Genomic DNA, 141716 nt, shown 5'->3' on the forward strand with positions numbered 1-141716 from the left:
AGGCAGTATTTGGTCAGAAAGGTCACCAAAGATGAACATCTAAACTTTGGCATAATCATCTGGCTAAAGCAGTATTGTGTATAATCAATAGGAAACTCTAGATTTCCCTGCAGGCCCCCAGAGAGGAGGCTAATTAGATGCTTCAACTTGCCAGAAAAAATCTGCCTTTGGAGGTCTTCAAAGCCTCTTGTCCTTGGTCACCTGTTTAGGGAATACGAGAACTGAGTTTAGCAGGACTGTTTCATTAGGTACGCACAGCAGGAATCTACATTTGGCAGACAGTGCCAGACCTCTCATGCTGCATACATGAGGAACAAACAAGAGGAGCTCGAAGCTTTGGCCCAGTCCCAGAAATTTGACTTCATTGGCATGTGAAACCCGGTGGGATGAGTCCTGTGCCTGGAGTGCCCTCTTAGACGGTTACAGGCTCTTCAGGAGGGATAGGCAGGGCAGAAGAAGTGGAGGGGTGGCTCTGTATGTAACAGAAGAGTTAGAATGTATGGAGCTCACAGCTAGCAATGGCACAGTTGATAGCCTCTGGGAAAGAATCAAGGGGCAAACAAATAATGCCAATGTCATTGTGGGATTCTGCTATAGACCTCCCAGCCAGGACACTGACACTGACAAATTATTCTTTGAGAAACTAACTTACACTTCCAAGTCAGCTGCCCTTGCCCTTGTGGGGGTTTTCAATTTGCCAGAAGTTAACTGGAAGCATCACATATCTGGTGCAACCTGGACCAGAAGATTCCTAAAAAACCTGGATGACAACTCTATGGAGCAGGTCATAAGGAAGCCAACTTGGAAAGATGCCCTCCTTGATCTGCTGCTTGTCAACATATTGGATCTGGTGAGCAAAGTGGAGTTTGGTGGGGAACAATAAAAAGAGTTTTTTCAGATATATTAATGGTAACAGGCAGTATAGAAATATCATTAGCCCATTACAGGATGAGGATGGTCACCTCACAAACAGGGACAGAGACAAAGCAGAGGTGTTTAACGCTTTCTTTGCCTCTGTCTTCAACATGGATGACAAACCAAAGGGGTTTCAGTGACCTGAGCTGGAGGACCATGACTGCGAGAACGATCAACTCCCAGTTGACCCTAAAATTTTGCAGGATCTGCTGTTCCAGCAGGATCCCTACAAAGCTATGACTCCTGATGGGATTCATTCCAGAATCCTCAAAGAGCCCACTGATATCATCGCAAAACCTCTCTCAATGATTTTTGACCAATATTGGGAATCCGGAGAGGTTCTAGCTGACTGGAAGCTGGCAAGTGTTGTCCTGATTTTCAAGAAAGGCAAGAAAGAGGTCCCTGGAAACTACAGACCTGTCAGTCTCATTCAGTGCCTGGTAAAGTTGCAGAGAAGATTATTCTGGGAGATATTGAAAAATACTTGAATGACAACGTTGTCATTGATCACAGCCAGTGCATCTTCACAAGAGGAAAGTCCTCCTTATCCAACTTGATCTCCTTTTATGACAATGTAACCACCTAGCTGATCTAGGGAAGCCAGTTGATGTCACCTGTTTGGATTTCAGTAAAGCTTTCAATACTGTCTGTCACAGGATCCTTCTGGACAAAATGTCCAGCACAACTGGACAAACACACCATGTGGTGGGTGAGCAATTGGCTCATGGGCTGAGCACAGAGGGTAACAGTGAATGGGGTAACATCAGGCTGATGACTTGTCACTAGTGGGGTAACACAGGGGCTCCATCTTAGGCCCTGTGCTCTTCAGTATCTTCATAAATGACTTGGACGCCGGACTGGAAGAGATATTAAGTAAGTCTGCCAATGACATAAAACTGGGAGGAGCTGTTGCCTCCCTTGAAGGCAGAGAGGTCCAGCAGAGAGACTTCAATAAATTAGAGGGCTGGTCAATCCAACCATATGAAGCTGAACAAGGGAAAGTGCTGGATTCTGTACCTGGGGTGGAGCAACCCTGGATGTTTGTACAGACTGTAGAATGAGATGCTGGAAAGCAGCACTGTGGAAAGGGACCTGAGGGTCCTGGTCGATGGCAAGCTGAATATGAGTCAGCAGTGCCCTGGCAGTCAGGAGGGCCAACCGTGTCCTTGGGGGCATCAGGCAAAGCATCGCCAGCCTGTCGAGGGAGGGAATTGTCCTACTCTGCTCTGCGTTGGGGCGGCCTAACCTTGGATATTGTGTGCAGCTTTGGGCACCACAATATAAGAAAGATATTGAGCTATTAGAGAGTGTCCAAAGGAGGGCAATGAAGATGGCAAAGGGCCTTGAGGGGAAGCTGTATGAGGAGTGGCTGAGGTCACTTGGTCTGTTCAGCCTGGAGTAGAGAACACTGAGGGGAGACCTCATTGCAGTTACAAGTTCCTTGTGAGAGGAAGAGGAGGGGCAGACATTCATCTCTTCTCTGTTGTGACCAGTGACAGGACCTGACAGAATGGTCTGAAGTTGTATCAGGGGAGGTTTAGGTTGGATATTAGAAAAACGTTCTTTACCGAGAGGGTGTTTGGGTGCTGGAACAGGCTTCCCAGGGAAGTGGTCACAGCACCAAGTGTGACGGAGTTCAAGAAGTGTTTGGATAATACTTTTGGGCACATGGTGTGACTCTTGGGAATGGTCCTGCGCAGGGCCAGCAGGTGGAATCAATGATCCTTGTGGGTCCCTTCCACCTCAGCATATTCTGTGATTCTGTGATTATTTCCAAACTTGAAAATGCTTTATTTATACCTGCATCTATTTTTCTTTTAAAGTACAGAGGACTTGAAGCCAACAAAATAAACTCGTGAAAATAGAGATGAGTACCATTTCTCATGTATTCTGCAAGGCCCCTGATCCACCATAAAATCCAAGAGGCTACAGGAAAAAAACATTTTTTCCACAATTTCTAAATTCCCAGTAAATTAATTAAAGAAGAGGAAATAAAAATGCTTAATCACTTTTACTCAATGTCATTGTATCATTTTTTTCAGGACAGAAAGGCACAAAACTTTGGAAAGATAATGAACCACAATATTTAGGGCAGATTCCATCATTCATGAGATATACTGTCAGGAAGAAGACATAAAATGAATTGGGGGAAAAAAAGGGGGGGAAACCATATCTGGAGTTCTTACCATTTTTCTTGGGAAGGATATCCTGCTTATCACTTTCAGCATGAAATGGCCAGGATAAAAGAACCAGGATTTCCCAAAGTCTCTTTAAAGAATTGTATTTTCACATACTTTCCATATATGTTGAGAAAGGATGAATGAACTGTGGATGTTTTTAGGGCTCTTAATGGATGCCAAAAGTAAGATTAGGCAGGGCTGTACCCCAAGGGAGAGTGTGTTCCCACACCTCACAGATACAGAATACAGAACAGATGCAGAACAGATACAACACAGACACAGAATTCGTCACCGATCTTAAGGGATAGTTGAGGTCCTCACCAATCTTAAGAGATAATTGAGATTCTCATACCCAGAGGAGAGGGGAACTGGAAATCCCAGTAGGAAATCTGTGGACAATTGAAGTCAACACTCAAAAATACACAACTGGGTGACTGCAACAGGTGCATTCTGTGTTCATAGAAACACTTCATGAATCTTGGGTAAAACTCAGAAGGTGAATGTAAAAGAATATTCTTTATTCTTTATTATACTTTCTTAGTGAAATAGTTTTATTTCTAGGAAAATATTGAAATAATTTAAAATTACTGTAATTAAATACTTACAAACTCATTGATTAGGAAATATACTAACCACAGTATTTCAAGTCGAAAATTTGTTCTATGGAAGAAATATCCATAGTTTTCTAAAATTTTCCTAGTTTTCTGGCCCCCAAAAGGGACAATTATGACTTGAACTATTCAGAGGTCTGCCATTGAGTAACCACATTAAACCGCTGCCTCTCCCGTGTACTGACATCCATCAGTCAAAATCATTGCTTCACCAGCAGTTACCTGGTAAAAGAAATAATACTGTTATTGTAATAGCATATGATCAATAACTTCTGCTTTGAAGACAAATCTCATTTCAGTAAAGCCTTTTCCTGCTGACAGCAGGAGACTATTACTCTACGAAAATATTCTGTTTCATTCAGATTACCTCTTAATTAAAAGTTTATGGCTCTTCTATTAAAAGTATAGTCAGGAAGGAAATTCCGTATGTAAAGCCAAAGCTAGCTAACTCTGTGGTAGAAACAAAAGGAAGACAGAAAAGCTGCTTCCCACTGTCCTTGGCTCCAGATGCCTACCTGTTATCCTCAGACTCCCATTCCCGAGGATGATGCTTCACACAGGCCATCTAGATGGGCTACTAATAGATTCTGACCTTATCTGTATCTCCCAGCCATCAAATATGTCTTTAAAAGTGGATTTTCCACCCCAACCTAACTTTGCTTCAATCTAAATTAAAACTGTTAAAACCAAGACAACATTTCTATTAAAACAATGAAAGTAATATCTCAGAAATTGCTTCAGAAAAAATATTTTGCAATTAACTTGGAATATTTTGCATAAGCTTGGAGTCTTTGCTATTTTTAATGGAAACTAGAGACAGTCATTTTAGAATCACCAATAAACTTATCAGTGGTTGTGGACTCTTGCAATAATCTTATGCAAGAAAATTCCATTTAGTTTTTTTTCCTCACATGCTCTAAAGATCCCACTGGCAAGAGAGAAGTCCCACACCTTGAGAGAGTGAAATTCTGTCCAGCACAAAAATCAGTAACAAAAAAATCTATTGACTTGGATTGGGTAAGCACTAGTCTGCAACAACTGGAATTTCCATCACTGTAGTCATTCTCCTTGTGAATATTTCCCAGGTTAATACCATAGCTTTGCTGTTTTCTTACAAAGTCCGCTTTGTTGTAAAATGATGTCCATAGTATTATAGAGTAGAATTATTATATATGACAGTAGACTCACTCAAAAATTATTTTTTCCCCCATAGTTCTTTTTTTCTTGGGAGGAAATCCATATGAAGATCATAAAAAAGAGTATTAGCACTGTGAAATTGAAATAATTTATACAAATGCAGGTTTACAAAGAAGCTGTGGCTCTGAAAATTTACAGCAAGTGAAAAGCTGTGTATCAAATATCCAAACTCTCCGTCCAGACAGTGAAATGGGGACAATTCATCCTTCCATTAGGCAATTCACATGATATATCTCCAATTACTTCCAAGATATAAATGGATATAAAGCTTAGGGTACTCTATGAGATTTCAAGACAGCTTTAATTGATTTCAGTGGGAATTGCTTCATGTATCTAAGGGGAGAATTCAGCTGTTCATATTTAAAATGCAGAATCTCAACATACTTAAAAAATGTTGCAAGAATCTGAAAGAATGGTCAGCTTAGTTTTTTCTCAAGAGAAATGCGAATGCTGCAGCTTACATGGCATATATAACAATAATTTGAAAAGGCGGGTATTCGCATCAACAAGGATGTGATTTTTAAGTGCAGTGATGCAGTTTGGATAGGGAGCCTACATCTCAGATCAGAAAGAATTCCTGAATTTATGCCAGTTTCATTTCGGACAGATTTCTGAAAGAAATAACAAAGCACATTGGGAGAGTTAAAGGTTAATGACTGCTGCTTATTTTTTTTTCTTTGAAGCATTTTGGTAGGCTGACTTGTCATGCCCTCATGCCTCTCTGCAAGGAATGGCAGTGCACAGGTTGTAATGAGCATCCTTTAGGGGCTGGCAATTTCAGCCAACTAAGAAGAGTAGTGTGTTGTCCATCAGTATTATATTGAATTCATTTTGGGAATGGAGAACCTGTATCTCCCTCAGTTCAAAATACTCTCTCCACTTTTTTCTTCAGTATGAGGAGGGGAGAAGCAGCAGCACTACAGATCCCTCTCAGGGGTTTACAAAGTCACATGTTTTTTGGCTTTGGCCAGATGGCTGCAGGTCATGCACAGGGGAGTGCTAAGGGGCTGAACTGTGTGATAGCCAGGTAGATTAGCACTCCTTAGCATATGAGTTTGTGCATTTAATTCTCTGAAGATGCCAAGTCAATTGGCACTAGGACAGCATGCAGTAGTTCTTATTTTCCGCTATGTTTTTCTCAATGTTTTCTGTACAGTCAGTAGAATTACTCCTTTATGCCAGTATGATGTGTGTTGGGCATTAACTGAAGCAAGTGCACTATCTTTAATTTCAGACTTGCCAAGGAACTTTATTTCATGCTATGTTTTTCTTGCAAGAAAATCCAAACAGTATTTTAGAAGGAAAGCTTTTCTGTCCCATTTCACTCTCTTGCATTTAGTCACTTGACTCTCTTTAGCTCACTGCAGTCTCACAAAATCTCCTTTGGGCAGTGGTAGCATAGTTAAAAGCTCAAAGATTTATGACTTCAATTGTTTAGCTTGCTGGCAATAATGCATCATGACAGAAGCAATTGTTGGAACAGGCAGCTATGATACTATTCTTTTATGAAAAACTGTAGTTGTAGATAAGGAAGGCGAAAGAAGTCTCTTGTGAATATTATTATCCTCTGGAAATTATCCCAAAAAGATTTGCAGTTTCTCTATAGACTATGGCTAGAGTTCATTGATCCACAGACTATCATTCTGAATAGAGATTAAAAACAGATGGCCGTAGATCTTGGCTTGGCTACAAATCTCAAAAGAAATGAGAGGGAGTACAGTGGTGGCTGACCACAAATGAAAGCCTGGAAGGGATTCTTCTTTTTTTTGATTTAATTCCCTATTTCATTGCTCTGTAGTTTTATACAAAGTCCATTGTACTTAAAACTCAAATAATATCAACACAGAGAAGGTACGCAAAGTATCCTGAAGTAGATCAAAATTATACAAAGTATCCTAAAAAGCACTACAAAGTCTTTTATGTGCGGCCTTTGTTAGGTTATTGTGCTGGTGCAGTGCATTGTCAATGAAAAGGGTCTTTGTATAAACTGACTTGAACTGATGATAATCCACTTGCTTTAGTGGCTCAGGTCAAGTGAAGATAATGTATAAATTATGTGTCCTCATAAAAGTGATAAATACACTCTACGAGCTAAGGCAATAGAGAGGATGAAACCCTGAATATTTTAAATGTCATGTCAAAATCTTTCTTTTCATTTAACATATGCATGTGTGCAGGTTTGTTAACATAAGAAATGTCAGTCCTCATGTATATAAGTGTAATCTCATAGACTAAGATTTTCCTACTTCTTTTTTCATTGTTTTTAAGTTTGTTTATTTTGCAGTGTCATTCACTTTTTTGAGTAATAATTTCCTTTTTCTCTCCTCTGAATTATCTGAAATGGGGAGTGAAATTCTGAAATTTATCATGACAGAAAAATTCAGAAAACCTTAGTACATGCTTAATGAAGCAATCTATTTTAGCAATCTATCTAGTGTTATTTTATTCTAATCCCAGTACTATCATTCTAACAAGATAAAAATCACTTGACTTCAAATTGTAAAAATTCTAAGTTTTCGGTTATAATTCTAGATATTTTGTTGCTATTTTATGTTACCTTAAGATCTTTAAATATAGAATTATATTTGATGCATTTGAATGGGATAGTAAATTAAACTAATTAAAGAATAAATCAGTCCTGTTTTTACTTTTTTCATGGTACATTTTCTCAAAATCAATTGATTAAATATTTTGAAAATAGTGAAATTGCAATTTTATCAGGAAGCTGTTTCATAAAATTGTTTTCAGGCAGTGCTACTCAGGTAGCAAGTCACAAATCTGGTTAGTCAGTTAAGTACCATAGATAGAGTTTGTTATTCAGTTCTAGTTCAGCTTTTAAAAGTATTTTCAAACACAAATTGAGTGCAAAAAGTTTTCAGCAGGAGCCTACTTAAATGTCAAAAAATCATTGGAATCAATAAAGGTAGTTAGGATTACACAATCAATATTATTGTTATAAGTATCTAATGGAAGTAGAGCATTGTTTCTGTTCTTAGATTAAGAACATTTTTATCTTGCATTTCATTCCTGGAAATGGAGTTCAAGCATAGCTGTGCATACTTCAAACTCACTATCAATGAAATAGAGTATCATTACTGGTCTGTTGTTCAAATGTTAACAAGAATTAGATGCAAATACTGACCAAAACTTATCTTTTTTCAATATTGACAGTTCATGAAATACATGGATTAATTACCTGTGTTGCTGTTTATTATTAATGGAAGATGAAAAAAAAATATAAAGCAGCTCAGTGAAAGTTCATGTAACAGCATCAAAGTAATTAAAGGTGTAAGCCCTTCACAATCTGTCTGTGTTGGCATCTCCTGGAACAGGTAACAACCTGGAAACACAACACCACAGAAGTGTTGGTCAAGACAGCTCCATCTTCTCAATTAAAATCTGGATTTTGTAAGCAGCTAAAACATCGGATGCAACTCAGACTGAGCTTTGGAAGGATGTTAAGGATTTTCAGCTAAACAGCCACTGAGGCTCTTGTCTCCTATGAATTAAACTTGCTTTTCCATGGTAGATTATAATTTCATTTCCATCATTGTTATTTTCTAGGAACATAAAAAGATTTAATTCTCTTTTGCTTCAGGCTAAATTGACAATTTTCTATCAAAATATTTTACCCTGAGGAAAATTATTTTGCAATTAACAAGAAATTTTACTAAAAGACTTAAAAAATATCCATCCTTTTAATTAATAGTGCAAAAATTCAAGTGAAAACTCTAAATATATTTTCTTTTATGGACAAAGAGCACTTTACATTCATATTTTAGGTACCAAATCAGTAAAACTGGTGGAACAAGGGGTTATTTTCATCTAAACATCTTCTTTCCCCTACGCAATCCATTCCTGAAGAATGAAAATAAAGATTTTTTTTTCAGAATAAAACATAAAAATTAATTTGTTCTGATGCACTTATCCTCTCTTTAATCAGCTCTTGTTTAGGATGCTGTTGGGTACTGTCAGAATTCACCCTCTAGGCAGGGCAGGGTATATCTCAGGCATGTCAGCTCTTCTTCAGGGTTCAATCTATAAATCCAGACTTTTTCAATGATATTTCCTGATGGCCAATGAAGTGATCTCTAGCATCTCAGAGATGCTCTGTCTTTTCTGCCACAGTAAGGCCTGGTTCCCCTCAAATCTCAGACTGGAAACAACAACACTGTTTCCTTTAATCTAGATGTGGCTCCACAAAATATTACTTTGAAAATTTTTTAAAAAACCACTACCTCTGATAGTAAATATTCCCAATTTTCTCTCCTTTGTGACTGAATTCTGATGTAAGCTATACTAACTTTTTTAAGTTTACTAAATTTTTTAAGGACCATGTCAGAGAATAACTTTAACAGATATATCAGTTTTGATGTTACAATCCACTATGCAAATTAGGTTTTAGAATATAAAAGAAGACTAAGAGACTGCCTCTGGAATTTCTGGAATATTGTACATGTGTATGTGAAAGCTACTACTTGGATGACAATATGTTAAGATGTGTTGCTTTTAGGCAACAAGTCAAAAAACAGGTTCCTCCAAAATATGGAGAGTAGTGTTAGTGTATTTAGGAAATGGGGGACAATTTGAAGTGACTGTATAAAGGAACTTACCGGTCTGGTTCAGTAAATTTGTACAAAGAATTCTAAATCTGATATTTAGAATTCATTTCCTTTTCTTCTTCATGAACTAAGTTAGGTCTACAAGTCTGTGAACGTAAGCGAGAGGTCACTCGTGCTGGCTGGAGAGAGTCTGGTCAATGGGAATGCACAATACATTGATTTCTCTGTTGACAAAAAGAGTTCCATCCTTCAGGACAAAATACTAGACAATTTGGAGTTTCAGCTACACAGTTTTGAACTCTGTGGAGGAGTTGGACAAAAATTAAAGTCTTTCAGTAAAGCAAATGTCAGCCAAGTTTGCAATGCCTCTTTGATCAGCAAAAATGGCTTTGCATATTAGGCCTTAAAGGGCTTCCTCAAGGTCCTGGTTCCCTAATTTTCTAAATATGGGCTTATTAACTCTTCATGTACTGACTTCTTGTCGCTGGTGCAATCATGAGCACTCTTCCTCCCTGGATGTATTGGTTCTTAGGTGCAAAACACATTCATGACTCTCAAGAGCCAAAGCAAACTCCTTGTTATCCATTCTCCTTTCTTACAACTTTTTCTTGTCTGCTTGACAAAGTATCATTAAAAAAAAATAATTCTGATCCCTCATCATGCCTAGTGCTGGTTTTTTAGGGAATTTTTTTTCAATTTGTATTTCCATGCTTAGGCAGGACGACACTTGAAATTCGCATGGAGATCTCAGGTGGGAGTCTGAATACTCCCCCAAGACTTCAGACCTTTCTGATCTAGTGTCTGACTCAGAGTATCATTCATACAATGGTTATTTTGAACAAAGAACCCTTCTTCAATAACCCAGACTCAAATCTGAAGTGCTTATTATGTGAATATCGAATGTGAACAATGAATCAAAATATCCCGCTGTTAAAATCACTGTTGTATCACCATATTTTTAAAGATAGCCACAATTTTTCTGTAATTTACAACATCTTACACACTGCAATGCCAGGCAACTGTTCAGTGAAGAGCGGCAAGAAAGGTTAACTAACAGTTCCTGTCTCCAGAAGTCAGTTGATATTATTGATTACGCTGTTGTATACAGAAGAAAACAAGGAAGCCACATTAATTTTAGTTTTGTGGAATACCCACCATAGTGAAGGATCTAAGAAGAATGAATGCCTAATGAAAACAAGCGGAAACATTGAAAAGGAATAATTATTCACAAGATCAGAATAGAAAAAAAAATACAAAGGGGGCTGTGTATTTGTGTGTGCTGTAAATTATATTAAAAACTACAAAGTCTAGAAAGGAGTGAGATGTACACAGAATGTCCATTCACAGACATAGATGCTTAGAATTATAAAATTTCAAAAAAAACCTGATGGCAGAATCAATCTTACTAGCCAGAGACGGTAAGTCATAGCTACATATATCTTCTACAGGAATGACACACTGGAAAATGTAAACTGTCTGAATAGGGTTCCTGTGTCATTCTAGGACTGCCCAGAGAGCCAGGTAACCTTTGATTTACTCACTGACAGGTCTTTTGAATTTAAAGATCTGTTGGACGTGCAAGTCAATTTTAAGTACTACAGTGGCAGGTCAGAATATGTCTTGTTACCACTAACCAGTTGTGTGACCAATTTGAGGAATAATGTTGCCTGCAAAGTCCATTGACAAAACTAGTGTAAAGTAATCCCCTGCAATCACTGTGTGCAGATACAGGCCTGGACAGGGATAGTGAAGTAGTTCTTTCTGGGACTGACACAAATGCTGGCAAAAAAGAGAGACGTTTGCAGCAACTTTTTTTTTAATTTTGCTATGTTTTTGTAGGATGCAGTCTGTATGTGGACTGATATACAATAGCCATTGAATTTATGTTTTTTGAGCGAATGCAAAAAAGCTCAACTTGGTGAAATTAACGTATTTTTGCATTTATTGCATTGTAGGAGAAATCAGATGGCACCACAAATTAAATAATGAGAAAGTCCTCCACAAGGATATTATGGGATGGAAGCATTTTCAATAGTAAGATATTTGTTTAAAGGCTTTTAGCAAAATCTCTTCCCCCTTCTTTTGGTTTTATGTCTATTTTGAATCACAACATGGCTATTTTGCTCTTCTACCCTTCTACTGTAACTGTTTTTATCTGGAAATATTTTTCATCAGATAGGAGTGTTCTGTACAACACGGAAAGAAAACATTTTTGCTTATTCAAAAAAAAACAAAACCATAAATCCAAAGGTTTCACTGTGTAATGAGAAAGGGTCTGATGACATTTTCTAGCAGCCAGCAAATCGTACTGTCATGCATAGGAAAAAAGCCACTAAAATATCCCCAACTAAAATATTGCAAAATTATGTAGAACTCAGTCCCAGGGAGCCATCTGCCATGTGAAAGCTCCACTGCTTTCTAAAGGCATTCGTTGCAGGCAGGTTTGCAGGACGGGATGCATAACTTGTCCCATTTAGAAACCACAGCTGTTGAAAAGAAGCCTTAATCAAAAACACTTTAGTGGCAGAGGCTTCCTAAAAAAAAGTCTGTACAATTGTGTAAAAAGCCCCAACACACCCTCAAAAGGAGCTTGTGTGCTGGTTGAAAAGGCACCACAACTACAGGTACAGAAATGAGCTACCTGTGAAAGGTCTGATCCTTCCATTATGTATGCATGGAAATCTGATTGCTGTCAGGGAGTTTTCTGTTCTGAAAGTGTTCAGATAAAGTTCATTCTCAGTAATTGCCCTTTTCTGAATCATCAGCTCTTTAAAAGCTAAAGGAAAAATAGTGCCAGCCTATAGGGAAGAATTTTTAATATACACTATACATATATAAAGGAATAGTGTATATGTATAAATGTATAATATTTTAGTATTGACTTCTATTTTGTTAAGAAATACCTGCTGGAAATGGTTTGTGGGTCCTGCCTTGGGACAGGGAGACAGTAAAACAGCTTCTCAGGTAATTTTCCCAGTTCTATGTTTCTGGAAGCACTGAACCTCAAAGTGGAAGAAACAATTTGCAGAGAGATAGAAGGAGATGTTTTACAAATTGCAGCCTGATGAGCTCTTCAACAACATTAAACACCCATGGAGAATTACTTTAACACAAATAGTAGATGAAAAATCTTCTGTGGCAGTGGTGAAAGCAAAGCCTTTGAGAGGTGTATATATAAAATAGCGGCACCAGTGCATCTCAAGGATGAAGGACCACCGCCTCCCTAAGATCTTGCTTTATGGTGAACTTGCCACCGGCTGCCGCAAGAGAGGAGCCCCGAAGAGAAGATACAAGGACTCCCTGAAACAACATCTCAGCCTTGGCCATATTGATCACCATAACTGGTCTACTCTGGCCTCCAACCGGGAGGTCTGGAGACACACCATCTATAACGCTGCCGTTTCCTTTGAGAACGCATGCAGGATCACTCTTGAGGAGAAAAGGCAACGCAGAAAGAATTGTACCTTGCAGAATATACCACCTAAGGAGTCTTTCTGCTGTGCCTTTTGCAACCGGACATGCCTGTCTCGTATTGGCCTTTTTAGTCACCAGCGTGCTTGTAACAAATGTGGGTAGAGCCCTTCCCAAATCTTCATTCACGAAGCCCAGCCACGATGATGATGATGATATAAAATAGATATAAAATTCCATTAATTTTCAGCTTGGGATAGATGTTATATTTCGATTTACAAACATGCCAAATGGTAATTCTGGCCTCCAATCTTTGAGATGTGGCTGATCTATTATGGGTGATAACAGCATATGCTACTTTCTGGACAATTTCTATTATGTCATGCGAAGCAATGCCACCAGTAACGGAAGGCATTTTTACATTAGCTAACATACCAAACAAGGTTCATAACATAGAAAATAGGTGGGTTCCAAAGGTAGATTTAATATCTGAAATGGTTGTCAAATTCAATACTGAGTAAATAACTCAATAAAAGCAAATCTCACCTGAAAAATCAACATGGCATGTAGCTTGTTCAGATTTTTTTTCTTCACAAAGTCAAAGTGTTGCATGTCTTGACAACTTTCTTTAGCTGGTGTCATAGTTTGACATTGGCCCCCCTGAGAGGCTGGGAGGTCTCAGAGGTGATTGTGTGCCAGGGCAGTGTTCTCTGGAGAGCCAGTCACCGTCCATGTTTTTCGCTTCTGCTCAAAATCATATATCACAGCACCGGAAGCGGTTGGCAGTTCTGTCTTGGTTGTTTTGCTGTTGGTGTCTGCTGCGTGTAGGTGGAGAAGGCCAGAGGGTGGCTGGGCTCCCTCTCTCCCCCTCCGGGAGGAAGAGGGGAGTCCTGCAGCCTCCCTAACTCTGCCTAGGCCAGAGTTAGAGACAGCATTGGAATGAGTGCATGTTTGTGAGGGATGCGACTCACAAACAACTGGTAAGTGGGAGAGAGAGAGGCAGGCCCTGCAGCCAGGCCTTCTTCTTTCCCCCCCCACCTTTGCAGCCAAGCTGCAGAAGGGGGCTGTTTTTCCCTCTCGCTGTTCAGTGAGAGTGGATGCGAGGCTCAGCATTGGAGCAGAGCCAAGTGAACAGGCTGGAGGAGGCTCGATTGCTAGGGAGAAGGATCCCAAGCAAGAATTGGAGATGGACCCCTGATAGAGAGGTGCCCGGAGGATGTCTCTGCTGTGAACTAAAATGCAGGACAACTGAAAACCCAAGGAGAAATCAACATTCCAGGACACAGACGCTTGATAAGCTGAACTACACTGCAGCAGCCTACGAACCGAGATATGAGAGAAATCCCACAGCAGCAGAGGAGCAAGGACTTAAAGCTATCTTCTTGGACTTTGTGAGGAGAGAGACTGCAACAAGCAGCCAGAACTTGGTGAGGGGGGAGTGTTCAAACCCAGAACGCTCCCATGGCAAAGACTGTGTTACGTGTCAGCCTTGGAAAGCTGCTCCTGGACTAAAGTATTTAAAAGGAGAGGCTTGAAAGGACTGACAGACAGAAATGTAATATATATATATAGTTGCCTTTAGTTTGTACAGTATATTTATTTGTGCAAATAAATGTATATACTTCCCCCTTCCCCTACAGAAGCCTCTGGTCTGAAAGTTTCTCTCCGGTCTTAGGATAAATTGTGGGAAGGGGTGGGGGGAAGCCTGAAAATTGGATTTTGGATTTCTAATGGGGCTCAAACTGCCACAGCTGGTTATGCCTGGGAGAACTGATGGAGACATTTGGCCTTTGTGGGTCTGTGTCTGAACTTGCATGCCCTGGGAAGGTAAGCAGTTGCTTGAGATGCTGTGGAGCAGTGGCAAACAGCCGAGAAATGGGAGCACCTGAGTGCAATTTGATGGAGCAGATGTTTCATCCTGGCACTCCACAGCTGCCTCAAGGCTTTGTCTGGTGTCAGCCCTTTCCTAAATGAGTTTTCATAATGAATTTATCTGTGAATTGACACATAAAAATCTATGTTAATATAACATTAAGGATCTATCTTAAATTTACAAATGCCAGGAAATTGGAGGGAAAAAAAAAAGCCTAAGCTTGACTGTCACCAAAACTTACCTGCCATTTTTCATGGGGAAGAAAACACTAATGGAGATACACTTTGTATGTCACAGAGTTAAACATCCCCTTTTTTTTTTTTTTCTGGTACTTGCTAAAGGAAATAGTATTTCTGTAGAAAGTTCCTTTTTGACAACTGTGTGGGCAGAGGAAATACCTCCAACACCTGGTAAAAGGTTTTTGCAGTTGCTCATGACTAAAGGGGGGCTGCAGTATCAGAATACTATTTGCTTTTATCCAGTGCCCAGACCTGTGGCTCTGATGACACCAGAGTTGTCTCACAGCTACCAGAGCAAGCAGTGAGGCACTTCCCTTACTCCTTGCAGAAATATAAAGATTGATTTCTCCAGTGTGTCCACTGTTTTCACAGCAGAGACCTAACATACTGGTAGTCCTCATTTCAAACATAAGCTAGGGCAGTTCTTTCAATACAATAGCCCAGTTTTTGCCACATGAATTGAGAAATCCAGAAATTACATCCTTCTCAGGATGACAAAATTCACGTCTACTGTTTTATGTTTGGAGCAGTAACCTTCCAACTGATGGGTATAAATGTACATACCTTCCAACAAAACTATACCAAGAAGAATTTAAGCCTAAATTGGGCAGTCTGGGAAGAGGAGAGACCCTTTTTTAGTGCCTGGGGAAGTCATAGGAGTTGAGAAGTCCTGGGTACCAGTCCCTCTTCTGAGGACAATATATGTATTTAATGTTAAACCACCATTACAAAGACCAGATCCTAGGAACTTGAATTGCCAGCTCATGCCCTCTGCTGCCTTTGCCCTTGGCACCAGTGAATCTTGTTGTCCTCTTTTCAATAATGTCCACATGAAGGACAAATCATAGAAGAGTTAAGGTACAAGCCGGAGGGAAGAACAAGAAAGGAATGGTTGAAAATTTCCAGCCAGAAACAGTGATTAAATCTGGACATCTCAGCTCTCAGGATGTTGCTTGCACATAAAAGGGTACAGAAGGCCTAAGCCCTTTTCCAGCTGTGTTTTGAAAAGGAAAGAGTGACTCTTTTTTATTCTGTTAGTAGAAAAGTCCTCAGTACTTACCTTCAGGAAGTCAGGGCTGGGAAATAGGGACTATTGCACCATGGCTTACACAGCCCAGGATGTGTTTTATGTTTGAGCACTGTTCACATAAGACTGTCCAAACCCCATCTGCCTATGTGCTTTTTTCCATGCTGGTTGATAGCCGATATTTAAGAGTGTGGCATCAGTTGCATCAGCCTTTGTTGCAAGTCTGGAGAGGGTTGTCTTGCAGGTCCCTGTACAAGAGCTAGTGAGGGCCAGGGTAGCAGCCAGCACACATAGTAGAAAGTCGCACTTTGACTGGTCAAAGTCACTGTTGTCCCTCAGGCACACAGACTCAGAGAGTCGCTGATCAGGTTGGGAATTACTTCTGGAGGTCTCTTGTCCAACCTCTGTTCTCAGAGCAGGGTTAGCTACAGCAGGTTGCTCAGGGACATGTTCAGTTGGGTTGAGTGTCTCCAAGGATTGAGACTTCATGACCTCCCTGAGCAACCTGCTCCAGTGTTTGAACACCCTCACAGTTAGAGTACATCTGAATGAATTTTCCTGTACTTCAGTTTGTTCCTATTGCTTCATCCTGTTCCTGGGTACCAGTGAGAAGGGTCTGACTCTGTCTCCTTCTTTGCCTCATAGGGTACACAGAGATGATATCCCTAAACCTCTACCAGCCTCTCCTCCTATGTCAGGCTTCACAGCTTTTGCTGATCTAACTTCAGTATGGCCATCTCTTCTACTGGTATGTCCAGACCAAGGCACAGTAGATTTCAGTGATCTGGCAATACTCAGTTCAAGCTGCCAGACCACACCTTGGTGCGCACAGCCCAGGCAGGCAGGATGATCCCATTCTAAGCTGAAAACCATGTAAAGACAAATTCAGCAGCCGGCCAAACCTACACAGATGTCTCTCTCCTGATAAAAGGTGCAACAGTGTCTCTGCCTACCCTAATGCCGGGTTGCCCTGTGCTAGGTGGGTCACACTGGTCCTCTGTGTAGTGCTCACACACCTCCAGGGCAGTGCATCTCAGCACAGCTCTGAAGGTGCACAGAGGATACTGAAGACGGCTCTCTACTGCACCACCTGGTTCGGCGCTCTCCTGCACAGGCAGAGTGGCAGCACCCACCAAGGCACAGGATGGCATATCCCAATGAAACTCTATCAACAATGTCTGTAGCTAACTGTTGACTACTCCTAATAGACTGGTTATTCTAAAACTATCATCCTAGCTTTGAATTAATCTTTCAACTGAAAGTATTTCCCCTTTACCTTTCTTTCTTTCTTTTGGTTACACACTTCTAGTTCTATGCTAAATTTTATTTGATGCATGACATGAACACAGCTGTCACTACCCTTGCTGTATCCTGATGAAGTATTTAAGTGGTGACATTGATGGAGAAATGATTGAAGTGCTTTGAGTGCAGTGTTTGCAATGACTGCCCATAACATGGAGGTGGCAACACGGGCTACACCTGTTCCTCCTTGTGGACCACCTGTCTCACTGAAAAGGTGTAGTCTGTGAGGTTGAAAAGAGGCAGATGTGAGCTTGCTTATGCATGTACTTCATACTTACATGGATGAAACACCTATAAATGCTGCATTTTGTCTGAAAAAGAGGTCTTACTCCAGAAAAAAACCCACACCATCAAACCTCTTTTTTTATTGATATGAAGTAATTGAAATGCTGCTAAAACCACATTAGCAGGATCAATGGCAGCGTGGGGAAACTATCCTTGTGTGAGGCAAACCACTTTTGAAGAAAATGACCTTGTGATGATCAAGAGCCTGCCAATAGGAATTGGTTCAAATTTTTATGGTCTGCCTTCCCTCCATCCAGCACCTCCATGAAACTTGACATCCCAGCTGCACCTTTGCTCTTCAGCTTTTTTTTATCCATGTACAATATCAGTCTTGTTCCCGTGAGTTTTCTTCCCCTATTTAGCCTCCTCCCATAGCCTGCTGTCCACCCCAGAGCCCTTCCTCTCCCAAACCCATTCACCACAGTCTCAAAACCCGCCAGCATCTTAGTCCTGGACTCCAGCTCTGCATCTGCACCATCTCACTTGTAGTTCAGTCAGTGCTGCAGCCATGAGACCTTGTGCTATGCAGCCTGTAAGAGCAGACTTTCTCCTGATAGGAGAGACAGGCAGAAGGAAGGAGCAAAGCATATAATCCCCTGGTCTGCAGAGTATCACGGGCCACCTACAGGTCATCATCTCTGTTTCATGGGGTTGGGAACTGAAGAGAGGAGGCATACTGGAGATGTATGAAATTGGGACAACGGTGCAGCCAGGCCAGCACCAAACCTAAGCTATGATCAGCAGATTTAAACACAATTTTATTACTAAAAATAAGATGAAAATTATCACAAATCACAGATTGCAAATGTAATATTCCAAAACATGTTTCAAATCTGGAATCATTCCAGGGTCAAAAAAGTGCACTTTTTTTCCTAACTGATAAGATTGCTCTCATTCTTTCAAACATGTCTTCCTTTATGGAGGTACTCTGAATTAAGAATTCGGATATAGGAACCAATCTAGGCCAGAAAGGAATGAAGTTCCTGAGACTTAAAAACAATCACAGAGAGAGCAAAGAGAAAAAGAAACTTGACGCAAAATGCTTAAAGTTTTTGAAATTATTAGTTTATACTGGAGTATAAACTAACCACACTGGAATATCAGCTAACAATTCCAGTACTCTGACCACTAAATTATCTTGCAAAGCAAATGTCATTATGTTCTTTTAAAAGGTTTTAAAGGTTTTTTTTTTTAAAGGGGTTTACTTTTTAGAGGGGTTTACTAACAGAGATGTAAACAGAACAGGTCCATGGAGGCAGAATGGAAAGTTATAAACATTACAGCAAACTAATGACCTCTGATACCACGGATGTGTTGGATCCTAAAGCAGACATGATATTCAGCATCTCCTGCAGGACTAACAAAACACCATATTTCTTTCTTTGTCATGGAGAGCATGCAGGATAGATGTGATCTGCCAATTACTTTATTCTCAAGACTGAATTAGCAAATATAATCTACTCCTTCCTGCTTTTATACAGGAGAACAAAAGACAGGGATCTTGCTCCCTCAAGCTCATAGGCAGATTTACAGTCTGTCCAAGCACTTTACAGATTGCAGAGGCGGCACGAGGGACATTTGTGTATGCAAGTCAGTCACAAGTCCTCAAAAGAGGATGTGTATGATGTATTTCAGAGTGGAAATGTACAACTGCTCTTTGAGGAATACTACTTTTTATTTCTGAAAAATCTCTCCAGCCATAAATTACCACAAATGAATTGTTACTATAATCACCTGTTCAGGCTTCAAAAATTTGAAATAGCAAGTCATGTAATGAGCAATCATTAGTTTAAAGATCATTCTTTGAGATTATAAAGCATGGTTGCCAAATCACACGGAAAATGCAACTCAACTCAGTGATGAAACAGATCCTTTCCAGTCCTCTGTTTATAAAATCATATGCTTTTCTATCCTTTTACTGGTTCAATCACCCCAGAAGCTACAAGTGGTACAAATCAGAAGCCATTCAAGGGACGACGGGTATCATTCTGTAACACTCCACCACTTTGCCTGTGAACTAATAGAGACCTTATTTCCTGACCCAACAAGCAGCAAGCATTTTTGACTATACTACCTGGGCCTACAAATGACAGCAAATATGTAGAAAAGTTCTTTCATCAAAAACTATTAGTTGTAAGCAACAATTAAGGGATCAGATAATTTCGCCTCTCAAATGGAATATAAGACAGTGTGTCTAATTAGTGGGATACATTTTGTGGGATTTAAGTGAATGTACAAGGTGCAGCTTAATTCAGCATTGTGGAGCTTTCAAGAATTTCTGAGATTTCACTGCATTTTTAAACTGCAACAGCATCACAATCCAAGCACAATGGGGATGAGAAATATCTACCGTTGTCAAGTCAGTCAGAGCAACAGCGTGAGCCACTCTCGGTTCTTCTTAATTTCTAACCACCTGAATGTATCCAGCACAAAAGACCTCTTTATTGGAAAACACCTTAGAAATAAAATAACCAAAAAGCCATGTCTCTGCTTTTGCATGTCATGCTCTCCAAAACTTCTGCGGAGCCAGGGGATTCCCATTAGGGAAGGAGTTGCTCCTCAAGTTACCTTTCAAGTTCCTGGTGAAAACTGATCCTCTACATGTCCATTCTGGGAATGAAAATAATATTTGCTCAGTTATCTCACTCCAAAGCAGTTTCCTTGCTATTGTGTGAGTGTAATTGAGAAGGATAGCTCTAGAAAATAGCCTTTATCATTAAGAATATCATTAAGAATATTTAACTATGTATTATCTAGTAGATTATGGCACTGAAAATTGTTTATATTTTTGCAAACTACTGTAAAATCAAAAAAATGTAGAGGTTGCATTCATTTTGGTAGAAGCAAATGCTTTCATAAACTACTAGGCTTGAAAAATCAAGCTGCTACTTTCAAGGCCAAATTTTTAAAATTATGTCAATCCATTTTCTATTAATGTCATCACAGTTATTGGGAGGTGGTGGGAGGGTTTACCCATCATTTCCTCTCTACTGGGATAAGCCACAGACTGTATATAAGCAATACCATCAGTATGTGCAAATTGGATATGAGGTGCACCATTTATATATGCAAATGACAATTAAAAAAGACATATTCAAACAATGGCGCATGCAAGGAGGCAATATTGGAAAAAGTGGCCCAAGAATTCTGTATGTCTTAAAGAGGTAAAAATGTCTGTTAGATGCCATACTCCCATAAGAGCTGTGAGGAAGTCAAACTTCTGAATGTAAGGCAGTTTCTCTTCTTTGATTATGAAGATTTAATACTTTGCAAAGTTGGAGAAGGCAACATACATTACAGATTGGTTAGTACAGGTTTGGTTTTTTTTAAAAAATAGCTGCTAAGAATGGAAATAATGAGGGCATTTTCCTCCTTCTACATGGAAATTGTCTCATATTCCAATTTATTTCAGTATAAATTTATTGTTGCATATGCTAATACACAGAATTGAACAAGAAAAAATTATTAGTTGCATTGTAAAACATATGGAAACATACAGATTAGGTGATCTTTACTAAAATCTATCTTAATGATGAAGGCACCATTTAGCATGCACTCTGGAACTGCACTCCTTCATTTATTTATGACACACTAGTTTCTGTAGACAAAGAAATATCTTCCAAAAATAGGACTACCATATTTTCAAGGCATACTGTATATTTTATTTTTGTAACTAGTAAATGTCAAACAGTATTCAAACCCAGTATTGACACATTAATGTTTTCATTCAACAGTGAAGATACCTTTCTTTGTTACATTATATATTTATGACACACAGAGCTGTCAAATAAATTATGTCAAAGCAGCTACAGCAGACCTTGTGACACTTGAATCATAGAATCAGGGCAAATAACCTTTAAAATGAAAGACATATGATGAGAATTAGAAACATTTAATTTGCATAAATATAATGTTAACAGTCTTTTCCTTATTACATATTTTATGCCTAATTTTTTAAAATTTTTAATTGCCACTATATTCATTTCTTAACATCAGTTTGCACTCTATTTTTTTCCTCATTGCTCACTTTGTTTTGGAATGTGTGAAACACAAATTATGTAAGAAGCATCTGATTAGATCCTCATTTTAATATATTCTGATTAGCAAAACTTAAATATTGTGGAGAACTTCCCATTAACATGAGGTATTATTTAAAATTTAGATTAATTCCTAAAAATAGCTAAAAATTCCTAAACACATCAAGCTGTCTCTGGAAAGCAATCTTATATTAAAGTTCTCCTATGAAATGCAGAATATTGAAGCATCGATTTCCATAAGCTAGGTGATTGATACATTTTGAATTTAGAAATGTAAAAGCTGAGCATATACGTATAAGTATACGTACGGGAATCAAAGTGAATGGTTAGGCTTTCAGACTTGCTTACTACTCAGAGTAGTAAATTCACTGGTTTAATTAGTTAAAACTTGTTTGTAAATGAGAGACTTCATTGAGCCTCTGCTGGCATATGCAGTCTATCTCTTGCACCTTTAGAAATCAGTAAGAGCAGTGAGACCTCCACGCTTTGCTCTTATTGCTAACACTGCATGAGCTCACATACGTAAGCACAGTTAATAAAACTTCACATTATTCTGAAAACTCCCTAAGGATGTTGAAGTAAATAAAGCTGAAGGTACAAAGATCAGTGTCTGCCTCAGGAGGGTACAATAACTAAACTCCTTATTTTATTGACTTTAATTCCCCTCCGTATGGATAGCAGGCTCTATCCAACAGGGTGAGTTTGGCTCATTTCACCCTTCTGGATCAGAAGAATAAATATGGTATATTCTATTTATAACAGTCTATCATTTTATAATAATGGCAGTTGGACTAGAATGATCACTGTTGGTTTCTTTCAAATGTTACTCTATTCTATTTCATTCCATTCCATTCTGCTCTAGTGAAGCTAATTGTGATGGTTTGGGTTTGGTTTCTATATATTTACATAATAATTTTTCCTGAGAGCCAGAGGGAAGCTAGTGGACAGTCTGTACAAAGAACCATTGAGGGAAGGATTTAAAGTGATAGTTGAAATTGCCTCCAAAACTTAACCTAGAAGGTTTAGGGTGTTTCCTTAAATCTTCACCAAAGAATTAAGCAGTTGTTTGTCAGTTGACTCAGTGGCACAAATGCACCATCACTGGAGATTTGCAGAGAGCAACTCAGAGAGGACACGAAGCAACTCCCATCCCACCAGCAGAGCAACCAGTGATTTGGCAGTCCATGAGGTGCATGAGGTCTGATGGCATCTTATCCTGGTGGTTTGAGGACAGGCCATGTGCAAGCACAGTTTCAGTAAACGTCAAGAGTTCAGAGGGGTGGGTTGTGGAGGAATGGAAACTGTATCAGTAGTGAAGTAATTTGCCCTTCAAGGTCAATAGCAAAAGAGAAATGATCCTCCCCCACTGGCTGCCCATGGTTCTATGGAGCAGTTTTACAAGGCCTAAACTCAACACAGATGTTTTAGAAGCAATTGAAATGGCAGCTATCTTCATGAGCCTCTGTTCTGCTGAGAAACAACTATCCTAAGGAATGCCACTTGCCAGAAAGGGAATCTGATTAACAATACATACTCTCAGAAGTGGTAGCTTATTTAGGCTAATTATGTATGGTCAAATATATTACAGAAATATTACTAGTATCCAAAAGCCCAGAGTTGGAAGGTTAGGAAATTCAGAGTTATGATTAAATGTTTTAAGGGAAGAAATATATTTCATCCCTGATTCTGCCCTGAGAGACAATCAAGCAGTAATCACAGCATTAAGACATTTTGAATTTGAAGTCTTACGCTGGTGAAACACTTTTTAAAATGACACTGTGTCACTAGAAGATCTTTGAGCTAATGGGAGATAAATGTCCATCCCAAAACAGCCATTTAACTGTGGCAAATTTATTCCTATTGAAAGCAGTGGAAATTGGAAGTTATTTTGATAAGCGCTACAAAATTGATCATTTGATGCAGAGGGTTTCATCAAGGGCTAACACTATAAGGAATTTTAAAAGTATCTGTGTTGTTCCATTTAAAAGATCATTCAGAACAAAACTGAAAGTCTCCTGGTAGATGTTATCTTTGCTAAAGACCCTATTTTTAACAATTTCATTAATCAACTTATCTGTACATCTTCAGAAAAAAACATTTACCCACCAAAGAATAAATGCTGAACTTAGTAGAAAAGATACCATTTATTCATTTATTCAGTTCGCAGTTAAGTAGAAATCTCCATTCAGCCGTGACATAAAATTGATGCTTCTACAATTAAAGTACGTTGTAAATAGTTTCTAAAGTGTTAATAAATTACTAAAACTGTTTGAGGAAATTATTAGTCAAATGTTATAGCCTGTTACTGAGTCCAATGATGTAATGAGTCATTTGCAATCAACTACAGCATCTGAAATTAATGCACTTGGGACAATATACAGAATTTATTTCTTCTGTGTATAATGAGCTTCTCACAGTTATTTATCAACCTTTTGCATAGTAATTATGAAAGCAGTTTCAGAAGAATATGTACAGAACATTTCTGGTCATCTGTGAGATAAAGTGGGGAATAACTCCAAGAGTTACTCATAACTGAAAAGGCGAAAAAACCCAAGGCTCTCTCCCATTGTCATCTAGCAGTGTGTAATTATCAAGACTAGAAGAAAAGCTTATCAATGTCTTAACACAACTATATGCAGGGACGTGAAAGTCACTCCACGAGCCACCTCATCTCCTTCAGGCAGCAGCTTCGGGCAGACAGAGCAAGGATAGCCCAGACAAGCATACATATGTAACTGCTGCTGAAAACAGAACACAGCACTAGACTTTGCCTCTAGACTCCAGCTGCACAAAGCACTCTTGTACTTCCCTTCTCTCTGTAGTGCTAAGATGGCCATTAGGGCACTTAGCTTCAGTAGATTTTTTTAAGTCAATGAGAAAAAAAATCCTACTACCTCATCCTTTCTCACTTTCTGATTCCTTTCTGCTCAACTCACATTTTATTGCTGGTGTTCACATATGGCAACAAAGGCAAGAGCAAAAAAGTTGTATGTAGTATCACAGAATGGTTGGGTTGGAAGGGAGTTAGAGATCATCTAGTTACAACACCCTGCCATGGGCAGGGACACCTTTCACTAGAACAAATTGCTAACAGCTCCATCTAACCTTGCCTTGAACACTTCCAGGCCTGGGACATCCACAGCTTCTCTGGGCAACCTGTTCCAGTGCCTCTCCACCTGCACAGTAAAGAATTTTTTTCTAATATCTCAGCTAAACTTACTCTCTTTTGATTTGAAGCCATTCCCCCTTCTGTCATTACATGCTTTTGTAAATACTCTCTCTGCATGTTTCTTGTGGGCTCCCTTCAGATACTGGAAGGCCTCGATGTGTTGCCATATAACATGATACTGATGTGATAGTATAATCTAGTATGATTGCTGACAATCTACAAATACAAACCAAATACTCAACCTGTGAATTTCTCCATCCACTTTGTGTGCTCACACACAGTACTGCACATCCCTAATCAGGATTAGGGCTGAAATGTGGCACGCACTTTATGCGTCTCCATTGTCATCTCTCAGTTGCCATAGCTGAAGATTTCAATACCAAACAAATCACAGCTCAAACTGGAAATAAAGACTATTCTATGCTGGAAACAAGAACAAGTTTTTCCTCTTCAGTCTGAGCTAAAGAACACCTGTGGCTTTGAAAATGTAGCAACTTATAATAACTCATGACAACTACTAGAGGAGGGGGACAATCTAAGGGGCACTTAATCAACAGGCAACTGCCTTCTCTGTATACACAGTTTTCCCATGGACCTGGGCCAGCATTAAAAAGTATACAAAGACAAGAATGAAAAATGGAAGCATATAATAGCTGTGATATGATGCTGTTACAGCAAATGGCTGCCTTGAACAGAAGGAAGGCTAAGTAAAGACATTAGAAACAGTATGCATTGGTATATGGCTCCCTGCGTATACTCTATCAATGATAACATACTCTATTAAGAATTCAAAATGTCTCTATTTCATACACAAAACTACAGAGGCATATTACAACTAATGGTATAATAAAAGATATCTAAAAGAATATATCTCACTGGTAAACACAGTCAGTACCTCATGTCTACTTCTTAATAATTTTTATCTAAATGTAATTTTTATCTAAATATAAAAATATTGTATAAAACCACTATAGAACAATTTCATGAACATTCTCTGAGTGATAGCAGCTGAAAGACTTTCTTTCTGAATGGCAGATCGATCATTACTGAATGTACTAAATATATATGGCATACAAACGATCATCTATGAGATCCACCGGTGAAAAAAACCTAAGGAGAAACCATGGTGTAGTTCATTCTGAATATGAGCAGATGAAACTAGCCATACTCAATGAGTGGGCATCACACTTCACTCTGTTCACTGTACTTGCTGTAATTCTAAATTGAGAGACACAGAAAAAAAGGTATTATAAAGTTTTCTGAGAATATAATGTAAAATTAGCAGATGGAGTGTTAGCTTGAAAATGCCAACACTATAAAGATTAATATTTCAAAAATTTATTTATGATTAGAATGAACTGCACAAAGCAACAGGGAAGTTTCTTGTCAATTTATAAACATAAAAATTAGAATAACACAACCTTATCATTAGAGGATGTAGATAAGAGCATCTTTGCATTTCTGAACAGAGTCAGAGTTGGAAATGAACCATGAAGCCCTCTTGCCTCTACCTTTCTGACAGTGAAAGACTATTCCTTTCTGTGGCGGAAGGCTGAAATGTAAGTCGGAACGAATCACTTGCTATTAGTCTCCAACTCCTTCTTCCTATTTCTTTCTATCCTGCCTACTCCTTAATGTAAACAGTCAAAAGTCCTACTGACCTCAGCATCTTAAAAAGTCGCAGGAGGAGTATATAGACAGACTGGTAGTTACAGTGTGGTGCTGCTATTGTGGTCACCCTGCCTTTTCATTCCCCTCCCCAGGTGTTAAACACAATAAACACATAAAATCCTCTGAAGTTCATATTTTGGATACTTTGAAGAAACATTAGCAGCGTATATACACTGTTCATAATTACATTTAAAATTTGAGGCTGGATGCAAGCCTTTCAGACTAAACTGCTAAGCCACTATGCCGAAGTTTGAGTTGCCTAGCAGCTCTGGTAGAAACATGCAGTCAGTTCCCAGAAAAGTGGACTTCTGAGCTGTAACTCCCCCTTTTCACTTTGAATGTTTGGTCTGTCTATGTCCCTTTGCCATAAAATGAGAATGCTAGTACATAGTTATCTTACAAGAATCTTAGGAAAGCTAATTAATGTCAATAAAAATGCAGGCATTTTATAACACAACGTTCATTCTAAATCACCTAATCAGACCCAGACAAAATATACAATAGCCATCTCTTTTATTTTTGCCCTGCAGTTACCATTTCAGTAAATTATTTTTTGCAGGGCAACATAATGAAAAATGTTGGAAAGAGCTGAAAAGACCATGTTTTTCTGATCAATCCACTAGACCAACTGTGCCAACTCAATTTAATCTGGATAAATCAATGGAAAGTCGGGTTTTTTCATAGGCAACTCAAATTTAATTAATAAAATAAAAAATTAAGGAAAACCCAAACAACCAAACCACAGACCATGATGAGTTTAATGTCTCTTGGAGAAGGCTTGAGCCAAGCTCCAGCCGTGTTTGGAATCATAAATAAAACCATGGGAAAGCACACTACTTGCAATGCACACTGGCATTACAATGGAAAAGGATCACATAGTTTATGAGGAAAGCCCAGATTTACAATATTTTTAATAAGGAATGCAAGAATCATTGAGCAAGTAAATACATGCTCAAGTCAATGCATGTTCAAGCCTCAAGCCTCAATTTCTGAGCCAAGCCTTCCTTCTCTCTCTAGCTCTCTCTTCCACCTCGTGCAATTCCTTTCCCCTCCTTCCGCCAGAGAGCCTACACGGCATGCTACAGTGCAAGGCAGAGACAAGCTTACTAGCTCAAACCAAACTTGCTGGGGATCCAGAAGGGCTTCAGTCAGACCAGGGTGGTGGTGTGTGATGTAGCTTCAAGCAACCCAGGAGGAATAGTAGTTTCAGTAATGCAGAACTGGGTGTGAGTTAATTTGTCTCGCCGAGAGGCTGTGTTAGGTGTTTCTAGAGACATTAAGTGGAGAATGTGCCCAGATTAATGCACCTTAACACCGTGCCTCTGGATCTAGCATAGAAGATTGAGAACACATTGCAAAAGGAGAGATGGTGGTGAGAAGAGAGTGCTAGCAGCAAAAAACTGGGTAACTGCATTGTGAGGTTGAAGACCAGTTGTAGAGAATAGACACATAAAAGATTTCTGCCCAAAAGGTTCAGTGGGTAAATAAGACTTTCCCAGACTTTAACAAATTGCTGTGAGCATTCAAGAAGCCCTTGACACGTCACCTACCCCTGCTTGTAAGTCTTACCCTGTGAATTTGAATGGCATCAATTGCTGAAGAAATAGATTCAAAAAAGACAGGATTTTCAGATTCAAGATATCCACCGTACTGCATTGCTTTTATCAAGGAAGCTGCAATAAAACAAACTCATGAGCACTGATAAAATAGTGAGGATATATAAACCATCACATTAAAATTTTTGCTGTAAGATGATACTTGCCTTTGCAGTGTGCTAGCAACACATCGATGTGTCTGTTCTTACAGTCCATGTAAATCTAAATGTGCGAAGACATGAAATTAAAAAAAAAAAAAAAGAACCTGTTTAAACAGAGAGTAAAATACACAAAACCCCTATATCCAAAGTAGGCAAAGCACCTGGAATGCTGCTGTAGCAGCTGTACTGCCAGCAGCCACCAGAGTGAGCCCTTCTATTATGCAAACGCCACCAACCCACACTGATTTCCTAACCCCTCTTCACAGTACGCTACAGCTCTGCCAAGAATTAAAACTGAATTTGATTAACAATTTTTCATTTTTTACTATAATTTATGAGGGGTTTATTTCCAGATCTCCTGTTTCACCATGTTTTTCCATCTCCTTGCCATATGCTTACCTACTAGTCCACACAGACAGTAATCAGACCTAGGAAAGAAATCAGACCTGACACTTCATGAGTTTATCAGAAAAGCACCATAACCATCACGCTACATTCTGCATTAAGTTGTTCTTTATACTTTCTTTGAAAATGGTCAATTCCACAGAGATCAAATGTTGAATAAGAGAGAAAGTAAAAGAGAAAAAAAAAAAAGTGAAAATTACTCTAAAACCAGAGTAAAGCCTTTTTCTACCAGATGAGGAATGTTCAAAGTAGTTCCTGCATAAAAAAAATGTTTAAATAATCCATATAAAGTGGAAAAATTCTGGAAGACGAGATTCAGTAAGAAGCCCATCAGAATACCCTGTTTTTAAAAACAAACCGAAAGCCATACTCAGTCCAAAAATCCCTTTATCTCTGGCATCAGTGATGACATTTTGGGAGGAGTGTAACAACAAGGACAAGTTGAGTGTGTTCTTCTCTGAGTAATTCTTTTTAGGACCAGCCATTCATCCAGAGGTTTCACTCCCAGCTTGTGCACTTCACAGCCCATGTCAGACTTACCTCTCACAAGTTTGTCAAACACTTCTTTGACATAATTTGTAGTTCAGAGGTCTTTAAGATCTTTTGGAAATAAGTTTCACAATTTTTTCTTAATTAATACTTTATTGAATGCCCTGTGTTTTGAAGGGATGTGTAATAAAGAATAGCTCCCACTAACCTTATTTTTCCGGTTCTCTTTTTTACTATATCCCTATCTATATGTGTAGTTTTAATTTCAAATCTTTTAAGGTAACACTTACTTCACTGTACAATGAGTAAGTGAAGTAACTGAAAAAATTGAAAAAATGGTTAGGATAAGAAAAGGCCTGGGAGGAGACCCAAGTTCAAATCTAGTCTTCTGTCTTACTCAGAAAAATTATGCAAACCAAACCTTGCATACCCATTTAACTCTGTACTCACTACACAGCTTTTAAACTCCAGACCTGATGGAAATGTAAGGAACAGCTTTTGAACATAATTTTTCATCCGCTATATAGAACTGCTTTTTATGCATAGAATTGTTTAGTTTGGAAAGGACCCTTAAGATCAATGAGTCCAGCCATTAAGCAGGCACTGCCAAGCCAACTGCTAAGCCATGTCTTTCCAGCCACTCTGCCCCCAGCCTGTAGCGCTGTATGGGGTTGTGACCAAGTGCAGAACCCAGCAGCTGGCCTTTCTGAACCTCACACTGCTGGCCCCGGTCCGTCGATCCAGCCTGTCCAGACCCCTCTGCAGAACCTTCCTACCCTTCAGCAGATCAACAGGCCCGATCTGGTGTTCTCTGTAAACCTCTTGAGGGTGCACTTGATCCTCTCGTCCAAATCATCAATAAAGATATTAAACAGGACTGGGCCCAGTATTGGCTCTGGGGAACCCCAGTTGTGGCCATCCGCCATCTGGGTTTAGTTCCATTCACCACAGTAACCAGTGATTACCAGTTTTAGTCCTCTGGGAGCACCTTGGAGCTCTGGCAATGCCTGAACCCAGCTTGCTGCATATGTCACCCACAGGAGAAAACATGGAGATCATGTTTTGACCTCTGGCTTAGCAGAAAGCAGGACATACACATAAAATCACAGAATAAAAAGCTGAAATTTTAAAGGGGTAAATCTACACATGGCTCCACGGTAACTGACATGACAGGGTCAAATATGATCTAAAACAACTTTAAAACTAAAAAAAAAAAAAAGTTCAGAAAAACATCTTCCTTTCATGCAGATATGTACATTTGCACTGTTACCCATAATATTTATAAATATTTTAATGCAATTTTATATATAAACACAGTGCAGTTTAATACCAAGTCTATGTTCATCCTTTCCATGAATCACATGTTTATCCACTGATATAGATGAAGTGACTAGTAGTTGCCCCCAATAACTCATATGTCTAATTATAATATATATAGAATTTTTCTGGTATCATGAATACCTGAAGAAGCATTGAGACTCCAGTGTAGTCAAAGAAATTCAGTCCACTGCAGTCTAATATCAAAACACGTCTCTCACTGTGACATGACTGCACAGATTCACCTGCACATTGGATAAATGAAAAACTTTAATTAAAAGGGAGAATAGTCAAGAAGCTGGTATAAGAATAATGATAGCTCAACAAAATAAGCCCAAATTATCACAATAAAAATTTTACTGTTATGTACTGGGTATCAAGCAAGCAAATGGCACATTTTAGAAGCACAAATGAAGGACTTTTAGAGCAATGGGATGAAGTGATGACAGGCAGAACATATTATTAATATGATGTTTTAGACAACATAGTATCTCAAGAATTAAACAATTGTTTCTTCAAATTTGAATTTCTAATTGAGTCCTGATACTAACTTGGCTTGTTTGGAAGATTTTTCAGGGGATACACAGAAAATATAACTCTCTTTTAAGTTCTAATACGACATTGATTTCCATAGTACCTAAATGCCTGCCTATGGCTTAACTTAATATTCCCCCATAAGGAAGAAGAATAGGTAAGGTGCAGTGTTTCATTTTCCTAAGGTTTTACTGTGCTGGCTTTTGATTGGTTAATTTTTTAATATACTATCACGTATTTTTGCTGGAGAAAAAAAATTATGTTGGCAAGATTTGCAAAGGTCTTGTTCTTCAACTTCAGGCCACCTTGTGTTTAATCTAAACACACTCTGTTCTAAATGCATCCTGAACCAGCACACAGATAAATGATTCCTGGCTTTCATAAAGGGAAAACTAGAAAATAGTGCACATCTTATTTACATTATTCTGTTAACAAGTGTTTGTTATCATAATGCACACAACTCAAGAAAAAAAAAAGATGAAGGAAAGGAATTCTGGATGTAAAGATGAGTTAAGCTAAATGGCATTGGTAGAGCAGAGGTAAAGATTTTAAACTATTGAGGGGAATTAGAATTTCACCATGATGCAAATTTACAATGGTGATAATTCCTTTGTGACAGTAGTCTGAGAGCCAGAGCCTTTTGGACTTGGACTCCAGAGATTTACTGTCTCTGTACTGTCCAACGTACAACAACAGACACATACCACACAAAAATACAGAATTTTAAAGGGAACTTCCTGTCTGACATTATTGTGATAGAAATCTAGAAAGGATTTATGAGATCTGCTAGGCTGTTCAGTGTTATAATTCCTACTGCATTGCATTAGAGGCTGCCTGGCTTCTAAATGGAGGGATAGGTACACACCTGCTCCCTCTTTGGACCAGTGCAAGAGCAACAGCAGCTGTTTCATTTGGTGCTGATACAGACAGTACTCCCCAAAAGTAGAAAGGAAAGATTCTTTTTTTCCTTATTACAAAGATGTAAATTGCCATACTTTCCAGGGCAACTGCCATAAGGATTGAGGATTGTGTCCTCTTCCTCCCCTCCTTCCTGAAAATTTAAACTCCACATTTTGTTTTTTTCTTTATGGGCATTTTTCTTTTTTTCTCTCTGCTTTTTATTTTAAAGGCCCCACAAAGAATCACCTTAGGCTGGTTGGTACAAGTAACAACAGAGCATTTAAGTCCTCAAGTTAGGACTTAGGCTTTCAGAAAAGAGATTTTATACTGTCTGTCACTTCTGTAATGTGAGAAACCAGTTTGTCTTCAAGACAACTGAAATACATACTGGCAAGATCTTCTCATACATAGTATTTTACAGTATAGTTAATACAATACAATATAGTCTTTGGTAGTCATTATTACAGGTTGCTACTGTAAGCACTCTGTTAGCCCCGAGTAAACTAAACACTAGCATCATAAAAATGTCATGAGTCTGGTTAATAAATGCAGAAATTCAGACAACAGCCTCCCAAACAGATTATCTGCTGCAGCCTTAATGCTTATAAGCATTTTAAATAAACACGGTGTTTTAATTCAATCCAAAATGAAGTCATCTGTATAAAGTATCTTCTGCAAAAGGTTGCTGCAGCTCTCCCATGGGAATGTGAGTGCTCTGGTTTGATTTAAATGTTATAAAATGTGGAAAGAGTGGAATTATCTAGCTTAATCCTGAATTGAAAGCAAACTCCTAGGTTTTTTCTTTATTCAATACTGTATTGATACACTGTACAATATTGGTAGTCATCGCGTCACTGATAATTCAGTTGACATTTTCTGTGATTTTCTCCTATGTGGATTTAAAGATCAGATTTAACATAGTTCTAATCTTATCTTATTTTTACTTTTCCACACTAGTATTCAACTCTGTGAATGGAAAAAGACATGAACAGAGGTGAGCGAAACAGCCTCCTGGGCCTGATCTGAAGATCATTGCAGGCAGCAACATGGGAAGTGCTTCCCCTGCTGCGTACCTGGCTCATTAAGGACACAGTTGTTCCTGTGAAATGAGCAGGCACACCCAGAAACGTAGAATGGTTTGGCTTGGAAGGGACCTTAAGGATCATCTAGTTCCAACCCCACTGCCATGGGCAATGAGTCTTCCACTATAACCTTCCACTCCCACAGAAAAGGTGCTTTCATGGGTACCCTACTTTTGAAATCTGAAAAAGTCAGTTGAAAACAAAATGAGAAACAGGACCTGTTAGATCAAAGTTAAGAGTTTAATACTGTTTAGCATTCATGTTTCCTTGAATGTTTGGTCTAACTGACCATACAACTTGAGTTCACCTAGAAATATATAGAAAAATGTGGAGCCATTTTGCACACTTACATCCATCTTGGTTTTAATATAATTTATAGATAACTCACCATGACAACTTCCATTGGAAAATGAACAGAGCAATGTGTGCTGCTCACACTGAAATAAAAGCAACAAACTAGTAACACACCAAGGAAAACTAGTTCAATGCACAGTAACCAGAGAAAATCAATGCAATGCATATGAATTCTGTTTCTCAATATCAAAGTTAACTCATTCTCTCTGAAGTCATGTTCTATCCAACACCCTATTGAATATGTATTATTATCTGGTATAACCTTAGAAAATACTGAGATACATACTCAAATTGATATTTTGCTTTTCTTTAAAAAGATGGAAAAGATGTTCTTGAAAAGATGGGTGATTTTATGAGATTAGCTTGCTGCAATCTCATCTGCTATGCTAATATTTTAGTAAGAACATTTTTATATGCAAATTTATTAAAAATTATCTTTATTTGGAGAGTTTTTAATAAAAATTATTTCAACATGCATGTTAAGTTCTCAGTAGAAATAGGAGCTGAAGCCAGAAATAGAGCACAGAAACAAAATCCAAACTGCATTTTTTTTCCCACACCCATTATGTCCTACAGAAAGACATTTATTCCACCAAAAAAAAATTACAAAAATAATTTATGCACAGTACTTCAGGCAACTGTACTGCCAAGTACCTTACAGAAGAGACAAAGGATAAAATCTCCCTCCTAAGTAATGTATAAATTAACTTATTAAATTAACTTATTACACTTATTAAATTAACTCATATATTAATTCCATGCACATCCTAAGTGATTTCTCTCTCTTTGGAGGTTTGTTATCATACCAATCCAAATCAGTTAGCCTAGCAGAACCGAGCATAAAAAGCATCACATTTTCTGAGCTGAATCCTGAATTTCCACCTATTAAAGTGCACATCAGTAGCACAACTCTTTGTCAAGGGACAGCAGAGGTGGTAGACACATATTGCTGTCTTAACAACCCATCTAAGACATGCCTGTGATTTGCTCAGCCCAGTTTACCAAACTGGATGAAATTTTCTTCAGCAAGCATTGCATAATATTGAAATGTCTTCATTGTACTGATAGACAAATGATAATTTAATTTTTTACCTTTTAGGAAGTGTTGCAGAAAATTGCAGTAGTCATATGCAGATAAACTTGGAAAATACTATACTTATAGGGATTTTTTCCAATAATTTGTATACTGTTTATTTTTGCAATGCAATCAGTGCAAAAAAATGAAAAAGAAATACTACCTTTGAGAAAATTTACCCACTTTATAACTTCTTTCCAATTCTCCAGAATTTACTTATAGTTCATTAAGTGTCTATCTTACTTCATTACGTGTCTATCTCTCAAGGACTCGTGTCCAGGAAAAAAAATCACATCACATTCAAGCACGTTTGTAGCTACTCTCTGTCTTTCTAGAATCCCAGCCTTACTTGATCTGAGGTTATATAAGTTCTTCCATAAATTTTAGAGTTTTGGGTCAGTGCTTTAACATCTCTTAAAGGATTATACACAGAAATAGTGAAGATATTATTTTCAAGTAATAGTAAGAAATAATCCATATCGAATCTGATTAAGATTTGGATTAACTTTATTCTAAATGAATCATTTGCAATTTTACCTTTTTATGTCTGTTTGAGTGTCTGATTGCATTCTCTAAGAAATGCAAGGAAAGCAAGCACAATCTTCAACACAGTCACTGTGATTAATGAAGCAAATAGCACATCCTCATTTACATCTTCACATACCTGGCTGCTCGGGCTATCCTTCTGAATTATCTTTATCAGGTCAGCATGAAATTTCCTGGCATTCAGAAAGACTAATGGATTGTTGACTGAAATTATTTTCACCTGTTTCAATGACTCCTGTGGAATTAAATAAACATAATGCTGCAAAGTTTATCTTGTGTTTGGAGACTAAAACCCAAACTCATTTATTTAAAAATCCTGAAAATACCTGTAAATTAACCGAGAAAGAGCTTTGGATTGTGAGAATGATTCAACAGATAACTCTCTTGATTAGCCTTCACACACAACTGAAGTAAGAATGGAAATGTAAGTAATGTATAATGAAAATTACATTCAGTTCTAGTTACCATGAAAAAAAAGCATACTCACGATGATGCATAATACTAAGAACTATTATCTGATAAATAATAGCACTATTTCAGTTGGTATGATCTCTAAATATAGGCAAGACAACACTTGCAGACAGGGAATGTATTTTATTAGACAAACACGTCTTGAAAAAAAGTACACAAGGTTTTGGGGCAAACACTGCAGGTGATTTTGGGAAAGCTGGCAATATTCATCGTAGTCATCTGAAGATGACTTTAGTACAGAGCTATTTCTCCACGAAAATACTTTGTGGATCCAGAGCAACCTTGAGTGGCACATTTAAAGCTTTACCAGCACATATCTACAATCAACTCAATAATCTGCACAAGAATCATCAGTCAGCCTTGATCCTGTCTCTGCACTTCACTGAATAAGTTACAAACAGCTTACCAGTACCTTGGGTCACATTGTGTACCTCAAAACAGATGTTACACAACAGAACAATTTTGGAATGACATCAGATAAAGGTCAGAAACCCCAGGTACAAGTGAGGAACGTTTTGCACAAAACAAATGCAATTTCTCTCACTCTCAAGGTGCACTCATGAAAAGCCTTAAAGCCAGCAAAACAATTATTCTTTATATATAAATATATTGGATATCAGCAATCACATGATTAAATACTGGTTTTGTAGGAGGTAGAATTAAGTTAATTCTACTGAACTATACATTTTCCACAGGTTGTGTGACGATGGAAATAAAACCACAAAATTTGCAAGAGAGTATAGGTCAAAAAGCCTCTCTTTTCCCTAACAAAAGTCATATAAGAAGGTCACACTCAAACAAAAGGAAATGGAGCTGACACAGACCATTTTTTAAGTAGTTTAAAATTTTTGGGGATTGCATCGAAGATATGCAGTTTTCCCAACAGACTTTCAAGTAAAACAGGAATGAAAATCTTCACCACAAACCACAAAAACTATGTCCTTATTGTAGACTGCTGTTCAGACTTCTGGGAACCAGACAATATTTTGGACACCACGGCAGTGACCATCATACAAAGGAAACATTTCAAACATCCCAAAGTGAGGCAAAGAACACCAGACTATGTATAGGGACTTTGCGCAATTTACCTATGAATGCAATTGTGGTAAATATCACATCACCAACATACCTCAGTCAGGCAAGTGGCAAAGCATGGCAGTTAAAATGGCTCAGTTTTTATGACAGAAAGCTCTAAAATAAGGGCAAAACAGAGGACAATATATTTTTGAATGGAGAAATACTCTGACATCTGATTCCCATTAAAAATTATGCTATACACAGCTTGGTGTGGAGACAAGTGGGCACTTCAGTGCCTTAGCAGCACTGGAAAGTAAAAGATGAAAACTGAGGAAAAAGGAAGGCTGATGTGCAAAGATAAAAGCCTGTGATGATCAAAAGGTTAAAAAGCTTCCAAAAGTGCAAGGTGGAAAACTTGAAAGGCTCAAACCATAAGGCCAGATTGAAACGATGGCAGACTTAGGTATACTTTTTTTGTCCAGAATGGGCAAGGTCAAATGTGCCCAATTTGACTCAGTTATTCCGGGCTCTGGTTTGGTTCTTTCTTAAAAAGAATTGTTCTGAGAAGAATGAACTTCTTCTGTGCTGTGTGCTTGCTAAGAAAGTGGGAAAATTGTTTCAGGTGTCCTGTCCCCACCATCCCTTAGAAGGATACAGGCAATTGCCCAGTGCACTCTGCACAGCACCATCTATGCTTGGGTAAGGGTTCATTTTAAGTGAACGCCTCTGATGCAATGTGTTTCACATAAGCTTCTAAATATCCTTTGATTTTTTTCCACATTAAAGTGTCTTTTCTCTTATTGGTGAAATAACCCCTATAAATCCACAGACCTTAATGGCAGGGTAGATCATTAAGCTTGCATATTTTGATATTTAAAAGTCCTGTTGTTTATGTCTAAGCTGTTATTTACCAGAGAAGCTTGGATTAGTGTAACATTCATATATTAAAAATTACCCTAAATGCCTGCTGCAATCCAGTGACTCCAAATTCAATTAAAGGCATTTTTCTCAATCTTAAAAATATTTTCCTTCTTTGTTTTTTGTAATAAGCCCTTCAGCAATTTGCTTCCTTAACAAAATGTTATTTTCCCCAATGTCTGCAGACACTGGCTTGTTATTACTAGGTTACTGGCATTAATCTTAATGATTAAGTTAAAAAAACAACACAGTTTAAAAAAAGATGTATAGGGGCTTGTACAAAATACTTATGAACTGATAAGGAAAAAAACAGGCAAAGAAAATTTTGGTTACCCATCTCTGACAAAGTTACTCCAATGTTTTTCTTAAGAATGAAAAGTGATATAATAATTGACAGCGAGCCCAGCCTCAACAACAGTGTTTTTAATTCACAGTTCAGAGTCCTCCCCATTCTTATGTACCTTTCACATTCCAGTGTTGCTCAACATGCCTAAACCGTAAATGCCTCCGAGCCCCTGAAAGTTCAGATTTTGAGCCCAAGATAGCTCTGATGGAAGACATTTGCCAGAAACAATAAATGCTTTAAAGAAGAGCTTCTTAATGGTGAGGCAATAACTGCTGAGCATGTCGCTTACTGATACATAAGACCCTTCATAAACATTAGAAAAGGAAAAAGGACATAGTAGAAACTGTCACGGTGGAGAAGGCAAGATGTCCCAGTGATGGGGCTCTGTGCTGAAAGGACACATGGTTCCACTTCTCTCTTGGCTGCTGACTCACCAGTTCATCTTTGAGGAGGGAGTTCACCTCTCTGGGTCATTACCCTTCTCTTCTTACCATGGGCCTGACCACAAGCAGCTTTGATGATAATTGCAATGAAAATAACCAAAAGAATCTGACTGGTTAGTCTGAGTTTGTAGAAAGCCAAATTTTAAAAGCACAGTCTTTGGAAGAGATTCTTCCATCCATTTTCATGAGAGCGTACCCTTGTTTGAGCATAGGGTGAGGAGATGTGTGAAGCAGTCTGTGACAACTTCATGGTGCTGGCCCTCCTTTCCCAGACACACACAGCGCCCTTTGGGACAGTCCAGTCACAAGGGGCTGGTGGCAGAAATGGGATCAGAAAAGAGATTGTGGATATGAGAATACCAGAGGACTTTCAGGAAATGAGGAAATCTGATAAGAATACAGAGACTGGTATTGTCTACTCAGATTGCCCTTGCCATTCCTGGCAAGAGATTTCCTTAAACTTAGGAATTAGGAAACTTTTACAAAGAGCAATTCCTTAGTTAAAATGGCAAATAAACTAGGATAGATAGATCTAAGAGGACTTGCCTAACTTCGCTTTTCAGACCAGCAGCATGACCATGAAGATATTCCAATTTCTGATGGCCAGCTAGTTTTGTATTTACTATATCATACCAGCTTTAGATTTCAAGTGATCATATCATAAAAATGTTCCCTTGACTCCCTGATTACAATCTGATAGCCAGCTAGAGAAAATAAACAAATCTGAATCAGTGAAACACACACACAAGTTAAAAAAAATTAACTTACACAATTATCTTCTGCTTTGTATTTATATTCCATTTCTTTCACATTTTTCAAATTCAGTGTCTTCGCTCTGCAATCAATACACAGAGAAAATCTGTAAGGCAAATCCTTAGTAGTCTTGAACAGAAACAGGAAGAGACACATGCCAAACTACAGCATAGAAGCTTGAAGTTGGGACAATGCAATCTATCTATATTTTTGTGCATATAGAGCTTATCTTTTCCGATAATCCAGTTAGAGAGTAAAAACTCATTTTAGAATTATGATATATCACTTTGAAAATATGAATAATGAAAGTCTCTGGTGAATAAAATCTCAATTTTCATTTTCTTAATTTTAATTTTCATTACCGTTTTGTAGCTGGCCAGAGAGCTACTCTCAAACCAAAGTAGCTCATATATAATCTATAGCACCAAAAGTAAAGAGATTTAATTAACATTTTTTACCTGCAAAATCATAACGTAAGGAAAGGGGAAATAAATGTGTTGAATAGCTGTGGGTCATGAAAAATAAAGACATTTTATTTGTCATTAAAATTGACACATTTATATATGATGAAGAAGAACACTGCACTCTAGCTATCAAAATGGGGGACTTAACTGGAAAGGGCCTATGCCATCTACGCAGTCTGTGAAAAGAGAAAGTTGCCTTGGAAAGGCAGCTCAGTGTAGGTGAGTGTAGGTGTAGGTTGTAGTTTGACCTTCAGTGTAAGCTGACCTTCTTCTTCAATGCAGCATTTGCAGGAACACAATTTACTGAAGAAGACTATCAAATTAGCTGTTATCTGAGCTCTGTGCCTAAAGCTAGGCAATGGAAATAATCCCAGAATACAAACATTTAATAGATGCGTCAGTGTGAAAGAGTATTTGCAGGTATTGAGGCTGGCTAAATGAGCCTTGCAAAACTCAGCTGTTCTCTCATCTTTGCATAAATTAGGCTGTAGCTGCTGCTGGTTTTAATTTACATTCTGATACGTGACATGTATCACATCCAATACTCTGGCATCTGAACAGAAACTTCTCAATAAATAATCTAAGATATTTTACTTGCTTCACTTCTGCTAATGCTTTTGCTCATGACTGCATGGCTTACTACATATTGTCTCACTAACCACATCTGCACAGTACAGATTTTAAGGCTACTACCTTGTTCAGTGCCTTTAGATGGTGTGAACAATCACCTTCAGCTTGACTGAAGAACACAGAAATCACTGGGAAGAGTGCAGGTTCAGACTGAGGTCTCTGTTAGATCAGGCAACAGAGGATCATGCTCTTTTGTGTTAGATATCCCTCCCTTTCTGCTGTTGGAGAACCTCAAACATTCAGGTCCAGGGTAAAAACATGAAAACTTGCATTTTGCTTTACTAGCAGAATTTACCAAAATTTTAGCTTGCTGAATACCACAAAGGTACTGATTGATTCAAGCAGAGATCATCTTCCGTAATTTTTAACTGCCTTGCAATTTTGAACTATTCTCATGCTGGTTCTGCAACTTATTCCAAGAGAACAGAGCTGTGCACAAATGGCTAACACCATTAACTTTAACAAGCATTTAATAATGCTGTCTATATTATGCTTAATTTCAGTGGGATTCAATGTTCATGCAAACAACTGCATACAAACAGCAAGTCGTTTCTAGGTCTGGTGATCTGTGAATTAATTCTGTAGCACAGATTAATCATGAACCTCAGCTGATATATTCTCTTTACTGATGATACAAAGTAGCAACTGTAATATATAATATAAGAACTTCTGATTACTCTAGTTTATTTGTTCTGGCTTTTCTAATTCATAAACAGAACAGATACTTTTTATTAGATATTAGAATAGTTGTGCAATTATGTTTCATTAATCTATATTAGCAGTGCAAATGTCAACTACCAACTCCTGTGCAACATAGTACCGAGGAGTTTATAAAGGTGCTTAGTTCCTAAGGCTTGCCAGACATAGTTTCTCATTAAGGACCAAATAAATATCTAATGGAAAAAAAATTATATTATTAATCTTTCTATTGATTTTTTTCTACCTTCACATAATGAATCATACAGATATGTAATAATAAGAGAAATCACAAAATAATGCCATTTCATAAAATGTTGTAGAGATCCTTAGTCTATGGTAAATTCACAGGTGTGACTTTTCCTTTTGACTTGTCTTATCTTGTAATTTTCTGCAACTAAAATACTGAATTCAGTATACCGTATGTCCATCCTGACTATGAATCAATAGGCAGAAAGAAAACATAATGGTATGCTAGTAGAACATTCCAGTAAATTGACTCTTACCTGGGAAAGCGGAAAATCACAATTACTATAGTGCAGACAATGCCATACAACAGTCCCACATTGGCAGCAAAGCATATTGTAAACACGTAAGTACTAACCCATATGCTCTTGAAGGAGGGAAGAAAAAGAAGTGATTAGTTTTAAATTTCATAGCAATGTGCATCTTATGAATGAGAAAAAAGATTTTTAAAACTAAGATAGTTTCTCAGATGTGAACATTTGGATCTTTGAACTGGCAAATACTGAAGACTGAATTAGCAATTAAAGTAATACCTCCCCACGGGAGACCACGTGCAACGTGGCACTACTGATCACAGAGATTCCTTCCAGAGTTACTTAAAATAGCATATGTACTTGTGCTAACAGCATAAACAGACTGAACTGTAGTTTTGTAAAACCTGTATTTTGTATTTCACATTGCAAGTTCTACCACTTTCTTGACTGCACAGATTTTAAATCCTCCTTTCCTTTCACTCAATGAGAATGTACCCTAATGAGGTCACATACAGAGACCTCTTCTCCCACTAATGTGGGAATTATAATTTGTAAGGAGGCTGATTAAAAGTGGTGCTTATCAGAGTAAAGCTGACTAAAACAATTCTATAACAAAAATTACTGGGGAACTGTCGGGGTTGACAGAGAATCTGTCAGCAGGCTGGCAATTAGTGATGAGGAATTTAAACAACTTTTAGGAAATATTTACTGTAATGCCGGACAGAACAAACGTAATGCAGCCCAGACCAAAGGTCACCAATCAAAATGTGTATAGTGTCACCAATAGCATGTCACAGCATGCACAGTGTCTTCAGTGTCACCAATAAGAGTGTGTGCAGTGTCTTATGCTTGAGACTTTTGACCAATTGTGTTGTGACACGATAGTGTACAAAGAATATAAGAGAAACACTTGAGAGCAATAAACAGCTTCCTGATCACCTTGCACCTGGACTATGTCTGACTCTGATATCTGTGTCGCATTGGCCGTTCCGACATTATCAGCGACATATGGAGACGCCAACGTGATTACAGCGTTGAAGAAGGATTTATCTCCAACTCCGAGAAAGAGTTTGGAGGGATTCCTCTCCGAGAGAGAGGGGCTGCCGTGACTTCCCTCCTAGAGGGGGAAAGAGCAGAGGATTTTCTCTCCTAGAGAGAGATTGGACCTGTGGGGCGAGGCACAGGGGGAACGGAGCCCGGTGAAGCTTGAGAGCGGGTGGCTTCCCGCCAAACGGTCCGGACCTGAACTTTTTGAACCCTCATTAGGTAAGCTAACGGGGGTGCCACCAGGGACTATATTTTAACGACGGGTCAGCATATAACAAAGGAGGAAAGTGTAGTTCTATCTATGTGGAAATCCCTCCTTAATTGAAAGAATGTCAAGGTTGCTGAATTTAATTTACGACGTGTGCTGTTATAGTACTGAAAATAAGGCTTTGAAGCTACTACGTTAAGTTGCATTTCGTGTGTTTGCCTAACACTTGCTCCGTGAGACTCTGAAAGATTTAGAAGCGTACGGGAGGCAACAATCTATGCAATAATTCATATAAGAACTAAAACTCTGAAACGCAGTTGCCCAGAAAGATAAGCAGGTTGCCGATGTAACAAATTGTCCTTGAACTACACCTCCAAGCAAAAAAATGCAGAAAAATTTAATAATTCACTCCCAGAGACAGAAAAGAAGTAAGGACCCCCCCTCTCCATTGCCACCGCTGCAGAAAAAGCAGTTTTTCCACCAGATAACTCCACTGAGAAAACAACTAAGAAAAGAAATTCAATTCAAGATATATAAGCAAATGGAGAGGGACAGAGATAAATTAGAACAGTGGGGGCTGGGCAGAAAACAAGACAGCAAGGCCCATCCCTGTATAAGCCTTTGAACTTCTTTGCAGCCTGAGTTACTTATTTTTTTGTTCATGTACTAATTGGTTGTTTCAGTCTCACAATATGTGTAAGATAAAACACAGAAAAATATGCAACAAATCAAGTTTGGTGTCATGGAAGCCTGAAGACGACGATCCCTACCAATGGCGGGGGAGAAAAGGGGGGCAAAAACTGCCTTCTGATATTTCTGTTAATTCTTGTGTTAACTGTAGTGTCTGTTGAATGTTTTTGTGAGCTCACAATATTATTGTCGCTGTGTGTGTGTATGTGAAGAAACAAAGTTCTTTGCCAGGACAAAAAGGAAAAAAGAAAAGTAAAAAACCCTCCCTTGAAAAGGTTCAGCCTTGCCAGGGAGAAAAAACAGTATGTATTTCTCACGATAGAGACGGTCTGTTGCTTGGTAACTAAGCAGGAGTGAAACTCTCCTACTTTGTAAAAATTGCCACTTTGTAACCTTCTGATTGGAGAAAGAAATTGTCTTACAATTTCATAACATAGTCTTACTAACTGTTTTCTGAAGTTGTTCATTAAAATAACCAAAATTGTTTTAAAATACATACATAAATGTAATGGAGAAATGGACTTTTTAAAGTAACTGCTGACAACTACCTGTGATAAGAAAATTCCAAGACATGGGGGGGGAGAGATTCTCCAGCAGAGCTGTTAAGCACAGCTGCTCTCTATCTTCCCTCTCCCCCCCCTGCTTAAACAGCTCTGTAAACATTATTTTGTTGCTTCTGTATTTTACAGATAGGTTTTTTGAGATTGTTGAAGAAGCTTTAAGGTAGACTTATTTGGTGGAACACCTAGCTCAAAAATATCTTATTTGACGGGACAGTTTTTGCCAGAGAAAAAAGAGAAAAATAAATAAACTGTTTCTAGCTGGAAGTTTCCACCTTTGTGGAGAGATGAAATCTAAGGATATAATACAGGAAACTGCCTAACAACAGACAGCGTTTCAAGTTTAATCTGCATCTGTCCTAGTCTCTGTGCTAAGCAGCAGAGGTGTGTCCCTGTTATCAGGTGACAAACCAGAACTGTTGCTGCTTTGCAGGTGTGCATTCTGGATCCCCTGGTATACTCTTATGAGCAAAACCCTAGTTTAAAGCAGCCTGAGTGAGTTTTACTGTGGCTTTATGTAAGTTGCTAAAGTTGAAAGCTACCTTACAAGTGTTAACTTCTTAAATACATTGATGTAAGTTAAACTGTTACACCTATTTTGTTTAAATAAGATGTTTAAAGTTTTCATGCATATCCCAGAAAAATGTATAAATATTAGCAAAAATTCAGAATTAGCTGCTTATAAATTCTAGCTGATCATATTGTTTCAGAGGCTGGGTGAGACTGCTTAAGTTGTAAAAGGACGTGACTGTTCTCCAGTTTCATTTTTTACATTCAGAGAGGCAGGAATCTACCCTATGAATTTGTGAATCCTGTTCAAATCCCAAGCTATGTGTGGCTTGAAAAAAGAAAAGATGCAAAACTATATTTAATCCAATTATGCAACTAAGACCCTTATCAAAATCAGTAATCCCATCCTCTGAAAGATTTCCATATGCTGAGATTTTGAACAGCCAATTGTTTCTTCATAATGAAAGCTGCTATTTGCTTTTATTGAAGTTACAGTGACCTTCCTGAAATTCAGTGTGTTTTACTTTACAATAGGAGAGAATTTTTCTGCAGTACAACATGATAAAATGCTGCTCAAAATGATAAAAGCAAAGTAAAAGGAAATACAGAAGTTAGAGACCTAAAAAGATGAGTTAAAATTAAATGTGATTGTTCTAACCAATGTTATTTGAGAAGCAGGATTGAAGAATGCTCCAGGAAAATTCCAAGAACCAAGCCATGGAACCTATCTCCAACAGAGAGAATTACACTGCAAAGAACCATCACTAGGCCTTCAGCTTCAAAGAAAAACTGCAAAATTACCCACAATACCCATTTAAAACTGACTGAACTATTAATAACAAATTTGTGAGTTTTGTATTAAAGGTGAAGAACAACTAAAAGAAGCAGATGAACAAGAGCCGAGAGTTAATTACGTCCCAGACATCAGAGACAACTTGGACTGACTTCTCACAGAAGACACTGAATTTCAAGCTGTATTAGCAGACTGCAATAGTGATTTATCTGTTCATTTTTCTAGGTACCAACTATAGACAGAAATCATGTGTTGCTGCCAATCACACATTACTCACATAACTCAGACATTGGTTTAACTTCTCCACAATTTAGGAAGTTTTGAAAAACTGTAAGGACAAGTAATGTTGTAATTTGCTGGTTTTTCAGAACTAAAACAATTCTTGCAGGTTAGAGTGCACGTCACGCTGCAGACATCCAGCATAAATCTCTAAAAGTTACATTGTACTCAGTGTGAGAGGACATGAACCTCTTTAACAGAATTATTTGCAATGTACTGCCTGAATTCTAATACCTGTTTTGTTTTCCTTTAGTGACTACTGCTGTGAAGCTTCTCTTAGTATACCTAATGTAAACGTTCAGAAATTCTCTTTCAGTATTAACACTGTTGAGTAGATGATCCCATGATAAAGTATTGTACAGGTTAATTTAATCCATATTTCATACAATATTCCTTCAGTTCAATCAAGATGTGAATTATGAGTAACTAAATTCAAGAAGTAAAATACTATTTGTATTAATTTACAGCTCTTACAACATGTTGTTAAAGGATGTACAGAAATATAGAATTAGATGATGTGCTAATAAAATAACATAACCCTGAATTTTACACATCAAATGAACATTTTAAAATATAAAAAGGGGGGGAAGAGACTATGCAGGCGCACAAACAGATGCTAAATCAGAATAGATCTCATTTAAATTTTTTAGGCCTTATATTCCTTGTATGTATTCCTTTTCAAGCCAGGTACAGTTGTTAGACATGAATGCCAAAGATGACAAACTGAGAAGTACTCAGCCAATAACTACTTAAAATGTAAACTGTGTAATTAAAATGTAAAAGTATAATAGAAATTCCAGCTATGTGTGAGTGAAGAGCGACTGAGGTGGCCACCAATGAATGACTGAAGAGAGATTGTGTGAGAGAGAGAGACTATGTAGATATATATGTGTGACAATATCTGTGTGTGCAAACTCAACAATGCTTTTGTATTGGAGTATTGAGACTTTGGGGCAATGTATTACACGGATCTCTCGGACTGTAGTGGATCCTTGTTTTGAATAGTGGATAAGCTCTCTGGATTCTTTCTTGGTGAGATGTTGCTGTGTTTCTTTTTAGCTTTGGATCAGGGGTTGCCAATGTTGATGCCTTGCTTGATCAGCCTGTTGCAAAGGGCCCTGCAACAGACTGTCAAAGCCATCTTTGTGGCATAAAATAAAAAAAAGAGGGGGAATTGTCGGGGTTGACAGAGAATCTGTCAGCAGGCTGGCAATTAGTGATGAGGAATTTAAGCAACTTTTAGGAAATATTTACTGTAATGCCGGACAGAACAAACGTAATGCAGCCCAGACCAAAGGTCACCAATCAAAATGTGTATAGTGTCACCAATAGCATGTCACAGCATGCACAGTGTCTTCAGTGTCACCAATAAGAGTGTGTGCAGTGTCTTATGCTTGAGACTTTTGACCAATTGTGTTGTGACACGATAGTGTACAAAGAATATAAGAGAAACACTTGAGAGCAATAAACAGCTTCCTGATCACCTTGCACCTGGACTATGTCTGACTCTGATATCTGTGTCGCATTGGCCGTTCCGACATTATCAGCGACAGGGAACGAATTACTTCCCATAGAAATGGTGAGATTTCATATTACTTCCCCATCTTTCAGTATTTGATTACTAAAATTTTGGATTCACCTTAAATTAAAATCAAAAAAATATACAAAAGCATATCTGAAACTCAAGTCGCTTTGAAAAGAAATTTAAAATATTTTTAAAAATAAAAACTTTAAAGAATTAACATTACATTTATTAAAATTATTCTCTTACCAGAAATGTTCATTTTTATTTCCATACTACAATGATGTGTATAGCTGAGAGATACACAGATTTTACAATTAAAAGAAGAAAAGTACAAATTACTCAATTTCTTATACCAACCTAATTGGTATAATAAAGAACAAATTTCTTTCCTTGGGGGAGCCTTAAGCAAAGACTGCCACCTAATCTTTATATAAAAGGTGTTAAAGAAGAGTGGAAATTATTTTCACTCCTCTCAATATCCCAATCCCCACAGGTGCCCATTTCAACAATTACTTCTTGTAGTGCTTCTTGTTCATGTTTGCAGAATAACAGATCACATTACAATGGCACGATCAATGTTAAGATTATCCTTCCTGATGCTTTTACTTAACTCATGAAAGCCAGAGACAATAGAACACTTTCAGCCTAACCACAGGAATTTTGCTTGAGCAGATTTCAGAACTGTTATTTTATGAATTATAAAATGTAAGTCATACTGTACTAATTTGTGCTTCACAGAGGACAGTGTTACATGATTCTATCAAGAAACCTTTCCCTCCCTCAACTTCAAGATTCCTAATTTCTGCAAAAGGTTTTGCAATCTCTTCGATGGCACAGCTGCTAGATGAAGAGGCAGTTCATTCTTTGAGACTGTCCTCAATCACCAGTTGTATTTTAACATGATATCGTATATAAATTGTTGTGTGCATATTTGCAAAGAATACCCTTGTGAGCAACAGATATGAGTTTTAATTAACCAGTAAGAAAGTAATGCTAGGATTTACAAAGCCAATGTTTATTTTTAAAGGAGCTCACTGGACATGAAAAGGCTAACAAAAATACCACAAACCTGAAGTTCAGGTGGGATCAAGAATTAGCCTGTCCTGATAAGGCTGAACCTTTGACAACACCTGAATCCACTTCAGTGCAATCCACTTCAGCTGTAGACCTGAGCCTCATCACATCTAACTAAATCACTGCTGCTAGACCTGCAAAATTCTTACATCTCAGAAGAAAACATGAAAACCCAATACAAAGTCTGCATAGGAAAAATAAAAGCCAAAAATGCTAGCTGAGTGCCTCTCTAGCAGCCTAGTATCTTACATCTTAACTGTAATCAGAGACTGCCATTGATGTAGAGGTTTAGCCAAAACAATTATATTTTCATTAGTCAATCACCCTTTCAGTGCTTTGTACTGGCCTGGAGTCAGTGTTTCTTTAGTTAGTGTAGCATCAAACTTGTAGAAAGAAGTTATGTTGATCTGATAGCCTTTTTTTATGGGCTATTGCAAGGTTCATCAAAGAAGTCCTAAAAATATTAAAGTTTTCTTTGGCAACTTACTTCAAGATGGTTAGTGTGTAGTCCAGGACAGATAGAACCTAATCACTCTTCAGATCTTAGCAACAATGTGTTACAGACACGTTATTCTCAAAAGTCAAAACAAAATCCACCTTCAAAGTATCTTTGTGCTAATTTAAAGAAAGTATCTTTGTACTAATTTAAAGAAAAATTCTAAAGAGCGAGCAAACAAACAAGCAGAAGTAATGCACTTATGTTGACTCCTGTATATATGAGAAAGTGTCAGAAGCATTGAGAGGTGCAGTGACTGTGTATATAGCAGCTGCCTCCATCTAGACTTTTCCGTTTCATAGGATCTAATCATCCACCGTTGAGGAGCATCTGAAACGGGAACTTGGTAGGAAAAAAGCATATAAATAAGTTGTAGAACACTTTCTGAACCTAGGGCTAAACTGTGCAATGCTAAGGTATGGAGAAATAAATGTTTCTCTACCACTTTGAAACCAGATTATAAACTTCCCTTTTTCATTGCAAACTGAGACAATCAGCTATTGCCTGAATGGGTAGAATTCCTCTCACTTGGCATTAACTGTCGGCAGCTCAGTTGTCTAGTTTCCTACCATAACTGATGCAGATTTGGTTATCAGAGTGAGGAGAATTTAGGATGCAGTTTGCTTAACTCCTACCTGATTATGCTGTTGCTTACTTGAGGAAGAGATGAATCATACCCTAACATGACTTGGCTGACCAATTCTGTACTATCTATAATGTGAGGCTGTGATGACTTGCTCAGAGGGAGAGGCCCATGTTGCCATCACCATCATGTAGCCAAAAGAAGAATCCCATTAAAGTCCTACTCATTCAGGAAGTGTCTCAGCAGGGAAGATGCTGGAGTTCTGGAGGAAGCTCTGGCTCTAAGGAGGCTGAGTGACATGACCCTGCTCCCACGTCCTTCTGCAGACAAATGGTTGATACTGGCATTCATCCCCAGCACACCCTTCACAAAAATTTATGATTCAAGGGCTGAAGTGAAAACCACCACAGACATAGAGCAGGAACTGCTTAATGCACTTAGCGACATGGTTTAGTGGTAGGCCTGGCAATGCTGGGTTAGTGGTTGGACTAGATGGTCTATAAAGGTCTTTTCCAACCTAAATGATCCTCTGATAATAAAGTGGTATGGTAGTTCTTTAATATAATTTTTCACAGGTATTCCATACACAATGATTAAGGCACTATTTTTTTTTCAAACAGCCCTGGAAACAGAAGAACTGATACAAATATTACTCTTTAAAAATAATTTATATGGCAAGCATACTTTCAATGGTTTAAGCATTTGCAAATTCCTTGCCACCCCACTGAGATCAACTACAGCACAAGTAATATAATTCAGAGTAGCATATTCACTAATGCAGGAAAAATAAAAAATCTCCCTAGGATGTCATAAGCTAAAAGCATGGTTGGAAAATTATTCTCACAGAAGAGATGGTTTCCTACCTTGCAGAAAATTGTTTATATAGCAAAGTCCTCAGAGCTCTTAGAGCCCTCTCATGAATCAGGACCCATGTGTGACAAATCTAAAAGGCCATCTCCCTCCTGAGGATAACAAGTTAAGAAGTTCTAAAAAAACCAAGAAATTACACTAATGAGCTCCAAAATTTCAAGAAAGACCCTCCCTGGGCTCTCTTCTCTAAATATTTTGACAAAATATATTGAAAGAGTGGTGGATCCATGTCTCAGAAACTCACACTGGAAAGATCTTGGAGGATACTTGTCAAAAATGAGACCCTCCTTGTTGGATCTACTTTAATTTCTGAATTAGTAGCATTCTTTACATCCTTAAATATTATTATATGTGCATGCACTTACAATTCATGTATCAATAACTGCCTCTCACATCACAACACCTTGCAGGGAATGTGTAATTTTTACCATAAATTCTTGCCATTCTTCCTGCTTTATGAATCATGAAGTCAATCATGAAGCTGGCTTTGTCTCAACTGTGGTCATTTTGTGGTCAAGACATATGTGCAATCTTAAAACAGTTTTTTGGCCTTTTTATTGATTCTAGCAAAGTACACTGTCAAGCTGGAGAATAAAAAGGCAAGTTAGTCAAGTTGGCCTGGATAAGAATTTAGGCTTGCAGGACAGATATGGAAATCAACTTTTGATCTCAGGACCCAAGAAGTGAGATATACTCACAGACAAATACCAGATCAGCTTCCTGGTAGTTCCCCAAAAAAAGAGGAAAAAAATCAGGACAAATCACTCCCAGTTATGTATATAACATATAGAGTGGAATAGTGAAATTATTAATCTGTGATTGTTGAAGTCATCCAACCAAGAAGGCATGGGGACTGACAGAAGACCTTAACTGAAGTGATGCCTCAGAGCTTTTTAAGACAATAGAAGCAAGAGACATTTGAAGTTCACATGGATGCTGTGAATGTCAGGAAAGAGATCTCTGGAATAAGGACAGTGGGGTACTATCTGGAAAGCAACTGAATGTGATTTGTGAGGCAGGCTGTAAAACAGGACATCCCTGAGGGTTGATAAATCAAGTCAAAAGAAAACTGAAACAAATTTATGCAATAATATTTGGTATTGGCTAGTAAAGTCTGTCAGCCTAGCTGCTTATTTGAACTCAGCTGATCCTAAACGCTAAATCTGAAAGGAAAAGCCATCCATAGCTAAAAGAATAAATTTCATAGAAACACAGAATATCCTGTGATGGAAGGAATGAATGAAGATCCTCAAGTCCAACTCCTGAACAGTACCTTTCGAGCTGAACCTTTAATATTTAAAAGGATTATGTTTATAAAGAACTAATCAACAAGAAAATGTTATTCATCCCATTTGTATTCAATGAGAAGCTTAAGGAAGTGTGAAGAAAAAAGGTAACAAACACCATAATATTCTGTTTCCATGCACTATCATTTGCTAGACCTATAAGCATAACAAAACTGACTTCAATGCTACATGACACACACCCTTCAAAGAATCAGTTCCAGAAAGGACAACTGCTAATTATTTCCAAATATTTTGTTAGAGTTTCTATCTTCAAAACACTTTGGATAACCTGGGTGATCGAATAATTCATTTCCAGTGTTCTGTCAATTGCTGCAGTGAATCTTTTCAGGCCAAAATAACACCAGTGTAGTTATACAAATCACCGGGCTTGGTGGGGCTCCTCAGAGCAGGCAGCAATGCAAGATCAATGTTTATAGCCTTACTTTAAACTATTCTATTTAAAGCAAGATGATTTATCCTGTCAAGCTAAGGACCGATGGTACAACTGCTTGAAGATAAATCATTGTTCAAGTATGTTCAGTCAAAAAGATGAACCCAGCAAACTCCCCCTTTCTATAATCTCTCTTAGAAATTATAGACATCAGAGAGGCAATAACTAACTACTCACTCAGCCTTTTCTGCCACAACCAGAAAAGCAAAAATCAATCAGGCGAGTCTATCTGTGAAGATGCATCAAATCTAGTGACATTCCAGAATATCCTTCTGGAAAACTTAACTACTTATTGTCTCAGTGCACTGATAGAGAAGATATCTCTCTCTCCTGTAACTACCAATTTTCTTAAGTCCAGTGTAGCCAAAATAATTCTTGATCCATATCATCCACCATTTCTGTCATTGGTAATATGTGTTAAACTGAAGATCAAATACAGTACAAGTGATAGAAAATATTTTCAGAATTTTACTGCTTGAGGAGCATAAGATTGCATGAAAGACAGAGCTTTTCTTCTGACTGATACAAAAAAACCCCCACCAAAACCAACAAACCAAACAAAACCCAAAAACCTCTAGTTTTTTGTGACTAAATGTGAAAAAACTCACATAACCAAACTTGATGTTGTTTAGCCAGCTCTATTTCCCATACTTAAATCCAGTACCCCATTAAAAAAAAATTTTACTCAGTCTAAATGATTAGTCAGACTTAACCATTACTGTAAAGTCACCAGTGAGTTCATCAAAGCCCAATATTAACTCCACTAAACTGTATCTCCCACCACAGAGAAGGACAATATTGTCAAAATATCTTTCTGAATATTAGTTACCTTAAATATATGGGATGTCAGTATAAATGTACCTATGAAAGTGCCTAGAAGTTTTGGTTCCACTAACTGGCCAATACATTCAAAAACTCCCACAGAGGAGAAATCCAGGACTTTTCTCACACATGGATTTGTCTTTACTATTCACTAGGAATTTTGTGCAAATTCTGTCAGACTATTCAGACTTTGTATTAAACTAGATTTCTGATGTATTCTTCCCCTCATAGCACAGAATCTTTCATTATGATTGTACAATAGATATTCTGTTTGCAAAATCTGAAAGAGTTAAGGCAATTTACCTACAACAACCCCTCAACACGTATCTTTCTGCATCCCCAGTGTTTCCAGTTCTGTTTTTTCCTGTATGGTCATTCCATGTCCCCAGAGGACAAAGATACCCAAATCTCTCCAATAATACTACAATAGCAAAAGCTTATGTCAACCAGATAGAGAAGGCATAAAAATTAAACACATATTTACTCACATTAACCTGATTGGTCTGTATACACATCACAAGCATTAAATTAGGTTTGATTATTTATCATTTGCTAAAATGCCATTTTTTAATACAACCGATGTTAGAGATGCTGTTATTCTGAGCCAATAGTACACAAAAATACTAATTATGGCTTGCACTTATATCTTCTAAGGTCACAGAACTATTAAAGTTTATTTATTAGGTATTTGTTAAAAAGTTTCAGGAAAACCTCCTTAGATTAAGTTTGACTTACCCAGTCTATTTTATCCACATTCCAATATTTTTTTAAGTCACAGAACTGCATTAGCATCCCCTTCAAGCCCACAACAATAATGCTTGCTAAGACACACTGCAAAGACATAAAAACAAAAGAATTGCAGAATTGTAAGTGAAAACAAATGCTCTTTCTTTTATTTAGCAGTCAATGTTATAATGAAATTATAAAAAAATGGTTAGTGTTTCAAAAACGGGGTAAGCACAGGTGTCTTTGTGACATAAACACTAACAGCGTCACCCCTGTTTTGTTGGGGTTTTTTGTTTGTTCATTTGTTTGTTTTGTGAACGCAATCTATAGGCCACCTAATCGTGAGAAAAATCACAGGAATTTCAGGACTACCCAAGACTCTCCATGTGTCACCAGACCAGCTACATTCTCCCATATCTGAAGTACTCACAAGCAAATCAACACTCTACTTCTACACAGTGAAGAATTTTAACTCCCCTTCTTCTCTTCCTCTCCATCCCCTAGCGAGGGCCTCTAGGGCAAAAGCCCATTAATTTTGAAGCAAACAAAATAATTTGTTGTTCTCTGAATCAGAAAGGAAGAGGATATGGATGATGGATGATCTATGACCAAAAGGAATGGAGTACAAACCAATGAACTTGCAGTGGGTAGGTGGGGAGGACTGAAAAAACATATTAGAAGAGAAATAAAATATCAAGAAAGCAACAATCAAAAAGTATATTTTAAACATGGGGGGAAATGCCTACAGGAAACAAGTCAAAATTTACATATAATCCATTTTAAAAAATTAGTATGAAAGTAGGAAAGTAAAAAAAAAAAAAAGTAAGAAAGTAAAAAAAGGACATACTGTACACCCCTCTTCAAGTGTCCTTACTTTGCATGCTTAAAATAAGCTATAAAAGGATCTGTTTGAAAAGTGAGAACTTTCATGACACCATGTAAACAATAGCATAAAGTAAATTTAAAACATAGTTGAGCTAAAACTTCATATAGAAACATGGCAAAATTGTGGACAATTTTGGAGCTGTATTTTGCAGCTTTGACATGCCTCTAGTTAAAATTAACCATTAATTTGTAATACCAAAAGATAAATATAGCTTATGTGAAAAGATGCCATGCTGGTTTATAGTCTTAACATAGAAGATGTATTCCATGACAGAGATATAAGAATACTTCATAATCTTCCTGTAATTAAGCTTAGATCGCTATATAAAATAATTTGTGTCAAATTTATTTGAAGAGCAAAGTCATGTATCATATGCATACCTGGAGAAATATCAAGAATCTTTATTAATTTCTAGCACATTTTGTCAATTTACAAATCCACAGCAACATGGCTGTATGTTTTTCATAAATTACAGACCAAAAGTAAGTAGAAGAGAAATGCACTTTTTTTTATTTACTTATGTGATAGCCTATGTATGCAACTGTATATGTGTAAAATCTATATGTCTTATGTTGTCATGTCTGTATTTTATGATTTGGAGACCTACTGTGCCCTCCTATCCTTTCCCCCAATGACATTAAATAGAGCTGTTTTGGAGGTAGCACTACCTTTGCCTGGAAAAAATTTTCATTAGAAAGTGTTTGACATCTTAATCTTTAAAAAAGATAAGTACTGTACCATAGGAAGCCAGTACAGCAGAGGTCCAATTGCATAGATCACCACAAGAATTAGTACACAGGAGATAAGGCAAGCCACCTAAAACAATAAACAAGAAATGAAGATCATCAGTCTAACAACCACCAAAAAAAATTGTGGAAAGGATTAATTATAAAATTTTGTAGGTAAAGTCAAGAATCAGATGCTGAAGATGTTAGCTCTTAACATATTTGTGAATTGCAGATGCATGTAATTTCAGTTTTAATATCTGGTGATTACCTTCAACCAACTACAGTGGAAACATAGTGAGAGATCTCCACATCTGTGCTTGACCCTGCTACCAGCACACAGGCACAGAGCAAAGCATCACTTCTGCACTTGGTTATTAAATGGAGCATGTGTGTGCAATATCTCATCCCAGAAGTTTCTTAGCGCCCAGTGTCATTCTGTAACATATTTATAGCCAAGCACCCTATGTTGCACTAAATAGCAGATCTGTTATAGCACTAAGCAGAAGTTATGTATGTTGTCATTTTTGCAGAAGACTTTTAACTTCTTTTACTGGGATTAACACTAAGAGAAAAGTATTGTGTTAGGTCAGAAACCACTAATGATTTCATGTTAATATAAGTGGACTTACCTTTAGAAAATGTGATTTTAGTTTTTAAAAAATATTTTAAAAATCATAATTAATGTAGGTAAAATTAATCCAGAAAAATATATGGTCTAATAATTATATGCTTCTTCACAGTATTTATGGTATTAATTTGATTGAAAACTACAGTAAAATTGCACTGTCCTACTCCACTCTGAGTGTTCACTGAATTCTTCTGCTCTTGTAAAGATACAGTTCAGATTCACAGAAGGTTTTTGATAAGTAGACAGATGCTCACTTTATTTTTATATTGATAATATGTTTCTTTACTAAAATAATTAGGTTTTATTTCAAGAGACAAGTTGTTAAAAACAAAACCAGACAAGTTGCTAAAACACTAGAAAATTAAAGTCATGGTGTACTTAAAAATACCATCAAGAAAGATAGACAGAGTGTTTACAGAAAAAGGGACAGAAAATCTGCTGGTAAAGTCACAAGGAACTTTTCCCTCTTTCTACCTTCACAAAGAGCAAGCAAAAAAAGTGTTGATTCTGCTTGAAGGACACATCTAGTCCATGATAGGGTCCCTCGCTTCTGTTTTCTCTCAGGAAAAGGTATCACTGAAGAACAAATGGCAAAACTGAAACCCAGGTATAGCCATTTGAGAAAAAAGGGCTGCTCTGTGCTCTTGAAAGTCTCTTTGCATTACTTCCATGACCTATGCTAAACTCACTTGTTTCTTTGTAATCAAAGCAACCCCTCTCTCTTTGCCTATGACTTGACCAGCATTTACAAGTGATGTTCTTCTCATCTCTTCTTTCTGCCTAGGCAGCCACAAAGAGGAGGATCAAGTGGGTGTGTTGCTTTCCAAAAAAAAAAGGCAGGAGAGAGATTGTTACATTTATTGAAGTACTCCCATAGCCATACTCTAACTTTCAGATGCAGGCTCTGCTATACTGTGAAACCAATGTATAAAACAAAGCAGATTTTTACAATGCATCTCCTACCTTGAAATCAAATTATGGTGGTTTCTTTTTCCATTTCATGTATTGAATAACCTTCTATCAGGGCCTTTACCTACATGTACCAGAGCCAAAGGGCTCAAATACCCTATATGCCTTCAGGTTATAGGTCTTCAGGTGTAGGTCTTCAGGTTTCCTTAAATCTTCCTTGAAAAAGCCAGCACAACATGATGCAGTACAACTGCAAACTGTACAATCAGTACATTGACAGGTTGCAGAAGAGGATGTCTATAAGGATGAGGGCACAAGACACGGCATTGAATCCAATGAAAATATATGAAATAACTAATAACAAGTGGTAGCTAAACTATTTGCATATAAATGCTTTTCAAGATTATTATTTATTAGATTATTCATTATGATTACTTGAGTTAGGAGTACCCTGTAGGCTAATTAGCAAGTAATTAACATGTAGATTTTTGAAGTAAAGCCCTGTATAATTCCTTAGTATTGTGACATCTGCATGTGAAATAATTGCAGGACGTGGTCAAAAAGAAACACTACCTATGGATTGTACTTAGCCTTTTCAGTTGAACCTCATTACCTTTTTCCTTGCAGCTAATGGCCTTTATACAGACAAGAACAACAGTTATAAAATGATAATAGAATCATAGAATTGTTAAGGTTAGAAAAGACCTTTAAGGTCTTCAAGTCCAACCATCAACCTAGAACCACCACCATGCTCACTATTAAACCTAAAAACCTCAGTTTAGTCTGTACTACTAAATTCATTAAACATCATTGGAGGGCACTTTTGTTACACTGCTGACAAATTCACATAAGCTGAAAGGGCTTTTATGTAGCTTTCTGCAGCCTGAAAACACAACTCCTAACCTCCTTGATGCCACAGACCTGATAGCTTATATTGAATTAAGCGGGTAAAAGTAAGTAAGTTGGAACCATTAGCTTTCCTAGGAAGACATTGCTGATCAGATGCAATTTCATGCAGACTGTTAAAAATGACAGGGCAGAGTCATTCCCAGGACAGAGGAGAAGGGATAATAGGGAAACACAGTGCACAAATCAGTACAAGTTCCACTGAGCAGTATTACAGTTTTAATTCTCTGACGTACTTCACTCTAACCTGTTACCTGTGTTTTGGCGCCCGTACTGTACAAAAGTGCGGTCCGTCCCATCGCTGCAGCACTTGGTATGCAAAAGAAAAATGAAGGAATCACGTTGCTGAGGCCATGAGCCAAAAATTCCTGCAAAGTTGTTAAACAGAAGATGTTTTTTTCCTATTGTTCTGTCATTTCAATGCCTCTTGCCAACAAAGGAGTCCCTGATGTAAATATTAACTGATAAAGGATGGGCATATTTTTGAAGGAAAAAAATGACATGTGTTCATGAAAAAGGATTTCCCAACAGAATATATCTTCTCACAACTCAGAATTAATTTGAGTGATAGAGCTGCTGAATCAGACTCATCAAAAGCAGGAGGCACATTTTGTTCACACAATAATGCTATTGCTAAGTTTTGAAGACAAAGTTCAACCATAATATTTACATCTTGATCTACATCTGCCTTTTAACTGGCCAGAGCCCCAGATAGTCGTATTTGGAGAGTGTCCAGATCATTTCTGGCTTATGACTCTACTGGATAAAGACAGACACTGATTTTGTTTCTTTTAGAGGATGTTTTAGTGAAAGTGAAGTGTGGTAGCCTTACTATTTGCATGCTGTCTTTCATCACAAATGTATTTGGTGTTTGTTCACAGTCAAAATGCAGACACGTCTGACCAAAGATTTATAGAAGAAAAAGTGGAGAAGCCACCTTGTACATGCAGTCTAAGCTGAACAGTGTTTGCTAAGGAAGCATTCCTGCTTGGCCACCCAGCATCAGTCTTCTTCCCCAGACTGTTTGAAGCATATTAGTCTGCTGAGGAAAATGTGTAAGAAAAGACCTCAGAAGTGCTTGGACCACAAATGGTACTGTATCCAGCCAGGAGAACACCTAATCATTAGTTTATCTTCACAGCACAGCACAGTACCTCCTAAAAGCTTCCCAGGCAGCCTCACACACACCCTCCCACATGGCACCATGCAGAGCACTGTGCCTGGCCCCTGAATGCAGTACAGCCACACCACTGCTCTCTTCTCATGGATGTTTTGCTCTTTTGCTCCATTATTCAGTGCAGACATACACATAGTTTCCAAGGCTTCATTAATTAGCTGCGTAAGCTACAAGACTTCCAAAGTTGCAGAAAGACGTACAGGTTGCTGTGCTCCATTGAGTGCCCTTGAAACAAAGCAGCATGTCACTGTGAAGTCTGGCCTTTGTTAAGCTCAAAGCATTTTCCTGCTGCTCCCTAGAAAACGTGGCTCTGAAGCATCAACAGAAATTCATGACCCAGTGTATTCATACTGAAAAATATTTTTTAGGGACCTGAGTAGGCAAGACCATTCTCACTATCATTTCCAATGACATTAGAGTTGTAAAGCAGAGGAACTGATGTAGCGAGACTGACCTGTTTAAATAGGGGGTTCAAATAGACCTCCAGCTGCAAAGCCAACCGTTCTTCATTCAACCCTATGTCATTCATCCCAAATCACTTAACAAAAAGGTGGAGGCAGCGTTTTCATCACACAGTACTTTTGCCAGTTATCTGAAATTGAGCATTTCCTACCACAGTGCTTGAATTATTGTCTCCATGGATTTCCAGTTGGCTTGGAGTTACCCACCCACCATGACAAGCAATGTAGTGTAGAAATAATGGCCCAGTTTTATTTAAGCATGTCCTCTGTAAAGTGGAAATCTGAAAAGAAAGCTTCTATGGCTGTAAATTTGGCAGCACTCTCTGAACCCACTCTGCTTCTTTTGTACAAATAAACCTTTATTTCAGATGAGACTTCTACTTCGCGTAAAATAACTTCCTTTTATAACATCAGATGTGTCCTGGGGCTTATAAGTACCTGGTTTTGTTTTAGAATTGCTTTGTTTCACTAATCGGTGGCTGATTTAACATCATAATTTGTCTTTAAGAGCTCACCTGCCAGAGGAGAAGCTGTCTCGCCTTAGAGCAGTGAAAAATGCTTTGTTGCCCAAATGCTGCACCAAATGTAGTCTTACAAGACTATCCTGAAGGATGAGCTTCCCTAAAAGAAGGCCTCGACCAGCGAGGGTGTTCTGCAGAGATGATCTGAACAAGATTTGGGTGTTTCTGTAATCACTAGAAGGCGTCAGATGCCATAGGGAACATACCCTTTCCTACTGGACATTCATCTATAATACTTTTCCAAAATGATGAAGTGATGTCAAGGCTTGGCGACAGGAAGGAGAAAGAGCTTTACCTGGTTGTCATCCACAGTGTATTTAAACTTTTTAGCGGAGCCTTGAGCAAGAGCTAGTGAGGCCACATAACCAACCAGTGCTACTCCAAAAGCTTCAGTGACTACTTCAGGCAGGACATTCATGGGTGGCATTTTCGGTGATGGTAACCTATAAAAAATAAATTTTCCAAGAATTTTTTCAAAACTTGATACATAGTCTCTATAAACCTGCAATTCATGCAAATACAAGGGAAATGATCTCTGCACGCACGGCTAATTTTTCTGCTACTTGTAAGGTGACACTTTTCAATATTTTAGATTAATAAGATCTCAATCTGTCGGGAACTGCAGAAGAGAATTTGTAGAAGAAGATAAAACAGTTTCAAATGGAGTATTCAATTTAATTCCCTCACTGAGAGACAAAATCAGCAACCATTCACTAATTTTTTAATGTTCAGTAGAAGAGACCCTACTGTATTTTTTTTTAATAGTTGACTTTCCTGTAAAGTTTAATTTAAACATTTTAAACAATTTCATATCCTGTAGGTAATGGACAGTATGGACATTTATTTCATCTAATGGGGACCTTCTAATGGGGACTGCTACAAAACAACTTAGTTAAGAACTAAATCACCCTAAATTGTACCCCACAAAAAGACTTTGGTCTCTCCAGAGCACAAATCGTACCACCTGAGAAACAAATTGTGCTCTTAAGGTTTCTGATGCTCTTCACTGGCAAGGCAGTTAGATAATTCAGGTAAATGACTAAAAATACACAGGAATGATTCAGGCTCTGCTTCTGTTTTTCAGCACTACTCGTGCGAAGTTAGACAGAAAATAAATTCCTGATTAAAGCTGCAAAAATACAATTTACCTGTTCATTACACATTGAAGGGGCATACTTTGCCCTGTTTTAATCTCACATTCATAGCATGCCCTAAATACTTAAAACCAATTTTTGTTCTCAGAAATGTCCCTTGTTTTATTTCTATCAGTGCAAACTACCATTGCGATATCTTGTACTCGTACTTTGTGAAATTTAGGGAAATCCTGCAATATCCAAGCAGGAGGTTACACAAAAGCTGTGCTCTTCCATAACAACCTGTAGAGTTTGAACATTTTGTCTGAAAACTAATCTCATTTCTCTTTCCAGCTACTTATACTGATTTTTTTTGGCCTTCTTTCAAGGTCATGGAGAAAAGTGTATCACTAACTGTAGTAAAAATGCTCTTTTTTTAGATTAAACATTATTAAATCCTTCATATTTCCTCAGAAACTTCATTGTCTAAAATTACTATATGAAGAATGAAGTGTAGTAATTGATAAATCTTATTGCAAGTCCTTTCTGCTACAATAGCCCAAGGCAACTCTCAAAAAGCAGGTTGCAATAATCTTGTAGAGAGTGTTCTGCCCTTCTCTCATACATCAAGTATTTAGTGTCTACTTTTTATTCCATAAAGTCATAAAAAGCTATGAAAATGTACAAGAATGCATTTTTGCAATGGTGTCTATACAGATAAAACTTGTTAACATGGGGTTGAGTACTTGAGGAGATGGGAAATGAACATAATACATTTTTGCCTCTTCTTATTTTGGAAAACTACTTTGACCTCTTCAGAGACTGTTCTCAGAAATAAACATTTTTAAAAGCCGCAAACTAATAAAAAGCACTTTACCCTTTAGGAATATGTCCCACAACTTCTAGGCCATAGACGTATTCCATATCAGCATAGTAGCAAGCAATGGATGTAGCAATTATCTATTGATTCAACACAGAAAAAGACATTATATTTCTATTGGTTTTAGCTTCCGACATGGTCCCTATTATTGACATACCTAAGCACATAAAACTGTTCATACATTTATCCTTAGATCAATCTAGTAAGACAGCAAAGCATTACTATGAAATTTTTGCAAATGTGGAAGAGAGTCAAAAGAAACTGAGATCTGGACACAATAACGAATTTAGAAAAGATGGCTGGCAAAGGACTATTGTGCAGTTTGTACATTCTGTGGTAATGAAAGAGATTTGTATGAGCCTCTATAGAGCCTCAGGAACCTTGCCAATCAGTGTCCAAACTCCCTCTATTCAGCCTGCACCCCAAACCACTGCCATTCATGTGAGAAGCTTAAAGAAGTGCGTAATTTAGGTGTCCCTGTACAGTCTGATTCAGCAGATGTTCTCTGAGCACATCTAATCCAGACTGGCATTGTTGACTTCAGCACAAAACACAGCAGAATAAATGTCTACCTCTTATTTTTATGTTCCAGCAGGTATGAATCTTGCTGAGGAGTGGAAAGTTTGACCCCAAAGAGGTTCAAAATCATTTCCCATACTTTTTATGAGATGAATACACAAATCCCAGTAGAACAGGCATGGGTTCCAGTCCACAATCCTTAGTTTGCTGGTACGTTTTATCCAGTATTTTAAAAAAGGTAACATAGAAACAGATCTCAAAGCATGGAGGAGAACCACACTACCTCCTTTCCCAGCATTTTGCCCAATAAAAATTATTCTTTTGTGAATAACTTTTTCCAGCAAAAGAAGATTAATTGTGATAATCCCCCATGAAAAGCACCTGTCCTTCATATTTTGTATTTTGTTTTAGAGGCTTAGAGAAAACCAGAAACCTTCTACCCTGGTGCTCATCATATGACTACAGCTTAATCCTTAAAGCAGAGGTTTATAATCCAATAGTTAATTTCAATTTAGTCTCTGCCATGTTAAAGGAAAACTGTTAAAATAAATAGTAAAATTATATAAAGCAACAGCATAGATATTTAACTTTGTTGCAGATAAATAACAAGCAATATTTAAGCCACAACTACCCAGTACAAAACTTCCCTGGAGTTACCGTGTGCTGGTTACTTTTCATTTTCTATTTCAAACTTCTTACACTTTAACATAGTAGGCTTTGTGTTCTTGTGACTATGTAAAAAGTAGTAAACATATGAAAAACATTATACAAATTGGGAGCATATGTCACATCTTTCTTAATTATTTAGCCAAACTGTTTCCCGTTCTTACAATTAACATACAGCCATGAAAATTAGCTGTCCATTTAATAAGTGGCTGGTGTGGGTGCAGGTAACTATGGACAGCACAGTAAATTTTAGTAGATTAGTTGAGCCACTTAAAGCTTTCTAAGAAAAAACCTGATATATAATTTTTGTACTCACCAGAAGTAGATCGATGGGAAGAACAACTTTAATGTCTCTCTGAAATTTCTCATTCAGTTCTTTAATAAGAACAAGCACCACAATGCTCAGCAAGGAGAGAAGTAAAGCCTCCAGCTGAACCGATCTGATATTCTCAAATACGTAGGCATAAATCTACAGCAAGCAGCAAATAACAATTACAGGTCAAAAAATGTATTCTGGATCACGTGTTATGGCATCTTCTACACAACTTCAGACATCTTAAATAATCAGTGAGAGCTGCATCAATACTGCAGGAGCTGAGTTTCTGGACAAATTGGCCTATACTTTAGATTTTACAAGGAAGAAAATCACCAATTTACTATTACTATGGACTTTTTAAAGCTCAAAAAAATTGCAGTGAATATTTGTATATATTAACATACAAACTTCTACTGGTAGAAGCAAGCAACAAATTTCCAATAAATGTGATATGTTTCCTTTTCTTATTCAGTCTCATTAAAATCAGCAACATAAATGAGTGTAGAGAAAAGCTTCATGCACAAAGATTTATTTGTAGTGTCCATAGCATATAACATCCACCAACTCTAGTAATAAAAGTTATTTCTGAGGAAAAATGTTAAAAGGCAGAAAGCAGGGGAAAAGACAAGGGGAAAGAGGAAGAAAGAAAAGGGAAAATAAAATGCAGTAATGGCTGGATGGGAAGAGATGCAACAGGAATCTTCCAAAATGTGCATCTTCTTCGGGACACCCTCGGCAGTCTGCGAGGAGGTCCATCCAAATATTTTTCCAGAGTAACTGTACAACTTCAGCGGGGCATCCTCAGTTTCCCTAGTGGTTACTCTTTCCCCTTACAGAAACAGTGCTCCATAGAGCATGTTTTGGTCAGGTCTAGATACTACACACACTAATTAGTTACCAAGCTTGTGTACATATGTTATTGGTTATTTAATTAACTACTGTTATCTACTAAGCCCTGTTTGTTTCCTTTTCTGCTGACTGCAGAGTTAAAAGAGGAAGATGAGACTGGGGCAGAGCTATGGAGCTGTGAATGGGAGGTCTTCAGCTTTTCAGAGGTTAGGTGTGCTGCAACATACTGTAAAACAGGTTAGAAAAATATAGTCGGATCTGTGATGAAGAAAGGAAATATGGTGCTGAATGTAAGGAACATGAGGAATAGAAATATGGAACCAGAATAGAATGACTAATGGTGATGAGCAACAGGAGTCTCTGACGATGAATATAGAGCAAACAAAAGAATTAAAGGAACTTGTTATTTAAAATAATACATTTTAAGAGTGGAAAACCTCATTGCATTTCAAAAATATTTAATTCCAAAGTTTGTTAGACAAATCATAGAATCATAGAATCAGCTGGGTTGGAAGGGACCTCTGAGATCATCAAGTCCAACCCCTGATCTGCTACCACTGTGGTTACTAGACCACTAAGTGCCACATCCAGTCTCATCTTAAAAATCTCCAGGGACGGAGAATCCACTACTTCCCTGGGCAGCCCATTCCAATGTCTGACCACCCTCTCTGTAAAGAAATTCTTTCCAATATCTAACCTAAACATCCCCTGGCACAGCTTGAGACCATGCCCTCTTGTCTTGCTGATAGTTGCCTGGGAAGAGAGACCAAGCCCACCTGGCTACAATCTCCTGTCAGGTAGTTCTAGAGAGTGATGAGGTCTCCCCTGAGCCTCCTGTTCTCCAGGCTGAACAGCCCCAGCTCCCTCAGCCTCTCCTCATAGGACTTGTGCTTGAGTCCCTTCACCAGCCTTGTTGCCCTCCTCTGGACCTGCTCCAGCACCTCAATATCCTTCCTGAACTGAGGGGCCCAGAACTGGACACAATGACATCAAGGACAACAAACTTGCAACACAGCCACAAAAACCCCTGTTTTTCAAATCAAGTTTCTTACTTGCAGTTCATTTTGCAGTGCTGTATTTTCTCAGAAACATGTGGAAAGAGAAATATATCTATACATAAATAAAGGGCAAATACAGATACTTTCTTCTGTTTTCAGATGCTAAGTAAAGCTTGATGATGCTTTTCTTGTCCATTGTAAAATCAGATCTCATGTAGTATTCCGTTATCATTTTTCTTTTTCACCTTCACCTTGCCTTTTCCATTGCAAAGTATCAACTGATGCTGTGCTGTGCATCTTAACTGCAGTGTTACAAACCATGTACACAGAAAATGAAATTATGTAAACCATGCATAAACACAAAAAACCCATAGGTTCAAGGCCAGTGTACTAAATTTGTTCTCCACATGCAAAGTTCATTTAATCATGATCTCACTTGCTATAAAGAATCCATTTCACTGCCTTGCTTTACTTGCAACTCTTCTATCACACTTTATTAAACATTCTTATTCTTCGTTTGCCAACCCAAAGGCTGCCTGAGGCAAAGCAATAGGTTTTGTGAGTGGGAGGTGTTTTGGAGCAGAGAAAGAAGAAAAATGTAAGCAAAATACCAGTCTTTGGGTTTTGAGAATTTGAAGTAAAGAACATGTCCAGAGAAACATGCCAAATTTGCCTTTCATTCTCTAGTTACACATGCAAACTAACTTATACGTAATTAGTATAATTTTCATATAAAATTACCACCACAGAAGAAAATTGCTGTTAAAATCTTAGTCTGGTACTTCTGACTGAGATATTGGACCTTCTTAAGTCAACCCATAAGTCTGAACAGATACTAGAAACCTTTTAAAACACTTCTGTGGTAAAACTGTCCCTTTTTTGTTATTCTCTCAAGTTGTACAGAATGAATTTTGTTTGGTCAATTCTACAGAGCAACTCAAAACCTTAAAAAAAATCAGGAAAATTTTTTTTTGGAAAATGTTCAAAGGGGTTTGATTTCAAAAGAGAAGTGAAGGGTAAGGAACTTGTTTCAGATACATTAAAAAATACAGGGGATAAGGGAATAGATTTCTTTCAAAGCATTTGAATGACCTCATTTATGATATCATCAGCACACCAACACGGAATTATTTCTTCATATCACTGCTGTTCTTTATTATTACTCATAATGTATACTTTGATTATGTTTTGGCTGTAGTACTTAACACCACTCGTGTACAGGATGACAATATTCCTATATGTAAGTATAGTCTCGAAGGAAGCACCATGAAAAAGAGGCTAGTCACGTTTTCTATTAAGAATTATTTATGAAAAGATTTTTAAAGAATTTTAAAAAATTTAATATATGATGAATCATTTGTAATAGTTTCACAAGCCAACTCATAAAAATGGCTGCGACTCTTCTAGCTATGCTCCTACAAGATAAATTGCTTGTGTTTATTACATGCCCCTAATTTTCATTAATAAATTGGTCCTGTAAAAAACTTATTAATGAATTATCCATACAAAAAGTTATCAAATTTATAAAATACTATGAAAAAACATTCTAAAAAACAACATTTTCTTATCAGAGATTTCCCATTAACAAATTTCTCAAAATAATAGCAAAAAATAAAGCACATAGCAGGGCAGGAAGATACAGTCAGTGCTTTTAAATAAGGTGTCCTGATTTAGTGGCTAACTAAATGAAGCCTCACTATCAGTGCAATGTAAGTATCACCTCAACAAGTAAGTAAAGTTTTATTATGAGAAAAATGTCTTTTCGGCAGCTACTGTCGTAATATTACTAATACCAAGAGATTATGCTCACAGTATCTAAACTCAGTGCTTGATGGAATAAGTTACCATCAAGAATATGTTATCATGTCTTTTGCTCTTTAAGTTTTCAGCCAGCAATATGTACTTTCCAAAGGCAGTGACCATGATACTTGGGGTGGTGCATCACCCACACCCTTGGGCCAGCCCTACAATCTCAGCTTTGACTAAACCAGCTGGATGGTGAAGTGCCCTTGACTGTACCAGGTGCTCTTGCATGACACAGGTGGGAAAAACACTGTGGCAGCAAATTCAGCTGTCTGACCAAAGTGGAAAACAAATGATAATCAGTCATTCCCTGACAGCCTTGGGACATACCCTACCTGAATTGTAGCCCAGGTGGAACAGCACCATTGTTGGCTGAGTTTTGGAAACAATTTCCAAATGTTTTGGAAACTCCCACAGTTACCAGCCTGGGTTATGGCCCAGGTGGAAACTTACTGATGGAATGTCACCATTGTTACTAGACTTTTGAATAATTTCATTAATTATTGATTTGAGTTAGTACCAGGATAGGAATCGATTAATGACTAAAACAAATCATCTTGTGAACCTAAACACAGATGTCTTAAGTCAGAGGCCATCTGAGCTCTCCTGGGCCACAGTGGGCTATGCCAGCACCTCCCTCTGGGATCATGGGCACCTCTTCAACCCTCGTCAACCTTCAAGTCTGCAATATTTGAAATACCATTGGTTAGGACGAGGCCTGGGCTGGTACACACACCCCCCCACACACCCACACCCACACACCTTGGGGTACAACCCATGCCTGTTGAGAAACACTGAAGTATTTGCCGTTAGTATTTCACTGAACTTGAAGGGAATTTTTGACAGGTACCTGTACATGCACAGACATAGATGTATACATCTTTGCCTGTGTCTGTGAGTGTGAAATGATCATGGTGTGAATGTTATTGTGAAGTTATAATTAGGTCACTGTTATAATTATAGCAGGTTGTATTTAATCACTTCGTAAATGCTAAATTCATCGATAATGAGGTGCTGTTCAGCCCTTTTGCACACCTTATCTTTTTGTATCCATATCCTTACCCTGTTTCATCCTCAGTCTCCATGTAAATCATTCTAAATTGATTCTAATACAATTTTCCTATGTATGCTTCATCCATGGAATAAGTAATAGAGTGAAACTTGCTATTGAAGTCTTGTTAGTCTTGTTAGTCACTCTTTCGTAAGTTCATATTAAAACCTGCTTTTTTGCCAATACCTTTGACAGTGATCCTTTAAGCAGCTTAACCACTCACGGGAACATTACTGTATGAAATGCTGAATGAATTTTATAAACATTACCTTAAAGCTATCCACTTGCTGTGTTTATCATGTCATAAGTAACATATTTTGGGTAATTTTTGCATAGGACATCAACAAATCATGGGCCAATTTCCTTTTACCATAATGACCGTCAGGTTTAACACATATATTTATTTGAAATTGATTACTGTATCCTTTTAAAATAAGACCCATTTCTGCTAGTTCTTCATCAAGTTTTCCAAATCCATTCTTACAAACAGACAAAGCAAGATGAAGGTTCATTTTGTGCTCATTCATACATGTGCATAACAAATTTCTTACTCTTTATATAGCATATAGCATAGTTATTTAATAAAATGTTAGCTAATGAAGTAACCCATCTCTTTCACTGAACTCACATGAAAAAATCCCAGTGGTCCCGATATATATGGCATTTTCATTCCCAGCAGATACTTCACTTGTGAAGTCACAACGTGTGTAGCTGCTCCTGTTGTCATCGCGCTTATCACTGGCTCTGTTAACAAGAATGTGGCTCTGCCCAACTGCAGCATAAACATTGCTACCTAAAAGACAAAGGCAGGAGTATCAGCAGTTATAATACAATGCACCATCTTGATGATAGGACAATGAACTACGGTTCTTTTAATATATTTTAAGATAAAAGAGCTGAAAATAAGAAGCAAAAGTCTTTAAAGGACAAATATAGCTGAAAATGGAATCCACTGAAGCTCTCTGGGTTCACCTGCACTATTTTACTTGCACCACTAATTTACCAGATTCTAACATCAGTTTAGTAACAAAATCGCACTCAGAGAAACTCTTAGTATTCTCTCCTGCTCAAATATATGAGCACAATCAACACCATGAAAACATCAATTCAACACAGCAAAAGGAAGTAAAGCAACTTAAAAAGTGAGAGTGGTGTTAAGACTCATTCCTGCTCCACTGCTATCCAGCCTGAGTAGGCAAAGGATCATTATCTTCATCCAGCTTACTGACTGCCATCATGTTGATATCAAGATTCCCAACATTAGTAATTCCAACAGTAATTGCCAAATTTATGAAGTGGTATGGAGAGTTTCATGGAGAGACCTCTAATCCAGGAATCTGAACTACAGCAGAACCTACAACTATTGCAGATACTTCATAGGAATACAGGACAAATATTCAAAGCACCTTGGGCTCAACTGTTTTCTCCCCTTATCCCAGACTTCAAACATTCTTTTCCTCTGAGGTATGAGATTTGAGAGCTGTGAATTCTTTGAATAAAGTTGTTACATGACTACAGCTGCTACTGCAGTTCACGTAATGCCTAACTTTTTTCTGACACATGTTAAGTTACATTTACATTTTCTCTCCTCACAATGAATTTTGCAGTTTCTTACTTCTATGGTCTTGCATTTGCTGTTCTTCTGCCTGAAGTTACGTGCTCTTGGCACATAGTTGTTTGTTACAATACTTTCTAAGAGGATTATTTTGTGTTTACCATATTAAATATCATTTTGGAATATATCACTGTGTCCTTTGCACTTTTTTGTGTTCTGAAGCTAAAAATATCACTTCCAAATGTTAGCATTCTTTATGCCTGAACACTATTTATTTTTTCACCCTAAAACTCACCTGTATGCAGTGAGCTATGAGCACAGTACCCAAATAGAAACAAAAATACCAAAGTGGATTTTAATTTACCACAAAAATCTCTCATGAGCAATTTCCTCTTCCATCTGAGCAATTAAATCCGAGATTTTTTTCTATTTCCCGCTAATAGCATGGAAATTGCTCTGTATTACGTGCAATTGGAACATTGATTGCTGTTCAAGATTGGATTCCAATAATGATAATTACTGGTATACCCTCAGTGAGTAGTAATTTAGTTAGTCAGGCCTAAAACTGATAATTACTAACTTCAGATATTTTGTTTAGCTGTTTGTTCTAAAAGTCTGCCTACTAATATATTTAAAACATTGTTCACAGTAGTGATGTTGAATAAGAATTAAGTTCTTCCTTCTCTGGTGAATTTTTGTTTGTTTTCTAAGATCAGTTTCTATTGTATGAAGGTGAAATTTCTAACTGGGTAATAGCTTAGTTTCCAGAGAATTAGATGTATGTTTATTTAGCTGTGGAATTAGAGACAATTCTTTGAACTACATAATATCACACAGAAGTGTTAGTTACTATTAGCATTTCAGAGAAAGTTATTATTGTGATTTACAGGAAAATGGTGTCATAATTGCTGAACTTAGAAACTTCAGCATCACTCTCAGATTTATTTTTTGGTTCTTTACCTTTTTTTTATCTTCAGCATTTTAAGAGGTTGCTTTACAGATAGTAACTAAAAGGTCACATTTCAAATATACTTTTTATTGTTTGCTAATAACTGTGGGTTATGTAAAATACATCCAAACCATGAGTATGGTTTGTGTTAGACAATTTGCTTTCACTAGGTATGCATTTTGGATTAAATTCATGTAAATGAAAACAAGAGCTGCTAGAGAAAAAAAAAAAAAAACCACAAGAAAAAGTGAGAGAAAGTACCCTTGAATGCACAGTAAAGGAAAAGAGATCATGGAAACAAGTTATACGACCAGATAATTAGGCAAAAGTGGTGGACAATGTGATTTCTAAAAAAAAAAAAATTATAGAAAAAAAAAGGAAATTTCAAGATGAAAGAAAGATAATACAAATGGAACCTTTTCTTGCGGCTGTCTTTACTGCTCCATAATGTTACTCCAACAAGAAGAAGAGAATGGAGATTTAGCCAGGAGAAGAAAAATGAGCAATTGCAAAAAGCAAATTCAAGCCCTTTTGGTTCTTGTCCACTTTCAATATTTTCTTCCCATGACAACGCACTCAGTTTATTATTATTAAAATTATTATTATTAAAATTCCATTCAAGATGTAGTCAATTTAACTTCATGGTCAGTAAAAATTTTTATCACTTAACAGCTCTTTGAAAATTACTAATATCAAACTTTCTGTTGAGAGTAATTGAAAGACTGATATCATATTACCTGCTGCACCAATTCTAGTTTTGGAGTATGAATTTTAAAGCTTTTAAAACTCCACTGTCCTGGAAGGCTTTTTCAGTGTTATAGCAAATAAAAGGGGTGGTACCCTTTCTGATGATTTGCTGTATGGGCTGAGAAGACAAGGAATGGGGAACATCAGGAATGGGGAACATCTCTTGGAGGGAAACACTACAGAGTATGAGACTCTCATTTAGTGCATTGTATTGGTTATCTCAAAGTCAGAGGCTGCAAAAATCAAGACATCTATGGACCATGTAGAGAAAACAGTCAGACGTAGGCAGTTCAGCTTCACTGAGCAATCAGTTTAAAACTCTTCTCAGCCTGTTTCAATAGACATTTAATTGTGAGCTTTCGATCTTCTGCATTCCAACTCTCATGTTCATTATGAGCGTCTCGAGGGTATCTGGTAGCTTCTGATGGTGTGGAAAGTGATCTTTCCACACTCCAGGACCTGAAAAAGTCTTCTTTCTATGGTCTTTCTGTACTAACATATTGTATGCTGCACCATAATTGTGGGAACCAGATGTCCCACCTAGCCTACTTGTAGTTTTCAAGACACAGAATATGAACCTGCAAGAAGTTATTTCCACTGTAAAAGAAAAATTAACTGTTTTCCTGATTATCAGTTATAGTAGACTCATGTTATAATCTCATGAAAAACTATGGGTAACATAGAATAGAGCAACATAACATTCCCCACAGGGAAGAAAAGTTTTGGACAAGAATATTAGCCTTACAAAAACACCCTTCATATTCAAATGTGCTTCTTTTTTGTTAAGTAAACTGATAATATACCATGTAAATTTGTTCTCCTGATAACTAGAAACATTTTTCTTTCAAATACTGTATATCAGCAACTAATTACATGTTAGTTTTCAAAATGCAGCAGTTGAAAAACTTACTAGTGAAAATGTAGAAGACTGGAATGCAATAAGCAGCTATTTCTCATTTACAGAAGAGTAGAACAGCTGAACTCTGTAACACTGTGGTCTTAAGAGAATAAAACTTTTTTTGTAGGATAAAAATTATTTTTTCTCATTTTGATCTGCAAGCAACTTTCCTCTATTCAGCAAATCTTCATCTTGAATTTCAGTTTAGTATGCTGAGGTTCTTTTATAGACACATATATTTATGCAAGCATTCTTGCACATATAAAATATTAATAGGGGAAAAAAGTCTTATCCAAAAGCTTTTTTGAGTTTTTTTTTAATGTTATAAAGGCACCATCCAATTTTAATTACAAAATTATCCCATAGGCATCTGTTAAGTTCCCTCACTTCCTCTCCCCATCAATACATCTGATGTATTTAATATCAGGAAAGAATTCTATTAACTTGACTAGCTTTCCATGCCCTGTTTATCTTAATAGAGTAGGAGCTGCACAAATGTAGGAAAAAATTTTCATTATTCCTTCTTTTCTACTTTTAAAAAATGAAATAGTGAATTCATTATATTATTTTTTGTAATTACAGTTTTTATTTTACATTTACTTATTTTCTATTTTAATACTATTTTATCCTCATCAGAAGCCTCTTAAGATGACTAAATATCTTTCATCTTTTATAAACAGTCCCTCAAACATTATATTTAAAAAGCTGTTTAGGACTCTGAAATCTATTACTTGAAAAAAATTTAAGCAACTAAGCACCAAATTTCAAATCTCATAAGCTTCACCTATTTTTGTCTCATGATGAGAAAACAGTTCTAATTTATTCATGTCTAGATGGTACTGAGATTCACAAAGCTTGCTCAGAGCTTTCCTCACACACAAATGCACAGTTACAGTCTGCACAAAACACACAGCAGCCAACAGCAGATCGTCTCAAGAACACATCTCTACCCTTTGCTTTCCCTCCATGACTCACTGTTTTATATGTTTTTCCTTTTTTTTCTTTGACATTAATTAGAGTACTTAGCCAGGCTACTGAAAAAATAGTATCAAATTGCTTTTCAGGCCAAAGACATTCAGCTCCTTACTTACTCTTTCATAGAAGGAAACAGCTGTTTTGGACAGGGACTTTTCATCCTACATATGGAGATTGACCAAGATATGGAATAATCACAGCATCAGTTGTTTTTGCGAAATTAGATTTTTGTGCTGATTAGAGCACTGCATTTTGACTGTTTTTTTCAGAATAACGAGTCTTATAGTAAATACCATAGCCCAGGTCTGCTCCCTTTCCAGAGAAGTACCATCCCAAATACCAGCTACAATGACAATTCAGTTTCTTTCTGTATTTTAGGATGTCTTCAGTGGAAAACTCTTGCCCCCAAATGCATCACCCTATTTCTCTTGTCCCAGAATATACATTTACTCCAGGCTATTAATTAATTTCTAGTCTAATCTGATAAATAGATGCAGGTCACTGACAGCTCTCCATTAACAGCAAGATGTGCCCTGTCATCTTATCTGGGAATTGCAGGAACTGTTAGTCAGACTGGAATCATGATGAGAAACATAGATTCCCACACTTAACAGCACCTGGGAAGATGGCACAATTTAATCTCAGCCTTTATCCAGACTTTCGCTTGCATATTGCATTATTAAGAGCTTCAAGGCACTTCTCTAGGAAATAAGTATTTTAATTAAACCATTTATGTGAGTTTAACCATTAAACTCACATAAAGGACTAGTGACAGCACAACAAGCACCGTCTGTGCTAGCATGACTCCAATGCAAGTGACATTACTGACCTGGGAGAGGAGCCCATGCATGTGGCACAGTTCCCTATCAGACCTGCTTTGAAGATGCAGGCAGAGGATTTAGTTGTTCTCATTTCAACCAAGCTTAAACAGGACCTAGGCTAAGTCAGCTCATGCAATTGAAGGTATATGAAAAAGCAGAACTTTTCAATAGGAAGAGGATTTACACACCTAACAGGATTCTCCATCTACTAAGCAAAAAATTTCTGCATTGGATTTTGAAGTTAGATCAAATGAATGCAGGCACCAACTTCCCTCTTGAAGCATTTTGGCCTCTCTGGGGATAATGTAGGAGATTTCCAAGCTGTGAGCACAGGATTCCCATACAAAGAGCTCTGTGCATGCTCTGCTCTTACAAGCACGCTGTACAAGATGCAGTCCTGTGCTGCACATACTGGTGCAATGAGACAGCACGTGCATGCACAGCCAGGCACAATCAGCACCAGTTCTACCTTGTATATTGTCCATAGGCTTTCCCTCACGCTGCTACCACTAGTCATAATCCTGTACCCAATAAAAGAAAAATAAAAATACAACAGAAATTGTCATGCTTCTTGATATTTCCTACTGACTAGCACAAGCATATGCCCCGTTCCTGCCAAGCATGCAGGCCACTGGAGATGCCCTGGTCTTCTTTGCTCATCTTCTGCATGGTAGAGGGATCCAAAGCAACAAGTGCAGGAGTTTGGGTTTCTTTCAGGAGGCCAGGTACCCAGGAGGTGTTGCAATGTTACATGCTGGAACATTTCCTCCATTTTAATATTTACAAGGAAAGAGAGAAGCCTTCTTGAAGACCTAAGCAACTGGCAGTGGATAAAGGAACTCAGCACTTGCAGTCAGAATAAGAAAAAAGAAGAAATTTAAAAGACCTCTGATCATTTGAATAAGCTTTGGAGAATCATACAAAGACATCTGTTTTACTATTTCATTTTAATGATGGGTGTGTAAACCCTGGAGAGAATTTAAACATGTTTTCCCTACTGTTTTTAATTATTGGATATTGTACAGTTTTCTCTTCAAGCCAAGAGCAACAAAAATCCAAAGGAATATGTCAGTGCTTACCAGGAGATGATTCATGTCTTTTTTCTGAAGGAGAAGGAAAAGGGGCACCAACAGCAACTGAGTATTATATTAGAGCTGACTGAATGTGGTTTTACTTCATATTGTAACACACTAGCAGCATGTATACAGATAATTACTACACCTCAACAAAGGAGCAGCAAATTCTTAAAACACAGTAGTTTCATCATTCATGACCATCAGACCAGATGTTTTCATCAGTTGTTCTCAGAGAAGTGAGAAAAATAAAAGTATTACAAATGTCACAGCTTTCACAAAGGCAGTGCATGAGCAAACGTGACCTCCACCAACCTGAATGATTCCTCCTAGAAATGAAACTGCTGCTGCAACTCCAATCCTCTGCATTTCAAACTCCGATAAGCCCAAAATTCCCGAATTATTGTTTGCAGTGAAATTAGTGGTGACTGAAGGAACAAGACGCTCAACTGCATTGGCAGATATTAAGGAAGTTAAAGCAAAAGTTCCTATAAAAAAAGCCACAAATCAGTGAAAAATAATTTTATATCTGTATGTACTCATCACTCCTGGTCTCTTTTTCAAAACTTGGCCATTATGAGTAAAGGTACCATTTTGTACATTTCTGTCATGATAAGAACAATTTTTAAGGTAATTTTTCTATGTAATACATATTCTTTCCTGTAAAATACCATTTTTACAGGTGAATTAAATGTAAATTTTTTTGAGCACATTCATTTAGACATGTTTACAAAAGAGATTCAAATACAACAATTTACAACTATTTCAAGTTATCAGAAATGCTTTTAACTCACCCTGGACGTGACCAAACAGCTATTTGTCTGAGAATCCCAAGTCTTCATGAACCAAATTTCTAGGGCAATTAATTTATGATATACATATGGTACCCAGCCCATTTCATGGTACCTAGCATTCTAATAAATGGAAGCACCTTATGAGAGGAACATTTAGCAGCTGTGAGAGATAAAGCAAGTTTACTGACACTCAGATAAATCACAGAATTACAGAGTCAGAGAATATGCTGAATTGGAAGGGACCCACAAGGATCATCAAAGTCGAACCCTTAGCCCTGCATAGGACCATCCCCAAGAGTCACACCATGTGCCCAAGGGCATTGTCCAAACGTTTCTTGAACTCTGTCAGCCTTGGTGCTGTGACCACTTTCCCAGAGAAGCCTGTTCCAGCACCCTCTGGGTAAAGAACCTTTTTCTAATATCCAACATAAACCTTCTCTGACACAACTTCAGACCATTCCCTCAGGTCCTGTCACTGGTCACCACAGAGAAGAGGTCAGTGTCTGTCTCTGCTCTTCCCCTCAAGAGGAGGTTGTAACTGCAATGAGGTCTCCCCTCAGTCTCCTCTTCTCCAGGCTGAACACACCAAGTACCCTCAGCCAGCCCTCAAACGGCTTCCCCTCAAGGCCCTTCACCCACTTCGTTGCCCTCCTTTGGAGACCCTCTAATAGCTTAATAAGCACAAACACATTCATGAAGAGCTGTAGGAGCATAAGAGATGCCTTACCATGTCAGATCAACTGTCCATCTTGCCCAGTACTCTGCCTCCAGCTGTGACAGTCAGAGGTGTTATCCAGGAAGAGCACACAAGCCTGGCCATTTTCTGCAGGCCATTGCCCTTATTGCCAGCATCCATAGCTGTTGTGTTAAAGTACATCCTTACCTGGTCCTTTTTGACTTTGTGGACTAGTTCATGAATTTGTCAATAGTTTGTTTCAACCTGCTTGTAATTTCTCCCTCCACAATGTCCTCTGAGAGAGGGTTCCAGAAGTTCACAGTCTGCTGTACTGTTTTATTCAATCTATACTTTAAAAGTCTTTTAAAATTATATCTCATTGAACTCACCTTTATTCTACTGTTACAGGACCCAGTGAACAAAGTGCTACCTTCACTGTGGCCTTCATAAAGGCCCAGGATTCCCAGCATGAATTCCTTGGGAACCTACCAAGAACACCGCCACCCTGAAAAATGGCCATGAAGTCCTGCCTTTTGCTTCTTAACCTTTAATCTACTAATAATTAATAAAAGGACTTTTCTTCTATCACAAGGACAACTTAGTTTCTTTAGTGACCTTTGGTGTGGAACCTTATCAGTAGCTGTTTGACTATTTTGATATCTTATATTCAAAGTATTTCCTTTCTTCATGTGCTTATTGACACTCATACATACCCTTGGAGGTCAGAGAGGTAGGATTTTCCTTTATAGAAGTCATATTAACTCCTCTCCAACAGACTCTGATTATACATATCTTTTTCACCCCATCCCTAGAAGTGTTCAAGGCCAGATTGGATGGGGCACTGAGCAACCTGGTCTAGTGAAAGGAGTCCCTGCCCATGAGAAGAATGTTGGAACTAGATGATCTTTAAGGTCCCTTCCAATCCAGGCCATCCTGTGATTCTAAGATTCTATGATTCAGTATTTTTATTTTTATTACCAACAGGTCTGACATTCCCAGCATTCCCAGCAGAGCCCCTATGACAATGAAATTACACTGACAACTTGACAATCCTGTGGCCTTGTCACAGAATGTCCTAATTACACCTCTGCCAGAAAGATATGCCACCAGTTTATTTCTCACTGTCTTGATTTTGGAGGATTTAAAGAAACTTTAACTACCAGTTTGATCATACTCTCCACGGAATTCTTTAAATTCTTTTTTTTAGCCCCTTAATATTCCTGCATATGTTTGACCTGTCATATTTCATCGCTTTCCTGCCCACCTCATACGGCCAAGCTTTCCATTTTTCAAGTGGTGAACTGTTTCTCAAGAGAGTCCCTTTAATTTTTCCCATCAAACCATGATGGGGTTTATTTGGATTAGAGTTTCTTTTTTCATCTAGGCCAAAAATACATTTTTTTAAAGCAACAGGATAGCTGTAAATATTTTGTTTTTCAGATCACTTTTTTTCTTTTAAGCCTGTTCTCTCATTTTTAGTTAAAAAAATTCAGTTTACATAAAATTGAATTTGAAAACAGTTTACATAAAATTCTGTCTTAAATCAAAGACCTAAAGGTGTTATTATGACGGATGAAGTTGTCTCAGAGGATGCTTCAAAATCAATCATATCACAAACAGTCAAGAAAAAGATGTAGGTGTTTGTCACTCAGCTGTATAATCTTTTAAATTAGATCAGCTATCTCAGAGACATTTAAAGTGAGTAAAAGCTGACAGAACTGGGCCACTGATGAATTTTCCATTTCGTATTAACATGACTGACCTCACTAACAAAGGACACTTTTATAGCCTGTGTATATATGGAGAGCACCACAGATCTTACAGAAGATGCTGATAGGTGAAGCGATTGTCTCCAATGTCCACAAGGAATTATGGAACATTTGGGAAACTGAGGCAGGCAGTATAGCTCCAGTTCAGCCTACACAGCTCAACAGCTCAACCGAGTGGTGGGAGGAGTGTATGAGACTTTTCTGCTGAAATGATTGACAATATATGTCACACAAATTTATTAATTTAAAAAAAAATCTTCATTACTGCAAGAGAACTGTTTTGCTACCCTTTTTTGATTAAAATTAAATTCTGTAATAGATATCTGTGAAAGGAATAGGCTTCCACATCAGTGGAAGCAGAAATCTGCAGACATGAAGCTGTGGGACTAAGCAAGTAATTTTCTGAACATCATTCCCTCCCAAGAATAAAACATCAGACTTAACAGCTTGTACTTACCTATTTTATCATCTGTTTTCATTACTAGAATTTATACCAGCCAGATACTTACTTATCTACTTTCCTACATATGATGGATTCTTGTCTTCCTAATAATCTTACACCAACAAATTTCTGACCACACTTGTTAATATAGCTTTTTAATATAGGTTGATGTTTTAATAAGTGTACTAATCTGTTTGTACTCAAGAGTAAAATTAATTTTCCAAATTCTAAATTTTCACTTTTTTTCAAAAGCTTCTCTTTTTCACATGGGCTGAGTACAGTCCCTCACTCATTACAGCATTAGGACTCTAACAGCATCCATAGATCTTTTTCGGACATCACAAGGTTCAAATACTTTTTGCGTATCTAGGGAAAACAAACTTTCAGCTTTACTTTTGCTCTAAGACAATTTACAGCTGGTTAGATTTTTCTTTTTTTGTAATTTAACTGAAAGGTTTTAATCAAAAAAGGCGCTCAAAAATATGTTGCTAACTGCTTACTAAAACATTGTATACATGAGAGCAATGAGATTCTGCAGAGTTTGTTTTGTGTGTGATTACCCACAACCATCTTTTCTCCTTTCAGGACTTTTTCTCCTCCTTAAGGAAAACATCCCTCCTCCTCCTTAAACCTTCTGACAGCCACAGAGGCTGCTTCCCTTTAGCCAGTCATGATGTGTGTTACTACTGGGCCTGTCTAATCCTAGTTGCAAACTTCAGAGGCCACCAAGTGCCAACTTCTGCATGGCAAACAATTTGTGGTTCAACGTAATGAGTACTATTTCCAGCTTCCACCTATAATTTAGTTTCTTTGAGATCAGAAACAGAGCATTAACCAGCCTATTAGGAGATCAAAACCATTCAATTCTCGCAGCTGCTGTGGCTGCTGAGGGTAAACAAGTAACTCATAACTACCAGCGTAGTAGCCAGGGAGCACCTTTCACTACCCACCTAACTAGTCTGCAAGTGTGGACAGCAGCCCTCACTGGGAGAGTCTCCAGCTTTAATACAATAGCAAATAATAGGCACAAAAAGCTTTTTTTTTTTCCTGAGAAATGCAGGATTTGTGGTTTAGACAGTTGAGAAGTAATGTGTTTTCTATGGTTTAAGAGGCAATCGAGCCTTTTTCAGTCCCATTTGCATATATCTTGTTGGCAGAGCCCTTTGTTAAAATCTTAGCCTGAAGCAGATTTCTAAAGCAGAGTGAAAACACAGAAGCTCTTAATAAGTTACACTTACAAAAGAAGTGCCAATCCAATTTTAAATTATAATGGCAGAAGTAACTCCAATATATTCTTAATGAGGCTCTTTAAAGTACTTAAACTGACAAAAAATAGGTGTTAAAGAAGCACAAAAACATAATTTGATGTTTAGTCATAGATGATTTTCCTTCCATTGATCTTAAAATAAGTTCAGTTTCCAGTTTTTTATTTTTGAAAAGGTTTTTAGGAAATAGATACTTACCTGTTGCAACATGACGTCCCATTCCAAATATGGCATAAACTATGACAGGGAAGAAAGAGCCATATAGACCAAAAACTGGATGGACTGAAGACAGAGCAGCAAAGGCCAGCCCTATAGAAAGTTAAATGGAATTATTTCACTATATGAAGATAAAACTGTTCTCTTTGGTTTGGGTTTTTTAATGAGGAAATATCTACAACTTTATTAAGAGTAGAAAAAAACCCCACCTTCATTTATTAAAACCTAGAGCATGTCAACAACTGTACAATTAAGATCAGGAAAACTGTGGAAGGTTTTTCATTTCATCATCAAAATCCTCTTATTTTCTTTTGAGTCTTGGTCACCAGCAGAAATAACTGGTTCACCAGCTACCATGTTTCCAGGTTGTCTCCATCAGTAGTTCCAAACTTTTTTTTAATTGCCAGGTCTTGCAAGAGCCTAGCATTGTTTCACTCCCACCCTCACAAACATGGGTTTGAGACTGCCAGGGCTCCAGGCAGTGGGATGGTTATTTCTTACAAACAGTTCAAAACCTATAATTTTGGTTTGGATGGAACCCCTTCATTCTGCTTTCTTCTAATTTCTTAAACAAAAAAATATTCCAAAGTTCATTATCTTACGTGCCTGGGTTTTTTAAGCCTTTAGATATTAACATTTTTTTCATTATGTAAAGCTGAAGAAACTTTCTGTAAAAAAACAGAAAGTATTTGAGTTTCATGTTGAGACGAAGAATGAACTGAATTGGTTAGGGTTTAACTTTATAGACTTACTAGTTACCTTCATCGTTTAGCTATAGAAGAGAGCATCCATCTTTTTCTTAGAAAGTCTCAAAATATGCCAAGGACTCATCTTTTAACAGAAACATTCCTGCAAAGCAGGAGCTTTGGTTGCTGTTCAACTTGAGATACCTAAGATAGCAAGCCAGACTGCATTGACTCCTTTCAAGTCAGCAGAAAGAGAGACTTCTCAGAACATGCAAGAGCAAGCTCTACTGCCATTTCACAATTCTTACTACTGGAGACTAAGAGGAGGAGAACTTGCTTTGCAGAGTTTCTCCACAGATCTTGTTGAATACCTCATTGTGCAGCAGGGAAGAAAGGACTGGCTTGTGTAACACACAAGGTGCCTTCCTGAAGTCCACCTTCAATTTGAGTGTATGCACAAGCCAGTGCATACATGTGTGTACTGGGAGAATGACCACGTGTGGTCTGCAACAGAGGTGATTCAGACCTATGGAATGATGTTGCCTTCTGTTTACATTTAAAATCTCCAAAGAAAATTAAATGTGTAGGATTAATTGTTCTCACCAAACTTTCCTGACTGCTCCAAAAAGCATTTTTTACCTGAACTGTTGGTGTATGGGGCCTTAATATTATTGAGAGTGCCAAAGAGTGTCTTTGATAGGGGCTTTAGTTTATGTGTCAATTGTGAAAATTTTGATTCAAAAACTCCTTGAATTTTCATTTGAGTCTGTAATAAAGATAAATAAAAATAAAAAATATGGTGGGGGGAGGTAAGAAAATGCCAGAAGATCAGAAGTGTCAAGTTCCCTGTGAAGCAGACAAGGTCTAGTACTACATCTGTTCTTAGAAAAACATCATGGCAAAGATTTTTCTGAGATGTGCCTTACATGGACATCTTCATCCATACTGGGCTCAGCAAAGTAGCACTGTTAGTTATGACTTGGAGAGGAGAAGACATATGTCAAAGTGTGTCTGGTTTAAAACTTTTTAACTGAAATGGACTTCGTTGCTCTTTTAATTAGTGGATCTATTGATCAACACTTCTGCCTTTTTCTCATAGCACAGAATTATCATAAACCAGAAAGATCTCTGAAATTGTAGTGTGACATCCATGTTCATATGATCAATAGATGTAGAAGAAGATTCTGACCCAAGAGCAACACAGAAGGGTGTGCCTGAGGAAAATAAAAACAACACAGGAGAGAACTGCATGACCCTATCCAGAAAAAACTGAATATGCATGGGGTGGGGGGGAAATAGTGAATAGGAGAAAGAAATTTTTAAGGCTTGTTTAACATTGAAAAGCTCTTCCCTTATAACCATTTTATGAACAAAACCAAAAGCAGATAAAAAGGTTGTAATTAATTCACTAGTAGAATAGTACTCACATAGATATTCCGGTCTTTCAATAAAGCATTATGCAAGGCTAATTTATTTTACTCTCCAAAAAGTAAAGGAATCAGAAAAATAAGTATAACTTCAGCCTCACTTTAACTTTAACAACATAATTGAAATGAAGGGACCTGTCTGTGCAGACAAGCATAAGGGAAATACACAACATTCAGTATTGAATGCTGAACCAGCATTTTGGGAAGAGGTCTAAAAATCCTGATTAAGATGATCTGTAAAACTTTCTATATTTAACACATTCATTAAACGAATGGAATTGTCTAACACTGAACCAGAGAATTACAAATATAGAACATTTTCATTTGAAAACAATCCTATTTCCAAAAATTTCAATTCACACTGTGTAGAACACCTATCTACACAATGCATAGACAACTCACCTTAGTGAGTTCCTTTACATGCCCGCTTCCTTGCATCCTTTTCTCCATTTGTGTGGACTCGTGTTACAAGGGAAGCACAAAAGCTCCCTCTTTACTGGGAAAGGTTAAAATTTTGGAATTTTGAAAGATATGTTTTGAAATATCAAGTTCATTTTGCAGAAAACAGGTTATGTTCATATCATTCTAAAGTTTATATTTCAATTGTGTTAATTTTGGACCTTGAAATTTTCCCTACAAAATCTATGTTTCAGTTTTAAGTAACCTTATCATACAGATCAAGAGAAAATTAGCTTAGAAGTTGTCCAAAACAAAACCAAAGGGCACACACTATGCCACAGGCTGAGCTAGCATAGTTCCAGAAGAGGGACCACTAGCTCTTTTACTATTCAATGGAAATCAATCAATCCAGGGCTAAGAACAGTATACATTGTTCTTTCCTCTCAACATTTAGAAGGAAAACAAGGCTTCAGCTACTACAAAATATTCTGTCACCATCTAGCTGTAAAAGCCAGTTCTCAATTTTCTACGTGTTTACTTTGGTTTTATGTTTCCTAAGATCTTCTGAATCTGAAACATTCGACAATTATGGCCAGACTGTGTTTGATCCAGCACAAACTGTACATGTTGTGGGTAAAGTGCAAGAGCTCAGTGCAGCCCTAGGTCACATACACTGTGTCAACATCTCAGTTCAGCTCTCTGAACAGGGCTGAGAGGAACAGAGAGGCACAAGCTGAATGAACCCTTACAGTCAGAAGAACTGGCCAACAGAAATCTGGCATGAGTCCTATAAAACTGTGGAAATGGGGCTATCCTGCCCAGCAAACCCTCAGCATCCAACAGGAATTGTGATTTTACTCGCAGATGCTGCTGCCCTTGTTTTTTTTCATTTCATGCACAGACCTTCCCTGTTCTCTTTGTATTAAGTTTTAGAAGCAGTGTGTCATTTTATTTCGTGATGAAGTCATGGTAGTCAGGACAGAGATAAAATTACCAGCCTTTGACTCAAGTCCTGGCTCTGTTTGTTAGGTTTTTACTCTCATTACTGAAGTATGTCAATCATGTGTAAGAGCAGAGAGGCTTTATAAAATAGAATTATTAAAGACTTCAGGCTTTCTGATAATGTATAAAATATTCTAAGGGTTGAAATACTTTTAAAGATATAATTGGTAGTATGTTTCAACTTATTTTCTTAATTTTCATATTAAACTTCACTGCAATGCATTCCATATGTTCAAGAACGAGTCAAAAGACATGAAACATTATTTTAATTTTTTCATTCCAAACAGTAATAACACTCAAAAGAAATAGATCATAAAGTAAGGATCTCACATAATCTTCACGGATAATGTGGAGGAAATCCCTGTGGCGGTGACATTAAGATTTTCATATAAGAATATAAATTCCATGAAAAGAAATGCAAACACATAATGAACAGTAAGTTCAGATACAGTACATTAATACTGTTTGTTTTCACTACCTCTTTATCATAAGATAACATTGTAGGACACATTTTCACTGAAAATCATCCTCTCTGATTAACACCAAGTGCATAACAATACTCTGGCACACTGTGCTGAAAAGGAAGAGATGTTCACCACTGCTGACCAGTGCCAAACACAAGTACCTACAAAAGAACAAGCTTGATACAAAGGTCATCTCCTGCCACAGGAGAAAGGTCTCCATTGAAGTTGATAGTTTCTGCTAACTCACTCATGGCTGGGCTTCGCAAATGAAGATTTGGGAAGGACTCTACCCACATTTGCTACAAGCGCACTGGTGGCTAAAGAGGCCAATGCTACGCTAGTGCCAAAACTATGGCAATAAAAAAATATTTTCCATAGAAAGACCTATGAATCATCAGAGTATGGTCAGTTAACAATTTTCTGCATCTGGAAATATGCTCATGATACATACATCTGTTCTGAGGAAAGCTCTACCACGTCTTTTGGAAATAGGATACTCAAACCAGGAATTAAATGAAGAAGCAGGAAAAGTAGTAAGCCTATAATTAATTTGAGGAGTATAAAAATTTGTATCATTTAGTATTTACTGTGAAAAGCTATAAAATTAAAAGGTTTTTTCTGATAAAGTGTATATTCAAATAACTTTTTGTTATTGTAACCTTTTACTCTCAAATTTGACTATACCAAGATGGTCAGGCCCCAAGTTTATGGAACCCAAAATGACACTAATACATCTTATCCCACTCAAAAACGCTATCTGCAGAGCTGAGGTCACTCTCTCTGATGCTTCAGAAAAATACAATTGCTCCCATTGTTCACAAAGCTGACTTATGTAGTAAGAAAGGTATTTCCTGTGGATGCCCTAAAATGTAGAATTAATACATATTTAATGAGTCTCCTATCTATCCTTCTTGGAGAACTAACAAATCAAATGCCCAATGACTCATATCACAAGTTTTAATTTATAACTCCAGGATAGCTGACTTTTACTGAAGATAAAAACAACCCACCACAGAAAACATTTTTAATATTATATTTCATAGCAACTTTCCTATACAAACCTACAGTTCTGGAGATGCTTTGACAGTGACTTGATTAAAAGCTATTAACATAAAATGATCCTTTGGAAATAATGTCATCTATCTCCAAAAACCAAGATCAACAGCAGTTCTCTCAATGCACATTCACCTCATGCTTGCAAGATCTCTGTTTCGTAATGACTCCATTTGCTGGGGCTACAAGTGCGGATTGTATCTTCTCTCTGAGTTATTTAATGACAAAAGTATCAAGAGCTTAAAATCATTCCTTGGTTCTTCTGTCATTCAAAGCCTCAGACAAAGGAAGAACATAAAGGCAAGATGGAAGAACGGATTCTGAACGGTGAACCATAAATCTTTTAAACACCACACAGTTAGCAACTATCGTCTCTTTTTTGAAGGATACTTCAGTGCAGTTCCTTCCCGTCTAATTGTCTTCTTTGGTCTGGTGAGAATTAAGCATCTCAGTTGTGTTAGTCATAGTATCTGAATTCACAGTATTTCACAGTATCTGAAATGCAGCTCTCCCAGCTTACCATCTGGCAACTGCATCAAAGGTAGGTTTGAGAAAACAGTGTTCTACTCTACCACTTTGCAGATTTCCCGATATTGGCATTTGCATCTTAATGTTCAAAAAAGAAGATCTGCAAGCATTATGGTAGAAGAAATGAGTGGGCTGTGTGACCCACTTATAATTTCTCTATTCAACAAAGCTTGACCTTCTGTACATAATAAAAGTTTAGATTCACATTAAAATAAATAGAATAAAAAAAAAATCTAGTATTTTCTTTTAATAGCCTGAAAAAACCTATGACTCTTGACAGACAATCCAAGATGTAGTACTAAGAACTCTTTAGGATGAATTTGACACAATATCTGGACACAACAGAGATTATATAAACTGTTATACAGAGAATTCTATGAGCTATAATCATTAGTCAGTCATAATACCTGAAGAACCTGGCCATCTCCAAAATAAAAGAAGCATTTTGAAAGTGGTTTATGGGTCAATTCCTCTGCATCTCCGTAAGAATATACAAAGAATGAAGCCATAAGAAGTTTCTGACAAGCAGGTAACTATGAGGAAGTCTTTTGAGAAGCATCAATGCCGCAGAGAAACAAAAACCTATCATGAGTGATGACAGGCCTTAATCAAGAGGAACTGGACTTCTTGAAATCCATGAAAAGGGCATCCATTTCGGCGAATTGGTAGCCAAGGATCTGAACACTAACAATTTTCCTGATCTCTCTGATCTGGAAGATTACATATGGTGTCATTTCTTCCTTCAGGAATCAACATTTCCTGGATTTCTCAGTCTCTGTCCATGGTGCTCAGGCAACCACAGTGTAGGGATGTGACATCCACGCAGATCATCCGGTCACGCAAAGGTGAGTGTATCCGGACATGAGGCACCGAAAGAGTCAGAAGTCATTCAGAAACTGAATTCACATTTCTAGTAGTCTGTCAAACAGCTCTGTATTAGCACATATAACTTGCAAAACTTCCAAGCATATAACTTGGAAGAATTTTTATAGTCATTAGAAATTAAATATTGCATGCACAGCAGCGTAAATGCCTTTCGTCTCTGCTGGAAAGTTGTAAAATATGAAACATTGTCCCACGTTTACTCACTAACATGTTACATTCCATATTCAGCTTACATCATTATTCTTTGCATGGGAGAACTTAAACAGAGTTCAACTGGACACTCTCTTCCACAATTCATTTATGAACTACATGGATTCTCCAATGCATTCTATAGCAGATTTTTCTGGTTCTGTTTCCAAATGTGCTTATTCAATTTCTATTCGATCTACACGTGCAATTTGTGTGCCAGATGTATATTTACAAGACACCTTTACCCTTAATAAAATTATTAGCTCCAGTTAGTCAGCTCAGAGTATATTAATGTCTTCATTTATGGTCAGAGCCTGAAACAAACCCCTGACAACTATCACCCTTGAGAAGACACAGCTGGGGTTCCTCCATGAAAAGCTAAGGAAAAAAAAAGTATAAGCTTTTGGCATCATGCCTTCCAAAACACTGGACACCAGTTCTGGAATGCATGAAGGCAGTGTCGTTCATTTTTTTTAATGGCAAGGTCTCCAGCCAGTGTTTAGGAATTAGTTATTCAGCAATAAATCCAGCTCCAGATTAAATTAACTTTAATTAAAACATACAAACCACACCAAGATTCACTGAGTTATTATGGGCTTGTCGAATGAAAGAAAAAAAAGTTGGCAGGAATAACAATACTGATTTCATCAGATGCCATCTACATATTTAACTTTTAAAGGAAATATGTCTCAAGGGCCCTCCACCCTCCAAAAAAACAGCCCACCAAAACCCACTTGAGCCAAAGCATTTCTTGTTCATGATAGGTCATAGGAAAGGCAGTAAATGTATAGCACTCCATACAAATTCTATATGAAGTATATCACATAATAGTTGACTACAAAAAAGAAACTTTTTAAAACTACAAATGCTGACACTACTGAAAATCTGATAAATTTGAAAGTCCAAATCTTTTGAGTTTTTGAGTATGCACAGACATGGACAGATCTTTATTTCAAAACAAACAGCATCATGTTTATTAATGTTTATTAATCCAGCCTAATACCAGAAACTTAACAAGAAAAGATTGAATCCAGAAATACAGTGACATTATTTTAGTTTTAAAAAAACCCACGCATTTGTCTTAACTTTTTGACGGATACACCCCAGTTCAAAACTTCACAATTTTTTTGAATAGCAACAGACACTGAAAGGGAACATAAACTTGTGAAAGAATCCTCCTGTGCCCTGTATTCTGTTCCCCCGTAGGATAGTGAAACATGTAATTTAGCACTTCTACGGATGGAATTATGCGATAAGGAGATCCATCTTCTTATTCCAATATTTAAATGGAATATTTTTAGAACTGCTTCCAATTTTAAGTCTAAACATAGTCATGCTACTTTATTTTCATTTCTCCATGTGCTGTAACTGCGTTTTACTTTAAAAGCCTTTCCTGATTAGGAAGAAACCTTCTCAGGTTTTAATTAACCTATCTGAGCCTTTTAAGTCTTCTCCCAAATATAATCTCTCTTTTCCTGATCCTTCTCCTAGCCTTTTCTTCTACTGATCATCTTCTATGAACAGAGGCAATGAAAATTACACACTATATTTCAGATAATGGACAGTACTACCAGTGGTCATCAGCTTCTTTGCAGCTCCTAACTCACATAGCAACCTGAGAGTTTGCCTGAGAGTGCTGTCCAAATGTTTCTTGAACTCAGGCAGGCTTGGTACTGTGACCACTTCCCTGGGGAGTCTGTTCCAGTGCTCAACCACTCTCTGGGTGAAAAAACTTTTTCCTCATATCCAACCAAAACCTCCCCTGGCTCAGCTTCATGCCATTGCCTTGAGTCCTGTCACTGGTCACAAGAGTGAAAAGATCAGCACTTGCCCTTCCACTTCCCCTCATGAGGATGTTGAAGACCACAATGAGGTGTCCCCTCAGTCTCCTCCTCTCCAGGCTGAACAGACCAAGTGACTCCAGCCACTCCTCATACGGCTTCCCCTTAAGGTCCATCTTCCTTGCCCTCCTTTGGATGCTCTCTAGTAGCTTAATGTTCACTAACTCTTATTAACCAGATCTTCATTGTATAGTAACGAACACAAAAGTAGATTGCAGAGAACTAGTTACCTGCACTGCAGACCCTTTGTTCTATTAGCACAATTTCAGTTTGGAAAGGAAAAAAAAATATTAGGCACTTATGAGACATCTACATGGACCTAGCAATTGAATTTGTTTCCAAGGGAGAGGAATAAAGAATGAAATGGAAAGTAAAATCTTCATAGAATGACTGTTGATGGGGTATTAATAAGTTTTAAAAGGAAAGGGAAGAGAGAGATGAATGCTGGTCCAACAAGAAAATTAATTAAAATTAATAAATCTATTTTGCTAATTTAGAGATATCTTGCTCTAGTCTATCATTAACAAGTTTTTGAGAAAAAATATGAGACAAATTAAGTAGTGATTACCAAAACATAAAAGCTCAAATTTCTTAAGTGCCTGTGAAAATATAGAGCAAACTTCTCGACTGGATGACAACGTCTATTTTAGATTCAAAGGTTATTTCTTCAATGTTAGGTATCAGAGTATGATTAAGGATTCTATGGCTGAAAAATAAGGTATTGAGCTCTGTATTATTAAATTATAGTTGGAACTAATATTAAATATCTGTAACTGATGAAGCCTGATTTCCTTTACTGGTTTTGACTTGTGGCTGACTGACTTTGCAGTCTGAGACTGTGAAAGTCCAACTGAATCTTTCCAGTAATTGGTGTTTTTGAAAGAGCTTTTTTTTTGTTAGAACTTGTAGGTTCTTGTTCCTACTGGATATTTTTATAACATTTTTAGAAACGTAATTATATTTGACACTTCTTTCTCTATATTCTGTGGAATTAAATCAAGTACTCTAAAATTAGAGGACATACGCAGAGACAATACAAGTATTGTCTCAATAGCTAAACAGGACATAAGAGTTCAGTAGTGAATTTTGGGACTCATGAATTAATATTTTTTTGGCATCTTTAGCAGACAATGAAACAACTATAGGAACACTTGAAGAACGACTGCTTGGTTTCAGCAAAGACTCTTTCATCACAAATGCCAAGTAGCACATCGTGATGATCCCACACCTTTCCTTCTCATCTCCCTACAGGTATCACCTTAGTTCAGTGTTAGGCAAGGTAACACCTTATCTTCTGAAGATCTATTTCTTCCACATTGTACATGGAAGTAAAGACAATTAAACACTCAGGTGGCATTCCTTTCTTACACCATTCCTAGACTCTGTTACCATGGGACATAGTTCTAGTTCGTGCGTGTCATGATGGAAGACTTTTAAATATAAACTGATATGCGAGCTCAAGTGTTTCAATTTTCAAGTAGTTAACTTGAAGGCATCTTACAGAAGTTTGAAGGCTTAAGTCACACTTAGAAAACAATAATTTTGACACTACAAAATCACAAATGAATTTTAGTAGCTCTTTCAAACTTTATCCAAAATAAAAGATGTCATAGAATAGCTATTCTGAACTATCCTATACCTTTATCAAAGACTTTTTTGAAGCAATAATTATCTGTATACATTGATTACTGATATTTCTATTAATTTGCTCTTCTGTTTTTCTCACTTATGAGGCAGACACCAAAAACTACTGCTACATATGAATTCTCCAGAAGCAATTTCTGAAAATGTTGCAAGGAAGAGTGATAAGCATTATCTTTGTTGCTTTCACTATGACACAGTAAGGACAGTGACTTTCATCTTTGCTTCCTTACTTTACAAAGAGAAGCCAGCAATTTTGTCTAAAATTTAGATTAGATGCTGGAACACAGACACATTACACCAGGTCAGAGCAGTTGCCAACTTGAATAGTCTGAATATGGCCAATGCCAGATGAGTAAGAAACCACACAGTAGGAAATTATGAAAAACACAGATCAGTTGGAAGGCCTTTCTTAATTATCCTCGAGCTACTGGACTACTCTCTGTCCTTCTTCTCATTCAGAAAACTGTTGCATATGAATACAGCTTTACATTTTTTCCATATACTTCCATAACTCAAGTTTATTTGAATTTGCTTAAACCTGTTGCTGCAACACCAAATGATACTGTGCTCTACAAGTTAGGTTACCTTTTTTTTCTACTTTTATTAGAATTTCTACCTTTCATTTCATTGCAAAATTTCTTGTTTTGTCTTGTGGGTGGAAGAAAAGAGTCACAATAGGACCTCTCAAAATTTGAGATTTTTTCACTCTGTGCTAATAAAAAATGGGACTTTTTTCATCTATAAGCCTCTCTGTGAAAGTATAACTGGAATGCTTACAACACTAGGGAAGGAGCTAATGGTCCAAATTAATATGTTGTGTTCAAATTAAAGCACAACAAACATGATAAAATGCTTTTGTATCTAGCTCTCTTCCTATTTCATTCCCTAAAATCATTCCAAAATCTTGACAAGCAGCAAGCAGAGAAAGGAAAAACAGGAAGGAAGGTTGTCAATGTACTGCTTTTTAAACAGCATAAAATAAGGATAAAGTTATTTCTAGAGTACTTAAAAATAATCTAGAGAGCAAAAACTAGTATTTTCTGTCTTCACTGGATCTCCTTAAATTTATCTGTTACAACTTCTTGGTACAAGAGTCAAACAAGAAAATCCTGGCTAAAACTGCCAGCAGTGCAGAAATGCTGTTTAACTTTTTTGCTTAACTTGTTTGCTCTTCAGCATTTTTGATGAATTTCAACATACTGTTATTAGCAACATTTTAATTACAATTGTTGTATACACACATACCGGGGAAATTAGATACTTTACAGTGTTATGGTATGAAGGCTCTTAAAGTTAAATCAAGCCAATGTAGCTGTTCCTAATTACTTTAAAAGAACAAATACTTAGACAAATCAGTTGTTTCCAGCTCCAGCATAATTCAGTTAAAGGAGCCTTTATAATTTAACAACATGAATGATAGTTAAGCACAGCTAATACGGAAGACTGTTCAGAAACAATGTATGTCATTTACATAAAGGAAGGAGTTAAAGTACATCTGAGGCAGATAAGAAGCTATGATTTGCCTAAGACAAATATAAGATATTGCCATAAGAAGGTGGCACTATAAAAGACACATCAAAAACAGACAAAAGCCTTTGTTTCCAAGTAGCAATTACTTTATTAACCAAGATTACTGGGCCTTAAGGTTTCTGCAGGTCATTGTGCAGGCTTTTAGTTTGGGGAGTTTTTCCTTTTCCTTCACTGTTTTTAATTTTTTTTTAAGCTGCCAAATGTAGTCTAGCTCCACCCCTACTTTGTATTGCTGCTTGACAAGAGATGTGGTAGGTAATGCAATACAGCATTAAATCCACACACAAAACACAGATGCCAGCAAACCTTCTCCATGGGTAATGTCTCTGGCAGGAGCACCCTTTATGCCCAGAAAGTTGTTCATTTTTCCTGCTGTGTTTTGGACTTTCACAGGTAATAGTATCATGCAAATGTTTTTTTTTTTCAGAATAGCATATCTTATAGTGCAATTATCATTCAGATATATTTTGTTTTCCATATGAAATAGAGAAAGAGGTGGTCACTTAACTGACAAACCATTGTATATAACCATATTCTGTGTGAATCCAGTTACTGCTCTTTTATCTGTTATATTAAGTCTTTGAAAAATTGTCAGAGGGATGGGATACACAGTAAAGTTCCACAGAAATTAACTACAATAACACAATGCATTTCTGTCCACATTTGCACATCCACTATATACACATTAAGAGTTAAGACTATACATTTTTCCTTATATTGTAAGTATGACATTGTTTTAACCAAAGCTTTATAATAATATTAAACAAGAAAAACAAAATAAAAAAAAGAAAAGGAAGACCAGACTAATTCAGTCAAATAATATTAAATATTAATCTGAAATGAGTTAGCTGTACCTTGAGTCACCTGTTGGATTGCTAGCATCATCCCAGAAACTGTATCAGGAACCAAACTTTCTTTCCAGTTGTAGACAGGTACCCATTTCAAGATGGGCAGCCTTCTCATACACCAGGCTTTGATATCTTCAAAGCGAACAGCCTGGATTTTCCTCCAGACTGTGCTTCTTTTCCTTTTTGCCCCTGTCATCATTCCCACCTCACAAAAGCGGTGCCTCAGAAGGGTGCACAGTTGAGGAGTGACCCTGATCTGTGTCAGTCTCCAGTCTTCTTCTGAGATTTTTCAGTTCCAAAACTGCAGAGAAAAAAAAATGAACAGAAGCACTTAAGATTTCTGCAGCTGTTCTGTAACTATACTCAATGAAAACGCTTATTAAAAGCTTCAATAATATAAACAGTTACATGAAATGCAAGAACTGTTTACAGCAAAGATCACATTTTCTGCTATTTGCAAAAATTTGGTCTCATCTCATGTTAGTTTGTGATTTTTTCCAGTAACCTCCTGCTTTATATCCCTGTAACGCTTGTGCTTTTGGCCTCATTCCAGTGGCAAAACGAGGTATTACTGGGAGTGTGTGCAATATAGGCTGGGCTATGCTAATCTGAGCGGGAAGTGCCCAGCGAACCCGGCATCTCCCTGCCAAGCCCGGGAGAGCAGCCTTGACTCTCCCGGGGGGAGGAGTTTTTCGGGCCATAGGTAGAAGGCATTAAGTCCTCAGTAAAGCTCGTAATAGAAAACTTGTCTTTCTCCATCAACATTTTGTCTTTTAAAAGACAGTAAAAAGCTTGTTTATGTAGTAAATGCAGAACATCAGGTAGCAATAAGTCCTGATGAAAATATACACAGAGTCTCTCTGTAGGCTGAAGACTCAGGCTGAAGAGTAACAAGCTCAAAGTGCAGTGAAGGACTGCAAACTATCAGCTTCACATGGGACGTGCCAAAAGCATTCGTGACAATCATTCTTCTTTAAAGCTACTCCTTTCTGCTTTTAGTTGTCCATTCAGCAAAGGCTCTCTCAGCAAAGATAGTTCACGAAGAAACTTCTGTTCTTGTAATAACGTCATACCTTGTATGCGATACAAAGTGCTCAGACGCAAAGTGATAAGAGAGTGGAAGAACTTTAAATGTTAAAACATTTAAATGCCGTCCGATACAAAGCAAGGACACAGTGGGCTTTCCTCTCAGTTATCTGTGTTTCTGAATAGCAAAGAGATTTAAGTTAAAATGCAAGATCCATCATATGGTTTGTGGTTTTGGTTTTCTGTGTATGTGACCCCCTGCTTTTAATTTGAAATTGCACTTCAAGGACTTCATAATCAAGGTATTTATGTATACCAAGTGTTTAACAAAACAGATCTTTACCTACTTTCAGAAGTGGACAGGAATCTTTCGGAGTGGAGTGAGAGTTACTCAGCAGTCAGGTATTGCTTAGTTTTGATTAAATGTTCAGTACATCTAACTATAATAGTATTTACTAGGAAATAAAAATCAAAATACATTTCTACACATAGATATGCATGTGCAAAAATGTACTCAAATATAGGTACTTGTGTAAAAGAAACTAGGAGGTTTTTGTTTGTTTGTTTGTTTAAATCGTAGTTTGCTAGAAGCCCTGAATATTCTGAAACAGGAAAAAAAAACCAAACAAAAAACCCATTAGAAAACCAAAGAATCATCACTAAACACACAAGAACATAGAGTTCATTCTTAAAACTTCTTGGATCAAAATGCTGAAGCTTTTTGGAAAAGTCTGTAATTGAGATTTTCCCACCTCATAGTTGCACAGTTAGTAAATCTGAACAGTTTTCATCAATCCCAGATTAGCATCTGAACTCCTAGGATTAGCAATATCAACAGACTTTTGTCCCTCACCAACAACAAGGGATGATATCTCTCTAAGGGTGTGTGCATGCGTGAGTACAAACATCTTACAACAGATGTGGAGTTTGTGTGGAAACTTTTTTACTCCAACAATGATTTTGATAAGTAAAATAACTACATTATCAATAAATCTGAAGTTGATAATATCATCACTATTGAAAAACACTGTTCCTTGTTACTCTGAAATTAATAAAGTACTCTTAGTTAGCAATAACACAAGGCAACACTTAGTATACAAACCCCCAAAGAAATCAAAATTTTTAAGAGAAGACAGACCTATACCTCACTACACAATACTCCAACATTTGAATCTTAAAGAAACATAAAAAAAATCACTTTCCTAAAACACATCAGTATCCTAACTGAAACACATATTGTACCACACACATGATATTTAAACTTTTTCTCATTGGCTGGTTTTCATTAGCTACAAACCTGTAATCTATACACTCCCAAACTATGCACACTTTCACAGTTTGAACTTTGTCACGATGTTCCTGAGCTATCATGACTATGAGACCCTCTTCTGCTCTGGAACAGGCATATAGAACTCAGTTTTCTAGAACAGCAAAGGGTAAACATGAGGAACCTTTGATTTTATACATCTAAGTCAATTTACTCGTTGTAATGTTAGATGTTTCACAATTAGCTTTTTGATGCTCCTATATAAGTAAAGCCTATTTTCAAGTGATTAAATTTTTTTTTTTTTGGGGTTTTTTTCTGGAAATGCACAAAAGTATAGTTTTAGTAGTGTATTTATGTACAATGTTAAAAAGATAATTACTGATAGTAAAAAATTAGAATACAGATAGTATATAAAAGAAGAAATTTATTGCATCATAGATCAGATCTGGTGGGCTTTTAAAACCTGATTTATAACAGGTTCTAAAAAAATGGAGTAACCCCTGCGGGGGTCATTTTCATCAGCTTCTCTAATATTTGCATATATGGGATGTTTGCATACATGGTGGATATGTGAAGATAGGAAGTTTGATTCTCTAGCTTTAGCCTCAAGGGATTTAAAAAAAAAAACCAAACCAAACACCTTACTCCAACCTAGACCTCAAAAGGAAAAATTCCTGGTAAACTCTGACAGAGAAGCCCTAATCCCCACTTCATGTGGAAGCAGATTCTGTAGGAATCATTGGGCTCTTGCATACGAGCTGCTTTTAGACTTCACATAAACTGGCAGGAAAGTTCAAAAACTATACTTATGTTTAAATATGCTCATAGAAGTTAAATGAAGTTATTCACACCTATGACAGGCATGGATGCCATGATGGAAATAACTGAACAGATTGCCCAGAGAGTTTGTGGAGTCTCCCTTCCTGGAGATATTCGAGAACTGTCCGGACACAATTCTGTGCAATGTGCTCTAGGATAACCTGCTTGAGCAGGGACGTTGGACCAGATGACCCACTGTGGTCCATTCCAACCTTACTTATTCTGTGATTCTGTGATTCTGTGGTATGACTTGCTCTTTGTAAGTTTTCTCAGGCAGACAGATCACGTAATTAAATATCTGTAAATATCCAATGTTAATGTAAATGCTGACTAACTAAAGCTGTATTCCTGCTGATGTGCATCATTTGATCCCCAAGTGCATGCAGTGCATCAAACTCAGCTTCCTCATGTTCTCTCATTTACCATCACTGGATAAAAGAAAGTGCATGCTAACATTAATCCAAAGCAAATACTTTTCTGGCTGGCCACTGGCAAAATATATATAAAATTTAGATCTGAATATATATTGAATATATAATGATTGAGCTTTCCTCATCTTTTTTAAAGTGGGGAAACTAATTTGCATTCATCCTTGTCCTCTATCCTGACCAACAATTTCTATGAACTCAGTTTTGATACTGCTATAGTTCTGTCAAATACGGATAAGAATGGCTAAAGGATTAAGAGGATACTAGATGAAAGACTTAAGAAAAAAGACAGGTAAAAATCTTGGCCACATAAAGGTCACCATCTTTAGAAAAGATGGTAAAATTTCCGAGAGAAATCCTATGAGAAATTCCAAGTATGTGTGAGAAAACACAGCTGAATGGGAATGGAAGTCAGATTTTAGAAAAGGGGTGAGAAGAACTAGTTCAAAGAGACCAAATTGTGCAGTTCATACATCACAGAACACAGCACAAAAGAATAATATATAAGCTACTGGAATTATAAGCAAGTGCTGACAAATTGAGCAACACAAAACCAGCGATAAAAATCCACACCTTCAAAAAAGCATTCCTGAAATCTGAAAATTTGTAAAAAAACAGAGTATCAATCACAGGTATTACATAAACCTGGTTGCAGTTAAATCACAACACTAGACCACAAAAGAAACATACGTTTCAGTATGCAAATTATTTTTTACTGATATTTACATAACTTCTCCTCTGAAATTCCAGTGCATCAAAACCAGAAATAATTCACAAACTCTGAAGCTTGCCAATTTATCTTCCAGAGTTGGATGCAATGCATTTATTTTCAATAATACCTAATTTTAAAAGTCCTTCTGATTTCAATCATCAAATACTTGCAAGTGGACCTAAATTGAAACAGATATGATTCTTGCCCTTCACAAAACAGATTAAGCTAAAATCTCCATCTCTTCATCATACAGGATGTTTAGGAGGCACTGTGGTCACACTAACACCTCTGAGTAATCAGAATTATCACAAGATAAAGTTGAGCATTCAGGTATAACAGAAGCTTTTCATTTTTCATGGCTGGGCTTCACGAACAAAGATTAAGGAAGGCTCTATCCACATTTGTTACAAGCATGCTGGTGGCTGATGAGGCCAATACAAGACAGGCATGTCCGATTGCAAAAGGCACAGCAGAAAGACTCCTTAGGTGGTATATTCTGCAAGGCGCCATTCTTTCTGCATTGTCTTTTCTCCTCGAGAGTGATCCTGCGTGTGTTCTCAAAGGAAATGGCAGCGTTATAGATGGTGTGTCTCCAGGCCTCCCGATTTGAGGCCAGAGTAGACCAGTTACGGTGATCAATATGGCCAAGGCTGAGATGTTGTTTCAGGGAGTCCTTGTATCTTCTCTTCGGGGCTCCTCTCTTCCTCCAGTGGCAAGTTCACCATAAAGCAGGATCTTAGGGAGGTGGTGGTCCTTCATGCTTGAGATGTGTCCTGCCGAGCGCAGCTGTGTTCTCAGTAACATGGCCTCAATACTTGTGACTGCTGCTTGTTCTAGAACAGATGTATTGGTCACATAATCTGACCAGTGGATGTTTAGGACTGTGCGGAGATAGTGTTGAGGAAACGTTCTAGGAGACGCAGGTGGTGGCGGTAGATGACCCATGATTTGGATCCATATAAGAGAGTAGACAGCACTATGGCTCTGTAAACACTGATCTTTGTACTTTTCTTCAAGTGTTTATTTTGCCAAACTCTTTTATGAAGCTTTCCAAAAGCACTATATGCCTTTGCTAACCTGTTGTCTATCTCTACATCAATCTTACCATCTGAGGAGATGAGGCTACCAAGGTAATTAAACTGTTGGACTGATTTGAGCTCTGATTGGCCAATGGTGATATGGGGATAGTGGAAGACTTCCTGAGGTGCAGGTTGATAGAGAACTTCTGTCTTCTTTTAGCTGACTTCAGCCCAAAGAACTCAGCACCATCTGCAAAGCAGGATGTTAAACGCTGCAGAGCTGCTTCTGTGTGGGCGACAAGGGCGGCATCATCAGCATAAAGCAGCTCCCAGACAAGATGGTTTAAGGTCTTGGTGTGGGCCTTCAGTCGCCTTAGGTTGAAAAGGCTTCCATCAGTACAGTATTAGATGTAGATACCGTCCTGATCATCAAGGTCTGCCATGGCCCTTTGGAGCATCACGCTGAAAAAGACTGTGATAACAGAAGCTGGACCTGGCTCAAATGGCTAGAGCTCGACTTTAACATATTCTCTGTAAATGGGCTTTTGAGCACCATTAGTGATGCTGTGCCAGGCAAAACTCAGTGAAGCAACACTGACATCGAGTGGCTTTGCTTGGTATTTTCATTTGGTTATTGTAGGGCCCAAGAGCACCATCTAGATCTGATGCTGCCTCATGATATGATGGGTTTTGAACTGGATAATATTAACTACATAGTTTAATAACGAAGTTAGTTGAAAATCAATTTCTGTAGCACCAATAAAAGGTTTACTCACTACATTCTAAATATGTTTACTGGTTGAAAATTTAAGACAGGAGGTCAGCTGATAGATTAGCAAGATACTGAACCATGGGAGCTCTTAATGCTCAGGCGCAGTGTTCACTGAAGTCATCTAATGAATGAGAAATGGAAGTGGAGACGAGGCAAAAAAAAAGATCTGATAATGCAACCGTCCTCTTAAACTCTGTTCCTGATAAGATCCTTACAGCTGTCTGCTAATAAATTGCCATTCAGGTGTTAACGAATTTAAAAAAAAAATTAAATTATTAGGAAGATATATTAGACAATTTTAGCATATCTAAAATGAGCATAAGTAAACCAATAGTGTCCATCTCTTACGGAAAACATCTGGAAAAGAAAATATCATTTTTCATTTCCTTTTAGAATTGTTTCTAGCAGCTATTTGAAGGTTACCTTCAAATTTACCTTCAAATTAGAAAAAATAGTTTAATTTTTTTTCTTTCTAAACAGGGTTAAGTGTCACAGAATGGACTGAAAACAGATTTCAGAACTCTTACACTTGAGAACTATTTGGGAACAACTATCATAAAATAAGCATTCCTGAAGAACTTTATCTCCAGTTAACCCTGGGGGCATAGAATAATTTAAGATGGGAGGGACCTCTGAAGGTCATCTCATCCAAACCTTCCTCAAAGAATGGATTACTTCAAAGCCAGATCAAGTTGCTCAGAACCTTGCTCAGGAATATTTTTCAAATCTCCAGGGACGGAGATTCCACAAGTTCAAGGGACAAATTGTTCTTGTACTTAACCCTCCTCACTGCATTCCTCTCTGTTGAGTGTTACATCATCTTATGGCAGAGGAATGAATACTAAATCACAGATTATCCCAATTTACATAACCTTTCTTCAACAGTAAGTTTTTTGTTCTGACACTCTACAAAGAGAAGTTACTGCTATCTGAATAATCAGCAATACCTTGCCTCCAGATCCTTCAGTAGACAAAATCCCTTCTTTTGCATCCCATAATAATCTTATCCCACTTCTTTTCTTCCGTGTAAAAGCCTCAAAACCTCAAAATGCCTTATTTCTACCCACTTTGACAGTGCACTGTGGTACTGATAAGTATTTTACAGACACACATCAGTCGATGAAAGTGTTAATCAGAAAAACCTGCAATTTCAGTGTCCATATACTTCTCTCACTAACTTAATTTCAGCCAACTGAAACAGATACTTAATTACCTCACTGAGGAAACTAAGTTAACCGTGTATTTAAAAGGCAGTATATTAATCCAGATCTGTAGGCTGTCATAATATAAATCACAGTAATAACAAATTTTACAATATATGACAGAAAATACAGCCATTCAAAACGGAAAGCCTATGAAGTGTAATAATTAAAATTTAGTATTAAGGTAGGTAATATCTTGCTGCCCGCAGAGACAGTAAACTGACAGAATTCCAGCATCACAGCAGATCAAATTCCATGCAGCCTGTGGAACAGCTAAAGCAGTTCTTGAAAAAAAAACCAAAACAATCTAGAAGCATTAATGTATTCACACAGCCCTTTCTTTCCTCATTTTAATTTAAAATATCTGAACAGGTATTTCAGGAGACTACTACTTTGTAGTCTGCACAGTTAACAGAAAGTTTCACATGAAGAATGCCCAGTGGATACTGAATTAAAAAGGGGTTACTTTTTAAACCTGAGACAAAAAACAGTTTCTTTTTCTCCCCAAAGTTGTTGTTTGCCAAACTAACTTAACTAATAATCATCAGCAAGTACACAGAAAATCCATCGCTGCCAAATTAGACAGAAGACAAAAAGATCTGTGCTAATAATAATCTGAATTGTAATATCAGCTTTTACTAGTTCCAGAAAAAACCATGAAAGATATACAGAGGCATAAGAACATGAGTTTTCCAAACAACTTTACTACTACAAGACATTAACCTCAGAAAACTCACACAATAAACAGTTGTGCTGAACTATCTTGCTTATTTCAATAAAAAGTCTCATCCTTGCTTGGGACTTAGTGACTAGACACACACAAAGTAATTTGAAATAATGTCATTTAAACTCCCTCGTATATGCATCCATAGGTTATAAAAAATAACATTTCTAAATTCCAAAAGTTTAGAAATAATTCAAACTAAATCTCACAGTATACTTGCCAAGTGCTCTGAAATCAGGAACCTTGCTGCTACTTTAGAAATTTCTTCCAAAGTGTAGGAACAAAATCAACCCAATCTGTGTACGACTCAGAGCACCATGACTCGCATGCCAGGTTCTTAAGAATCCATTAAAATATACTAAAAAAAAAAAAAAAGAGAGCTTGCTCATTGAAATATGCCATCTAGATGAGTCCATGTTTTATCCAAAGTGCCCCCTATACAGATCCATTTTCCCCAATTCCCAAGTCACCATCCAATTTAATTTGCATAAAAATTACAGAATAATTGAGAAGACAACCCAATTAAATGCTGCTACTTGCACATTTTTATGCAACTATGTACATTTTATGCAACTATATACATTTATAGAATTGATTATATAAAAAAGTAATTCTTTGTACAATCTTGCATGGCCTGGACTATATCATTTGGACTGTTTGCCCTAATTCTTACTGATCTATATTCACAGCAAAAAAATCTTTTCTAGGTGACCTCAAATGCATTCTGAAAGCATTCTGTCTTTACACCTCTGCTTCACGTCCTAATTAAGATATACTCTTGTTCTCTTCTGATGTGATTGCTAATGACATCATTGATGAAGAAAAGGCAGTAGTTCTGCAGCTTTCTTAATCATCAATTGTTACTTAGATTAGACAATTTAACGTAAGAGAATAGTAAATTAGGTAGTCTCAGTAAACATCTTGTGGCTGTGAACATGATCCCTTTCCTGGGGTTCTAGGCAATTACCTCCATCACAAAACAGAGTATGAAAATGGCACCAGCTACAGGGTGAACAGCTGATAAAGATGACTGGATCACACTGTTCTGTCCTGCTTGAGGGAGCATGGAGGAAGGATAAGACTTTTGGCCATGACTGACAAAAAGGAAATGGTTAATTCATCATCATGACTGAATTGTGTGCACTTTAATTAATTCACACTTTTAACATGTTTGAAAAGGTTGTTTGAAACATGCTTATAGGAGCAAGATAAATAGACCACTGCTATCAAACAACTGTTGCAGAACATCAATGTTTTCCCAAATAATCAATATTTGCCCTAGATAGTTCCAAACCTTATGAAATTGCCACTCTTCCTTGTCATGGAGAGGGAGTACAGACAATTCAGGTCGTTCCATGACAATGCTCTTTCCTAAATATTCTAAAACCTGTATTTTTAAGGTGCATTTCCATGGCAGAAAACCAGCGATTGATGCAAATTTTTCAAATACGTTTTGGAAAGTAGTCACGAAAACTGTGCTTTTCATTATATACGCATTTAAAATTTACATAGAAATTATAAAAATCTTTATAATTTTCTTAGCCTCATTTTGTGTAATCCAATAGGATTAACAATAAATTAAACAATGGGGACATGAAACCTATATTTTACTACATTAAAAAAGACAAAAGTTCAAGTTGTTACGGAAAGATTCCTTCTCATAGCTGTTACAGGAAGATTTCTCCTGACCCTAGCGATTGCTTAATTGACTGTGGAGTGCTTTGTTAAGTGCAAATGCACTTGAGCATGTGGCTGGATAGTTTGCTGAGTCAAGTGCTTAGCAGTTACTTTTGTTTAGTTCCTGATTTTTGCAAATGACACATACCATTATTTTTTTGCCTTTCCCCCTCATATTTCCTTTTCTGTTGCTACTTTTGAAATTTAGACTTTTTAGCTCTTATGTTGCCTTTGTCTTCTCTTAGACTGGTTTACAAATCTTTTTCTCCTCTTATGCAAGATTTCTATGTTCTGACTCCCATATTCCATACAGGCAATTCCCTTCCACCCCATTAAAACCTGTTCCATGTGCTCAAATGCACTGGTACAATTATTCACTGTGTTTTTTTTTATTACAGATCAGTTTCACACTTTCCCATTTTGGAATTACTTCCCTCAAATGAATAATTCATTCAGAAATTTGTAATATTTGGGCAGAACAGCACGTAAAATAAGGCATATATAGCATAGATTTGTTGTTTCAAACTATGATTAATTTGGGTTAATTTTGTCAAAGCTGATATTGTAATAGGATTTCAAAGGAGACGGGGGAAGATTTCTCCAAGATATAGTAATTAAAAAAAACAAACATCAAACCAAGCAAACAAAAAACCAAGCAAATAAAAACCCCACCAATAAAAAAAAAAATCAAAAAAACCCAAACAAACAAAAAACAAAACAAAACACAAAACCAAAAAACTCTTGCTTCAAAACACATCTTGGGACAATTTCTACAGAAAACTTTTTTATCAGAATGAGAGGAAGAAACGTTGATTAATTCAGAGAAACTTTTCAGACCTTTGCAGACTTCAAAGAAATCTGGTGTCCTTACTTAAGCATTTTGAATGAGAAGCAAGACTGATTTCACCTGCACGTACTGACACCAATTTGTCACATTCAGCTATCATTCAGTCTTCATGGACAGAAGAATCCTGTGCATGATCCTCTCTTCCATTTTAGACACTCTCTGTCCATCCATAAATGGAAGGTGGAAATGTTACTTAGCAGTTCATCAGAAAGTAAAGCAGTGAGATGCCTCATGACCATCCTTTACACAAACTGCAAAGAACTACAACAGTGTAATGAGAACTACACTGGGAGCCCAAAGTTCTGGGCAGCTGTTAGAGCCAGTACCCACTTTACCACACCATGACTTCATTTTCCTACTCTTCTTCTACCTTCTGCTGCCTCAAGTCATCTTATATCCCAGTGGCTGATAAACAAGACCTCTGTCTGACACCAAAGACTTATTTTATCCACATTTATAGTTAATATCTACCACTTTGATGTTGCCTTACTTTTTTGTACATTTATTTGTAAAGTATGTTATTTAAAAAGTCAACAACTTAAAAACAATGTCAATATAACATCAAACAGGAAACACTGCGCAACATCATGTAATTAAAACTGCTTTTCAAAAAGGAAAACAGGACAAACATTTCAGTGTGAATTAGAGCATCTACATTTAACAACAAAACTTGTATTGGACAGAATAACTTTTTGTATAAAATTATAGAGAATTTTTAATGTTCTACAGAATTTGCTATATTTTTCTGAAGGTTTCTAAATGTTTAACCTGTATGTGTGAATTTCTTCCTACAGAGAAAAGGTTTGTGCAAGTGTTCATATGAATATTTGCTCTGTGACAGCACTTGTGTAAACTTCAGTAATATATTTTTCTCCTTGTCACTGATGGATTTTGATTTATCCCCTACCCAAAGGAAAAGCACTACATACATTACATAAATTAGTTGAGTGCAAAAATAAAACCTGTATAGACTCTATGTTTTTTAAATAACTGGCTTTTATATCATGCTTAATGTTATATCTTAGACTAGACAGCTATGAAAATCATCTGATCTTTTATTTGAAAGTCCAATCTGATTGCACATAAAACATCACTTTCTAAACATGCTTAAAGGGGAAGCACAACTATGGTCCCCCAACCAGCTCTGGTTTTGTCACCTCCATACATTTGGGCACCTGCCACAGCCTTCTTAACTTCCTCTTAATGTGATAGGGATATGACTTTAGTATGTCATGTTTACATTTTTATTCTGTCAAAAAAACAAAATAGAATTAAGTGCTTTTAAAACACCCTCTTACTGAAATGTTCAGATTCAGGAAGGTGGTAGAATATTTGGAGCAGTACCGAGATATCGTTCACAGTTTGCACAGCAGTGAAAAAAAAGTTCACCATCTCTCAGCCGGTCTCATTGTTCAAAGTGAAAAGATCAAGGCCAAAGTCCCCATTGGCTCTATCACAGGGCCAAAAGTCTTCAGAAACATTTGCATTCCAGCAATCCTTTATTCTAAACACAAAAGCTACAGAAAAAAAAAATCTGCATCTGTTTATGGAACTTTGACTTACTTATTCTTAAGCCTTACAATTATCTATTATAAGAGTAGAAGACATACTAGCATTATTTTAAAAAAAGTAAATTTGGACTAATTGAAGAAGCTTACTAAGCACATCCCTAAATTCAAGCAGATTGAGACTCCCACTGAAATTGCTGACTAATTACATACTGAGGAATATGTTTCCTGAATCAATTTTGTCTTTTTAACAACATGATCATTTTAAAAGGGTGAGAAATGACAAAAAACTCTAGTTTCAGAAAAGAGGGAATTTACATGAATGATCAAACTCCTAGCATAAAAGAAAGGAACACTAATCTTGCTTCCAAATGAAATAATCCACAGGAATAAAAACACAGGCAGATTACAAACACAGTATTCTAAAGATAAAGTAATTCATGCTTTCTCACTACTTTCCATGAAGTCTAAGAGCCTCCTTCAGTTTAAAGCCATTTCAGAAAACAAACAAACAAACAAAAACCATCAAAACAAACAAACAAACAAATATACAAACATAAAAACTACCAAACATTTCACATCTGGTCCTTTACCTTCATTTTTAAGAATGTATCTATTTCTACATTAAGAAATCTATATATCATATTTTAAAAGCAAATCTCAAAACTAAGCAAAACTAGGACAGCAAAAATGCTGTAACACTTTCTGTACATCCAAACACTTTCTGCAACTTCAAAATTTAAACTCAAAGTCTCTAAATGAAAAAATGTTAATCACATTATCAAATTAAAACACATGAAAGAAGCCAGTCAAAAAGCAATCATACATCAATTGTTTATGGTTTACCCAATAAAACCCTGAATAATGTTTAAGCAATGTCATCTGCTTGATCTATCTGTTGCTGGAGTTTAAACAGCCAGAACCATCACCATTACAGAGTTACAAGGAATAATTATGTATATGAATAGATTACTGCTTCAGCATTAATTTTCTCTCCATCTGGTGAACATTTTATTTTGACCGCAAATGAGGTACTATCCTAGGAAACTAATTAACAATTATTGTAAACAATACCAAAGAGAGCAATCTGATAGATCTAGTGAGTGCATTCCCTGCTTGCTCTATGGCACAGCAGCAGCAATGATCTGTGACTACACTGGGTAAGAGCACAGCATCATCTCTATATTGGCAGGTATATATTTCAGCTTATTTTAATTTTCTTCTCAAAATTAGAGGTGCTGTACTTTCCTTTTTTTTTTAAGAAAAACTGTAGCACCAATATTTCAAGATCACTTTCCACAAATCTGTACCACAAGCACTGATGAATTCTTATTCCATCAAATGTTCTGTACAGTGTTGGTTCTTTTTAAGTGGTTTAGAAGGAACAAAGGCTTCAAGAGCACAATTTACATTTAAATTTTGTCTTCAAGATTAATATTTAAATGTAGAGATCCTTAGGACAGAGTCCCCTGTTATCTGCCATGTCATGTGCAACCCTGAGCGAGGAGTGGACAGTAAGTAATGTTGCTAAAGAAAACATAAGGTTTCTGAGAGCAAAAAAGCAACTTCGATTATTTTTAATTTAGGAAGAAGAAAATAATTTCTAATTTATTTATTATTTATAATGCAGTATAAATAATATTCTAATTAGCATAATATTCTAACTAGCATTTGTGGCAAACATCCACACTGATAAGTAACTGAGGGCTAGAAAACAAATTTGAGCATCAGACCCTTCATTTTTTGCTCACTGCCTGCATTTTTTTGGGCTGCTCCAGGCAATGGAGCAAAGTTTGGAGGAGGTTTCACTTGGAAAAAAAAAAAAAACAGAGCCAAAAGTCAGTATGGATAAGGTTACATCAGTTCTGGGGTTTTTTTCATATTCAGTCATTTAATGCTATATCCCAGAAGTTTTTCCATCCCCACAAACCCCCAAAAATCCTCATCCTGCACTCTAAAACATGCATGCATACCTGCACTTCCATTCTGTGCAATGCCCTTGTGAGCTGAACAAACTGCCCTCAGCTTACTTCAGAAACTTTAAAATGAGAGGAGCACACAAAGGATAAAGATTGTTTCTTAGAGCCATGCATGCATCAAGCAGGGTCCAACAGAGAGCCAAAGCCAACTGCTGTGCCTCCCACTGTGGGACAGGCTGCTGTGAAGAGCAACACAGGCACCAGCCAGGCTGTGCCACTTGACTTGACAGCCAGGGGCTGACCACCATACATATGACTAGAGGTGGTTTTGATCCTGAACAGCCTGAGCCTAAAGAGTCAGGAAGGACACACAGAGTGGCAACAAAGACCACCCTGACACCAGGGCCTTCCACCCTGCTTTCCCCATCAAGGGAGTGCATCCAGCAGATTAGTAACTCCTCACTTCAAAAGTCAAGACACTGTTAATATTATTGTCTATTCAACATTCAGTTTAAAAACTTTAGAAACCTAACTTAATTTCTATCCATAGCTAACTTACCAAGAGATTTAAATTGCCTGAGCAGGGACTTACGCTAGATGATCTCAGGAGATCCCTTCCAACCATGACGATTCCATGACTCTTGACTCCATGAAATGGATGACTTGCCAGTAATAACAAGGTAAGCACTACACAGATGCTGTAAACAGATCCTCAAGTTTCTCACTCTTTTTTCACAATGTTAGCTGTGTCTACAGAAATAGGAGCATAAGCAACATCCAGCTGGAAAGTTGTTTAAGCTTGTGAAATCCAGCTGTTACTCTTGGCTGGGAGCCGTTCCACTTTCAAACGGCTCTTAAGAGATTTGGCTTTCTGAAGTGTTGACCATCCTCAACCTTCCCTTCCATCACCTACACTGGGACCCAAAATGCATTCATATTTGATGTCTTTAAAATGTTTTATAAACCTATAAATTCTAAAACAGAATAAAGCTTTTGGTTAAGCAGCTATACAAGAAATCAATCAAATATTAGGTCCTTCAATTAATAGTACTCTAAGTCTCCTTATCTAAGATCATCCAGAACCAGAAAAACAATAGAGTTTTAAAATCCAAATACTTTCATGACTTTAAAATTCATTTGCTTCCAGAGATATTTATGCTCATGTTGAACAGTACATGCTCAGGATTTCTTGTTTCTCAGTACTGCACATTCAAATGCTTCCCAAAGATTTACAATTCCATCTCAATTTCTCATCCCACACCTTTGCGTAATGCAATTCTCTTTCCTGTTGTACAGTTCATCATATTACAGACAAGCCATTTAACCTCTATGACCTTATCTACCACAGCAAATCGGTGGCCCGTACGACAAGCACAAAGATGCACTTGTGCTCAACTGATAGCATAGAAAGAGAACCCACTAATTCACACCACCTCATAAAATTAGGCTTGCATGGGAGCATATCCTTTACAACTCAGTCATGAACAAAAACTAGGAGTAACCACAAACAGTTTATTAAATCAGTTCTTTGTTTTGAAGACATTTGTGTTTTCCTATGTTCACTGGCATACAGCAAATAAGTGCTAATGGCCTTAAGGAACTGTGTAGCCATGACTAAAAAGTCAACTGTGTTCTGTTCAAAATCTTGGACTAAGATAATTGCTCCAAGTTGTTACAAAATTACAAACAACAATAAGAAAAAATTTAAAAGCATATGGATTTTATTTTCTTCCAAATTTCAGGTTTGAACTATTGCTTTTATACATCTATATATTTAAAAGAAGGATATTGTTGGTCAATGAAATGTAATGATCTCATTTTATGCTAAATTGCTTGAAAATATCCCAATAAGTACAAATGCCGTACACTTTACCTAAAGAATAATCATCTTCAAATGGAAAAGGCAGAGGATTACACAATTCTATTTTCTGTTATTAAAAAGATTCCCAGTTTCTGTCACCACCACGTTGACTTCTCTCAGGTGAGAAAAGATAGGAGGAAACACACCTAAACAAAAATGCCCTCTCCTAAGCAGTACAGACAGAAATGTATTCCAACACACATACACACACACAACAATGAAGTTCTCCTGTTAGTTGTTTTGCAACCATGATTTATCAGGAGAATGTCAAGGCTGGAGGTATTTCTTAACCTAAAATCTTAGCACATTCAAATGCAGTTCTCCAAATGAAATAAAACCATGTCTATTTACTGTTATGAAATATCTGAAATAGCTTTTTCGTTTGAACACCTCCGCAGCAGGACTAATTATAGCTAAAAGAAAGGAATTTCATGTTATCTTTTAGCATTTAAATAATTTGTAATAACACATATTAAGCAGTGAAAAACCTACTTGCCACTTTGTCTAGCTTAATTATCAAGCTTAGCTGCTTTTCACTGACTTCATTCTATCTAACCTGGTGAGGTAATTTCAGATGGTATAAATCATTGGCAAGATTAACAATATATATTAAGATGATGTATGTTTTATTGCTACACAGCTAAACATGTCAGCTAAAGTAATTATGGGTATGAAGCTCCATTTATTTTTCCATAATGGGACCCTTTAAGTCACCCACGTTTGGAATGAGGCATATCCACCTCAGCCTCTTTCTTGCTTGTTAAAAGAGCAACTTTTAACTGCATTACATCATTTAATATGGGGTTGAAAGTTCATTATCCAACACACAAATCTTTATTCCAAAAACTCTGCAACTTTAAGAGGACCTAGGGAAAAATTAGGACTTTCAGCGCTTCAGAAAGTAAATATAAATGCAAGTGTGTCTTGAGAACTGCTTGGCTGAGGGAGATGGCCATGGAATTTAGGACATTCTATTTCCAAGTCACTCTTTTCATTACGTACTCTATGAGTTATAATAGAGAATTGCTACTACAAACTATTTGATATTAGCTCCCTGGCCTGCATCCAGATACTCATGGATGAAGTCCAGATTTTGAAAAAAATCATCATATGGTTGTAACTCTTACTGGCAGTCACAGTAGAAGCAGTGAGAACTGCACATGCAAAGAAATCATTATCAACTCTGAGATGAAGAAGCCTTTTCAAGAGGTGGAAGGCCTATGAAATGAGTGATTTCTGTGTAATAACTTGGGTAATTTTTGTCCAGCTAACAAAGTATTTGGTGCCACATAACAAAGCCTGCCAGAAACACTCCATGGTTGTTGGGATTGGTGTTCCGTGATGTAGACAGGTTCAGAGAGAATTATAAAAGTTCAAGGCATCCACTGAGTGAGATAGCTAATGCTGTGTGACAAAGTCCATTAGTGATGTCCAGTCCAGTCTTGTAACACCTTCATTAATGAGGTGCAAGAAATAGAAACTGCTTTAATGAGATGTGCAGCTGCTGCTAAACTGAAGGGAGGTGTGATCATGGAAAGGTCCTTGGAAATATAAACAAAAAATGACAAACTGAAGTTCAAGCAGCAAACCAAGGGTGACTTGCTCACTTCGACTTTGTGCCCAAATGTGGTAAGCACAGTTCTTTGCCTGGGATGTGCTCACAACCACCCTGGTACACAGCTGAGAGCTCCAGGAGTCCCCAGCAACAACAGATCAAATGGTAGAATTCTTCAGTAACTTCAACAGTCCCCAGTCCCAGCAGAAAGAGACTACAGTCCCCCACTGCAACTCTTCAGCTATTTTCTAATGAAATTATTTATTTGAAAAGCACTAAGTATGATAGCTCATATGAGAAAAGCAGAGTCAAGGATAAGAATGGAATGGAAAACTTGTCTAAAGGAATAAGCATCAGGTGAGTTAATCCTACTGAATACAACACACCAGCACTGTAAATAGGCTGAATAACGAGAAATACCTTTAAAGCTGTTCTAGTCTGTCAGATGGCTCTATCAATCAATGTGTTGAGAAAACCCCAAACAAACATCTCCCTATGATCTACGAGGCTGAGCCTGAAGAAGCTGGAAAACTCGTCTCCAATTGGGGAAATCCTCAGCTAAAGAATTTCTGAGAAGTGTGGTCCCTTTGAGCAATGCTGACACACAAACAAGGGACCTGCAGCCTGAAGCAAACACACAGAACATGCATTTCTCTTCTGACTATGCCAACGGATTTCTCAGTAGCTTTCCCTCCTGTCCTGGATTTTAGTTAATTTTTTTGCAGTAGGTGTGAGGGGGCAGAGCCTGGTACCATGTGGGTGGGCCTGGGCTGTTATTCTCATGTCACCACAGGGGGTGAAGGTCAGGGATTCTCACTTCCAGGAAGAAGGTGGGCATGGCTTGTAGACAGGAAAAAAAGAGAGGGTGCAGAGGGTCTGTCTGCAATTATTTTTCATTGTCCTGGGCCTGGTGAGCATTTTTGCATGTAAACCACCCTCGCTTTTGTACACTGTTATTAGCATTGTTGCTGTTACTGTTCAATTTCTCATTGTACTGCTGTTTACAGTAAATTATTCTCATCTCAACCCATCGTCTCTACCTTTTGTATCTCCCATGGGAGGAGGGAGGGGAGCGAGGATGCCTGGTTTGGGAGAGTCTTGGGGCAGGAGGAGGGGGGCACTAAATTAGGGAGTGCTGTTCCTAAACTACACCACCTCAACCACTCTAAAGTTCTGTTTTAGCTTTGGTGCAATATTTTAATATTCATAAACACAAGAAGTTATGAGAATTGGACAAATGCACACAAGGAGCATCACAGCTTCATTGCATTTTATATTATTTCTTGTTTTTAAAAAAACCTCTCGAACTCATGGACTATTTAAACAGTTTAAGAGAGCACTCCCTCCCACAGCCACTCACTCCCACCCGCTCTCCAGGGCTAGCTGCAGCCCACACAGCTGGGCACACACAGGGGAGCAGAGACTGGTGCAGAGCAAGTGAAAGGGACAGAGAAGAGCACTAAATGCCACAGGTGCCTTCAAGAGGAGGTGAGTTCTGTGCCCTAATTTGCCTAATTATACCCATTGCTTTCAACAACAAATTGGTTTGTCCCTTCCAGAATATTGTACACAATTTATTGTGGATCACTAGACAGTTTCCCTCCCGTTCTTGTGAGCATTCCTAGTGGAAACTAATCTCAATCTGGAAAAAGAACACCTAAGAATCCTTAAGACATATAGTAGCTGAAGAAACTGATGTCAATGAATTGCAGATAAAAGTAAGAAAAGCTACTGAAATGCATAGAAACTCAAAGGAAGCACCACTATTCTGCAGAGAAAATGTAAACTGACAAAGAAGTTAAAAGCTAAACTGTGGAAAAAAAACCCTCTCGGTTTCACTTGATCATTTTTATGCATGGTGAAGTTCAACAGTATTTTCAAACACAACTTTTCAGAAAAGTTCAAGTTTAACTGCTGAGGATAAATTTTGTTTAGAAACACTTTTATTTCACACAGAGCAAAGCTCTATCTGCTTGAATATAAACAGTTGCTTGAGAATTCATACTACAGTAGGATCCTAAAGTCATGAGGGGTAAATGGGTAAGCTTATTCTTACTAAGAAATAAGAAGTGAAGTATCTGAGTACAAAATACAAAGTGACAACAACAAGATTTGCCACAAATAAACCAATTTATTACTTTTTGGCAAGTCCCATACAGCATGAGTAAGAATCTTTCACTCACTATATTAGAACATTATTTAACTTTATACGAACTGTAAACATCCTCAATATGACAAACTGTTGGTACAGGTGCTCCCTGATTCCAGCATCTTTTCTCTCTCGGTTAATCAAACAAAAACTGGAACCCAAATAAAGCAAAGAACCTTTCTCACCAAGTATCTATAAAATGCAGGACGTGCATTTCATATCACATCAATTCAAAAAAAATGCAGAGAAGAGTATTTTTTATTATTATTTTTAGTGAAATTCATAATGGTATTATGAATAGAAACACTTTTTCCAAGCTATTGTATCCTATTTTTTGTTCAAAATTAAAAACATAGTTTTATACAATCAAGGTAGTAAGCCAAATTCTATAGTAAACCAGCTGGTTTGATATATAAACCAACTAAAATTACTATACTGTAACAGATAAATAAGGATGCAAAAACTTATGGTCTTGTTAATACTTTGTTTTCCTGGCAGGCACCAGTTTAAAGAACTGCTTGTCCAAAACCCCCTGCTATAATTATCTGATTTTTTTCCCCTCCCTCTCTCTCAAAGTGCTTTAAATCAGACATAATCTGACCCATAAAGTGAACACTTATCTCCTTCTTAAATAAGAGCAGATTTTTCTTTCTAATTTGTACGTTCCAGGAATGTCAATCTACTAGCTAGCTTTAGGACTACAAGATGTGTACTGTTAGGTCATAATCCTCAAACCAGGGCAAAGGTGTCTAATCTGGATATCAACCACTTTTGTCCAAAGCAACTCAGCAGCAGTAAAATACAGATAATTATGTTATTAACTAAGGCTTTAAACGAAAAATAATTTAAAAATCACTTGTTAAAAAAAATTTGCATTACAACTTTGGTTTCAGTATGCTTCTAATTTTGAAGTCACATTTATAGTGACTTAAAGACAACAATTTACGTTTCTAACGTAAAAAGTCAAGCCACACTAAAATTCCCACCTTTCAAGTCTCTGTGCATCAAAGAAGCAATTAAACTTTTTTGTTCTCCAGATCACCTTTAAAATTACTGATAAAACCCAAAGTGGTTATTTCTACATGCATGCACCCAGCTTTTTTAAGCATTATAAAACATTACACTTTTGATGACAAAGTGCTTAGATCAGCAGATCCATAAATGAGGAGTTCAGATGAGTTTTACGCGGACATTGAAGGACTCTTTGTAAGATTCCTGTATCATTGAAATGCACAAACGAAAGACTATGAAGAATGAACAGTGCAGTTAACTTGCATCAATGCTAACATGTACAGTCAGAAACAGCAATGCTCTTGCTGCACAGGTGTTCAGTTCCTCCTGTCAACTGCAAAAAACCCCTACCTCAATCCTTGGCAAAAATCTTACGTGAAAGTCTTTAAAAAAACTGTGCAATTCCTTCAGCCAAGTTAGGTATTTTACTACTGGATTTGCCTCCAGGTCTTCTATGTCCAAATAAAGAAGGAGATCCTTACTACAGCTTTACAAGTAGATCCTGATAGAACTAAAGGAACACTGTAGAGGATATTCCATCAACCAAAATACAATCATTTCAAATGCCTTAACTCTTCTTTTATCATCAAAATCTAACAGAAATAATGGAATAGGAACCTTCAAGTAACCTTAATCGTTCAGCAGAAATGCAGATTAACCAAAACATTTACTACTCAGTATTTTCACTGCAGCATGGGAAGAAGCTTTATTAAAAAAAAAAAATCTGATCTATATAGCCACCATATTAGAGAAGATCTTCTAAACATAATTAATACCAACAAGTTCAAAATATTATGATGTGGATTTGGTTTGGGTTTGTTTTAAATCAAGAGCTATGTCTGATTTATAGTCAAACCTTTCATGTCTTTTTTTTTTCCCCTCATTGTTAATACATTCCATTTAGTTCTACTTTCCAGTCTGTCTGGGAATTGCCTGAAGCCCAACACATCATGATGCAACTGTTATCCATGAGAATGTATCACTTTTGTATGCTAGCTGTTGTTTTCTGTAGCAGTATCTGTTACAAGTTTTACAGAATTGTAATGTTCTCCTAATCCATAGGCATGCCTCATATACCTAAAAAAAAATAAGTTATAGAATTAGTGTTCAGCTTAACTAAAAGTACATGTCATGCCAAACAGTAACAACACTGGAAGACAACTTAAATAAAGCCAAGTTTGATCACAGAAAATATATAGAAAATATTCATTAAATAGAAGAGCATTTATTAATAAAGACAATTTTTAATTCTGGTGACTTCCAGGCACATATTGACATATACTTTGAAGAGGGAAAAAAGTTTCCTCCTAGATCTTATATCAATTTCACTACTATTTTACAGTTATCTAACAAGCAAAATAACCTTGCAGCATTCTATAAAGCTGATACACAGTGACTGATACACATCAGACATTGTCAGCATTTTAAGTACTCCAATTACAATTTCTTCAAACTAATGTGTCAATCAAAAACAATTTCTGACCTGCATGGTCATTATTCAAGCAGCATTTCAATGTCAGATATGTAATAAGAAAGTAAAAGAGCAAGTGAAAACCAAAGTTGAGCCCTACGTTATAGAAATAAGGGCACTAATTTTAAGAGATGAAATTACATACTTACACAAGTGTTATTGGTTTGCCTGAATATTCTTCACCAACAATAATGGGAGGGGAATCCATTTGCACTACTTCAATAGGTGTTTGCAAAATGTGCGACAAAGCCCTTAGCTTTAAGGCATAAAAACAATTCAGTAATAGGATTAAATCTAATGTAGGGAGGAGACAGGAAGACTAGGCATTTAATTTTAGCAGACAGTTCAAACACAACATTACAAATATTATCAGAAAATAAACTCATTAAAATAAGCAAAATTATTTTAACTTTTAAAACTTTAATTGAAAACAGGTTGCCTTAAACTAATCATCGTTTTGAGGATACAAACATTGGGCTATTTTCAGTAATTTGGTAACTATCATAAAACAGTAAGACAAAAATGCATATGTAGTTTCTAAAGCTCAAGTTCTTGTTTACATGATAAAAACTGAACCTTACTCTAATCTAGGCAGCTTTGCTACCATTTAAGTCTTCCCCCACTCACAGTGTCAGTCTTTCTAATGATATTTAGACTTACTGAATTCATTAACTTGCATGTCGTCCAATACATTAGAACACAGTGCACCATAAGAAAAGCTACTACTTTGGGAAAACAACTTACAACCATAGGAGGAAGTTCTTAATAAACTATTCGTGACTATGTTTCCTTATGTGTTCAGGTATTCTTTATTAAGAAGCACTTTTTTTTAAGGTATATTCACTCACTTCAGAATTTCCCAAATAAAAATTATCAAGACAATACTTACTTCCAGCTGACCACCCCATGCAGCTGTGTTGGCTATATCATCACAGTATTTCTCAAATTCCTCTGCAGGGAAAGAAAAGACAACTTTTAGTACTTCCCTTATTTGAGAACAAGCAACTAAGGAAAAATACTGACTGTACAATGAAGAACTAGAACCAGAAAAGTACAAGCATATCATACAGCAAAACATGTATTTCACTGAAGAGAAGGAAAGAAAAACAAAAACACCAGAGGCCAAAAAACCCCAAATTCGTAACTGTTTTGAAAAGCAAATTTAAGGCTGAAGACCGGAATAAAAACAAGTGTGAGTATAACAAGTGCAGTTCATAATTTAAACTTTTTATTCAGAGAACTGGTAACAACTAACATGAAACTGCATGCAGTTTTCCTTCTGTTAAATTTCAGGGGATGTTTAGACTCTAGAAAACAACAGTATGCTTAGTTCTTACAATTGCCAGGTGTCAGGTATATTTTAAGTCTTGTAACTGTATGTAGTTCAATGGTTGAGGGTTTTTTAAAATTTCTAAATTACCTTTGTTTTTAAACTCTATTTATTCCAAATAGTTCCTTTGCAAATAGGTAAATAAACTCTTTTCAGATCATGTTCTACAGAAACTGAGTTTAAAGTTTATAAATTCCAAGCCCTCAAGCTTCTGAACCCTAAGAACAGATTTTGAGAAAAAAGAATCTTCAGATTTTCTAAAGGCTGCTCAGAATTATTTTTCATACACTTCCCTTATAACAGAAAACCACAATTCCCTGCTGCTCTGCAGAACTTCATTCAGTATTCTCTTGGGACACATTTATTCTGTGACAATTATCTCTGTCAACATGAGAAAGACAGCCCCCAGTGACCAAAGGAAATCCACAGCATGTAGCATTAAGTTAAAAAAAAATTATGCAGTCATTTGTGTGGTATTCCAGGCATAATAAATAAATCATGTATTGCTCAAACAAGAGGTACATAAACTCCATTTAACAGCATTTACTGAGCCATTGCTCCACACTAAAGCTCTTTATATTTTTTTGTTTAGTCTGTTTGTAAGAATGGGTTCCAAAAAACCTTGCATTAATAGTGAAAATAAAGGGTAGAATTAAAAAGTGCATCTAAGCAAACTATTATAAAATAATTATAAAATAGATTTTCTTGAATTTCACAACTATTTTCAACAGCTTTCCTATGTACCTTGCAAACATCAATATAAAACTTGACAAAAAAATCATCCCTAACCTGGTAGACAGGCTGCTTATAATAACTTAAATCACATCCTGGAACATGATTTCCATCTAGTAACCAGTAAACTGTGATTTTTTTTTTTAATGGGGAATAATGTTTGATAGATTACTTTTAAAAAAAAATTAAATTACTAAGATTCAGGTATACTAAGTTTCATAGCATATCACAATTTTGTGTTCCATAAAACACAGCCAAACCAATAAAATAACAGTTCAAGAACAAACACCACAAAGGTCCCAATTCATCTATAACTCATATTGAGATTTATCAGAAACAGTTATAATACTTTTCTAAATCTCTTATGCCACAAGTCTTACCTTTGCTATACATGTCTCCAGTATTAGGGTTTGTAAGAAAGGGCAGGAAGTCATCAAAGTGACTTTGCATATACTTTGCTGTTTGGTTCCTCAGAGTTGCAACAGTCCAGGAATTCTGGCGATCCTTGAGCTGATCTTCAATAGCTTTGTACATGCAATGGCCATCTGAAGGGATCTGTTTAATCTCTAAGTGCCTTGCTGCCAAAAGGGAGGCAAGTTTCTGACTTTCAAGATGTCTAGCACCTGTTAAATTTTCTATCTCAGCTTCAGCTATCCTTTCTTCTCTTTCTTTCTCCAAGGCAGCTTTTTTCTCCTTATATTAAAAACACAAAAATTACATCAAATGTTAAAATTTAGAATATGCCTGTACAGTTCTTGGCTTAGTGCTTGCTTCTAACTCTTCAAATATTTTCTCAGTACATTTTTATCTGTGAAATATTTGCCTGAATCAGTACTACCCATTAGGGACCTTCTAAACTCAAACTTTAGCAAATTGTAAGTGATCAATATATCCTAATTGTCTCCAATACACCTAAAATTATGGGACAGAAGTCTTAATTATATCAGCATGCAAAATAACACTTTATAACTCTCATACAAAGGCTATTAATTATAGCTATTTCTTCAAGATCACCTATTCCACCACTCAAGTAGGGGAATTCTAATTAAACATCAGAAAATACATAATAAGTCTGAGATCTACGACTTAAGCATATGATTGAATAATGGAGCTCACGTCAGGAAACAAACCCCCCCAGGCTAAGTACTATACATCATAAAAGACTGCTCCTAACCTAAATAACGGATAAGAATGCATATAAAGAATACTAGAAGGGATGTAATAATACATAAAAATTACCTTCATAGAATGTTTCATAAGTTCATGCTTAAGTTAACAAGGGAGCAAATAAAAAAGGAAGCAGTACAGAGAATGATCTTTTCATTTTCATATTTGAAATTCACCACAAATCAAGACCAGACTGGTTCAGGCAATCACAATATAGGAAAACCAGACTAGAGCTCCCAGCTTGCCTAGAAATGGTGCCATGAATTATGAACATCCTTTTATTATGTTTGCAGTGATCATGTAAGAGGGGATGGACTATGCAATAAAGCAGCACTCCTCTGGCCCTGAACTAATATTCATGCAGGTACAATGAGAACGTTAATCCATCATAGCTTAATATCTGAGGCTTAACCAGATTTAAGCCTAACAGCCAGGACACCAGGTAGTGTTTCTTAACAACTCAAAATTTTAAAAGGAGTTCAGTATTAATGTTCTTTTGTTAAACAAGTCCTACTATTGCATATTTTCCACATAGTATTTTCCATTATTTTAATTAATTTTTTAAATTTCATCCATTATTTTAATTCGATTTAATTTTAATAAATTTTTAGTGAAATGCTTTCAAAAATCATTTGCTTTACATAATTTCTTTTTTCTGTCTCCCATTTCCTGACCTATTCTGATTCCCAGCTCATGGCTGAGGGTAGAGAAGTACAACTATTTATAAAATGCTTACATATCTCTAGGTAGCAGATTTACAGATTTTCAAGGCACCCAGTAGGTACAGCATCAATACTGAATTAGCCAGTCCCCTGCAAAATTGTTTAACTTTGGTTAGTGCAATAAAGTTTAATTGAACATAATGTCAATCAATTATTTGTAAAATATTTAATGTGAAGTCATACCCGCCTCTTCTGTGCTTTTGATATTCGAGGATGCTGAATCTGTCGCTCTACTCCTTCGAGCTCTAAATTTGCAACCCCATCAGCTACAGAATCTGTCTAAAAAAAAAAAAAAGTTAGATGTTCTTATTAGTATAAAGATATGCATCTTCTGAAACAGTTTTAAGTTCTGTTCATGGGTATATTTACAAATTTTAGCCACAAAGATCTGTGTATGGCGCAGTACCTGTCAAAGCCAGAAGCAGAGCATTTCATATCCCAAACCATGGTCATGCAGTTCATTACTTTTTCTGTAGTCTCAACAAAGAGACAGTGACGAAAGGAGCATCTCAAACTTAAGCTGTTCCCTTTCATACTTCAGTATGTTCTCTTCAGTAAGTTCTCTTACATACTGAAGTGTGAACACTGCTCTTTGGTTGAAAGAAAAGGTTTTCCCCATCACAGTAGCCACTGGTAGCCAGCCAGCCATTATCAAATCTGTGACAACTAAGCAGAAGACTCCACCTTCCATACCAAAGTGTAACCAGCAGTTGGAAAAGACAGGGAGTTGACACTTCTCAAGAAAAACTACAAAGCTAACCCTGTAACTGTATGAGCTAGATGTCACCTTTGGAAGCATGAACATGTTCAATCTAAATAAAAAGCCGAGAAGGGAAAGAAACCATACATCTCAAAACAAGATCCTTGCAGGCGAAGTTGAGTCCAGGATAAGGATTTTAGCTTGAAAGATCCTCCATCCCCATCAGAAAGTTTTTACAGCTCATTGTAGAAGGATACTCTGCCTAAGTGGGGGTAAAACACCTCTGACAATACCCTGTTTGCAGAAGTTGTTAGTGCTGCATAGAGAAGGGGGTGATACTGCTTTTGGTATTGAAGAGTACTGAGAGCAGCCGGGCTCACCAACCCCTAAGTTAAAGGCTCTGAAGGAGAACAGTTTCCTGACAGAAACTGCCACCAGTGAGGGTGTGGCAAACAAAGTTCCTGATAAAGGAACCAAGAATATACTAGCAGTTATAGCTATCTATACTGTGTAACAAATAATTCCGATTAGGCTCTTTTAGTCTAATCATTATTGTTACCATAATCACCAATTTAGAAAAAAAATTTATTCTAATCATATAAACATATTTGGTTTGCCATCCTTAACCCTCAGGGGCAAAGTTGTATAAAGGTTCAACTACATCTATAATCCTTTAAACATAAACTGTTGACTAAGTCTGGGGCTAAGACAGGATCCAGGTGCAGCTAGACTCCTCTCTGAGAACAAGTTTAGAAAGCAAGTGGGTCCTTTCTGAACCTTGTCACTTGGACAGTCTTCTCTGAAAAACTTTGTTCAAAGTTTCCATTCTGCCTGTGACACTCATTTAGCAAAATAAAACAAATTTTTGAAACTAATCTAAGATACAGCTACAGGTAAACAGAAGCATCATGTTTAACACTTATCCATCAATCATCTGTTTAAGCATCTGATTAAAAACTACTACAGAAAACTGTTATAGGGTCATAACTCTTGCAATTGAACACATTTTATTCACATGGATTCTCAGCAGATGCTTCTCAATCAAGTCTATTTCCCCCAAAAGTCATTCAGAAATGTTTTCACTTTTCTTTTCAAATAAAAGTATGTTCTGCTTAACTCTTTGTTAGGTCACTAATCAGAAAACACCTAGTCCAGAAACTATCAGCCATACAGGTTTTTGTTTGCCTCTTTACAAGATTTTAGCAGCCAAAAGACACACACTCTTATGAAAACACTTCAGGACATGTATGAGCACAGAACAAGTGTCATTCACAGGTAACTATGGCACCAATTTAGCCACAAGCTCTATTCCTATTCAGGTAGGAGAAAGCAAATGAACAGGCCTACTTGCACAACTGGTCCTTAAATTCAGGCACATGATACAAATAGAATACTTTACAGTACGGGACATACAGAATTAAGTCTATGGATTGCAAATTCACGACTTCCGAAGTTTCCAACACTCTCCTTCTTAACAGTTAAAACACAGGTCAACTTCTGTATGTCACACAAGTATTTAGTAGTGTCTAGTTTACTCAGGTGGTCATATTTTCTGCAGTTAAATTTGAATAATGCTAAGCCTCTGTTAAAAAATAAGTGGTTTGTCATCAAACTGGCATCATTTAAGTATGCAGCTGTGTTGCCAACAAGGAAGAACAGCAGCATTTATGAAGACAATTGTCAGCAAAGAAAGTGTCCTCCGACAAAAAAAAATCAGTTTCACTGTTGACAGAATTGCAAGATGAAACACACTGGATAAGTCAAACAGCTACTGATGGTCAACAATACTCTAGTAGTCTACCTAAGATACTTAGAGTGGCAATATAACAGTAACTTAAAAAAATAGTTCTCTAACATGACTGAGCTACTCATGCAGCCTTAAGAGCAAAACCAAAGACTTCTTCTGGTGGTGCACCCTTACCCCCATGAGGGCCTTCTCTACCTCTTTGGGCCTGCTTTACAATCTCAGAAATTCTCATTACACCTTGGCCTTTGTGTAGTGAGTTGGTTGGTGAAGCGTCCCTTGAGCGTACCAGAACTCCTGCATGGCTTCCATGGGAGTGGCACTGTTCATACCAGGGATACCTTTTGCCTGACCAAGGAGGTGAATTGGAAATAATCAGTTACCTGTCCTACCATCCCCCTTAGCCTTGGAACATTATCCACCTTAATCAGAACTGGAGCAGAATGTTACCATTGTTACTGGACTAATGAATAATTTCAGTAATTATCAACTTGAGTTAGTGCCAGGATGGGAAGTTATTAATGTCTAAAGCTGATCCTAAACACAGTGGTCCTAAGTGAGACACTAAGCGGTCTCCCGGGCCACAGTGGGCTTTGCCAGCACCACTGGCAAAGGGGAATTGTACATTTATAGATATATATCTTTGTGTCTGTGTGCATGTGTGTGTGAATTGATTTAATCACCCTAGAGCAAGTGTAATATGAATGTTGCTGTCTTGGATCTATACATAAGTGAGTTACTGTTGTGATTACAGTTAATCCTATTGAACCACCTTGCAAATTAGTCAGTTATTAAGTACAGCTAAAATCCTTTGGATGTAAACAGCCACCCATGTCTGTGACTAAGTTTAAACTCAGTCACAACTAGGCTCCATCAGCAGTTTAGAAAGCAAGGGGGTCCACTCCGAATCTTAAACTCAATGCTAGGGTCTCTCTTTTGCATTCCCAGTCTCTATGCAAATCATTCTAAATTAATTCAATTTTCCTTGTATGCCTCATCCATGGATTAGGTAACAGTAAACCTTGCCATCAAATTTTGTCGTGCTTTTGCAAATTTATATTAAACCTGCTTTTGACAATATCTTTGAAAGTGATTCTTTGAGCAACCAAACCACTTCTTCTCAACAGTGCTCAACAACAACAAGAAAACCCCACTGTTAAACACCCCTTCCAGCAATGCCCACTCATCCCAACAGCTGAATCTTTCCAAAGTTGGAAAGAGTTACTAATACCGTGAAGAAAAGGATAAGTACTTTGAAGCGTTATTTCATTATGATTTTTAGAAGTTAAAAAAAGCCTTAACACAAACTGTACCTGTACAACACCAGCTGAAGTTATGGCACCTACCTTATTCTGTTCAGGTAAAGCTTCCTTCAGCTGCTTTAATTCCTCCTTGTGCTTCTGTTCAAGTTCTGCCTCTAGTTTGGCAACTTCATCAGCCAGCTGTTTTCGTCTCTTTTTATCATTCTTGGGAACAGCATTTTTCATGCCTTGAATTTTTGCTGTTAGAGAAGTAGTGCAATAAAACATTATTTCTAAATATAGATACACCATGGCCATTGCAGAAAAGACAACTGCAAATCACACCAAAAAAAAAAAATTTACAGTATAACAGTTTAGCTGTGAGACTGCTTGTTCTAGTAATCACATTTTCTCTAAGTGGTTATATTTTTTCTTAAAAGATGCAAACTGCCGTTTCTTTCTTTCTCTGGAGAAGAACTTAAACCACATTACTAATATACATACTTATGAACTTCATCAATGCAGCAGACTTTGGCCTCTCACCTTCAAAATGATTATTCAGGCATTGAGATCTCAAATCTCACAGGAAAGAAGTGTAAATTTTTAATCATTCAAGTAGCAGATTAAGAGTAAAAAGAGAGTTTACCTACCCTTAAAATAAATTCTCTAAAGCAAAATGACTATTTAAAAAAGAAAAAAACAACAACTTTAACTTGCTTAAATTCCATAAGCATTTTTAGTCTTCAAGTCAATACTCCATTTCTCAACCATAGAACAGTTTGGTTAGAAAGAATGTCCAGAGGTCACCTAGTTCAATCTCCTGCTCAAAGTGGGGATGAATTCAAAGATATATCAGGTTATGTGAATTCAGATGGACCTGGAATTTATCCAGATGACTGTGCAAAGCCTCTAGGGATGGACATTCTGCAACCTTTCTGGGTAGCTTTATTCTCAACGTTTAATGATTCTTGCCATGAAAATATTTTCTCTTCTTCTTCCCATGAAAATTCCATTCTCCACATTGGCTCCACCCATTACACAGTGGAAACCAGATTCCCCATAGTCTTCTCTTTTTCTCCAGGCTGAATACAGCTTCCATGGTCCATGTTCTTACATGAATATTCCTTGCTAGCTCTGCCACTTTTGTATTCACTGTTTTAGAGTTACAGCACCAATTATTTAACACCTTGATCACTATTCATCACCTGTACATTTTCCTGTCCCTCACCCTCGACTGACACAATTGAGCTAGATAATGGTGATGATAATGAAACTTTTCAAGGGAAGGCAGGAAGAATGCTCACACTGAAAGATTTACGTTAAGCATTCAGTCTCACAAATGAATAGGCTGAGTATGACAGAAAAGAACTTTGTTCATAAAAATTAACATAATGGGGAAGAAGAGAATCCAGGACTTAAAAGGCATAAACAAAACTAAGAGAGTAGTGGGGGTTGAATTTTCAGAGGCTGAGATGCACTTTATGTTAATTCTTATGAACTCTCTGTGAGGAATGTATCTTTCAAGTAGGCCAATATATGTCTATAGTTCACCTGCCTCTCCTAACTGGGAAAACTGGGGCTCTGCCTTCTATACACCCCTCCCACCATTTGGTAGGGGAGGGCTACAATTATCACCTTCTCTAATGGAAAAATCCCCTGTTCCTCAGCCTCTCCCCATCCATGTGCCACGTGGTCCAGCCAGCTAACTTCAATGCTTGATTCCTACCCCTCTTTTCAATTTCAACCAAATTTGAGGGAGGAAAAGGCATCTCAAAACAAGAAGTTCCTACAGATTTAATGATAATATGAAGTGTAATACTGTCTCGTTTCTCCTTTAACCCTGTGATAAAAGGCTGAAGATGGGTGTACTTCATTCCATACCAAAACAGCCAAACAAGGAAAGGGCCGTAGTAATATACCAGCAATGAGAAAGGTTTAACAAAAAACTCCCCCAAACCAGAATCCAGCTAAAACACTTACTTAAGTATATTAATTTACTGTAATAGGGTAGGTAAAGCGTTACAAGTTCATATGAGGCACTGTAAGATCACACAGATCTTCTACTACAGACACTTTACTATGGCTGGACAGGACGTAAAACTTCATTTCAGATCAACTGCACTTTGAATGAAAAAATGTAGCTGTCTGGGCAGCAAAATCCCCTATGCAGGCTTTTCAATCTAAAACGCCTAATAAAAGCACGCCTTCTTTAACTTAAAACCAAAGTAGCAAACCGCCAAGACCACACCAATGGCCCAGCATCATGTCACAGCTCCCATGCACGTCCCGGCTCCCAGGATCGCGGCAAGGCGAACTCCGCAGGCTGAGCAGCACCACACCCAGCGGCACAACGCGGCTCTGGCACCGCTGCCCACACGCGCTGTATTCGCCGTCCTCGTCCCCTTGCGAGGGCACTGCAAAGGCTGCTCCCTCCTTTCCCGCAGCCGCCACCGTCCCTCCCGCCCCTCCGCGCAGCCGGTGCAGCCGAGCGGGGCTTCCGCGGAGCATCCTCCGAGGGAAGGTGAGAGCGGGACGCCGAGCCCCGCCGGTCCCGCGTGCTCCCGCCGCCTCCCCTGGGCTGAGGCACCCGCTCTCCCCGCTCCCGAGCCAGAGCTCCCCTCACCCTGGAGCTCCCGCTTCTCTTTGCGCTGCCGCTTCACCAGCTGCTGCAGCGGCTCCTCGGGCCCCGGCTCCTCGTCCCCCGAGCCCTCCATGGGCGCCCGGAGGCGGCGGGACACGCCTGACCCCCGACCCCGGCGGGAGGCGGGAGCTCGCCGCGCTTCCGCCAGCACCGCCCGCCCGGCACCGCCTCAGCCTCCGCCCTGAGGGGAGGAGCGGCCCTGGCCCCGCTCCTGAGCGCGGGTCGTGGAAGGAGGTGGAAGGGCTTGGTTTGTTTAGGGCGGGGAGAGCACGGGTAGAGCTGCGCCCGCCTTCTCCGTCCGCTCGCCTTCTCCGTCCGCTCGCATCTGCGGGGCTGCTCTCTCCTGCCTCCTGCCCGGTGAAGGATCCCAGTGAACAAGTCTGCGTTAGGAAAAAACGATACGTTTAGCTCAACTAGAGGGAAATCCTATTAAAGAGGGAGGGTAGAGGTGAGAAGGCAATAGTTTAGGGGGTTTACGTGATTTATCATATTAAGGGGAAAAAAAAAATTAACCTGTTCGCTGCTGTGCAAAATACCCGGTGTGCAGTGTCTGCAAGTTTTCTACCCGGAGCTGCTTACAGGTAAAAAATACCCAGAAGGGCTCACGATTTTCTAAGTTGGCGTGTTTCTGTCTCCTCACCATTGTGAAATTACTCCTCATAAAGTGTCACATTTTAAATACAGTAGAAATCCAAACTTCCTGTTTGGAGTGGAATCCTCACCTCAAAGTGGGAACTACAGATTCTTGTGAGATGCTTTTCTGCTCAGTGCAGAACACTATTTTGTGGAACATTCAGTTGATCTAGGCAAAATATAAACATTACTATTTTAATTGGGTTTAAAATTATTCAAACTGAGCAAAAACTTTGGTAATGGAACAGTGTGTTTGTGCTTAACTCTTAAGGTCATTGCTGTAATTTTTTTAACATTTTTATGAACAGAACCTCTAGAAGAATTCCATTCTGGAGGTATTTAAAAAACAGTAGATGTGTTGCTTAGGGAAGCGGTTTGGTGATGGACTTAGCAGTGCTGGGTTAACAGACTCGAAGACTATCTCAAACGTCTTTCCCAGCCTAAATGATTCTGAGATACTGTGAAGTTCACTGTCAAGTGCAAAGAAAGGACATGAGTCTAAACCAGAATCTTAACATGATGGATCAAACTCTCTCGGTGTATAGAACCACTCATTTTTTTAGATCTCCTTTACAACTGTGTTGAAATGTAAATAATCTTCAGATTTGTATGTCAATACCTGGAAATATAATTTTCCTTTCCCTCCACCTGCTCCTTCCAGCCTATCAGATCACAGATCAACTAGGAAAACAAAAGGGGGATGACTGGCTTTTAGCTAGGAAAATAGTTTAGCACTGGAAATTACTGTAAATCCAGAATAAGGACAAATCCAGGGTGGATTTGTCTTAACTAACTTGCACATGCTCTATATCAGTTTGTTAATGGCTTATATTTGTCCACACATGTGTGTATACACAAATATGCTAACATTTAATACATGCTCTTGAATATGCTGTATATTTAAAAATAAAATACTGGTTTACACTGTTGAAAGATACTGCAGGTATCTCAGTGTGCAAGCTGCAAGTTGAGCCCTGGCTGGGGGAAGTGGCTGGAGTGCCAGGCAGTGGGCAGTGAATGGGTGAGGGCCCTTTGCCCGAAAAAGGGCCCAGAGACCTATGGCACCAGCCAGGGCGTGGCCAGACACTCTGAGGCTCTGCAGGACACAGTGAACAAGGAGACCCCAGACCGAAACCCACCATTGGACCAAGAGGTGCATGAAGTGCAGGTACACAGACTGTGAGGGTATAATAAAGCAGAACTAGCACAGCAGGCAGAAGGAAACAGGAACTGCTGGCCAGTGAATGACCCGAATTGGGATGATGGTACTGCAGAGGACAGGGCTGCTTGTCACACAGGACTTCAAAACCTGGTTGAAGCAATAATAATATGTGGGGAACAAAGGGTTTACTGGACTAAAATAAAGCAATGTAGACAGAGAATGGACAAACATCCTTTTGGGGCCACCTCCAACAGGTTTTACTAGAATACGGGCAAATTACTTCACTAAGCTTTAATGATATACTTGTAATTAGTGTCTTTGTAGATCAGGCATCCCCAGACACCTGAAAGTATTTTAAGAAATATATTCCAGAGTGGCAGGGAGCAGAACTACAGAAAATTTTACACATAGCAGTATTTGCATATGATGTGCGGAAGAAAAAAGGAGGGCAGAGCAAGTAGAGGAGGAAAGGGAAATTGGAGAAACAGTGGAAAATCTGGTGGCTGTTGCCTTGACTGGAAATCTCTGAGGGAGAAAAAGAAAGAGAGGAAGACCAAATACACTTAGTGGATCTAAACCAGAAAGCAGAAAGAGACAGAGAAGAAGGAATGTGGAAATGGAGTGTTGCTATTGTAGAAATTTAGGACATAGACAAAGAGAATATCCCCTCCAACCAAGAGAGGGAATGAGCAGGAGAGATTAATTGTGTGAGAACAAACAGTCATAATGACTAGAGGCCAGAGATTCTACTGAATTTGAGGGAACAATAGAATTAGAAATATACAATTTGTGGAGAATGCCAGTGGGGTGATCAATGGGGACATATGGTATGTGGGGTAGAGGGTCTCAATGCTGAATTTCTGCTGGGAGCCACCTTATTCCTCTTAACGTTTACTCCAAGAGGGTCATTAACCACAGACTAAGTTTTCCTACATGGAGTCACTGGGCAGGAAAAAAAGTATATAAGTAAATCCTAATTAGCAACAATAGGAAATAAGAGTGTATGGGGAAGATTCATATAAGTAGATGATTCTCCAATGTGCTTGTTAGGGAGACACCTTCTACAGGCATTAGATGCAGAATTGTGTTTGTTGCCAGAAGGAACGGATTTAATAATTGTGGGACTGAGTGTGATTACTGAGAGCTCCAAAAGAGAGCAGAAGATACGAGAAATATTGAAAGCTGTGCTATCAGACTTTTGGGGTAAAACCAGATCAGGTGAGGTAGTGGTGGTTTTAGCATAGCCTGTATGTATTCAAGCCAAGGGAGGAGTGCCACGCAGTGTGAGACAGTACCCTATTCCCTGGGAAGCTAAGAAAAGTATCCAAAACTAGAGAGACTAATACTTAGCCAAAGGCATTTTAAAGGTATGTGTGTGTGCACATAACATCCTTATACTACCTGTAAAGAAGAACAGGTTAGATGAAGATGGAGACCCCAAGTACTGCTCATGCAGGAGTTGCAGGCGATTAACCAACACGTGATGACCCCTCACCCAGTGCTGTCAGGCCCATCAACTACACTTTTGCAAATACCACAAGGCAGATGTTTTATTGTAAATAATTTAACAGCTGCCTTTTTCAGCATCCCATTAGATGAAGAAAGTCAACCTTTGTTTGCCTTCAAACTGTACTGTTGGCACAGTATGTTTTATAGATGTAAAAAGAGCATATATAAGAGCAGAAAAGAGTATGCTCAGTGGTATCAACATGTGCCACCTGATATACAGGAATATAATATACAGCCTGAAGATGAAGTTTTAATTAAGGTATTTGCTAGAAAATCCAAGTTAGAACCTAAATGAGAAGGCCATATCCTGTCCTACTATGTTCTTATTTTGTTGTTTAAAGTTTTGCTGTTAAAGTTTTACGTAAGGAAAACTGGATACATTATTCTCGCATCAAATGGAGAGTGGGTGATCAACCAGTTGATAAATAAATTACTTCTGAGAATCCTTGGTGATTTTGTATTGGTAATCATTTAAGTATTTGTGCATAAGAATCTATAATCCTGTACTCCACCCTATGGCAATCTTGTTAGCCTTAATTGTCTTTTGTTTGTTATGTGTAATAATGCTGTATGTAAGGGCAGAGGTTAAATGCCTCAGAAGTTTTTTCTTTTTTTCTTTCAGTATATCAGCAGGAATGCTCAATTAAAACAAAGGGGGACTGTTGAGGAATGCACTTAGTTCAGGTTGCCTGGTGTGTGATGTGCACATTGTGCCCTGTGTGGCTGGAACCGCGGGCACTGAGCCGTGAAGGAGCACTGACCTTTTGCCTGACAAAGGGAATGGGGGCGTGCAACACCAGCCAGGCAGGGATGGTCAGTCACCCAGAGACTCTGCAGGACCTGATGAACAACAAGAAGACCCCAGACCAAAAACCACCATTGGACCAAGAGGTGCGTGAAGTGTGGGTGCACAGACTGTGAGGGTACGGAACCCCAGGCACCCACCTCCTTAAGTCACTGCACCACGATTAAACTACTTGCAGGAACAGTACGTCTGGGACTCTGCCAGGGGAAACGTGGGGTTGAGCCAGTGAGGGAAATGGGTGAGTGTGGAGTGTGCAGGGAGTCAAACAGGGCACCTGTTGGGTCACTGGACTCGCTTGCTGCAAAGGGGCCTCTGTCCTGGCAGATAAAGTCTGGAGTGGTGAGAGTGAGACTCCCAGGGTGACATCCTAATGGGCAGATGGGAAAGTTTCCTTAACATATAACCACCTAGATTTCAGTTTCTTTTAAACTTTAGAAATTACAGCAAAGAAAAAACCATCCTCTTTTTACCATACAAGACACTGTAATTAGATGTTGAGACATATGAAACAGTCTGTCCTTCAAGCAGGCTGAGCTCTCCAGTGTTTTGGGGGACTACAGCCTTAAATCTTTCAGGAAAAAAAAGGTAGCAGAGGCTCCTTCCCTCCAACAGAACTATCCCCAGTCAAAGGATAGTCACTACAGGGATCCAGTGAGGTCCCTGTAGTGACAACTAGTTTTAGTCCAGGCTTCTGCCATATCTTTAGCAGTAATCCAAAAGCATATGGAATAAATACCAATGACCAAATAAATACCTCAGGTCACTAAGTGTTGATGTAGGTAAGTTGACTAAAATGATTTTACAATATGCTAGCCTCATTTCAACAACAGTTATCTTAATATAGCTGATCTCAAATTTACACAAGAGTGGAGATTTTAGGGCACACTAAGTAAGAGGGGGTACACGTTCAAGAGCAGAGGTACCATAAATGCTGGGGAGGTCACGCTGCACAGCCAGCTAACGATGAGTTTCCTCTGCTGCTATGAAACCTGGAATAAATGAAAGCTATTAAGAACAGCACTGCCCTTGCTAGCAGCAGGCCACAGACTCAATGCCCCAGTTCTGGCCTGCAGGGCGTGTTATCAGCCTGTGGTGAGAGCCTGCCATGGGAACAGGAGCTTTGTGCCAGATGACTGTTATGGAGTTTAATGTGGGATAACAGTGAAGTCCTTGAAAATACTGAAAACAGACAACCCAATGTTTTAAACTAACTCATGGCCAATTGTGGTCAAAAAAACCCACATCACAAGTTTTGGAGACAGCAGCTGTGAGCATACCAAAGGGAAGCAGCAGTTGAGCTAGAGAGAATCAACCCAGCAGCAGGAGGAGGCATTTGCTGAGGCCTGAGAAAATGACACTCTCCGATATTGCAACGTGTGAATATGGCTCAGGGGGTGGAGACTAAAGGCTGCTGGCTGTTCAGAAATCCTAATAAAAGGAAAAAATTCTGAATTTGGGGAAATTGTCACCATGGGGACCCGCAGTCATGATATCTCTGTGGGACTGCCAGGCTGGAATGCATGCCACATGCTCTCTCTGCTTGCACCTAAGGCCCCAATGCTTCTCCTGCACTGCCTGCTCCAGGGGCTCTGCCTGCTCGCACCAGGATCTCTGATTCCTCGGGGACCTCTTGATCTGCCAGCTCATCAGTGCTATGTACACCAGGATTGTATATAAGCACGTTTTTCCTCTGGTTTGCCTCTCTGATGATGACAGTACCTAGCTTGAGCCTTCCTACATGTAAGCTCAGCTTAGCTAATTATGATTCCTGAGTAGAAGAGGTGGTTTAGCAGATAAGGTCATAATGAAACATAATGGTTAGAAGTTGAAATGAAAAAAAGAAAAGAAAGAACTGAAATATGAGGTAACTAACTGTGAAGCACTTTATCTAGGATGCGATAGGTTCACTGTCACATAGGTCTTTAAACCAAAACTGAAAGCCTTCCTATGTATATATGTTAGCTCAGGTCTAAGTTATAGGCTTCATGCAAGCAGCATTTACTGACTTTCAGAATTCAAAGAAGTCTTACTGGATTACTGTAATGGCCCTTTCTGGTATTAAAATTTATGACTTTGTTAATCTGTTCTGTAGGAATTTAAGCTTCCCATTGAAATCAATGATAGCTGTAAGATGCTCTGTACTAAGCACCATCTGCGCAGTGTGTCTCACACACTTTCAAAATTGAAACTTTCAGAATTAAGGGGCACTTTTGCAACATGAAAATATTGTTGCGTTAGTCACTGAAGTCAGTAACTTGATACCTGTGATACCAGCTGACTTGGACAGTGAATTAACCAGCTGCCGTGTTTTCTTTCTGTCGTATTTGCTTTCTGGGGAGTAAAGCATGCATGACTATTTAAAGTACTGCACTTTGATATCCTTTCTAGTATCATTCTCCCAGTGTTTTCTCAGTAAGCATGCTAAACATCAGGAAGGTCGCTTGTTTATTGATATCTTTTAAGTTGTGGTAGGACCCCTGGTACTTCTGTCACTCTCCAAAAATCTTGATATCGTTTCTTCAATTGCAAAACCAATAAGCTAAAGCTGTTTGGCAGACAGTTTTCATGACAGCAGTAAAGACTATCCAAGTCTTACTTGGCTAAATGATATAAAACATTGGTCAAGCAAAGAAGCTGTCTTACTGTTTTTAGGCCAGTGCGTATCTCATTCCTCTCCACTATCTACAAGTTGCTTCTTGCTGAGCAATAAAGTGAATTATAGGCTGGTTATAGCCATAGACAAAACTCTGTTGAAGTGGCTCTGTTGTTTTGCTAAGGTTTTATTGGGAGTTTTCTGATTTATGTACTACATAATCAGTCAATCTTGGTCACTTGAGACCAGATATTGGAGGAAAAGTAGCTAAACTTTTCTCTATGCAGTAAAACTGTCTGGTAATAAGATTTGCAATTACTCTACATGAATTAAGAAGTATACATGACCTTGCAATGAAGCCTCCACAGAACATAAAGAGCAATATGGCATGTTGTGTTAGGCTTCTAAAATAATCTCCTAGTGTGGTATATGTACCATATATTGTCTGAAAGTTCACTTATATCAGTAAATTAACTAACTGAGATTTTCCTATTGTTCATTTATGTTTGCTGGAAACAGTGCTATCACATTTTCACAGCAGGACATCTGCAACTGAGATCCCTCATCTATGAAACTGTTTTCTAATAATTTTTCAACACAAATATGACAAGAGTCAGGACCTAATTCATATCAAATCACTTAATAAAATCTGTAATGAGTCATATTTGTCAGTTAAACAAAATAGTGGCATTTATTTCTGGATTTGACATTTTAGAGCTTACAAAGACCAACGTATTTACCTTCTGTATTTGTAGCACTAGAAGGTGTAAAAAGAATCTCAGGTCTCTGTTGATGCAAACAGATTCAGGGTCACTCATTATTCACAGTTGTTTCACAAATGCTGGGATGCAGAGAGACTGCGGCTGTTACCTGGAGACGTCCTTGATTTCTACGAAGACTGCTATTGGGCAATGTGTCTGTTAGTGCTAGCTCATTTTGCCAGCCTCAGCAAATGTATTGTGAGCTTTGCAGTGTTTTGCTTTCTTAAATCTTAGCAGCCAGTATGGTGAGATTTCATGGAAACCCACGAGTCTGGATTTTTAAGCAGTTTTTTTTAGCTATATAACTGAGATGTGATCTATGTTTGACAAGAGGTGGCTTGAATGCATCCTAAATGCTCAGAAACAACAGGCAGAATGAAAAAGCTCAGCTGCAGCTCTTTACACTGCTTTTCAGGAGAAAAGAAAATTAAAAATTGAACATTTGGGATTTCCAGTAAAGTACATTTCCTTAATGCATTCAGCAGTCTGTCAGTCAGGTTTCACAGGGTTAGTACTGGATGTCATCACATTTTGCTGGTGTAGTCTTGGCAAGAATCTTGGCCAATAATTCACACTCTGCTAAACCCCTTGGAGCTGCTATCATTTTCACTATGTTCTTTATTTACTTTCTAGATTGTGGAGTTGCCAAATATAGCTCATCATATTGTTATAAAACAATGAAAGAGAGTGTCACATGTTAAGCAGACATTTTTTTGCCAGGTAATCTTCCCATGTCTCATAATGAAAAAAAAACAGAAACCGTAGGTACTCCTTAAACAGCTAAGAAGTGTAACTAGACACTACAACCTCTGAGACTCTCAAAGTAACATTCAATAGCAAGCATTCCAGTTAAAATTGCATTTTACTTGTACAGAGACTTCAAGACAAATATATGACAAAGTATTTGCACTGTGATTTTTGCAATATAAGTTCTTATATCAATAAAATACAGTTATACCTTTGAATAACTTTCCAGCATACAGAATTCTCTCCATCATCTCCAGCACACATAATTGTTTCCATCCCTGTCACAACTCAACCAAAAATATTCATCTATGTCAGACAAAGTGCTGGCCAGGGATGAAGTACCAAGCTAAACCCATTCTCTAATCTCAGTGCTGGGCTGCCAGTACCGCCCCCCCCCCTGCACTAAGTCCATGAGCCCACCTGCAGATCTCTCATCTGCTGGGTACCCTGGGAGGGAAGAAAGGAATCTGCCTGACTTCAGTGCCCTAAGGACAAGGAAAAGCCAACCAGAAGATTCAGAAGAGGAGTCTGGAAATCCAGACACAGGGAAAGGGAAAATTCTGAAAGGAACTAGACAGATGATATTTGAAGAGAGAGATCATGGCTGTGACAAGAGGAAAGAATGTCTGGAACCAGTAGAAAATGGAAGGGGGAACTGGAAAAAGCGTGTTTGACAAAGGGAGAGGAACTGAGGGGGTTAAAACACAGAAACAGGTTGCCCAGAGAGGTGGGACATGGCCCACCCCTGGAAACATTTAAGGTCAGGTTGGACAGGGTTCTGAGCAACCTGATGTAGTAGAAGGTGTCTCTGCTCATTGTGCAGGGGCTGGGCTAAACAGGTTTTAAAGGACACTTTCAACTCAAACTATTCTACAATCTTATGAATTCTAAAATAGGTGGATGAATAATGGGACTAGGAGTAGTCAGAGAAGGAGGCAAACAATCATTGATCCCTATCTCAGATAGGTGGATTTAGGAGATATCTCTGGCAAGAAGCAAGGCTGCAAGAGAAAAGTGGGATAAGCTGAGTGAGAAGCCAGAGAAGAGGACAAAGCAAGAGATAAAGGACTTGGAGTGGTAAATACGAATACTGGGGTAATCAACGGTTAAAAGAGATTAACGAAACAGATGGACAAATTCCAAAACTCAGCAGTGTAATCCCAAAGCAAGTGAGCCCCACAAATATTCTGATTGACATGCAGAGACATTGCTGCACACACTCCAAAGAAAACTATCACACTAACTCCAACATTTGCAAACAAAGAGCTGATTAAGTAGTTGATGAGTTTGACAATAGACTTCTGTTTGCTCATGGAGCGTGTTGGAGCAAATACCCTCTACATGAAATGATTTATGACTGAATTGTGGAGAGGAGTGAGAGCAAGTAAGACAACAATTGATTCAAAATTAGAAGACTGAATTATTGAAAAGGTGTAGAACATGTGGAGGATACAACACTTGGTAAATGAAGAAAGAATAAGCTGTACCTTATAGCTGTGGGGCTCTAAGTACAAAAGCACTACTTCTAACATTTCAAACCAATGTTGGCACTTAACATCAGCCATCTTTCCATCCTTCACTCAAACTACTTGGTTAATTTTTATCTCCAGATTGATAGAACCTATTAGTAAGCACCTGCCAAGGCTTTCTACACATTTGCAGTGTATCATGCAGGAGAAAGAAGAAAATCCAGCAGTTTCTCCAAATCCAAGGCAACAAATAAAGCCGATGTGTATTTCCATTTATCACATTAAGTATTTCACAAAAATAATTTTCCATACTTAGAAGCAAGTGATACTTACAGAAACAGATGACATTATTCCTTCTGGGTTTGTTTTTTTTTGGTTTTATTTTGTTGGGGTATTTTTTGTTTGCTTGTTTTTTGTTTTTGTTTTTTTTTTCAGGAGAAAAGCTGCTTTTAGGGCTTGAATCTGTGGCAGAACTGAATTTTCCATTTCCCTGGAAATCCTAAACTAGTGACTTTGAACTCCCAACTCCTCAATTTCCAATAGCATGCTTTCAAATATATGTTAAGAGAATTGTATTCATTCTTGCTCTGTCATTTGTTTTAGTAATGTGCCAAGAGATGTTAGATTGATGTTAGATGATAAGGACATATCAAAGAACATAGATATTATACATTTCTTACAGAAGCTTTTTGTGCTTTTTGTGATCTATAATAGCATACTAGAGACCTCATATGGTATAGCAGGTCATCTGGGAGGGATTGTGGAAGGAAGGCAAAGCTGGAATTGTAATAGCTGCCTTCAGGAAATAAGGGAAGTGGAAGCTATCCACACTGCTGTATGCATATTAAGTAGGAGCACAATGCAAGATATTCCAGCTCTACAGGGAGAGAGCAACATATTATCACCTAAGTGAGCAACCTGATAGCAAGATCACAAAAAAAAGTTGTCATTGGCTCACAAAGCTGATGCACATCAAAATGGAATTTGCAGAGATACACTGGAACAATTATGTCTCTTTTCCTTCGTGCTAGTTTAAAAGTAAACCAGTGGGAGAAATCAACTCAAGAGAGATTACAGGTCAGAGTTACAATTTACTAAAAAAAGATTACAATAAATGCAATGATACAGAAAAAAACCTGGTTTTAACCCACAAAAACCAGATGCATAACCCAGTACCCTGGGACAAGAACAGAACAGTGTTCGTTAGTCCCTATGTTGAGCACCACGCGGCCCCCCTGGGTGCAAAGTAAAAGGAAAAGAAAACCCATTGGTCGGGATGATGATTGCAATTCTGTTGAAGTTCTGGTCTTCCCCTGGATCCGATTAGAAGTTCCCAAACCTGAAGTTTATATATGCTCAAGTTCAGGTGGGAATGCCCAGTACCTACCCCGGGGCCGGGAGTTTCACAGTGGGTGATTTAACTCTGCGAAGCACAGGATATTTTTGGAATCTTTGATGATCTAGGTGTTGCAGCTGCCTGTTATGCCAGCATGTTGTGGCCCATTAGCAGAGATGACCTCTCAGGCTGACTGTAAAGTTGTTAATGCCTTTTTGTAGGGGAGTTATCACAGCTGAGTCATTGGTGTGAAAACAAAAGAACACTCCCCTGCCTCACAGGGGCACAGGTGTGCCCCCGTCAACTGCTGCAAACAATCCATTTATTAACAGTCCATCAGAAATTACATAGACGGTGTAAAATACACAGTTTTGGTTATACCCACATAGTGATAAACTGGTCCCAGCCCCTGTAACTAGGACATCCCTGCATAAAAAGATCACAGGAATCCTGTTTCATGCATTATGTGCTTACAATGTTTATTAGCTCTTCATTAGGTGAACTACTTATAAAGATGCTGGAATGGCATTAAATACATTAATTTCATTGCACCTTTTTCAACCTCTGGATCTAGAGATTTGTTTGTAGTACTGGTAAAGGATTTTTTTCTACTCACTTACTACCTTAATTGCACTATTTTGCATTCTTTCTCCTTGTTATACATCCTGCATCTTCTCCTGACAATCTTAAGATTGATCATTTGATAAGGATAAGTAAATCCTGGCTCTGTTTTAACCTTTCTCAGAAAGATATTGGGTTTTGTATCAAAAAGCTGTAATATTCTTCTGCTGAAGCTCACAATAACTATTGGTATGCTTTTTACATCTTTTCCACCAATGGGAGATAAATGTATGTATCTATTTTTCCATTTTCAATCTGCACTGGTAAGATCTAGATACACTTTATCCTTATAGCAGGAAATTCAGATTTCTAGTAGTTGGAATTCCTCCAGGTTTCTAATTTGTCTGGTTCCTCATTGCTACAATGTTTTGTGGTTAATTACAAGTTCCTCTCTAATGGTGTCTGTGATTAGACTAGCTGTTGCCACCCTTGCATCACATGCTAAAAGACACAATAGAACTCCTATCTCTAAAGCTAAACTATTTCTTTATGAAAAGCATCAATTGAAGAGGTTCTGCAGATGCAGCGAATGTTTAGATGCAAACATGCAAACAGTTTAATTTTTGGGTATCTAGAGTAAACCCATTCCCCCTCAACCTCTTTTCTTTCCCATCTGGTTGTATGGAGGTTCACTAACTCACAAAAGTCTTGCAGAACCCCAAGCCATAGTGGACATGAGCTCCTGAAATGGCAAAGGGAATTCAAGATGCTCGATTATCCAAAGTGGAGTTTGACCAAGATGCTGGTATTCTTGTGATATGTGTCATGGGATAGATCACGATCAAAAGTTGCTGTAACCTTGACTTCAGTTTGAAGCTTCCTTCTTTACACTTAGTCTCCTCCAGGCGCCAGGAGGGTACAGCAGCTCTGTTCTTCCTCAGAGCAAAAGGTGCTGTCTATTGAAGTGCCATAAGTCACTTTAGATCTTTACCTGGGTTTTTTTGAATGTATATTATGTAGGTATTGAATAAGCTGATATTGCTTGGTTTCATGACCCAAGGCTCAGAGGTGTTTCTGGCTAAAAAGTAACTCCAAATGAAACAGAAAAAAAATGCTCAAATAGAAGTTAAGACAAATTTTTCTTCATTGTTCCCCTCAAATCCCCACCCTCAGGACTAAAAATCAGAGATCAAATTAAAATTGTATATGATGCTAACATTTAGAAGTGTCTAATAACTTTAGAACTAAATTAATTTTGTAAAATTAATTCATTCAAGAATAGAAAGAAAGTAGAAAAAAGAATTAAAAGATTATTCAAAAGCTATTCAATACAATACCATTTGACTGGCATTAGTAAAGAAATTGAATGATTTTACAGAAGGAAGAGATCTAGATATTTAAATATAATACAGATATTTAATAATATAGATATTTATTGAATAGCAAAATCTGTTCATTAACAAAGGAAAGAATCTTGACTATATGTAATGTGATTCAGAGAAAATTAATAAATTAAATAAAAATTTTTGAAAGCAGCTGGTGTCTCCGAGATGACCAAAAAAGAGCTTAACTGTTATGCTGATACACTGAGACAGAACTGGGCTGGAAAGGAATTTAAAACCCATAAACAATTTTCCTGTCAATAAACATTGCATTTTCCAGTGTGAACTGCTTCTTAATTGAGACTGAAAACTCCTCCATTGTTCTAAAAATAAAGTTAACTGGAAATAGCACTAATACTGTAAAAAAATGACAGACTTACAATAAAGGAAAGATGATTAGAAGATAACGCTTTACAAGAATTGCAATTCCAGTTAGAAATAACAGAAGACATCTCCCTTTGTGTAAATGAAGAGTTCTTTACCATTATAATTTCTGTCTGTCATAATATACTGTGGTAAAATTAATGCAGTCCAGGAAATTGCAGCTTTGTAACAGAAGCTTCCATACATACATTTGCATGAGTGCTCTGTAGTGACAGAAATAGAATATATAGGATAAAAAGAGACTAAAAATAGACTTGTCTAGTCACTGGCCAAATGCTACCCATTGCTTTTGGGACCAGAGGGTGTCGACAGGCAGAGGCTGTCAGTGCAGCAAGCATGACCCTTCCCACAGCTCTGGTATTCTGTTCTCCTGCCTGTGTAGCTTTGCAGGTGGGAAGGAGTGGGTTGAAAGAACAAACCCTTTCTGCAACATTAGCTGCTGTCACCCTCCAAAGTCATCACTGAATAACATAATGTCTGTGTTTTGCCAGTGGGAGAGTGACTTATCACACAACCACAAAGGGATGAGCAGTGTTGATGGGACTAAAGGTAAAATTCTTCTGCACATAAGAGGTTCATATTTAATTCCTGTGTTCTGTAGACCTACTGTCTAACTTCTACAATATGGAGAGAAAACAGCCCTTTCCCAAATACAAATATATGTGGAATTTTATTACATTCCCATTTTCATGGTGCTTGTATACTTTTGCACTTGAATAAATTATAGATACATACATTAAAAGGAAAAAAGAAGAAAATAAAAATAAACATTCCAGCATACTAACCATTCCAGAGGTTATCACATGGTTGTGCATATCAATGCCCAGTCACAATCCTATCTGGAGTCGGAAGTATGTGCTAGTTTGTGGCATGGCACAAAGGACAGAACTGAGAAGTATTTTCAAAAGCCTTACCTATCTTCCAAATACCACCCTGGATATTGTATCATAGTTATTGTATTAGTTTACTTTGCATTACCTTACCTGAAACCACATGTGCTATCCTGCAGTTAGTTATTTTTATAACTGGTGCTAATTATTACATCCTGCATCTCATACTATACACAGTAATGCAATTACATACAGACTACCTGCAATATAAAATTTTATTTTGTCACAGACTTGATCTTGCAGCACAGGATGGATATTTTGCAAATGAAAATCCTGAGAGGATTTTATGTGTGTTGTATATGCTGCTCCTATGCACCTCTCTGTATTACAGTTTTAAAAAATAAGCCAGGTCTCATGTTAGCTTACTGTGCTCCTTCTAATACAGTCAGTCTGGGAAAATGTAAGAATAAGCCCTTACCTTTCTATTTTTATTCAATATACTTGCCATTAGGAAGAAACTTGGTTTAGCAAACAATCCTTTGACTGAACTTGAGAAGAACTATATTCCAAATCTTACACTGTGAGTGAGAAGTTATGTGAATTTGCATAACCTGTATTATTTTTGAATTTTTATTTTTATCTTTCTTATATTGTAAATGATCAGGGTATTCCTTTATGTCTTTGAACAGCTCCTATCACAGTGGATTTAGGCTTGCAGACTCTAAGCATTGTAATGAAAATAAAAATAATAGACAGATAAAAGGTTATTATCGGAGGTTATTTGTTCTTAAATATAACACAGAAAATTAGAAAGTTACCTGAAAAAAGTCTGCACAACACAAACACCCTCCCTAAGGTAGTTTTTTTACACTTACTAAAGAGGCAAAATTAACAAAAAGTTGTAGTTGTTTATACTATTGATACAAAAATATTTTTGCATTTGATAGCGAGCTTCAACATTTTCGGTGGCTTGCCTCATGCTAAAGTAAATAGATTCTTTTATCTAGGGAAAATGAAAAAAATAAGAAAAACATTGAGGGTGATCATTTCAAAATGAAGAAAAATCTTGAACATTACCAAGCTTCTCAAAAGGTCACACTAAGCATGGAAAATCAATAAAGACTGTAGAAGAAAATATGTTATACCGTATTAATTTTATGTCTCTGCTTAATGTAAGCCTTGTTTAACCAATATGCTGTCTTGCTCAGCCCTCATTTATTTGGTATAGAAGTTTATATGAAACAACACAACACTGGGACAGGACGGAGAGGTACATATGTGATTCTATTCTGTGACACGGGTGAAGACACCTTGAGAAACCTGTAAGGCTGTTCTCAGAGGTGTAAGCGGTACATTTGCCTGTGTCATTTTCAAAGTGCAATTTATCTGCGCTTACGGAGGCATTTTCCATAGAGGCACATGGTTGGTTTCTTAGTCTGTGTCATACAAATTTCAATGTTGAGATGCCTTGGCAGCACAAACAAGTACCACAGTGCAAGGCTGATGTGTCCTGTGACTCACCACTCCAAGGAGCCTGAGGGCAGAGTGCAGAAAACTGATGTGTCCTGCACTGTGGCTTGTGCTACAACACTGAAGTCAAGCAGTGACAGTGTCTTCTGGATAGTTCAGTCACAAGCAGGGCTGCTCAGAGCAGAGCACCCTACCCACCAGAAAAGGTAGGATTTTCATAGGAGGAAAACTGCACAGCAGTGTAATTAAACACGTGTCAGAAGGCACTTCTGTCCAGAGGAAAAAGAGCAGAAAGAAAGCAGCAAGTTGTCTCTGACTAAGCTATCTGCAGCCTGGCATTATCTGATGTTTGAATTCTTCCCTTTAGAGCCTGAGTAACATCCAAAGAAGGTTTGTTACCAGCTAAGTCCATTGCCTTGTTTCCCGGTACAGCTTTTGGTACGCTCCAGTGTTATTGTCTGCATCCATCCAACTTCCCATGGATATTGTAGACAATGCTAGCAGTTCTACATTTGAGTTGGAAAGTCCTGTAGACCTTTACCTTAAACACATGGACTCAAAATACTAAAAAACAGAGGCAGATGACTGAACTATTACCTAATGTCTGCTATTTAGACTGTTTAGCAGCTCAGGTGACCAGCATTTAAAGGACTCTGACAAAGTCAAGTCAAGGAGCTGGAGGAATGTTTATTTTTTTTTATCCCAAATGGCTACATATTTAGATGACTGTCATATTTCCAAGACTAGGTCAGCATGTTGGGATGGTTAATAACAATAATTCTCAGCTGTATGTGCAGGCTTGAGCTGTCAGACTGAGTTGTGACATAGCTTTCCCTGCAGGTACCTGGGAGTGAACTTGAACTTCTTCAGAGGCAGTTCAGTGGAGAAGGAGGTCCCACACAGATAATTTGCTGTAATTGCAGCAGGATGGACTAGGTGTTGGTGGAACTCAGTGCTGTCTAGTTGTCACATTTAACAATGTATAAAATCTTTTCTCTCTTTTCCCAGACAAGAAAAATTGCAAAGAAACTTGGTTGCAAATGCCGATTCCTGCATTAGGAAAGAAAGCCTATGGCTCTGTACTTGTTGAAAACTGGGCATGTGATAGCAAAGTCATGGGCTGAAGATATAACCTCACCAGTATTATTTATGATCTACTTTTGACCTGCCAAGGTTGGCCTCATAGTACACCTTGAGCCTTAAAAATCCTCACAAGCTTCCCCCTCTCCCTATTAATGTTAAGAATTGATTTGAGCTTGAGAGTATTTTGAAGCTGACTGAACACTGAAGGCTCCATCTAATTTATACTAAAAAAGCACCTTCCAGATTAGTTACCACATTTTTCGATGGAAATCATAGGCTTACTTCATTTCTTGCGTGATGAAGTTGGCATAACACAACCAGCTGCCTTATAGCACCTTATCACTTACATGATAACATCAGAGCTCACTCAAATTCAGAGTTTATTTCTGTAGGAAATAACAATGTTCAAAGCCACAATTTTGTCCAAAATGAGAAAGAATGAACAATATTTCAAAATTTGCTTCAACATTTTTTTTTCCTTTTTGGAAAACATTAAAATAATCTTTGAAAACATTTTGTTTTGCCATCATATTTCCATAGCTTATTAATTCCATATCATAGTTATTAAAGAATTCCATATGATAGTTATTAAAGTAAAAATGAAT

General features: G+C 37.6%; 2 protein-coding genes across 3 annotated transcripts; both read right to left on the reverse strand.

Moving 5' to 3' along the window:
- Positions 1 to 23105: 23105 nt before the first annotated feature.
- Positions 23106 to 100369, reverse strand: SLC26A7 (solute carrier family 26 member 7). Of its 2 annotated transcripts, none has more exons than XM_032712719.1 (19): positions 100321 to 100369; positions 92149 to 92443; positions 79629 to 79739; positions 74800 to 74972; positions 68095 to 68259; positions 62766 to 62918; positions 61262 to 61344; positions 59607 to 59754; positions 57407 to 57520; positions 54720 to 54797; positions 53105 to 53200; positions 41182 to 41288; positions 38901 to 38967; positions 35056 to 35172; positions 33351 to 33399; positions 30591 to 30691; positions 28242 to 28296; positions 28049 to 28152; positions 23106 to 26026 (listed from the first exon to the last, which is right to left on the reverse strand). In XM_032712719.1, the coding sequence occupies exons 2-19, from the start codon at positions 92339 to 92341 to the stop codon at positions 25991 to 25993; spliced, it is 1950 nt and encodes a 649-aa protein (XP_032568610.1). In that variant the 5' UTR covers positions 92342 to 92443; positions 100321 to 100369; the 3' UTR covers positions 23106 to 25990. The 2 variants fall into 2 exon arrangements, with proteins under 2 accessions (XP_032568610.1, XP_032568602.1); XM_032712711.1 differs by lacking the exon at positions 100321 to 100369 and adding an exon at positions 92573 to 92702.
- An 11220-nt stretch (positions 100370 to 111589) lies between these two features.
- Positions 111590 to 124542, reverse strand: OTUD6B (OTU deubiquitinase 6B). Its single transcript, XM_032705000.1, has 7 exons — positions 124369 to 124542; positions 121851 to 122005; positions 118244 to 118339; positions 116552 to 116864; positions 114999 to 115060; positions 114259 to 114365; positions 111590 to 113715 (listed from the first exon to the last, which is right to left on the reverse strand). The coding sequence occupies exons 1-7, from the start codon at positions 124457 to 124459 to the stop codon at positions 113631 to 113633; spliced, it is 909 nt and encodes a 302-aa protein (XP_032560891.1). The 5' UTR covers positions 124460 to 124542; the 3' UTR covers positions 111590 to 113630.
- Between the last annotated feature and the right edge of the window lie 17174 nt (positions 124543 to 141716).

The sequence above is a fragment of the Chiroxiphia lanceolata genome, chromosome 1, assembly GCF_009829145.1.
Source record: "Chiroxiphia lanceolata isolate bChiLan1 chromosome 1, bChiLan1.pri, whole genome shotgun sequence".
In the NCBI taxonomy this organism is placed as follows: domain Eukaryota; kingdom Metazoa; phylum Chordata; class Aves; order Passeriformes; family Pipridae; genus Chiroxiphia; species Chiroxiphia lanceolata.

What these genes read in the sequence shown, in the direction of transcription:
- SLC26A7 (XM_032712719.1), bottom strand. Translation starts at nt 92,341, where the DNA reads ATGATGACAGGGGCAAAAAGGAAAAGAAGCACAGTCTGGAGGAAAATC. An exon ending in GACCACTGGGATTTTTTCAT is followed by an intron (nt 62,919 to 68,094) that starts GTGAGTTCAGTG and finishes TGCTTGCTGTAG; the next exon opens with ATTTATGCCTACGTATTTGA. An exon ending in TTCCCATCGATCTACTTCTG is followed by an intron (nt 61,345 to 62,765) that starts GTGAGTACAAAA and finishes TTGAATCAATAG; the next exon opens with ATAATTGCTACATCCATTGC.
- OTUD6B (XM_032705000.1), bottom strand. Translation starts at nt 124,459, where the DNA reads ATGGAGGGCTCGGGGGACGAGGAGCCGGGGCCCGAGGAGCCGCTGCAG. An exon ending in CAAAAGCACAGAAGAGGCGG is followed by an intron (nt 116,865 to 118,243) that starts GTATGACTTCAC and finishes TTTTAATATAAG; the next exon opens with GAGAAAAAAGCTGCCTTGGA. An exon ending in CATGGGGTGGTCAGCTGGAA is followed by an intron (nt 114,366 to 114,998) that starts GTAAGTATTGTC and finishes TATGCCTTAAAG; the next exon opens with CTAAGGGCTTTGTCGCACAT.